The sequence below is a fragment of the Echiichthys vipera genome (assembly GCF_963691815.1).
Source record: "Echiichthys vipera genome assembly, chromosome: 14".
NCBI classification, from domain to species: domain Eukaryota; kingdom Metazoa; phylum Chordata; class Actinopteri; order Perciformes; family Trachinidae; genus Echiichthys; species Echiichthys vipera.
Genome location: NC_139839.1, coordinates 11,616,533 through 11,736,532, shown reverse-complemented (window position 1 = coordinate 11,736,532; position 120,000 = coordinate 11,616,533). Strand labels below are relative to the sequence as shown.

Sequence of the window (120,000 nt, the reverse complement as noted above, 5' to 3'; positions counted from 1 at the left end):
TCATATTTCTCTATATTTTTCGAGAATTCATCGTTTCTTATTGATGTTTCTTTTATGTTTGCTGCTGTGACATGGAAATGTCCCCTCTGCAGGACTAATACGAATGAAAATACATTTTATTTACAGGCGCCTTTTGAAGCACTCAAGGACACCGTCAATTGTTAAAAACAATGCAACACAAACAATAATAAAAATGGCGAGTAAACAAAACTATCAAATCAGGTTCAAATAACAACACAGTGCAAATAAGATCAGAGGGAAAAGGCAGTTTTGAACAGATGGGTTTTCAGGAATATATAATAAAGGAATATCTTATCTTATCTTATCATAGTAGATACAGTTATAAAGCAATATACTGATAAACTACAGTATACTGGCATTTGTTAAAGCAAAAAGTAGCCTATACTCACCAAAGAAATAAAGAAAGCAAACATTAGTTGTAATAAAGAAGTCACAGTAGATTCATTTGAATAAAAAGTGAAAAACATCTCCAAACCTTAAATGAGACAAGGACACACTCCCACAAATAAGAACAGGAGAAACAAAGATGCAGACGGTGAGATTTAGTCGTAGATGACCGTCACTGACACGTCTTTTCGTCACTTCTACTTAATTCTGGACCAGATTGGTGACCTTAATAACTGAGCCAACATATCAATAATACAAGCTGTGGTTGACTCAAAGAACGAGCCAAGAACGCGCTCGGCCACACAACAAGAAAACCTCCCAACAGACGGTTACACAGCAAACTAAGGCTGCACAGATACGTTTTAGGTTTCATTACAGGGTACAGGGATTAATCATTGTTTGTTTATTTATTTATTTATTTAGATTTTCATTTATTCTTTATTAATTTCCCTTCTTTTCATTCTATTTTATTTTTGTTATTTTATTTTTTATTTCTTTCATTCTGAATGATACTAAAATATATCAATACGTTTATAATTTTTGATTTAATTTAAATTTAATTTTTTCACTCTTATTATTAATCATGTTACACACACAGGCCCGAAATACACACATGCACAAACAGGACCTATATACATGCAATTAAGGAGAGAGGTTAGAGCGAGGGGGCTGCCAGTGACCAGCGCCCCGAACAGTTGGGGGATGAACTGGCACTTCTCCAGCCACCAGTCCACACTCCATACATGGTCCGCATCGGGACTTGAACCAGTGACCCTACAGCTCCCAGCCAAGTCACCTTTGGACTGAGCTACTGCCGCCCAAAGATTCTTCTACTTTGTAAGATTCTTCAAAAAATAAAATTAATGTATGACAGAAGAAGCTGTTTCTTTTCTGCATGACATCTTCTGTTTTCTTTTTTACATATTTGAAATAAAACAAAATGAAATAATAATAACATGACCTTGAATTTTACTCTATATTTTTTAATTTTAAATGTGGTGATTTTGACTCTGAAACATTGTTTAAATCTTCACTGTGACACTAAAACTTTCCATTCATTTACGTTGAGTTGGCTGCTCTTTACGGCAAAGTGGACACGCTGTGGTTGTTTGTTCGCCTCTTCCATTGTCCATCTGTGCTAACCTTCAGTGATGCAGGGGTCTCCTTACAAGTTACTTTTCACACAGTCGTACAAACAACCTTAATCACACACACACACACACACACACACACACACACACACACACACACACACACACACACACACACACACTCTGGATTGCTGTGTGAAATCTCATGTTTATCTTCCAGGTTCCTCCACTTCAAAAATTATTGATCCTGTCATCTTATTCACGACACACAATTTAAATGGATGACTCATTTCTGCTTGTATTGTTGAGATTTGTGAGAGGAAGAAAAAGGAACTGCACATGCAGTCACTTCCAGCGTGTCCACCCACACATCCATTGTGCCAGAGTGCAGCTGCATCACCGTGGTCATCTACCGTGGTCAAAGGTGTCCCGGGGGTGGACAGGCCTCGGGCGATCAGGTGAGTGGTATGTATCTGCCTGCACGTGCCAGACGTGACACGCCTTCTTTCTCTGCTCTTCACTTATAATAAAGCCTGCTTCAACAATGTTCTTTATGAAAGGTTATTGTTCAAAGGTGCTGGAAGCATTTGCAGATTATGAGACAATAAGTTCCTGGCCACAGACATGCAAAAGACCCCACCAGTATTACATAGGAGCAAGACACTAGCGACGTTGTGTCTTTCTATCGACATTAGGTGTGTCTTTATGCTCATTGTGTGTCTCTTTGTAGTCATTTTTGTTTCTTTGACGTCATTTTGCATCTCTTTGTCGTCAGTATGTATCTCTTCGACAGGGGCGTTTGTGTGTGGGGGGGGGGGGGGCGTTTAGTCGGCGACCCACAGAGGCTGAGAGTCCAAAGTCTTGCTCAAGCTAGAGTGCATATATTGGTATCATGAGAAACTAAATGATCTAAGGAATCCTTTGGTGTCAAGTGCCAACCAACTCATGTGAGGCTAAATGTTGGGAAAGGAAAATCTGGCATGGCAACTTTCAAAGGGGTCCCTTGACCTCTGACCTCAAGATATCTGAATGAAAATGGGTTTTATGAGAACCCAAAAGTCTCCCCTTTTATCCAGGCAGTTTGGAAATGAAAAACATGCAGTTTACAGCTCTAATGTGTGATTTTATTCTAAAATGCACTATTGTAATGCACACTGGGTTCCATTAACAGTGTTGAATGCCATGAATTGGGTCTGACCAGAAAGCTGAGACTCTTGTGGATTCCATGAGCCTGTGTGATTCATGTGTGATGGTGTGATGCCCCCATAGCCATTCTATTGTAGTGGCAGCATTGTTAGAATAAAATGAGCTGTTGTGACCACTAGATCAGGGGTTCTCAAACTTTGTACATGACAAACCACATCAGAAAGTATCAGGCTCTCTCAAGTACCACCACTAAGACCGGTGTTAAAATACAGCAGCGTAGGCCGACACTATTCAGCTACGGACAGGAGGGTTTATTCCTAATCAGAAGATGATTTATTGTTGACCGTCTTCAGCCATGACTTCAGTTTCAGACAGACTGATCTAAATATTCTCCTCCTGATCCGCACTTCTCTCCCTTATAGTTCCCATTTGGAGCCATGATTGCAGTGTTTTTAAACCAATCACTTTAACTCTTCTGACGCTCTGCCATCACAGTTTAGCTTGTGACTCATGGGCGTGGATAGGTACATGCTGATATTGAAATAAAAATATTACAGGAAATGTGAAACTTATTTTAAATTACCTTTCATGGATCTTAAAACTTTAAGTATTTTCATTTGAAATGTTGTAGTATTTTGGTACTATTATATTTATTTAGTTATTAATGTTTCCTTTTTTATGTTGGAGATTCTTTCCACCAAGTACCACAGTTTGAGAACCAGTGCTCTGGGATAATCACAGCCTCATGAAACTTTGCAACCACAATCTAGAGACCTGGAGCATGAAACAAACATCTTCACTCTAGATTTACTGTACAACTGAGCTCTCTACAGCATCTAAAACACAAATAGTCGGGTACATCAGAGGCCTATTGGACAAACTACATGCCACCCCTGCAAAGGTCAGAGTCCCTCTCGGGCCACCCCGGTCAAAAAAGTCTGGACACGCCCCTGCTTGTGAAAATTTGCAGCCGAAGACCAAGAGAGCCCTGCCCTGACCCATTGGGCCTGTGGGCCTGTGCCTAGTGATCCATTCATGGATGAAAGGATTTTATAGATAAATTTTTAGGCATGATTTGATCTAAGATGTATACAAACTGTATTTATTGTATACGACTAATTCAAGGCCTTGCTGCAATACTACTTTTATCACTGGAGGGCGACGTTTCTCCGCTGTGTGAAATGTCTTGCTTCTCTTTTCTGGAATCTCTCCCCCCAGTGATAAAAGTTAAATATTGAATCAACGTGTGCTTTTTGAATTAGTCCGTGTCGGTCAGTTTTAAACAGATCTGGGGTGTATAATAGAGATTTAATTTGTTTTTATTCAAAAGAATGGCTGGTATGAACTTCTTCCTTGTACACATTTACACCCATGTGTATGCTTCCTGTTGTGCTGTGGTGCAGAGCATCTTCTCTCTGCTGCAAAGGACATGTGACAGCAGCTTTGGTGGCCAACCAGATGCCACATGTTCTGACGATGGTGGCAGTGACTCAGTGGAAGAGAGTGGGTCTTGGGCAAGACACTGAACCCCGAATTGCTCCCCGTGCTGCGCATGGGTGTGTAAATGTGGTGTGAATAGTTCGATCATATTAGATGGTATGTAGATGTCCACTGCCGACAGTGTGAATGTGAAGAGTAGTGTGAAAGCGCCTTGACTAGTCAGAAGACTAGAAAGAGGCTATATAAGTACAATTCCACTAACCATTACGATAGGTGACACAGACAATCTATGTATATTGCAGTTTGCAAAATGTAACATACTGCCAACTACTTAGGTTTTGTGTAATAGTTGTTATTATTCGCCTGTGAATGTTCTCATTTGTCCAGGTCATCGTTATCCCCAAAGCAATTTCAGTCAAAAGCAACTGGACTTGGTTATTTGTCTAGGAAGACGTTTCACCTCTCATCCAAGAGGCTTCATCAGTTCATGTACCTATCTGACCAGGCTGGGACTGGTCCAGGACCAAGACCAGGACCAGGCTGGGACTGGACCAGGACCAGGAACAGGCTGGGACTGGTCCAACTATCTGGTGTGAGATCCTGGTATTTAACGTCTCACAAGGCCGATGATGTCACTGGAACCCTTTGTGCTCCAAGTGCCAACGACCGTCGTTAGAGTGACAGTCGTTGGTGGGAAGTTGGTTTGGACTTCGTTAGTGCTCTATTAAGTCTTAACGACAGCCGTTGGAATCACAGGAGGCCATTTGTGAACAGTTGTTCTTTGAAACAACAAACCACCTGTCCTCTGTGTCCAGGTTTACAAAACAAACAAAACAAGAACAACTGCACTATATCATGTGAATATGTATATATGTCTATTTCTTCCCTTTTTAAAATTAATTCTATGGCTTATTTTTTATCTTATTTTGTAATATGTTTCTGCTTTGTAATATTCTGTTGCTGCTGTGACAAACAAATTTCCCATCTGCGGGACATTAAAGGTTTTCTGATTCTGATTCTTTCTGAGGATAAGGACATTGTTGTCATCAAAGGAGTGGGCTTTCTCCTTGAGATGTAAGTGGACAGCGGAGTCCAGGCCTGAGGAGTTAGCTCTCCTGTGTTGGGCCATGTGTTTATGCAGTGGTTGTTTAGTTTCTCCAATGTAGAGATCTTTGCATTCCTCGTTGCATTGAACAGCATAAACCAGATTGCTTTTGTGGTGGTGTGGTGTTCTGTCCTTGGGATGTACTAGTCTCTGTCTGAGTGTGTTGCTGGGTTTGAAATACACAGGGATGCAGTGTTTGTTAAAGATCCTCCTGAGTTTCTCTGATACCCCAGCCACATACGGAAAGACTATGTTGTTTCTCTTGTTTTCCTTTTTTTCCCTCAACTACTTTGGTTTTCTTTCTGGAAGCAGCTGAAGTTTTCACAAAGGTCCAGCTGGGGTAGCCACAAGTTGTGAGGGCGCCTCTCAGGTGCTTGCGTTCTTCCCCTTGGGCCTGTGAGCTGGTGGGTACGTTATCAGCTCTATGTTGCAGTGTTCTGATAACTCCAAGCTTGTGTTATTATTCGTGTTTGTGCTGCCCAATGCACAGGAGCCGATACTTCAAGCTAACACAAGCCCCAAGGTGCCTAAACACAACAAACATGTGAAACCCATATCAGTTTCAACACCTTTTCCTATTCCAACATATAAAATTAAACATTCATTCTAAATGAATAACATCTTCAACCAATGTGGGATTAACATCATCTTAAATTGTTAGTCAAATAAGGCTGCAACTAATGATCATTTTCATTGTTGATTAATCTGTTGATTATTCTCCTGATTCATCTACTAGTTTTTTGCTCTATAAAATGTCAGAAAGTGGTGAAACACATCACTCAGTGTATTCCAAAGCCCAAGATGGCGTCCTCAAATCACTTTAGCACATGTTTTGGCTCCTAGAGGGCACTTTAGCACATGTTTAGGCTCCGAGAGGACACTATAGCACATGTTTAGGCTCTAGAGGGCACTTCAGCACGTGTTTAGGCTCCTAGAGTATACTTTAGGACCCGTTTTGGCTACTAGAGGGCACTTTAGCACATGTTTTGGCTGCTATGAGGGAACGTTAGCATGTGTACTGGCTCCTAGAGGGCACTTAAGCACGCATTTTGGCTCCTAGAGGACACTTTAGCACATGTTTTGGCTGCTATGAGGGAACGTTAGCATGTGTACTGGCTCCTAGAGGGCACGTAAGCACGCATTTTGGCTCCTAGAGGACACTTTAGCACATGTTTTGGCTGCTATGAGGGAACGTTAGCATGTGTACTGGCTCCTAGAGGGCACGCATTTTGGCTCCTACACTTTAGCACATGTTTTGTTTCCTAAAGGACACTTTGGCACACGTTTTAGCTCCTAGAGGACACTTTGGCACACGTTTAGGCTCCAGAAGGACACTTTCACCTGGTTTTTAGACACTTTAGCACATGTTTTGTTTCCTAGAGGACACTTTAGAACACGTTTAGGCTCCTAGAGGGCACTTTAGCACGCGTTTTGACTCCTAGAGGACACTTTAGCACGTTTTGTTACCTAGAGGACACTTTAGCACAAATTTAGGCTCCTAGAGAGCACTTTAGCACGTTTTTCAACAATTTTCCAGTGAATCTACCAAATATTTGGGATTGGTAAGAATTAGTAATGAATCCATCTTTGTTCGTATTACATTTTTTACTAAACATTTTGAAAGGTACTTCTGTAAATCAAACCAAAAACATCTTCAATAGACTCCCCTCATAATTACAGAAAGTGCATCCGTTAGTTTCAGTTGGAAAGTAACGACAGAACCTTATTGTTGTTGTTGTTGTTGGGTTGCTTTGACCTGTAGCCCAACACAAAGAGGTTTTAATATAAATTAATTCATTGTTATAACCCCTTTGTTGAGGTAAATACACATGATACAGTCCACGAGCGATGGAACATGTCGACGCTTCTGTGACGTAGACGGGCAACGACGTTTCCGTAGCAACTGGGGCCGATCCGTTATAACCGCAGCGGCTGTTGTACACTACCGGAGCTCATCGAGGACTGTAGGGGGGGATCGTCGTCTGTAACCGGACACCTCCTCTGTCTTGTGGGGCCGTAGAGACACAGGGGGCGACGCAGTATCGAGGCGGCGAGCCCCGCAGTTCCGCGCGGAGATGCTGAATATGTGGAAAGTCAGAGAGCTGGTGGACAAAGCGTGAGTACCGAGGAGCAGGTGGAGCTAACCGAGTAGCCGGGGCAGCTTTAGCCGGGCAGCATCAGCAGCTTTTACCGCTGACAGAGGAGAGGATACGGCCGTGACGTCACAGAGATAGCCCCTCAGCTGTTAGCCTACTAGCTGGCTAGCTGCCAATCTTCAACCTTGTGGCATAAACAGATGCGTGTTTCACAGTGGTTTCTACCATTGTAAATTATTCTACATTTGTTCATTTAGGTCAGGAAAAAATACAATATTGCACACTGCAAATTAGTGTATTTCCCTTTCACAACAGAAAGGTATCCGGTTGGCTAATTCAGCTAGCATTGCTAAGCCCAGATCGGCACTGTGTGCTGTCTGTGTCGGTGCCGCTGCTGCTGCAGCAGAATCACGCCCTGTCCCGCCCTGGTGATGCTCGCTAAACCTCCACCATACATTCACCTTGGATTATATCCAGGGTAGAAAGCTATGCATAAATGAAGGGAAGCTAAGTGGCTAGATAATTGTATATGTGGAGAGTACATGACCTGCCAATTAGCGATCCAACCATGTCTCAACGAGGCCCATGCCCCCATGGTCCCCGGACAGAAAAGACAACAAAGCTTGTTGGCCAAACAGATCACTCTACAGGAGCTAATGCTGGTGTTGCATCCTACTACAATAGAATACTTCTTTGTGATGTGTGTATTTGTGATATCTGTTCTTGCAAGTATTATGTGCAGTAGAATGAATCGTCATTATACTGTAAGGAGGAGGGAGAACAACAGCTCCCTGTCCTGTTTATTGCAAGAGGCACTCTGAGTTATACGAATAACTCTGCTGAGTAAAACCCAAACCCACGTTAGATGTCGATGCACTTTTACTAAATAACCAAGTTAAAACATGTGATGATTAGGATGGTGTCACTATTTGGAGGGCAAGGTTTGTGGGAATACAATAAAAGCTGTTTTAATTAGCTTTACAAAGGAAAGTCATACATGCAAACTCACAATATGTTTAACAGAGCAACAACAAACAGAAATGGCTTTATTGGCTGAGTATGTGTACACATACAAGGATTTTGACTCCGGTTTTCCGTTGCTCTCACTGTACTACTTACACAGAACAGCTAATAGCAAGGACAACAAATCTGGACAAAGGTAAAACACACATTATAACAATAACACAGTTACATTAAAGGATGAGAGGAGTGAAAAACAGCTCTAATGACAGTATAGACTCTTGGTTCGGTGCAAACTAATCCCACGAATGAGCATACTACACATTATAGTCGTTGACTTGATATTAAGTCTATTGTAGTGATGTAACTGATGTCACAGATGTGACCTTTTAGAAAGTCCTCTTAAAAACTGTCTCTAATCTCTCAAAGTCAGTTAATGTGGGAATGACCTGACACCTCTTTTTCATCAATAGTACAGCCTTGAATCAACAATAACATTATAAATCAGAATCTTTTTCCTCTCTGAAATAACACATGAGATGCGTATAGGTAGTTCGTTTTGTATTATGTTGGGTTTTTTACTGATACATGATCCAGTGCTTTGGCGAGAGTTGGACTGATATAGTGTAGGAAGTTTAAAAATATTTGCGGGAAACGTTCTGCCCCTACTGTCTAAAAAATTGAGGGGCACTTGAAAAAATGTTTAGTGTATAAAGTTTCTGTTTTTAATGTAAATTAAGCACGGATAAAAATGCATTCGATAATCACCATCTTGTGCCAACACAAGTAAATAAAAGCCTAATATTGCTGTTAAATACCAATAAAATGATGTCCTTTTGTTCAATTAGGACATTTGCCTAGACTGGTGAAATACTGTGTGTACACATTCTTTGTCAACATTTCGGGGGGCAATTTCATACGATTATCCCTGTTTTATACAGTCTATGCATTATCACCACACCAGAGAAGTGTGTTCAAGACATAAGTTACACTCCCTAAAGTTGTTTCTTTTTTTTTAAGTTCAGTTGCATTTATTTCAGTTCGCTTTCACCTCATTAACATCTTGGGTTTTACTACAGCATGTTCAGTCATTTGGATTTTGTTTGTGGAGCTTTTATGCCAGTCTTAATACGCATTTTTAATACATTTCAGTGGCGTACACCTGCCTTTTATTTTGTGCCTTGGAATATACAGTCCCTGGCCACTTTAATGGGAACACCTGTAAAATGTAATGTGATCCAAGACAATAGCTCAATCCTGAATTATACCTTAACAAAGATAATAAAATTAGGACTGACCCGGTCAGGGAGTTGTTAATTTAACTGTATGTTTATTATTGAGGTTGTAGTTTGCAGTGGTGTTGGACTGGTCTACAATATATTGAGATGTGTTTCTGATGTTTTGCATGAGTATGACACCACCACTAACTACAACCTCAGTAATAAAAATACAATATAGTTGAATGAACTCCTCTTGTAACGTTTTAACTGAAACCGACCATTATAAGCTCTGTAAAGGCGAATGATTGTGTAATAAAGTGAACAGGGAGTGTAGTTTCGAACATCAAACATACCAGCTAGCTACTATCTAATTTTGTTACAGTGTTTTGGTCTTTTTAATATTTTTTGTATATATCTTTCAACTATCTTGATCTTTTACTTTGGGTTTTTTTGTACATGAGGTTGGTAATTAAACTGGGAAATTTCAGCTGCCTGTGGGTAGTTAATATGCACTTGTCCTGCAGAAAAGGATCAATTTGCAGGTTACTATAAGATGCTTAAGTGTGGGTGTTTTATTAGCACTCAAACTGTACAGTGACAAGTCATGTTGCAGTATGCCAAAAGCATCTTTTCATTTTAGGGAGATTGATTAACTTTGCCCTGTATACCTCTATAGATCATGGAAATGATTTACGTTGGTGCTGCAAACAAGGCCTCCAAGAATACGTTGTCCATAAATTCGTTTTTTAATTTCAATCTCTATTTTCCACAGTTACGTTTCCAACCCTATAGGCTAAATCATTGTGAGAACAAGAGTCACAGTGAGAATACTGACAGGAAAATATCATATTTCACTCTGATTGTCTGCTCACAGTTTGAGACCCTACCTTCTTCGGTTGGCTCTACCCTTAAAAGCACCAATTATATTGCAAATGTGACAAAAGAGAACAGATGGAAGAAAGTTGCATAAAGGAAAGATGAGTGAATAGACAGAAAAAAGGTGATAAGAAGAGGAAATATACAGTATAGAAGTAGCACACACAGAGAGCTCAGCAGAGCTATAGATGGAGAAATAGACAGACAGTTGTTGTTTGTGCCTGGCTGCGCACGATGAATACACTCTATTATTGATCTTCCTCAACAGAACTGGCAGCTGCAGTCTCGCTTTTCCTGCAGATTAAGAATCACACTATTATTGAGCTCTGTCTGTCTTATCTGCTGACAATAACACACAGAGGCACCTCCAGTATTGAAGATGTCTCTTATTCTCCTTTAGCTGTGAAGGTGGCAGAGCTCAGACGGAGAGGAATGGTGCTGTGGAATAAAGGAGTAATGATAGGATCAGGAGATTGGGAGAAGCGAGGAGCAGGAGATGAGACAGGATAGAAAGTTAAGTAAAGGAGACAGACATTTGAAGGTCTGGTGAAGAAGGAGGGAGGAATGACAGGCTGAAGGAGCGGTAGATAAGGTAGAGTCACGGCAGAGAGGTTTGTTTCACTGCAGTGCTTTGACTGTGGGTTTTTATTTTCCAGAGGTCTGTAGACTAAACCATGCCCATAAAGAGATACAACATACAAACACAGCCGCTGTTGAGCCCACAAAAACAAAGAGGGTAGGAAGCAGACACTGTATGGGGAGGTTTGGCTGTGTTTACCTCATTGTTTTACACACACACACAAATGGATATACACACCTGCTCACCTCACTTCCATGCACACACTGAAACATCTCTCTTTGTGTGTGCGTCTGTCCTCTGAAGTGCAGTGATCAGAACATAGGCTTTTAGAAAGCTGTCATTCATAATGCAGTGAGTTGAGATTCTCCACATCTAACCTGATTTCATTGTAGTTTGGATGTAGCATTTGTTGTCCTAACCCTGTTTCCCAAAGTTAGTGTGTGTGTGTGTGCATGTGCGTGTGTGTGTGTAAGTTAGATATGATAATGACGCTCTGTTTGCCAGAGGGATTGTTTGTTATTTAGGAGTTGCCCTCATTGCATTTGAGTGTGTTCTACTGTGTAAATGTATTTTTGATCGTCTGTATTTCTGTCTGCCTGACCTCTGGAAATGTGCTGAGTGGCTTTTGAAGGAGCCACAGAGCTACTGACCGACCAAAAGACAATAACAAGCTCTGTGTTGACAATAAGTGACCAGAAAGAGCAGAAAGTAAAGCAACACGGCCCCACTTTTTTTCAAATACATGAAATAATGATGGAACTGCGGATATTCTGCCGGTGTAATTTATGAAGAATATACGTTTGTGTCAACAGCACTAATGTGGTGATGAACTACTCAGAGATCGAGTCCAAGGTGAGAGAGGCCACCAATGACGACCCCTGGGGACCCTCCGGACACCTGATGGGTGAAATAGCCAAGTATGTGTAACACGCATATAGACACAGTTTCTGTATGTGCACGCAAATACATGCCTGTTAAAACTAACAGGTAAAGTGTTTTTGAGGAGAAATAGGAGTTCACTTAGAAAGACAAGTAAGGCTCTGGTCACTAAACCTGATTATGCTTTGGTTTGCCGGCATTTTATTTTGATTGTGTGGTTGTGTGTGTGTGTGTGTGTGTAGATCTACCTTTATGTATGAGCAGTTCCCAGAGGTGATGAACATGTTGTGGACCAGGATGCTGAAGGACAACAAGAAGAACTGGAGACGAGTCTACAAGGTATTGTTACACTCTGGCCGGTTGTTTAGTTTTTTTCCCAGGTGTGCCTGTGTATACATTTTATGAAAAGGAGATTTTGTCCACAAAGACTCTCCTCAAGTTAAGAGATTAACATTAGTAAACAAAATGGTCATATCCAACGTCAACCCCGTACAGTCAGAGCTCACCCTGTTGAAAAGGTTAGTTGTTTCAAATAGCTGAGTCTCTGAGCTTCTTTGTGACTCCCAGTGTTTACACGACTGAATGGATTAAGACATTTTTTTTGCTTATTGATTCTCTGTTTCTTTATTTTTTATTTTAAATAAGAACAATTGATATTTTTTAAAAACAGCACACATATACAGATGTTTGAATCCTGTATAGTGCAAAGATAAGAGCAGTGCATCTCAGTATAGTCTTGTGTCCTGCCCACATAATCATAAGACTGATATATGCAAAGATTATAAATTATGCAAGAGCCAAGGAAGAATGAAGGAATTTGGATATTTTAGAGAGAAATTAAGCCGAGTTTAAGAGAGGGGGCAGTTGAGTAAAGCAGAACTGACTTTAAATATATATATTTTTAGGAAAGATTATTTCCCACTAAGTAATTCTGGCTACATCCCCACCATAGTTAACTCCCTTATCACGTCTCTCACTCAATCTCTTACTATCTCTCTTTATCTCCCTCTGCCAGGCTTTACTGCTGCTGGCCTATCTGATCAGGAATGGATCTGAAAGAGTCGTCACCAGTGCCAGAGAACACATCTACGACCTGCGGTCATTAGAAAACTACCACCTCATCGGTGAGTCTCTAAATGAAAATTAGCTCTTCTTCTTATTCGTCTTTACTTATATGTTTATGTTTATTATGTCAGAAAGGTCACTGATCCAAAATAAAAAGGGGTCATTGTCTGGGGACCATGAACACACTGTGCTCAGTAAAACTTCAGTCTGCCCATTGGATTGTGATTATTCTTTCTTGAGGAAAGGTCAGAGATAACCAAAAAGGTAACCATTGAATATCTCAAAATTCATGGACTATCTTGACATTTAGTTTTTCAAGACACCTTGCCTCTGACCAGGGTGGGTGGCACTAGATGAAAGGTCAGGACGTCACCAAAAATGATTATGCACAGTAAATGCCATATCGGTTTTGGTCAGTAGTCCACCTGCTTTAGTTTTCTGTGTTTGTGTGTCGGTCCAGATGAGAACGGTAAGGATCAGGGCATCAATGTGCGTCAGAAGGTGAAGGAGATGGTGGAGTTCATCCAGGATGACGACAGACTGAGAGAGGAGAGGAAGAAAGCCAAGAAGAACAAAGATAAATACATTGGAGTCTCCTCTGACAGTATGGGAGGAGGAGGAGGCGGAGGAGGAGGAGGAGGTGGCGGTGGAGGAGGAGGAGGAGGAGGAGGAGGAGGAGGAGGAGTAGGAGGAGGAATAGTAGGAAGCATTAAGAACTGTAAGTAATTTTTTACATCTCCTTTGACAGCTCAAGTCACATGTGGGTTAAAATGATAATGATGATAATAACTCCCCTTATCCAAACTCGTAGGAATTAAAATGCATGTAATCAAGCATTTTTTCTAGTTTAAAGTTAAATTTGTACTACAAGACAAAAATAATGGTTTATTGAGTAACTGATTGATGTGTCCTCGATAATAGGCCAAAAAAAGGGCAAATGACAAGAAAATAGTGGATTCATGACATGAAACACAGAACAGCATCCTCTTTTTTGAGCATCTGTAACTAGAAAATGTTTTTAATTATTTAGTGACTTAAATAATTATCAAAGCAGTTATGGATTCATTACAAAGGTTTTATTGTTCTAGGGTATTGATCCAGTCAAGTAAAATCAATAAAGAAAATGTAATATGCAATAAAGAGATGTTTTATTACGTATTTAATTCTAATCTGCCCACTTACTAAAACATTTAATTAGTGTTGTGCTTTTAAGTCCTGTATTGATGAGAAGACATGATTAAAATGAACTGATTTGATCGTTTGAAAGAAGCTTCTACAACGTGAGGATTTGCTGTTGTATATCATTATGAATTGTATAGTTTTTGACTTTGAACTGTTAATCCGACGTAAGAACAAGACATTTCAAAGACCAAGCAAATAATTGAAAAAATGTTTAAATAAGAATTTGCAGCATCTCTGATCTTATTGTTGCTATTAGTGTCTTATATTTTTTTTTACAGATTGGCCAGTGTCAGACAACATTGTTCAGCTAAAACTATGAGGTTTATATGAGCAGTTTGAGAGACTGTGTATGTCCTTTGGTGGATGCCTGTGAAACTGCACACGTTTACAAAGTCTTGCTCTTCCTTCCAGCTAATGAGTTGGACCGCAGTAAGTGGGATGAGGACTGGGATAAGAGCAGAGGAGCTTTCCCCTTTAGCGAGAAGCTCGGAGAGATCAGTGACAAGATAGGCAGCACCATCGACGACACACTCAACAAGTTCAGAAAGAAGGAGCGAGATGACTCACCCGACAGAATCAGGTAAACGTACACACTGTCGATGTCCGCATGCAGACCTACATGTAACATTATACTTGTACATGTTTCTAAAACGTCTGGATGGATGTTCGTTTTAAAATGGTCTCAGGGTGTACGCTGAAGTTACTACATGCTTCCTGTAGTCAATAGCTAAATCCCCCGAGTGCTGCTTATCATGCGTCCTTGGTGTCTGGTTGCCATAGTGACAATGAGGAGGACCGAGCATCGAGAAACGGGAGGCAGGAAACCCTTGAGTTCAAAGATGAGGAGGAAACTGTCACAACAAAGAGTATCCAGATCACACAAGCAACAGAAACCACAACCACCACCACGCGGAAACGCAGCGGAGCAGCAAGCAGTAAGATTCTGGACCTGGGAGCTGCAGCCCACTACACGGGAGACAAGAGCCCCGAGGAGAAGGTACTCTCACAAACACTCACGCTTTTCAAAAGAGTGCAATATATTTTCATTAGTACATGTTTAACCACTGTGTCTCTTTTGTTTCTATCTGTAGTCGTCAGTCAGGCAGTCTTCCAGTAGTGGTCTAGCTGACCTGCTAGTGATCGATCCTTTATCCAATCAGAGTACAGCAACAGGTAACTACAAACTCTTACACACACAGGAAATGAAGGCCGTGAATTTGGTGTCACTCTTTGTTTGACAAAAAAAAATCTCTGTCCTTTGCTTTTTTTAATCATTGTGTGTGTGTCACAGAATTTTTGGATACTTGTAATTTATAAATCTTAACCTTTACAAGGCCAACCATGAATCCTGCATTCTCTGTGTGAAACGGTTTAAAAACAACCTGCTGACTGTTACCATATCCCACAACCTGAAATGATCGTCCTGTTTGTACATCGCTGAGTAGGCCTGTGATAATGAACTACAGCATGACACGAGAGAACCCCAGAAGAGACAGAGGCATTGTGTGGCCCGTGCATCCTGTTCTGTATAGATAGGAGATGACAAATCATCATTGCTTGCATGTGTGTTGGTGAAGAATGAGGAGTCTGAAAAGTGCTCTCTTCCTGTTTGAAAACATCATCCGGCTGAGCTCTTGTGTTTTTCACCCTATCTGTGTTTTGTCTCCTCCATAAAAGGAGAATCACTGTAAGGGGTTTGGGGTCCCTGCTTCTGATTCTCAGCATGTTGCATGAAGCGGCAGGAGTGAACATTTTTCTGCAGAGAAATGCTTTGACAATAAACCACGGAGAAAAGCTGATCCCGTTTGTTTGATCTTTATTGACCAGATTCTTTTACATCGTTCGTGTGTGTGTGTGTGCAGGGGGCAGTTCTGACCTCATTGGTGGCTTTGCTGACTTCTCCTCTCCTGCAGCCTCTGCCAGCCTCCCAACTTCCACTGGTAAAGTTGTTCTTGCTTTCACACCTGTTCACCTCGTTTGTTCCAGTCCAAGGGGGGAAATGATACACTGTTGCATCTTAGTTTAGGTCTGGTTCATGTTCACACTGGCTTTTTACAGACAATTAAACATTAAGTTACGGAGACTGACAAGTAACTCACTGATCAGACACGTTTGGCAATTGTCATTCGGCATCATCATTATGGAGAGTTTTAAGGGCCAAAACTAAATGTATAAATACATATCTAATATATATCATAACTAATGATATAATAAAATGCTAAAATAAAAAAACAATGACTAATGTAATGCTTAATTGTCCTTATTAATACATCACAAATCAAATGAGACATTAAATATATATTATACAATTCCGTGCTTGAATACATGAATGATTAATTATGTATCCTAATGCCTGATTGTCACCATAAAATAAGTCTTAAATCAAAAATATATCAATTAATAAATAAATATGCAAATCAAGTAACATATATATTACTTTATTTGCGTATTTATTTATTTATTAATTTATATATTTTTTCATTTAAGATTTATTTGATGGTGACAATTAGGCATTAGGATACATAATTATTCGTTCATTTGTTCAAGCATGTAATTGTATAATTAGTTACATTTTTATATGTATTTATTTTGGGCCCTTCAAGCCCTCCATATATCATTGCATAACCACGACCCACAGGGGGAATCAAGTTCCTGCTGACAGCAGTTTATGCAGCACTATGTGTATATTAATATGTGTATAAATGATGTTCTCTGGTGTAACAAAGAGCTCCCAGAGAAATAAAGCATTATTAGTATTGATAGTCTGCAAATCAATCACACTTTCTAAATAATGACCAACTGCAGACTGCAGTCAGATCACAGTTGGCACCATGAGATGCACCTTAATAAAAGCCATGTCGTACACACTTTTTAATGTATTTAGATTATTTTTAGGACACAGTGAAGGAGTGGAGGCATTTCCTGTTAAAATTCAAGACACATGTTTCAGAATGCTACAATTACAACTAAACATATCACGACTCTCTTATGAGCAGCTGCTGCATCATCCAACGGAAATGGAGAATTTGGAGACTGGAATGCTTTCTCAGCCAATCCAGCAGCTTCGTCCAGCTCTGGTCCCTCCCAGCCCGTCACTGACCTGTTTGGCAGCGTCCAGTCACCGACAGCCCCAGCCTCTAATCCCGCCACAGCCCCACCTTCTGCCGAGCTCTTTGACCTGATGGGTGGAGTGAACCATCAACCACATACAACACTCAGCGCCTCTCAGAGCATGACTTTCTCTCTGGGAGGGGCGACGCCGGGAACATCTGTTGCCATGCCAACCATGGCCCTTTCTCGCTCTCAACAGGTAGGTAGGGTACACCTCACAGGATGGCCTAGTTTCAAACTGTAAGAAATCTAAATATTGATTTATATAATAAATTCAACTAAAATAATTACACAGAAGCTTCCAATGTGTATTTATCCAATGTTTCAATTAATAGTATGAATTAATACTGCAATAAAAATGGAATAAAATAAATAAAACTATTTATATATATATATATATATATTTTTTTTTTTTTTTTAAATCAAAGTTTGACGTATCTGTACTTTATTTAAGAGCTTGGGAGGCATGACATCTCAGCAGCCCATGGGACAACAGCAGAAGATGGGTGTTGGCGGTCCAGGATCGTTAGGGTCGACCTGGTCTGACCCCTCCGTTAACATCAGCCTGGACTTCCTATCAGCGGGCCTTAACCCCACTAAGACACCGCCCACACTCAACAATATCATCCAGCAACAAGGTATCATGTTCCATACTGTGATGCATTTTCTGTATTCATTTGACACAGCATGGTGATGTACGGTCTTTAAAAGTCTTAAATAACATTGATTTCATTTTTTTCCTAAAGAAAAAAAAGTTCTTCAAAGGTATTTTAAAAGTCTTGATCTCATCTCATCTCATCTTAATCCGCTTAATCGGGGTCGGGTCGCGGGGACAAAAAGTCTTCATATTTGTTTGAAAATATTCTTGTTTGTGATTTAAGCCAAAAATCCCCAGTACCACTGTACAGACCTCTGACCTCATGTAAAATTTATATGTGGTCCTTATTCTGCTATTGTCTAAATTGGTTAATCCATTCATCAATCCATTTTTTGATGCATGTCTAGGGCCAGGTTACATGACTAATTAATAATACTAAATTATTATTATATAAAGCTGGGAAGTGCTGACAAAGGTGTGAAATAAACGTTAAAAAGTTCATGGACCTAAATAACTAATAGGTAAATAATTATAAGCTGTGTTCTCCCTTCTGGTTCTCATTGCCATCTTTCATACTTTGGCTGGTATGACTGTGAAACGGGTCTTAAATTACATTCTTATGTGGCTTCAATGTCTTTAAAAGTCTTACTTACACCTTGTTATGGCTTCATACTGTGTCACGACATTCAAAGTGTGGATCTCACTATCTGACCAACCTGTGTTAAAACAAAGTGGATTAACTCCTTTGTGTCCTCATGTGTCTGTGCAGGAGTGCCTCCCGTCAACCTGTTGGCCCAGAACTTCGGAGGACTTAACCTCAGCTCCCCGCCCCACGTAACTCCCACTAGACCACCAGCCAATCCCATGATACCATCAATGGCTACTGGCATGCCCACTTCACTGACCTCTGGGACCATGGGAATGGGGGGAATTCCAGTAAGCCAAGGCATGATGGGAATGAACATGAGTATGAATATGGGCATGGCCACTCCAGTGATGATGGGGGGCATGGGAGTGCCAGGAGTAGGGTCGGGACTTGCACACTCCATCACCCCAGCCGGGGTTCCACCCAAACAGGATGCCTTTGCTAACTTTGGCAGTTTTGGGAAATAAAGGAGTGCAAGTGTATGTGTGTGTGCGCGAGACATTATGAGAGTGTGAACCGCAGAAGGACTGCTGTACTGGAAGACAAACGTGCATGTTTCTCTCTCTGCTGTCTTTGCCGTGCAGGCACCAGTGATCTGTTGACATGGTCTTGGAGGTACGGAAAGCGCCCACTGGTGCCCCTCACCCATTTGATGTGTGAAATGATGTCACAAAGATGATAACTAAAGAGCAGGGAATGTGTCAACTCACAGCCACCATTCATTACTCTCCTGTGGCGAAAGGTTCCTCCTCTTTACCTGTTTTATATACCAACTTCAGTACGTTCTCCTTCATTACAAAACAAATCACTGCAAAAAGTTTTTCTCTGTAACTGCACAGAGAATTCAATCAATGGGGTTAACTGAAAGGAAAATGGCATTTCTGCGTTGTAGTCTGAGATATCAAGTGTTATACTTTCCAAAAAAATTCACTTTCAAAATTTAAGCCATTGCATTATTGCCAGAGTGACTCATTAGTCTCTCGCTCCTTGTGCTGACAGAACAGTTACAAAATCTGGAGTATACTGAATCGTTAATCTGTCCCTCCAGCAGAGGGCAGGACATCCTTTTTCTCCCCTCCCTTCTTTTCATCAGACTTGCTGCAGTTCACAATAACTCAGAGTACAGTTGGACACCTACAGTTTTATTGATGTTGAAAACACAACCTTGAACGGCTCAGAACAAAAGATCTCTAAAAATACTGTTGTGCTTTTGATATTACAATAATCAGTTACTGGTAAAAGTGACACTTTTCCTCTACTTGCCATTTGTTATGCTTATGTGAGTTTAATGCCTGATTAAAGGTTCAGTCAGTATTTTATTCAGACTACCATTCACTGAATTCTCGTGATGCCCCCCTGACATTGTGTCACTTCAGGCATGATGTCGTTGGACACGTGACTTTATGTCTGCATTGCTTTCTGACCCACATGGATCTCTTCTGTCTATTCTACTTTTTCACAGTTGATTGAATGGAGTTACAGAACAATGTGTTTTTAAAGAGTATTTGCCAACTGGTTACTGGAAAAGAGGGTAAAAGATCGTCACCATCTACAAAACTGAACATCCCAATCCTTCGCATTTCTTCCATGTTTTCAGGCAGCGTGCGCCTCCGAGTTTTTAGTTCAACCCAGCAACGTACCTTTAATGACAAACTGTTTTTTGCCAGCAAGCATTTTTTTCAGCCTGCAGCTCATTTGGTGGTCTCTTGGTGCAACAGTCGGTTGCACGTCTGCACCTAACAAACTGTGTACTAGGAAAATAACCACCCCTATATTTCACATGGATTACATACATTGGAGGAATTGTTTCATTAGCTGAGTTTTAATAAATGATTTTGGCTAATTGAGGCCAATCGAAAGGGTTTTGTGTGCGTGTGCGTGTGTGTGTGCGTGCGTGTGTGTGGTAATGGATGGGTATCGTTTTCTCTGTTTGATGTGAAAACACAGCTAAGCAAAGCCTCTTGTCATTTTCTGAGGCACTGCACTCCAAATGACCAAATCTTTATTTTGTTACTCTCAGAAGGATGATTCCATAGCTATTAGCTTAATATTTTATTAGTTTACTGTATGGGAGAGCCACTTATAGCATAATTTAGTTGGCAGGAATAATGTTTGTTGTTTCCTTTTCGGTACAGCTTGTTTGATTTTATTGTACTCTTATATTTTCTGTACTTCATTCGACATTAAATTAAATTATAACATTAAAGATTCGGTTTCCTCCTTTTTCTCAAGTGTAGGCGGCTTTTTGTGTCATTTGAGGCTGATTCCAATATTTTTTTAGAATCAATAACATTTCATTTTAACTTCTAAATCAAAAAATAAGTAAAGGAAATATATATCAGTAGTACTGGTAATGTATAGAAAACTTAATTAAAATTAGACTATGCTGGGGAAATAAAATGTAGCTATATTGGGCCTAGACAAATTAAAAACAGTTAACATAATTAATACTAAAATAAAATAAGAACTTTATTTATTTTTAAATGTCTGTAATTGAATTATGTGGATGGAACGTTTAGGCCCTGTGGAACGTCCAGAAACGTACTGTTGTCAGAGCAACCGACAGTTTTAATCAACAGCAACCTAGATAGCCTGTTAGCTAACAGCTAGCTTAGTAAAGTCAAATATTACGTGACAATGGATATGCACTTAAAGAAAAGAAATCGAGAACCGAGTCCACCAACCAGAAAGCTTCCACCCATATCAACATTTTGTAACAAACTACCGCTTTATAATAAGTCAGTAATGGTCAATTCAGGAAGTTCAGGTTCATGTCCAGCAGCGGCAAGTGGCTCCGAGGTCCGCGTTGGGAAGCTGCTTACATCCGGGGATCGTCTCCTCAACGAGAGGCTGCGTCACCCACCGGCCGGAGCAGGAGGTCATGGTCCGGTCTCACGTTTTACCATCCCGCCTACGGAGGAAGGTAGAGCGGGGATGCGTATATGGAAACGGCGACATAGGAAAATAAGGAGGAAATTCAATTCAATTCAATTCAATTTTATTTATAGTGCCAAATCTTTTTACCTTTTTATAATAACTCTCTCACCTCTGCCTGACAGAGAACTCTGCTCTCTCTACTGTTTTTTTGTATATATTATTATTGTTATAGTATATTTTCCATATTTTGTTGTAAATATTATTATTGTTTATTGTTTATAGCACACTGTGCACTGTATATATACACTATGTATATATTTGATTCTATTTATGTTATGTACAAAGTTTTTATTTGCTGACCCACTACTGCTGTTACAAAATAATTTCCCAGTCTGAGATCATTAAAGTAATTCTATTCTATTCTATCATAACAAAAGTTATCTCAGGACACTTTACAAAATAGGTAAAGACAACAACAATTCCCAACAATTCCCCCGTAGAGATGTTGGTAATGACAAAACATCAAATGTTAGAAAATCTTAATTATTAGATAAATCACATTTTGACATTCAAGTCATAGACACCTACTGTATATGAGATAGGCCTACTAAATTATAATGATTATTAACAGTAGACTACATTAATGAAATAATAATGTAAGTAAGAATAAGTAAGTCAAAGGTCATTAAAGTCAAAATTATGAGAGAGTAAATGAATAGTTAATAATACATCAAATCGCGCTTTTCTAGGTGCTCAAGACGCATTGACAAGAGCAACTAAATTAAAGAAGATAACAAAACAAAACAGCAAATCCAACTCTCTGGATCAAAGTCATGATATTGGTTATAATTTTGATATGGTAAGACAATAAAGATATTCAGAATTCTGACTTCTTTGACGAAGCATCTCATCAGATTGACATTAGTATTTTATTTTTATTTTCCTATTACAGAACCCCAAAATAGATGAGTCAGTTGTGGCCCAGGGATAGGAAAAAATAATAATTAGGAGTTTGACAGACACATGTTGGCTATACTGGACACTATTTAGGGGTGGTTTATTTATTGGTGTTTTGTCCGTCCATATGCATTTTTTTCTACAAGTTATGTTTATTGTGTTACGAATTACTAAGGGTATCATTATCTAAACAAGATCAATAATGTACTAACAAGCCTGTGTCTCATTCTGGATGTTTTCTACAAGTGTAAGTGAATGAATCAGTCCCCAAATGTCTCCTTCAGATGTGAAGACGTTGCAGTTTGGCACAGACAAGAATGGAAAAATTAAGCGGCCACCCAATGCCTTCATCGTGTGGTCTCGTATACACCGATGTGTTCTGCGCAAGACCAACCCTGGAGCTAGCTTGTCAGACATCAGTGTTGGGCTGGGCTGTGAGTGGTCCAAGCTCAGCGAGGAACAGAAGAGGCCCTACTATGAAGTGGCTCACAAACTGAAATTCATGCACAGGCTTCAGTTCCCTGGTACGGAAAATTAAGCCTCTGATGAGGTCAATGAAAACTTACTACAATACCATTATGTCTTGTGTGCAGACAAATAGTAGGATGTGTTTTCAGTTTGAATCTGTTCTGGTATGGATGGTGAACCTCCGACTTCGATTCACTTTGGACCTCTTCTTTGTGATATCTTGCCAGATTACGTGTATTGCCCCCAGAAGAAGAAACACATAGAGTGTTTGTCCTCAGGGCAAGGAGCAGGACAGGGCTGGGGCCAGGGCTGGGGCGTGTCCTCCTCACAGGATATGCCTACAGCTCAGTCCAAGTTACAGGGCCCTAGCGTGTACCCCTACCCCACTATGATGGCCTACTCAGTGAACTACCATCCTTCCCCAGATTTGAGCCCATATCATCAAATGGACCCCTACCCAAGGGTCCAGATCCACTGTCCAAGGTTAGGCATCTTCAGTGAAATATTTCAGCTGTTAGAGCTTGTTTACTTCCTCCAATGCTGCTGCCACATCCCATGTAATGAATATATATCCTCACAACTCAAAAACAATAGATCATTTCATTTTTAAATGTGCATTTTACTATCAACCCGCAGCATCACACAGGCAAAGCAAAAACACTGTTTCTTTTAGATTTCTTTAAAGCTGAAATGGACAAAACTCCAGGGACACTTGTAGTATATAGAACAACTTTATTGTTAGACTGACTCGCTGTTAAACAATACAGTTTTTACAAGAGGTGTCGCTGGAGTTTTGACCTTTTTAGACTTGATTCCCTATTCCATGCACCTAGGAAGTAGGTGAAGTTGTGCCATAACCCCCCCCCCCCCTTTAAAGCATCAGCAGCAAGTAGAGAATGGTGTAGTTTTTGTTATCAAATGTATTCCTAGAGCCAGCTTGTACAGTATACACGACCTCACTGACTGTTTCATGATACTTTAAGAGTGTGTCAGGATTCACATAATACATAGTTCATGACCTTTGCTTTGACACACTCAGTGGAGCATTTTCTAAATGACCTCCTGTGTGTTTATATCAGTTTTTTCTACAGACAACCAAATGCCAACGGCTTGACGAGGCTTTACCAAAACAGTCACCCGCAGAGAGACGAGATTGCATCAGAGCGCTTTGAGCCGCCGCATATTGTCACCAGTCCGCAGCTTTCAACCCACAACAAAGTGGAGTGTAAATGTGAGGAAGATGTTGATGTTGTTGGACTGGTCTAGCAGACATTTAGATGTCACAAAGGAACACTATTAGCGACATTTAGCAGTATCTACATTTGAATTTATGAGATATTAAAAATAAAATGTTCTGTGACTGTACCTGTGTTTCTTTAATTTGGCTGACACTTATAGCTTCTGATATAGCGAGCATGCATGATTTTATTATGGATTTAATTTCATTCAAATACAAATGTGGACATTTTTAAACATGAAGTGATTTTTTTGTACAATATTATTAAAGGTTTGTTATTACTCATTGTGCACATATAGAAATTAAATAAAAAATGATTTAGCATGCTTTCATATTATAATCAATTTAACACAGATGACACAATTAAAGGATGCTGCAGATAAGCCCCAGGTTGAAAGTAGGTGCAGTAAGATGAGAAGGGATCTGCCCCAGGAGGCGGAAAGTTACAGAGTAGGGAGTGTTCTTTCTACAGGAACTGGCTGTTCATTGGACGAACCACCGTGTGACCAGGGGGCAAAGGATTCAACTTGTGAGCGAATGAGAGCCAGTCTGGGAGTGATGGACAGTCCAGGGACTGCCTCAGCAACATTCTTCTGAACCAATAACAACAACTTAATTAACTGTATTGCTGTATAGATTCTTTGTGTGAGGGGGGCTCTGCGATCTTTCTGGCTCATTGGATGAAGCAGCAGCTTGGCTGATTGCCAGGATGACTGAGATTTTTGACCCCAAAGAGACCAAGCAGAATATCCTTTCCTGTTTTTAGAATAAACTTTTTTATAGCTTAAGAAGTAGTATGGCTTTCCTTATAAAAAAGAACAACATAGACTTTTACTACTTTTAAGTAGAGGACTTCAGTTGTTTTTCCTCCATTGTTCACAGCATTAGGCACAAAAAATACCCACAGCGTACAAAACACCTACCACCATCACAGTAAACAGAGAGAGAAGTGGTAAGAGCTAACGGAGTATGCAAAAAGTGGAAGTGATTAGGGTCCAACTCTGTTGATGCTTTTAAAAAGCAGCTAAAGACTCAGTTGTTTAAAATGGCTTTTGGTTCATGTTTGTAACTTTTTGTTTTTAAAGGGTGAATATGGAGAATGAGATGAACATCGCCATCTAGTGTCTCAAACTCATAGTTGCAACAACAAAATATAATTAAAAACAGTTTGGTTGCCAGGTTACCAGAGTCAGTTTGAGCCTGTTTGAACCCGTCCCCTCCGGCAAATCGCACCATAAAAACAAGTATTGCAGAGGAGTTTGACTGACAGTTACCATTAGCCGTCACAGCAAAGTAAACATGAAAGTTAGCTTACCGACCAAGAGGAATCTTAGCCATTTGGGCGTGCGTTTTGATGCCTTTGAACTCCTGGCCCATATTGACTATCGTCTTTGCCCGTCTCCGGTCACTCAGCTGCTGGGACAAATAAGCAGCTGCAGGATTGGCAAACTCCATTTCACCCACTGCCAGCCTACAGTAGCTGCACCGAACAACAGACAACACTGGCAATCCAAAATGCCCGCTGCTATTGGCTGCTACAATGTAAACAGAACGTGAAAGTCAGAAAGTCATTGTCAAACCCATTAAAAAAAACGCACCATGGGTGTATTTTCTTTTTAAATATAGCTTTTAATAAAGTTTTTACATATTCAATATTAAGTCTTTTTAATTTTATTTTCAGTGGGATTTATTTTTGCTTGCTCATTTTACTGTTACTGGTGTTATTTTAACAATTTTATCATGTGAAGCACTTTGACTCTGTCTGAAAAATCAACTTTTTGTTATTATTATAATTATAATTATAATTATAATTATTATTATTATTATTATTATTATTATAATTATTATTGTTATTATTATTATTATTATTATTATCAACAACACCCTGCACACTGACTGAACAAAGACACCATGAAAAACGGGACCTAATGAATGCTCCGTGAAAGGAGTCATCATCCAATCAGCTCGCACATCTCGGGCTGCGCCATGATTGACATCAACCTTTAGCGAATAGGAGAAGTGGAAACCACTTTAGGGGCGTTTCCAGGAAGAGAGCGGTTACATTTTCCTGTAATGGCGGACCAGACAGAGAGCGAGACTATCGGGTTCAGCGACAACAGGTCAGATAATGACAATTAAAGTGTTTAAAATGAATATAAGCTCAGCGTGGTGTCGAGCACAATCTGGTGTTTTATGCGAAGGTGGCGAGTGTTGTTTTCGGTCTGGAGGTTTCGACAAACAGCGGGGTTTACTTGTGGATGTAGCCATGCTAGCTAACTAGCTTCGAGCTAACTAGCCTGTGTAGCTGCTCGTCTGCACGCGGTAAACACAGGCAGCCAGATTAAACACATACAGATGCTTTCCTCTTTCATCAGACTGAGTTTTGAGTGTGTGTGCAGACACTGTCTTTAAGTGTGTGTCTGTGCTCAGGTGTTAATGTACAATAGCCAGTTAGCTCAGCTGTGCTAACATCCATTAGTAAGCAACTCCGTCCCTTCACTGTTTTGAATTGGAGTGGGCTTTCTGTGAGCCTACAGGGTTTTACAGGGTGCTGAAAATCCTTAAAACACTTGAGATTTAGTGTGGTGTTTTCAAGGTTTTCAAGGTGCTTGGATTTTTAATAAAGTGCATAAAACTGCTTGAAATGTTAATGTTGAAAGCTGTCTCAAAACCTCATGTTTGTTGTTTCAGGACAGTAACATCTAATTGATGTGATGAACAAGTGAAATAATCAGTATACTAAATACTGAGTTTTGCATCCAAATATGTAGTTTACCACAGCTGTAAAGTGCTGAAAGAGCATGAAAATGCACCTTGAATTGCTTGAAAAGTGCTTGAATTTGACTTTGGAAAAGGTGTAGGAACCCTGCAGCCTCGTCAGTAACAAACAAGATTAACTTGTGTTTGATTAACACAGTTTATACGGCCAACAGGATATCACCCTGAAGAACATGTGGAAAAATAAACTGAATTATCACGTAATTCACAAGTATTTCTAAAGCTAATGTTGAACATAAATCAGCTGGAGCATATCTCTAAGAAACCATGCATGTGAAAGGGTCATATTTGCACACATTTACAAAGCTTGTGTAATAATCCTTTAAATGAGCCCAACTTACACCGCATAATATGATATTGTTGCAGGACAATGAAATGTTAATAGTGTGAAGCACAATTTTGGTGGCATTACTTACACTGTACAGTAACGTTAATAAATACGCTGATTTTCTCCCAGAATTTAAAAATTATGTGAAAGTGGCAGCTGAAATCATCATTCACGCTATTATTCTCAAAACCATGACCATTTGAAATGTGCCTCATCGAAGCTGATATTGTGATATTTAGATGGAAAACATTTAGTGTGATTAGTACTTTTTTAAAATGTTGCCCAGCCTAACTTGCAGTTACTGTTCATTTCAAGCAGTAAGAATTGCCTGCAGTATTGTTATTTTAGTGCTGATCAAAGTGAAGAAAGATAGATAGATAGATAGATAGATAAATAACTTTATTTATCCCAGAGGGGAAATAAGGTCACCGTAGCAGTGGTATAAAACAATCAGAATTACAAAAAATAAAATACAAAATATGAACAAGAGGGTTTTTGTTAATACTGCTGTTGAGCACTGGTTATAACTTGATATTGTTTTTGTGCGCTAGAATGGTGCAGCAGGCAGTGCGGTTCCGCGGCCCCGCGCCTGCACCCGCGCCTGTCCAGACCCCAGTGTTACGAGGCCCACCGCCACTCCTTAGGCCACCGCCGCCTCCTTTTGGGATGATGAGGGGACCCCCGCCGCGACCCCCATTTGCACGTCCACCCTTTGACCCCAACATGCCGCCCATCCCACCACCAGGAGGCATGCCACCACCCATTGGACCTCCCCATCTACAGGTGACTGTTTACCTTTTTAAGTGTGTAGTAGAGCTGCCACTTAAAACCATTTATTTACATTGTAGGATTTTAAAATAACTTATTTATAAATGATGGTGGAAAATAAGTATATGGTCACCTACAAACAGGCAAGTTCCTTGGCTCTCACAGACCTGTAACTTCTTTAAGAAGCTCTTCTGTCCTCCACTCGTTATCTGTATAAACGGCACCTGTTTGAACTCGTTATCTGTATAAAAGAAACCTGTCCACACCCTCAAACAGTCAGACTCCAAACTCCACCATGGTCAAGACCAAAGAGCTGTCGAAGGACACCGGGAACAAAATTGTAGACCTGTAAAAGGCTGGAAGGCAAGCAGCTTGGTGTGAATAAATCAACTGTGGGAGCAATTATTAGAAAATGGAAGACATACAAGACCATTGATAATCTCCCTCGATCTGGGGCTCCACGCAAGATCTCATCCCGGTGGGTCAAAATGATAATGAGAACGGTGAGCAATAATCCTAGCACTACACGAGGGACCTGGTGAATGACCTGCAGAGAGCTGGGACCAAAGTAACAAAGGTTACGATTAGTAACACACTATACGCCAACAGGGAATCAAATCCCGCTTAAGCCAGTACATGTCCAGGCCTCTCTGAAGTTTGCCAGAGAGCATGGATGATCCAGAAGCAGATTGGGAGAATGTCATGTGGTCAGATGAAACCAAAAGAGAACTTTTGGGTACAAACAAAATACTGAGTTGCATCCCAAGAACACCATACCTACTGTGAAGCATGAGCGTGGAAACCTCATGCCTTGGGGCTGTTTTTCTGCAAAGGGGACAGGACGACTGATCCGTGTTATGGAAAGAATGAATGGGGCCATGTATCATGAGATTTTGAGCCAAAACCCTCTTTCCATCAATGGGAGCATTGAAGATAAAACGTGGCTTGGTCTTCCAGCATGACAATGACCCCAGACAAAGAGGTGGCTCCGTAAGAAGCAGTTCAAAGTCCTGGAGTGGCCTTGCCAGTCTCCAGACCTCAACCCCATAGAAAATCTATGGAGTGAGTTGAAAGTCTATGTTGCCTGGCGACAGCCCCAAAACATCTTGCTCTAGAGGAGATTTGCATGAAGGAATGGGCCAAAGTACCGGCTAAAGTGTGTGCAAACCTGGTGAAGACCTACATCAAACGTTTGACCTCTGTCAAAGGTTATAGTATTACAAAATATTGAGAACACTTATTTTCCACCATAGTTTACAAATAAATGATTTATACATCCTTCAATGTCATTTCCAGGATTTATTTTTCACATTCTGTCTTTTGCAGGTGAAAATTAAAGACCTTTATCGTCGTTTTAAGAGTTTTTAAAATTCCTATGAATCAATGGCGCTGCAGCCATCTGGCAAACAGTCTGCAAAACAGTTGACCACAAAGAAAGCTTTGTATTAGCCCTTAGAACAAGATACAAGACAGAATCAAGGAGGAGTGTGACTACAACCATTTTATAATCTATTTGACTTCTTCTAAGTGGATTCTTGGATCCAGTTTGATTCTCTATTGAATGATACAATATATATGCATTAACCTCCAAATTTGAATTCAGAGCATTCAAGTGTTGGCTGTCGGATAAATAGTTGACTGCTTATCTGTCTGGCCACCAGGGAAAACTCTGATTGGGCAATTTACTTTCCTTGTCGTTCCTTACAGTCTGAAAATGTAATTCTCTGTCTCTTATCTTTCGCTGCAGAGACCTCCGTTCCTTCCCCCTCCCATGGGGAACCTGCCGCCTCCCCCAGGGATGCTGTTTCCTCCTGGGATGCCCCCCATTCCCACATCTGGAGCCCCCACACTCAGCCCTGCAGAGGAGATCTGGGTAGAGAACAAGACGCCAGAAGGAAAGGTAAGCGAGACATCTCTTTACAAAGTTCTCCAAAAGTAAAGAAGAAGCCTCAGTATTACTGAGACATGTCTGATGTGGAGCTTTCCATCTAATAGTGAAATATTATACAGAATATTGTGAAGTTGGGAGGAATCTTGGTTAGTGAATAACAATATAATTAACAAAACTGGTGTCACTATGTATAAAGAATCTTGCTAAATGATTACAGAGGTAGATGATACATATAATTGTGTTGCCAAACTTTATATTTTAGTTGCTGTTGGATCCCAAGAAATAAGTTCAATGTATTTTTGCCTTTTATCCCTTCCACAGGCATATTACTACAACGCAAGGACCAGAGAGTCATCGTGGAGTAAACCAGAGGGTGTGAAGATCATCCAGCAATCTGAACTCAACCCTCTTCTTGTAACGGGGCCTGCAGGGCCGGGTCCCAACGTTGGGGTGACGGCAGCTGGCAGCTCAACCATTGTCAACACAACTGCCAGCACTGCAGCCGGAGCTTCCCCTACTCAGGCCCTGTCTACGGCCCCCTCCCGCACACTCGCCTCCAGTCCAGACTCCAACACCTCCTCCCCCTCCCCCTCTGTGAGCATAGCAGGTAAGCACACAGTCTTGGATCAACCCTACTCACTCACACAAAAGCAAAAAATAGAAATTCACTTTTTTTCTCTCTCTCTCTCTCTCTTTGTGCCCAAAAGCCACTGTTGTAGCAGACCTACCCTCTGTTGCCACTGTGTCCTCAACTGTTAGTGTATCTCCAGTCACTGTGGTAACTGTTTCCACAATGCCGTCGCCTGTTACGGCGGTACAGACCATGCCACTTCTGCCTGCAGCGCTGCCGCACAATGTGGGCCAGCCTGCCTTCCCCCCTGTCATGGTGCCTCCTTTCAGGGTGCCATTGCCGGGGATGCACATCCCTCTACCAGGTAAGAACTTGAAGCAAGAAATAGGCTACAATATCTAGCTGCTATCTCGAATAGAAACTGCTGTATGAATATATTGGAATCCAGTTAAATAGTCAGTAAATGCATACAGAAATAAGCTTTATTGCAGGTTGATTGGTCGGGCGCCAGGACAAACTTTCGGTTTTAGTGTGATACGTTAAAGGTAGAGCTGTCTTTAGCCGGGATGCTCCTGAAACATAGGGTGGAACAAATTTTGTAGGCTACACCTGATATGTCATAGTGCCAGATAAATTTCTAATCAACATTGCGTAAGCCTATCTCCTGCTCCTATGTAAATATAATTATCGTATCGGGCACAATATTAAAGAACTCGAATCAGGGCCAAAAAAAAATAGATTGTAACACATCTAGTAGAAAGTAACATGCCGCGTAAAGGTTTTACGACAACAGATAAGACAGGCAACATTTTGTTTAAGGGTCGCACAAAAAGTCTTTAGTGCAGTGGCTTCAATTTAAATTTAGGGTCATGTAAATGCACCTGTGTCGTTGCTTTCAAAGTTTTGTTTTTGATGATTCTTCTCTTCTCTTTTGTGTCTTCTCTGATTCCTTCTTTTTTTCTCTCTCTGTCCCTCATTTTGGCAAAACATGATCGAAGAAGCTCATTCTGGTTAATTCTCTCAGTTTATTGTGTTCTTTGTGGACAAGTGTCTGGCAAAAATCATATGGGGCTAGTTTTAGATTAGGGCTGATTGTTGTTCAAACTAACAAATATCAGACTGAGAGCTTACTGACTGACTTTAAGATTTGTGGTGTTCCAACGTTATGCATTCACTATTTTATATGTGCTTTTGTCCAAATAAATCTTAGTTTAGAGACCTAATATACACTGTGCTCATTCCTCACATCTCTAAATACATTACAGGCACATAAACGTCAAAAGAGACTGAGCAACTGTTTCTTCTTAACGTACACAATCCCAAAAATTCGGCGTGTGTTTTGTCTAAGTGTGCGGCCACACACACAAACTTACACACAGTGGTAGCTCATGTCTAGTGTCTTGCCTTGTTCAACCAGATGCTTGCTTGTCCATTGTTCTTGCAGGTGTAGCAATGATGCAGATAGTAGGTGCCCCCTGTGTAAAGGCAGGCCCCAGCCCCAACGGTAAACACCCAGCCGCTCGCCTCTCAGTTCCACAGTAGATGGCATGGTAGTGAATGGTGTCTACATGAGTCATATGGTATATATGGGAACCCTCAAACAGTGGCATGGTGGTGAATGCTGTGAACACGATCCATCCGGTGTACAGTGGAAATTGTTTCCATTCCCACAGACAGACGCAGAACTGATTGAATATTCATGACTTTAGATTATTGTGATTATTCTTACAGATTTAGCATGTTCAGTTTACTGTTTTTACTCTGGATTAAAAAAAGAGCTGCAAGGCAGACGTCACATACATTTAATCACCAGCTTATTTGGTTAAAGATATTTACTTGCTAATCTCTAGTTTCCATCATTGAAAAATAATCCCTGCTGCGTTAACGTTAGTGTTCAGCTCTTACTAAATGGTGAATGCACTTTGTTTCTGCTTTGTCCAGTTGTTTGTTTGCCTTCTGGTAAATGAGAGGACGCTTGATATCAAGCAACTAAATCATTGGATTGGGCCAAGTCGTTGATTGTTAGGGCCATTTTGAAGTGTGTGGTTGTAAACATGTTGAGACAGAGATCACCTTTGTTGGTTCCCATGAGGCCAGCTGTTTTTGCCTAGTTGAGATTCAGTAGTATAGTAGTTAGAGCTACATGATGTGCTCATGTGGTTGTCTTCTTTTGTGGCATGTATGTATGTATGTATGTATGTGTGTGTATGGTCACTGCTTTGTTTGTTTGTGTATGTGGCCTATGTTTGTTGTTACCAGTTATGTTTCTTAAAGGCATTGTTAGACTTAAGCAGTTTCTTCCACAAATTGATTTTTTTTAATTCACTCACTCATCTCATAATCTACTCCACAAGATAACCAGACACATACGAAAACGAACAGCCCCTTTTGAAGTTGCACTAAATCTGTTTTATTCTGCCTGTGGAGCTCTGTCTCACCTCTGGTTCAGTGGGAAACCTTACATTTCACAAATTGACATATAAAGTAATGGCGATTCTATAGTATAGTCCACCACAACTTCTATTAGTGGCTTAGGCAGAAATATGAGTCTCAGCCAATAACGATCTATCTCTTTCCTCTCTGACCAATGACAGGTATGCTTCCTGGCATGGGCCCACCTTTAGTTTCCATGATGCACCCACAGCTGGCTCTCTCAGCAGCTCCTGCCTCCATGGCCGGATCATTGCATCTCCCCGAGTGGTCAGAGTACAAAACAGCTGATGGCAAAACTTACTACTACAACAACCGAACACTGGAGTCCACCTGGGAGAAACCACCGGCCCTGGTGGAGAAAGGTAGGCACTGCTGACTAGTGTGCGCACATATAGTGGTTGGTTGGGACATAAATGGATTTGATGGATAATAGATTCTATCCTTGGGCTGGTCTCCAGTATCACCAATCTCAAAAGCTTCACCCACTTTAAATTTTCTGCTCACCAACATCACTGTTAATTGTCAGAAAAGCTGCACAGCCAAACTTACAAAAACCCTGATCACACATTACACGTCGCTATCTGTGTTTCCATTCTGCCAAGTGTTTTTTACACAAACCTCTGAAATGTAAAAACAGAAATTCGAATTGGGTGTGTTTCCATCAACTGGTTTGGAGCGAGTAAACTAGGCTGCATTTTCTTTAGAAGTTTGTGCTATAGGCTATGCATGGCTGTAATCCGCAAGTAAACAGAGCAGGAGAAGTTTAGGTTGCAAACCGGAAACAAAACAAGAGACGAATTATGAGAATATCCAGGAAGACACAGAGTGGAAACAGCTGGTTTAATGTTTAATACGTCAGTACCAACTTGGCAAAGGTGTCTTTTAAATATACCATTAAGCACGCCAACCCCATTTCAAAAAAGGCGAATTCACATTTTGAATGCTTTGAATCCTTTCAGTTTTTCTAATGCAAATCTTCAAAATGCGCATTAAAATAAGTTTATGTAAACACAGCTGCTGTGTCCCTTGCAGCAGGTATGACTCATAAGCCTGTTTACTAAACCATGAAACTCTTGCAGAATTGATGAAGAGCTGCATTTGTTAAGCTACACTACAACAATTTCAGTCACCTCACAGACTGTGTGTGTGTGTGTGTGCCTGTCCTTTTCTCCTCGCTATCTTCAGAAAAAGAAGCAGAAAGGATCAAGGAGCGTCTGGCCCAGGAGGAGGCTGAGGCGATGGAGATGGAGGACGAGGAGAACAAAGCAGAAAACACTAACAATGAGAAGGAGGTATGTTGGGAGTGGAATTACCCGGTTGAACAACAAGGAAACACTCACTCCGACTAAATCTCAGAATGCAAGAAATTGTATCCACAGCACAACGTAAACTATACTGCTTGGTTTTTGAATACAGTGCTTGAAATTTAGGTCATATTTGATGTCTACTTGTTGCTTTTTCCTTTTGTTTGTTCATAGCACAGTAACATCTGCTTTAATGTGATGAAAAGGTGCACTACTCAGTGTACTGTACATGCTGTGTTTATAATCATATACACTAATTATATACAGCATATATACACATAAGTGTTAAGCAGGTGTTTATTAAAATTCTTTTAATTTTCAAAATGTACTAGAATTTACAAACATCATTTTATTGTTTTGTCACCGCCTGTTCTCAAACGGATGTCTGTTCTGGTCCAGACACTGCTGACAACGCGTATCAGTGGAATCACACACATCGCAGAACAATTCCCTTGGTATTTTTCCTGCATTCACATTCGGTGGCTGCTCTCAATTCAGCGACTGTTGCTGTTGTTGTTCATAGTACAGACTTTGTCTTTTGGGTATCCCCATAACAAAAAATATATATATTCATATTTATTAACTTTATTAAGTGTGTATACATTTTTTGGGACACCCTGTATGTAATTTACCACTACTCTAGGGGGCTGGAAGAACTTAAAAACTGCTTGAATTTGACTAGTAACCCAGAATATAGATCAGATATAATTGAACAGTATGAATATACATATAATAAATAATAGTAACAGAGATAACTGATATGTCTCGCTTTCTTTTTCAAGGAGCCTAAAGAAGAAGAGATGACGGAGGAGGAAAAAGCAGCTCAGAAAGCCAGACCTGTAGCCACCAACCCTATCCCTGGCACACCGTGGTACGCACACCTCATTACATCCCACGCAATCTCTCCGCTCCACTTTATATTACATTTCATTTAGCTGACACTTTTGTCCAAAGCGATTTCCAAAGGGTACATTCAACAATTAGGGTACAAAACAGAAGAGCAAGTTATTAGGTGCGGTAGCTTTCAATAAGCCGATCTCTAGAGTGCTTCATATAAGTGCTTTTTAAAAAAAAAAAATTAATTCTTCTTAGCCAAGGTGCACTTTAACCTTAATAAACTTGATGCATCTCTTAAAACATTTCAGGTGTGTCGTATGGACGGGGGATGATCGCGTGTTCTTCTACAATCCAACAACGCGGCTGTCCATGTGGGACCGGCCCGAGGAGCTGGTTGGTCGAGCTGATGTCGACAAGCACATCCAGGAGCCGCCGCACAAGAGAGGCCTGGAGGACAGCAAGAAGACAAGTGGGGACAAACACATGTTCACATGCAGTCAGTGATAATAAACACAGTACTTACATGTCACAAAACAGGGGCACGTACAAGGATAGTGCTGCTGTCGTCTTAAATGCTGTGTGATGCAGTTTGTATAGTATTATAAGTATTTTTGTGTCTGTTCATTCACAGCTGTCAGTAAAGAGGAGCCAGAATTAGCCGTTTCTCCTGAAGAGAATCAGGATGAGGAGCCAACCAAAGCTAAAAAGAGAAAGTAAGTCATGAGTGTCTTCCCTTATTTAAACATTTCTTACCGTTCTTGCATGTCTCACTGCGTTTCCCTCCAAAGTCCAGCCCTCTTCCCTTGCCTGACCTCTGATGCTCCCCCACACATGCACTGAGAGCAATGCTGCGTTCATGTGCAATGGGAAGTCCGAAGCTCCTAGGAGGTTCCACTTTGAAAGGCATTCCAGTGCACTTTGCCTAGTTGGAGGTCCAAAACTTCGGACTTCCCATGACACTCGAACGCAGCATTAGCAGCGCAAGTGAAACAGAGCGACGGATGACAGGCCGGACCAAATAAAATGATTGGTCAGACTTTGATCAGAAATATATAACAATTAAATATTGTTTAATCACCTGGTGGAGTGATTATTATGAGCATTTTAAGATTACAAAAGAAAAGTCTAAAAATGCAGAAAGGTAAGAATTGCCTCAATGCTATAGACCGAATCACTGTGACTGTGCACTAGCAACAAATGCACTAGTTGTCATTTTCAGAAACCTTAACGTTTTAAGATCTCTAGTTAAACACATCTGTCCCATCTTCTCTGCTTATTTTATGCATTGTGTTGTTCTTCTGGTATCTTTGATAAAGTATATCTAGCGTTACAAACAACGACATCTCACAGCTGGTCAGGCTAACTGCTAGTTTTGTGTGGTGTCATTTTCTTTAGTGTGTGGCCCAAATTAGGTTTCCAGTCTAACGTTTGTGAAAGTTTTGTTATTATGGAGATATGAGAGCATCAAACATGCTTTTGAAATGAGAATGAGAGTATGTCCAGTTGTCCCTCGCCTCCTTGTTTTCTCCTCCAGCCGTCTTCTGTCATTCATATTCATTAATTCTCTCCACCTCTCCTGACCTTTGTGGTTTCACCCTCACAGGAAGGAGGAGGTGAAGGAGGCAGACACTGAGAAGGAAGCAGCAATGGAGGCAGAGCTCAGAGCTGCCAGAGAACGAGCCATAGTGCCGCTAGAAGCCCGGATGACCCAGTTCAGAGAAATGCTGCTAGAGAGAGGGGTAACACAACTTTATGAAGTTTCAAATAACGTTTTGTGAGTTTTGTGGTGAGTTTAATACATTCAAGTTAATACTGGAGTGTCTAATGCCTGCGTTGTATGTCTTACCTGTAGGTGTCGGCATTCTCGACTTGGGACAAAGAGCTTCATAAGATTGTGTTTGACCCGCGTTACCTTCTGCTCAACCCAAAAGAGAGGAAACAGGTACATTTTCTCTCCCTTTCTCACATGTTTCCTCTCTCTCCCCTCACTGTTACTCATTTTCACAGTATTGTGTCATGTACTGGCCTTTTAAAAGAAAATCTTTAAGTCATAGTTTTGTGATTACGTCCATTTCAGGTGTTTGATCAGTATGTGAAGACGCGAGCGGAGGAGGAGCGGAAGGAGAAGAAGAACAAGCTGATGCAGGCCAAAGACGAGTTCAGGAAGATGATGGAGGAGGCAAAGTTCACACCACGGTAAAGGGACAGGCCAGTTTTAGTCTACTGGTAGTTTTTGTTTTAAAAGGTAATATTAATATTTATTAGTTACTTTATTCTTCTAACAATGTTATTATTCTGCCAGAGCAGGACTTTTCTGTTTTGTTTATGAGCACAAGAGAAACTGATGTGTTATTTAAAATCCTTTACTTGCAATATCATAATATATTATAAGTATTTCACAGTAAGTAATTGTGGTGAAGGATAATTTTATGTTAGTAACATGTCCCGTTTTCAAGGTTGAAACTGCAGTGCTTTTTCTTTTTTTCAATCCTTACAGAACAACATTTAGTGAATTTGCAGTGAAACACGGCAGAGACCCGCGATTTAAGACCATAGAGAAGATGAAGGACAGAGAGGCCATCTTCATTGAATTCATCACCGCTCTGAGGAAGAGAGAGAAAGAGGACTCCAAGTCCAGAGGAGAGAAGGTATCACACACACTCATTTAAATACCAATATATGATATCGCTCTAGAACAAGACTGTGGTGATTTTTAGGTGAATCTGGATTTGTTTTTGGGTAGATTTTTAATTTTGGTGTGTGTGTTTGTTCCCAGGTGAAGCTGGACTTCTTTGATCTCCTAAGTGAGCAGCACATAGAGGGAGGCCAGCGATGGAGCAAAGTGAAAGAGAGGCTAGAGACTGACCCACGATACAAGGGTGTGGAGAGCTCCGCACTCAGAGAAGAGCTGTTCAAACAGTACATGGAAAAACAAGCCAAGGTAGGAGCACTTCTCTGTATGGAAGATGATGGTTTGTGTTTGTGTAATGCATTTCCGTTTAAATTGATTTAATCAAATTGCCGTCGCAATCAATGGGATCATTCAGGAACTCATAATAACCCCAGGGTACAGGTAATGTTGTGGTAACGATGCCCAGCAAATGCATACGAGGAAAAAAACATGGCCGCACAGGCAAGACAAACCTCTAAATGTTCCTTTTTGAAATTACATTTCAGAAAGCATTGTTGTATTATATTCAAGGACCAGACAACAACCGATATTAGTTTTGAATGGGAAGAGTGTCCTTCAGAGTGTTGCATTATGCTTTATTGTTGCAAGGCAATCAAGTTTTTTCCAGTCCATTTGTAGTGCGCCTGTTTGAGTCAGTCACCTCTATAAGTGTTCATCAAGCCTAGTTTCTACGGTTCGTGTAGCGCGTTTTATTGCCACGGAGGCAATAAATTCCAGACAAGTAAAAAAGAGTCAACGGTTTTCCGATGTCGACTGCAGAAATGGACTGTATCCTCTGTCAAACTGCCAAGAATTGCCTGTGTTCCCGTAACCTCACTCTGCCAGATTGATTGATTCGTATAATTCACATTTGCTCTGCATATGCATCTGGGAACTCTCTGTTAGAGATCTTTTGGGAAGAGGCGGAAATACTGGTTGCTGATTGGATAAATCATCTGTAAATAAATCATCTCACCACCTATGTTGGTGATAGACAATCAAAATCAACCGATTAGATCAACCATGCGTATGACCTACTAACAGAGCGTTAGTTTGCCGTTTGTGTAACGTGAATTTACAGATAAAAGGCACAATTTCAGGTCCACATTCCAACAGAAGGATCCAAGAGAAAGAAAAAAAAGCGTTAGCGAACGTCTTGCTCGATAGCTGCGCTCATCTCATCCGCGGAAGCTACCGAACAGTCGCTAGTTGCGTCACATTTCGAGCTGCCTCAAAACCAACACTGATTGATCCGGTCGCTTGGGCAACCTTCTCCAAATTTTACTGTTCTATTTTCAAGCATAGTCCTTATTGTCAACATGTGTCATCCTCCACAGAGCATGGACATCGATAAGGAGCGAGAGTTGGAGCGGCAGGCTCGTATCGAGGCCAGTCTCAGAGAAAGGGAGCGGGAGGTGCAGAAAGCCCGATCAGAACAGACCAAAGAGATCGACCGAGAGAGGGAGCAGCACAAAAGGGAGGAGGCCATCCAGCATTTCAAAGCCCTCATGTCTGATATGGTGAGATGCTCTGAAGCTTCTTTATATCCCCTTCAGACTTGCTGTAATGTGATAAAACAAATGAATCATATTTGAATTTTCATTAAATCCTATTCTATTTGTCATCACCTGTCATTTTCACGCAGGTTTTCAGAAAGGAAATAAAAATTGATTGAATGAAGGCAAACCCATATAGGATGTTTAATAACCAGCTAGTGTTTTTTGTTCATTCTTTCCTCAGGTACGGTCTTCAGATGCAACGTGGTCAGACACACGCCGTAACCTGCGGAAGGACCATCGCTGGGAATCGGCATCACTTCTAGAAAGAGAGGAGAAGGAGAAGCTGTTTAACGAACACGTAGAAGCACTGGCCAAGAAGAAGAAAGAACATTTCCGGCAGCTACTGGATGAGACCAGCATGGTGAGAAGTAAAAAGGTGAACAACAACAGGAGAACACACACACACACACACACACACACACACACACACACACACACACACACACACACACACACACACACACACACACACACACACACACACACACATCCAAACCAAAGAGGCTGCTGGGCCAAAAATGAGCAAATCATGAAATATACAGCTTGCACACTGCAGGGCTCCAATTATTCACATTTATTGCACCTAGGTGATGTTTCGAGCTCAACCGCTCTTCATCAGACAAATGTTGATGTTGCACGACGCCATCTGGACTGTGAGCGCCAACATTTAATGTGGATAATTGGAGCCCTGCTGTGTACGAGCGATTTCTTTAATTTGAGTGCACACACAGCCACATATAACCAGTATGGCTAGAAGGAACATATAACTCTGTCAATTTTCATGTCCTGTTGTTTTGATTGACTTCGTTTATTAGGTTATTGACAGATTTGTTTGTGTTGTAGATCACCTTGACAACCACATGGAAGGAGGTGAAGAAGGTGATCAAGGAGGACCCTCGCTGTATTAAGTTCTCCTCCAGTGACAGAGTAAGACTTAAGTTATTTTGCCTGTATTATTATAAAATAAAAGATTAGTCACTCTCTGACATCATTTCCCTGGAGCTTTGAGACTCTAGTGACGGGTTAAGGTTACATATGATGTCAATACACTTTAGATTGGGATTTTTGTATTCCGGTGTCTTAACAATCTACTTCCTGCCTCTGTCAGTGGTTTGTTTTCAACTAGGTCTCAGGGCCTCTGTTATCAGACCAGATCTGTAGACCTACTTCATAGTCCAGTCATTTGGAGAAGTTCTCCTGTATCACCCCGCAGACGGTCGCCTCTAATCACTTTTAACAAAATCTTAAAATATCTTCTCTCAAAAGCTTATGACAGTGTGTAAACATACTGTCTGTAAATTGTCTTTTGTTTGTAAAAGTACCTTATTTTTCCATCTTTTAGATGTTTTATAAAGGTTTAATCTATCCGTATCTTGCTTCTGTAGTTATGTTTTTATTAATGTTTTTAATCTAAACGTTAGGTGGGGATCTTTTACAAGCCCTCTTGGTTTTTTTTCTGTCCCACCTTTGCATTTATGTATGTATTTGTGTAATTTTGTTTATTTAGCACAAATAAAAAAGTGAAATGAAAACTTATATATTGCAAGAATCCCAATCTTCTTCTGTTAAATATCAGTCAAGAAAGACCAATACTAGGAACTCGTCAGCCAACATGAGCTGTAAAAGGTGATTTGGTGTGAGTTTAATTCATCTGCAACAGTTTTGTCCATTTAATCTGAGTTTTGGTGTCTGGTGTGTTGATCTGTGTGTTTGTAGAAGAGACAGCGGGAGTTTGAAGATTACATCAAAGACAAGTACATCACAGCCAAAGCTGACTTCAGGACCCTGCTGAAGGAGACAAAGTTCATCACATACAGGTGCAAACACTCACTCTTACATACTAATCAAAACAAGCGGAATAGCAATTCAAAATGTTACAAATTGTTTTGTTGCACATGATTTAAAAAGGGAGGATTAAATTGTTAAAACATTTCCTCGATGGCTCTAAATATTTTGGGAAGCTGTTTTCTGTTGGTGATTACATTAAATACGTTTCAGCTGGGGTTTGTCAGTCCATCATGTGTTCAACCATAAACTAGAATAAAATAGAACAGAAGTACTATTACTAATATAAGTACATTCAAAACAGCAATATAAAAAACTATTTAAGGACACTCGAGACAATTAAAAGGTGTATAAAAAACATGGGGAAAAGAGGGAGAATGGAGAGGAGTAATTACTTTTGTTGGCATGAAGTTATGATAAATATATTACACTTGCTACATACTATATCTACTTCTATTTCTATCTGTTTAAAGAAGAGCTTTGCTAAAGCGACACACCTCTTAAATCCAACTTGTTATAGGTTTTATTGTGCACTTGACACTGAAACAGGGAACTGTTCATACTTAAATCTGCACACATTTTCTTGCTAAGCGTCCTGTGTCTTTTACCAAAGACTGCCGATTCCTTATATTCTAATTTAAATGTTTCTCAGGGCGATTTTTGTCTCTTTCTGCGCTCTCACTTGTCAGTCTGAACCATTGCAGTCCTCTCAGCCAGCTGACTGAACCCAATAAAGCTTTTGTAACAGGCAAATCCAGCTTTTTAAACAGCAGTGTTCATAACCTGATAAAATTACATTCCAGAAATCTTAACGATTCATACGATAAAAGTGTTTATCAGCAACTCCACTTGTCATAGTCCATTATTTTCCCATTACTTCAGATGCACTTTCAGTTCAGTTCAATTTTCCACTATATTAAGCAGACAGTGAGACTTGAGAGACTTTAAATGTATCTATGAAATGTGTCCTTATTTTCCGTCTTTGAGCTTGATAACTTGGTTAAATTATTGAAGAATTCAAAGTATCATTTGGGTTGAGACAAGCTGCAATCATGTTAGACACATGATGTGATGGTGATAAACACGCTGACACTTACAGACGGTCGTGTCTCGTCGTGTGAGATGGTTAGATGGTAAACTGTAATGGTTAAAGTTAGTATACAGTAGGTGGTCGGGAAGCGACTCTCAACATTTTATATTATTAATAAATAATATAAAAATATCTATTTCCATCTAATAATTTTTTTTGTAAATCTAGGCTTTTCCATCTACACACAGCCCTTAAAGATCGTCTTTTTTCACCCCTGACCAAGCAAAACATTTGACTTAAAGACTTAAAGAATATAGTATCTAATGAAGAGTTGGGAACCAAAGTCTGAACAGCGGCTGTACTTGAATCTTAAGAGAGGATACTGTTCATAGTATCACCATCCTCTTCCTGTCCTACCTACTGACCTCCTCTCCTCCATCAGGTCGAGAAAGCTGATCCAGGAGTCAGAGCAGCATCTGAAGGATGTGGAGAAGATCCTTCAGAACGACAAACGTTACCTCGTTTTGGAGTGTGTCCCCGAGGAGCGCCGGAAGCTCATCATGTTCTACATTGAAGACCTAGACCGTCGTGGCCCGCCGCCTCCCCCCACCGCCTCTGAGCCCACCCGGCGCTCTACCAAGTGACCAATCACACCCGGTTCCTAATCGTCCTTGCCCTCCCAGAGCATGATCTCCCCCCGAACCCCCCCTGAACCCCGCCCTCCAGGCCCACAGCTGGCCTGGCAGTGTTATTGCTGGGGCTCCCTTTGCTTAGAGATGTATCATAGAGATGACTGGTTATGGTCTCTATGTTATGTCGCTTCCTAGCCCTGAAATAGCCCTGCATTTAACAGGGGGTTTAACAGAGGTCACCCGATCTCAAGGTGACCCTTGAGCCCTCACCTCTGACTGACCACATTAGAGGGAGAGGGATAGTGATAAGGCTGCTGCCCCGAGCAGCCACAGTGGTGTAAGATAGCTGATGTAAATGAAGATGAGTGGGTGTGAGTGTGTGTGTGTGTGTGTGTGTGCGTGCGTGTGTGTGCGTGCGTGTGTGTGCATGTGTCTGAGGCGTCCTTAAGCCTTACTGCTCCACTTTGCCAGTCATTGTTTCAGAGGCTCAGTGTGAATGTTAGTTTCTGCTCAGTGGTTTACTCCGATATCGAAGTTGTTTCTCTGTTCAATGAAATAAAGGCAACTTCCACTGTTTTTCAATATGTCGTCCTGTGGATTGTTTTTCTAAATTAACACGCCATCCAATTAACACTGTTGTGTAAATGTTACTGAAGGAGGCTCTAATCTATATGGACAAAATGACCCTAACATCAAACAATGAGTGTGACTGCTTCAGGTTTAAATTATGTGGCTGTACAAGTGTCTCATTGAAACCAGAGGGGTGTACGTGACATTTGGACGACTTTACAGGAGAGTCAAAACAAAAAATATCCATACTTTGTTCTCCATCTTTAACTGCTTGTTCCTAACGAGGTCGCGGGGGGCTGGAGCTGACATTGGCTGTGAAGCGGGGAACACCCGGGACAGTCTTTCACAGGGCACATCAAGACAAACAGAGACTGACTCACATTCATACCTACGGGCAATTTTAGAGTAATTAACCTAACACTTGCATGTCTTTGGACTATGGGAAGAACATGCAAACGCCACACAGAAGGACATCTTTAATGTTATGATTTAATAACATGGGGTGAATATGGAGAATGAGCAGAAGAACGCCATCTAGTGTCTCAAAATTGTGGACGCAACAACAAAAAATAATTAAAAGCAGTCGGGTTGTCAGGTTGGTCAGACCCGACCCAGTATCCTACAGGAGACTGGAGTCTGTTTGAACCCATGAACCCGTCCCCTTTGGCAAATCGCTCCATAAAAACAAGTATTGCAGAGGAGTTTGACTGACAGTTACTGTTAGCCGTTACAGTTAAGTAAACATGAAAGTTAGCTTACCGACCAAGGAGAAAGGTAGCCATTTTGGCGTGCATATTGATTCCATTGAACTCCTTTATCTCAGTCCATCGAGTGAATGCTTGGCCTATATTGACTCTAGTTTAGTCTCCGGTCTCTCAGCTGCTGGGACAAATAAGCAGCTGCAGGACTGGCAAACTCCATTTCACCCAGTGCCAGTCTACAGTAGCTGCACCCAACAACAGACAACCCTGGCGACTAGCGATGCCGGCTGCTAATGGCTGCTACAATGTAAACAGAACGTGACAGAAAGTCATTGTCAAACCCGTAAAAAAATAATTTAAACATTAATTCAGACTAAATATGTATTTTTTTTATGGAAAAACAATACTTTCATTCCGTACCCCTCGAAACGCCCTGTGGGTGTATTATTATTATTTTTAAAAAATATAGCTTTTAATAAAGATTCTCCTTATTCAACCTTAAATAAACAATATTTTGGTTTTTGATCTTTTTTTTCTGATTTGGTTAAGAATTCACGAGCGCTTCTGGCAGTAGAAAGAGCTGATGAAGTGCTTTAATTTAATTTAATATATATCCATAGCTCATTTTTGACCCAACTGTCACCTCTGGCTGCCCTCACCCTCTCTGCGTCGTCAGCACGTAAAGAACGTAAATTCATTCATCATTTCCCACGGAGCTGCTCTGACGGCTCTGATTGGTTGAAACGAGCCCAGCGTTCCAGATCACGTGATGTTTCCGGACGTGGATTGGAGCGGCCGTTGATCTGAGCACAGAACTGCATTGTCATGACAATTACAAATCCGTCCTTTGTGATGTACCGTGTAACGCGTCCTTATTCACTTACCACCACAGAGTCAGGCGACATGTACCGTTACATTTCCTGGTTCTGAACACACCGGTAGATAGAAAGCGGCGCTAACGTTCACCTTTATGTGTTAGGTAACTGTCGCAGCAGTGCACCCGCTCGCCTCCTCTCTCCACCCGGTTATATCTCCGCCCTGGTGCCGCTATGGGCTGCCCTCTTCTTCCGCTGCTCGCCGTCCTGCTGTCGGTCTGGTCGGCTGTCGGAGACCCGGCGGGATCCGCTCATGTTGACGGAGCTCCGCCTTCTAAAATAGGCAAGCACATTAGCTATTAGTATTGTGTGGATATTGTTTGTTTGTTTGTTTATTTGGATCCCGTTAGCTTCAGCGTAGCTAGAAGCTATTCTCCCAGGGCTCCTGCAGTTTTATGTTTTAACAATCACATTAAACATAATGATGATGATGATGATGATTAAACATAATACTCAAACATTAAACATTACATTACACAACTCAAATAGTGACAGAACCATAACTGATGCAATTAAACAAAAAGCCAAAAAAACAGACATTACACAACTCTGAATGAATCTATATCTATAAATATAGATAATATTGATAAGAAGAGCCCGTGCAACCAACTCACTACAAGAACTAGCATTAGATATTGAAGTTAAGTTAAATTGGTGATTACATTATTGGGTTATTAATGTTAGATGATTAACATGCTATATCTGCAGGGTGTTTTCCTCCTTGTTATAGACTTGACCAGGGATCCAGTGATGCCTCTTTATTCTAACATCCATGCACCTGATAAAGATAAAACCACATGGCAAGGTGTTTTTAAAGGCCGTTATCTAGCTAGAAAACTATGGGCCTTATGAGTCCAAGGCCCCCTCCTCTTTCCTCTCATCTTTTTTTGATTTATTTTTCATGTGTTTTCAAATGTACATTCAAATTGTCAAAATGTTGGCACAAGAAACAAGATTCACAATAAAAAAATGCAACAAACAGGACATTGATTATATTAAAGATGATATTGTTTCAACATATAAGCACACTTTTCCCCTCACACATGTTTTTAATGGAATAATGTAAACATCACATATATAAATAAATATTTGACAACAGCATTCTGCTTGTAAAATACAAATTTTTGACCTTGGGTTTTACATGGTACAGTGTTTCTGTCTCCCATCGTGATTATAACACTGTAGTAGCCGTATCACGCTTTCCTCTCATCTTTAAACAACACTTTTTATTCAGCTGTAAACACCTGCGTCCAGCTGTTCACAGTGTGCAACAACACCTGTTCATAGAGGGTGTTGCATAGATGGAAATTATCTTGTCCAACAAACAGTTTAAAACCCAGTTATTATGTGTACAGTGATATACAACATAAATAAATACATCTCATATTTAATTTGATTAATTCCTTGAATGATCAGTTGATTATTATATTTATTGTTTTATTGATTAATCGACTAATTATGTCAGCATGAGATGGGACACAACATGTAGTTAAATGAGTCCAAAGCCAAGAAAGGCCCATTTAGAAAGTAACCAGTTACAGAATAATTGCCTGCATCAGTGAAGTTAGCTTAAAGGAGGAGACTCATAATTCTGTATTGAATAATTTGAAAGGTGCTGTTACATATTAATATTTCCAGAAGGAAAAAAATGTCCAAGAACCAGCTGCTCTATCCACTTCCCACTACAACATTACAACTCTCATCAAAGACACCTTTCTTATGCATCTACACTCCTCTGTCCAGCTGTAGATAGACATGATGATTGAACACTAAAATAACAGTAAACAATTATCCCCTGTGGAGATTAGAGACACATACATGTTATCATTTCTTTAAACACCTAGATGCAACATTTTGATTAAAAAACAACAACATTTCAGTATGATTGATGCTCAGTTAATTCATTTCCCGAGCCAAGCTCTGATTTCACACTTTCCTCTCCTAATTGGATCCTCTGCTCCAGCGGTGGTCGGGGCGGGCATAGGAGGCAGCGCCACGGCCCATTTCCTGCGGCAGCACTTTGGCCCCGAGGTTCAGGTGGACGTCTTTGAGAAGGGGGAGGTCGGAGGCCGTCTCGCTACTGTAACCGTCAATCACAACGATTACGAGTCTGGAGGCTCCATCATTCACTCCCTCAACCTCCACATGCAGGAGTTTGTCAAACAGCTAGGTTTGTTTACACACACACACACACACAGACACACACACACACACACACGGCTTAATGAGTGCACACGACTGCATAGCATTAATTTAGTCTAGTTTATAGTTGTTTTCCTTTTTTATGGAAAGGCTGCATAGTATGGTTGCATATTAAATAGTCAAAAGTGAGTTAAAACAAGAGCTGGGCTTCAAAAACAGCAACCGAAATGACTCCCAGTGGAACCTGCAAACATCTGTTCAGGTTTGCATCTAAGAAAATGTTTTTTTCAATTGATTAATTAACTTAATTAAGCTGAGCAGGAAGAGCAGTCCTCAAGGAATGGTTGATAGTTTTATATTATATATATATACAGTATATATAATATACAGTGCAACAAAGACAAATCCATGTAGTGCAGCATCCAATATCAGTTCCCTGTCAAAGTAATCAGACCTCAAAACTGTTTACATCTGCTGCAATTAAGGTAGAAATCAGAATAAAATCAGTTTGTGACATTTCATGCTTAACATCCTAAGTATAACATTTCTTCTCGTGTGTATCTGTGTTTGTCCTTTGTTTCGTCCCCCTCCGCGCTTCAAGGTTTAAAGTATCGCCGCAGCGTGGCGGGTAAGACAGCGGTGTTCAACGGAGAAGAGGTGATTCTGGAGGAGACAGACTGGTACCTGCTCGACCTGTTCCGGCTGTGGTGGCGCTACGGCATCAGCTTCATACGCCTGCAGATGTGGGTGGAGGAAATAATGGAGAAATTCATGAGGTGAACCAGAAAAATGAATGTTCTGTTCTGTTTGACAGGATGTACAGTAGCTGTGGTGCAGCTGAACCATGATCTATGCTCCTGTGTCAAAACTTCATACCTTTTGTTGTCAATGCCTGACAATGTCTCTGTAGGTGCTCCACTTTTGTTTATACCTGCACCTTTTCTGCTTAATATTTTCTCCTACCTGTTTCTGGGGTCTGGGCTGATCTAGTAAAGTCATTTACAGTTTAAACCTTCTTCTTGCCACCGTTGTTTTCACTCCATCCCAAAATGAATCACAGACAACACTGCCTCACAGTGAAGCCTGCGCTGAGCTATTTATTATTTTCCTACGCCTGCAGCCGCAATCGCTGCAAATCCCGGACTCAGTGTGTGACTTTCCAAGCATGACGTCTTCATAAATACTGTGGACCATAAGCTTATCATTTCTAGAGTTCAATCAAATAATACAGTAGAATAACAGCATCAATGTCTTCAATCAGCCAGTCCTGTTTTCGATATCACGTGGTGCACAGCCTTAAAAGTGTCAACAGGGTCGCTGGAATTATGTTATTTTGACTCTGTTATTTTGTTTCTGCTTGAAATATAAACCAGGCTCACATTTGCATTTTATGCCTCCACCATGGCTGTTGACTGACCCTTATTTCCTCCCTCAGGAAGTGATCTATCTCCTGTTTCACTTTCTTTTTCGTGCACTTCTCTCTAAATCAACTGGAGCCTGTATTTCCTTCCATCTTTTATGTTTTGCACAGATTTCTGTGATAACACCAACTTTTAGATAGGAATGAAATCTGTCTACTAATTTGGTAATAGACTAAAACCATAATAGATGATTAACCAGTTGTTGTGTGTGTGTGTATGTATTATACAGGATCTATAAGTACCAGGCCCACGGCTATGCCTTTAGCTCTGTGGAGGAACTACTGGACTCTCTCGGGGGGAGCGGCTTCATCAACATGACTCGGAGGCCACTCTCCGATTCTCTGCTGGAGCTGGGCGTGTCACAGCGTTTCATCGACGAGGTCATCGAGCCGGTCATGAGAGTCAACTACGGACAGAATGTCAGCATCCCCGCCTTTGTAGGTCAGATGACTGTGAAGAAATGGGCAGTAGAAAAAGAGGAGGGGGGTACAAGGGAACGAGTAGGAAAGAGACATGGCCGATTATGAGCTGAACATCTACGTCCCCGCTGATGTAGGCCGGGAGACAGGGAGGGAAGGAGAGAAAAGAAATACAGGAGACGAGGAAGGAAGGAGCGGGGGGTCAGGGAAGCCAGGCGAGAGGAGGGAGTTGGCCTGTCAGAGCGAAAGAACAGGGATATGCGTGGGCAGCCGGATAATTGGTTTATAACACTTGGCACCATCCGCTGAGAGTGTGAGCCTATGTGTATGTGTGTGTGTGTGTGTGTTACAGGCGCTGTATCTTTAGCTGGTGCCCAGGACAACCTGTGGGCGGTGGAAGGAGGCAACAAGCTGGTGTGTTCTGGCCTGCTGAAGATGGCCAACGCTAACCTGCTGCAGGCACAAGTCAACTCTATTTCGCCCGTCTACTCAGGTACTTTAACCCTGAATGGGATCGTGGAATACTACTAATTCATTTTAATTCAGTTTTACAAGGAATTCTTTAGTGAGTGACATTGTTAATACCCTAATACCGTGTCTATAGTCAGACAGCAAGTGAGCCTCCGACTATAGCTCCACATTGATCTGTCCACACTAAATCTGTGAAATATGCACTGAATGTGTGGAACAATCTGTAAAATACGCTTCTGAAAAATGGCTACATTTCACATGTACCAGCAGACTCCCAATGTTTAATGTTTTAAATTTAAACACCACTGAAATGGTAGAACTGAAATATTCTCCTTTGAAAACCATCCAGTGGATTTATTTGGGTTTTGTCCTCCTCTTTGAAACTGGAGAAACGCAAATATCACCAAATACCTCAATACTAATACTGCCGATGATATTGTAGGGTTGGTTTTACACAATATTAACACTTATTTATTAAGTTTTTTAAATTTATAATGATTAAAGGTGAAGTCAGCAAGATTTGTTTGACCATATTCACTGAATCCGACATTTTGCTCTGATTGAACAACATGAATCAGCCGGTTTTAGAAAAAAACCTGCCTCTACGTGCACCTAGAGGTTGTTGTTTGTTTTGCAAAAATCCATTGCACCCGTATCATCCTGTCCACTCAGCGCAGAGCTGACTGTCATGCACAGTTAGTGCACACACCACAGACCCCCACTTGTGCATGTTACAATATCACATGCTCACGCCTCAAGCTAGGCATACGCTAAATGACGTTAGCAATTGCTATCTATGGGTAAGTTAGCCAGCCTACCTCTGTGTAGCACGTCTCCATGCCGTTTATCGATGCTGAAGAGACGGGCGCATCCACAGAAATGTGGTGCACACGCACCGACGAGCACTCAGTGGGAGGGAGCCGAGGAGCTCTGTGGTAGTGAGGGAGGGGTGTGAGAGTTGTAAACATTCGAGTCAAGACTTGCCGACTGCAGCTTTAAGTGGGTCAAGGCAAATAATAGATCAGTCTGGTGAGTACAGAAAACAGTGACACTTTTCTGATATGCAGTCTTTAAAACCAGGCAAAGACTACACGTATGCCGTATCACTAAATCTAAGATAATATCTAGTCTATTGTCACAATATCGATATAATGTCAGTATATTTCCTGGAGAGGTAATTTCAAAGAATAAAACCTTCTGTCCTGTTAAAGAAATGCACATCTATGCTCATATCATTGCAGTGTGTCGACACTTGAGACATGAGAAATGTGCTGCATGTCTGTTTCTAGATGATATCTGAGGTATATAGCAGTGAACTATAGTCAGTCATCACTGATTGTGTGTATTTTCCTGACAGGGGAGGCGCCCCAGTACCAGCTGAGCTTCACCACAGCCTCAGAGACGGGATCAGAGCTGTATGACATAGTAGTGCTGGCGACGCCGCTCCAGGCCAGTGTCAGGTCTGGGGTCCAGTTCCAAGGTTTCACTCCTCCCTTTGACGAGCTCCCAGGCAACTATCACAGCACCGTAGCAACCATCGTCCACGGTTACCTCAACACCTCTTTCTTTGGTTTCCCGGACCCTCGCCTCTTCCCCTTTGCCAGCGTCTTGACAACTGAGACGCCTGATCTGTTTTTCAACAGCGTGGCAAGTGTTTGTCCCGTCAACATCTCGACAGGCTTCAGGCGTAAGCAGCCACAAGAGGCTGGAGTCTATAAAGTGTTCTCGCCACAACTTCTGGACAAGGCTCAGCTCAAAACACTGTTCAGGTCAGCCACCTCCTTCATGGCAAAGTAATCATGGTATTAATTAGGGCGACTAAAAACTACTTTCATTAAAACATAATACGGCGAGTATCTTCTCAGTTTCAGTTTTATCATTTGGTTTAGAAAATAGTGAAAAATGTTGACTTAAGATATTCAATTCACTATCATAACAGACCAAAAAATAGTCATATTGGAAAAGCTGCAGAGGGTGAATTTTTGGTATTTTTGTTTAAACCATGACTTAAATTATTAATGGATTGTCAAAATTGTTGTTTCAAATTTTTGCCTAATCAGTGGACTGTGTAATAGTTTCAGGTCCAGTGCTGACCACCTAAAACTACTGCTCAAGACACATTCTGCTCATTTTGTGAGATAAGACATAAAATGGTGATGTTAGCAGCTCTACGAGCCTGCACCTTGGCACAGCAGGGCTAAGGTCAACATGCTAACATACTGATGTTTACAAGTCTCTAATGTAAAAATAGTCAGGTTTGTGTTCACCAACTGAGTTTAGTACAATAGCTATACGGCTGCAACTAACGATTATTTTCATTATCAGTTGATCTGTTATTTTCTTGATTAATCGATTAGTTGTTTGGTTTATAAAAGGTCAGAAAATGGTAAAACATGTCGATCAGTGTTTCCCAAAGGCCATGATGACGTCCTCAAATGTCTTCTTTTGTCCACGACTCAAAGATATTAAGTTTTCTGTCAGAGAGGAGGAAAGAAACCAGAAAATTTAAGAAGCTGGAGTCAGAGAATTTAGACTTTTTTTCTTCTTTAAAAATTGCTCAAACAGAATAATCGATTATCAAAACGGTTGGCGATTCATTTAATAGTTGACGGCTAGTGCTTTATTCTCAGCAGCTCCAGTTAGCTAAGCATGCTAACATTTGCATTCTTTAGCTTTAAACAAAGTGAAACTTTAACCTTGAATTTTGATGATTTTGCTAAATGAAAAGTTAGGAAATCACCAAAGTTGTTATAGTTCATCCTGATAGCAATCCATCCATATGTCAAGATAGTTCACTAAGAAAACAAACATTACAACCTCATGGTGGCGCTAGACAAAAAGTCACTTGGGATTCATCCTCTGGGGACCATGAACACTTCACAGCAATGTATCTAACACCAAAGCAATGGACTGGCCGTCAGGCACACAGCGAAGTATAGAGCAACCGCTCATGATGTTTTCTCATTCTTACCTCATCACAACGGCCATTCAAAAGTTATCAAACTTGATGACAATGCCCTGTCATAAGGATTTATTTATTTAAAGCAGAGTAACAACTTTCCTCCATTACTGTACTTCTCTACCTCAGGTCGTATTACTCCGTGCAGGTGACAGAGTGGCAGGCCTACCCTCGGTACGGCAGCAGCCAGGGATTGCCGCCTGTGGAACTCCACCCCAACCTCTACTACCTCAACGGCATCGAGTTGGCCGGCAGCGCCATGGAGATGAGCTCAGTGGCGGCCAAGAATATTGCCCTGCTGGCGTACCACCGCTGGAACAGGCAGACGGACATGGTGGACCAGAAAGATCTCATGCACAAGATCAAGACTGAACTTTGACCTGGTCATCATCAGGTCAGCCTGATAGCATCGCAAAGCTGATGTGCCCGAAAATGTCTGTATTAGGGTAATACGTACGTGACACATCCAGTATTACGTCATATATCTAATACACTGGATCAGTGATGAATACGTTGAACATAATCTGACCTGCCTTATCCTAAACAAACTTAAACATACGACAGAAAAACAAGTCTAAAAGTCTAAAAACTATTTTAAATGGGACTGTGGTCCTGCTCTAGTCTCCGGAGGCCAGTTAGAGTTCACTGATTGCCAGAAACATTGCAGATATAGGAGACATTTTACCGTATCTTTTGAGGATTAATTGCTAATGCTAATTATGAGTTTCATCCAAAAATTCAGCTGCAGGCAGCTTTTCTTTGCCAAGTAATAAGGGAAACCAAGCAACCGTGGAAAACACCAGCTAATATTTATGTCAGTAGGAAGTGAGTGGACTGTTAGGAGACACTGTTGGTATGAATCAGCACCAGTTAATACGAGTGCCAGTTTAAGTCACTGGTGCTGTGTAAATAAATGATCTTGTGTCAAGAAAACAGTCTCAGAATTAAGAATGAGAGCATGAATGAGACTCTTCTAAACGGCTGCCTTTTGTCTGTGATGTAACAGCTGTGAGATATGAGACGGATCACTTTATTTAACTGCCTTTAGGCTCATAAACCAGCCGCCTGTCATATAATCAAAAACAACTGCAGCACTTCCATCACTGTTTAAACACTTAGGGACTGTTAATGGGCTTGCTGTCGGCCCGAACTGCACCAACGAGATCTCATAAAAGTAATCACCGTAGGATTTTTGTAAATTAATAAAATCATTATTCAGTGACTCATGGTTGTGGCCACTGGTGCTATGCTCTATTGCTCCTTTCATCAGCCTGTTTCATTATCTCCCCTTCCTGCTGCTTTTGTTGCATAATCCAGCAGACAGACATTTTTTTTTTCGGGGAGCAGAGCCAACAGGCTTTCACACTGGACCAAATGAAAGCAGAGGACAGATCTGTGGAGCTGCTGCTGGGGATCATGATGACACTTTGCCCCCTTTTCTCTCTCAAAGCTTTATTGAGAGATTTTAGGCTGTAATCTTGGAAAAAACACGTGAAGATAGAGTTGGACCTTCCAGAAATGGCAAGTGCTGAAAAAGACGGTGTGATATGATAAAACACTGACTGCTGATTATCCTCATAAGACTGAGAAATGCCTTGTTTTATCCATTTCAAATTTATAACAATGGATTTGGACTACGGTGGATTTCCGGACTCTGTAAACTAATTTAACTGTTGTTAACCGAAAACCTTGTGACTCCAAAGAGCTTCCGCTGACGGATAATGTGATTGTGTCATCTGATGGGGAAACGCCACAACCCTTTAATCTGATGGATTTGTTTCAAAATGGCACTTTTTTCATTCTGCAGCAGCTTCTGTACAGAAAACAGTCACATATTTGTAGCAATTGTACCTTTTATGATATGCTGTAAAACCAATACAGTCAAGTTTTATGGAATCTTGTGGATTTACAGAACGATCCCAACTAAGGTCGACTTATGAGCTTTTCACAGAGCGTTCAACAGCAGCAAACGGGAAACTCCATCCACTGATGTGATTAAAAGTTAAGACGAGCCCTTGAGTTAAGAGTATTTTGTCAAACAACAGCGTGATTATTCACATCTAACCTCCTCTATGAGTATAACTTTCTTCTAAGAACAGCATGCATCAACATATTTCATCTGCCTGATAAACAAAACAGTGCAGCGGTTTGTAATGAATAATGTACTATTTTGAGTCTTGATCAAATTAAAGTATTGGATGGTTTCCCATGATTTTTTGTTTTTAAAAAATACTAAAATTGACTGATTTATCCATTGAGTTCAGTTGATCTACTCCAGGCATTAATTTATTTTATTTGTTTAGTTTATTTAACAGGGACAATGCACGGCTCTCAGGCGTACCAGAATTAGCTCCTCGCTAAATTTCATCTGTAGGAGATAAGATCTATCTCTGTTAACTGCGCAGAAGAAAACTGACTGATCACTGTCAGTGTTTTATTTTCTTCTTTTCAAAGGGGAATAATTATGAAATGAGAAGTCTCTTAACAGGATGTAAACTCCTGCCACTGTTTGAGTGGATAGTTTAAAAATGTTGGTTTAAGATAAGATGAGAGGAAAGAGAGACTTTATTGTCATAAATCTATATAAAGAGTTTCCCTAGCTCCGGGGCAAAACAAAAGGATGAATGAACGAACATACAAAAACAGGTACAGAATAAGTGTAATGACATGATATATAAACCAGATTAATGCAGTTTAATGGACAACATGCTGCAGCTTTGTCACAGTTATAAACGTTTTAATACTGGGCTCCAATTATGAGATCTTAAATCTGTCAAATTTTCACACTTCCATCTTTATGCCCTGAAACTGAGGAAGTGGCCGTACATCTCAAGACAATCATCCTGTCACAACAAGTCTAGACCAACAGTATTTCATGTCACAGACCCAAAATAAAGTTTATCACCATGGACAGACAAACACACACACACACACACACACACACACACACACACACACACACACACACACACACACACACACACACACACACACACACACACACACCTGCCAAGAGCTGAGACAGATTTTAGTGGAGAAAGATCGTTCCATCATCTAATGATTTAAATGCTATAAATTATACTCTGTACATTCCTGGAAAATGTTTGGAAAGTAACAGTTCGGGGGTAATGCTCTGTACTTTATTCATAATCAGGAACGTGAAACTTTCTAGGAAGTGGAAACGATCACGAGGCCAATAACAAAACGTATCCTCTTCCCCAAAGCGGAATCATTCAATTTAGTGCAACACGGGTCGCTTTCACTTCTCTCTACTGTGTGTTTTTGTAGCTTTCACACAGTCAAACTGTTGCAGTGGTGGAAGAAATATTCAGATATTTAACTAAAGTTAAAGTTGCAATACCCCAGTGTAAAAATACTCTTACAATAAAAAGTCTATGACTTAAAGTACAAAGGTATCATTACAATATACTTAAAGTACCAAAAGTATCTTAACCTATAATAATAAATGATAATTTATAAGTTTATTTCTGTATTAATAATTTAAGTCTGCACATAACTAGTAGTCCTAACCAAAGTTATCAAATTAATGTAGTTGAGAATATTTTTTGAGAAAATTTTGACCATATTTGCTTCCAAAATGTAGTGGAGTATAAAATAGCTTAAAATGAGAATACTCAAATAAAGTTCATCAAAATTGTACTTAAGTAGGCGACAGTGTTTGAGTAAATGCACTATGCTGAGTAAACCCAGTCTCCTGGAGGGGGACAATCTGAAGTCTGAGAAAACAACTGTGATGATTCAGTTACAAAGAACCTAAACTTAAAGGCGCTCCAGCTTTCAGAGCCTTCAACCACAGCTCATGGTTGCTTTGTGGGAAATGTAGGATTCAGTGTTTCTGAAGCATGACGGAGCATAAACAGGAGGATATGTCAGTTTCCTGCAAGGACACATACAAGTGCAGAACTATGTCATGGAGTACCCATTTAGATCACCAAATGAAAACTAAACAATATCTGCATTCTGTCTTTTCATGGCGAATGCATTCAGTTTGTTTAATTTACAGTAACATCACTTTATTCATATTGATGCTCGTATCGATACACAAATATGACTTTGTATCAGTAGTGGTGATCTTCCACCCCTAATGTGAGGCGTTTACACAGTATCACTTTTACCATAGAAAAAGATTTTGGAAAACCTTTTCAAAACTTGTAATTATTAATTTTTTCATTGCTTGACAATGGCAATGGCATGCAAAAACATTTCATTAAAAATGAGTTGGTATAAGATAATTTCACATGCAAATACACTTTGTTATTGTTTCATTTCTTACAATTTTCTGACAGATTGAAACATTTTCTTTAACCATGAACATTTCTATAATATCTAATTATCATTAAAAAATGTGTGAGGTTTTAGAGGCTCTAGTGTCATTTTCCCTGTGTTTTGGATTTGTGGCAGCCTTTGACAAAAATAATAAGTCATGTAGGGAATAAAGAGAAAAATGACCTAGACTCCAGAGGCAGACAAATAACACATCACGTTATGTGCACTGCATAAAAGTCACTAAAATTATTCTTTTTATTATAAAGCAGGTCAAGGTGCTTTATAAATACTGTGAAATTATCAGAATGCTCGATCCACAGAGAAATGCACACAGACCGTATTCAGAGACTGTGCCTTTACAAAAAGCTGTGTCACAACTATACAGAATGTAAAGGTAGAAAGTGCTGCTTCAGTGCAGCTTATTCTCATGAACACATTCGTAGGAAATCGTACGTAAAGTTATGCACAGAAATTTGTAACAACGCCCGAAAAAGGCCGTGGTTGACCAGAAGTCAAAAAAGCTGCCGTCAGACTGGAAGTGGTTCGACAACAACGGACCAAAAAAAAAAGATACATGACCAATTTTTGCCAACAAAAGGGTCGGGCATGAAAACCACTTGGTTAGGATTAAAAACAGAAGCACATAAACAGAATCCCACTCCCCAACCCCAAACCCTGCGTGAAAGTCCTATGTTTTAAGACCCATCCACGACCCCAACCTGCACATGTGGCAGTTTGCTGTTTTGGACTGGGTCACATGCTATAAATACATTGCACACATCCTCAAACACACAAATAACTGAGCATTACGTTTCGTTGCCATATGCATGAATGCAGCATGAGACCACCTGTAGTGTTCAGTGCTGTTACAGTCATCCCCGGGCTGCAATGATGGTGCAGAGATGCAGAGAGCACAGATGTGGAAGACCCGGAAACACTGACCAATCAGAGCAGACTGGGCTTTTTCAGGAGGGGGGCTTAAAGAGACAGGCGCTAAAAACGAGCCTTTCAGACACAGGGTGAATACAGGTATATTCAGACAGGATGAGAAACATGTTTTTTTTATTTTTTTTAACATTAAAGCATGTAAACATGTTCTAGTAGAAAAACAAAATACCTGATGAACCTAAAAATGAGCATCATATGAGTCCTTTAATAAGAATAATGTTGAATGGAAAAACGGCTCATTTCAGTGGAAGCTCACAAATTCCCCAGAACTCACACACACACACACACACACACACCAAACGGCCTGCACAGTGTGTGTGTGTGTGTGTGTGTGTGTGTGTGTGTGTGTGTGTGTGTGTGTGTGTGTGTGTGTGTGTGTGTGTGTGTGTGTGTGTGTGTGTGTGTGTGTGTGTGTGTGTGTGTGTGTGAGTGTGTGTCTGCTTACTCAGAGACTGTGAGATCAACGCCGTGGAGCGGTTGCTTCCACTGACCTGCACAGATCTGAAAGATTCAATGATGATAGTTTTAGAGAAATGTCCACCCACGCTCTCTCCTCTCTCATCTCTCTCTCTCTCTCTCTCTCTCTCTCTCTCCCCCCCTCTCTCTCTCTCTCTCTCTGTCTCTCTCCCTCTCTCTCCCTCTCTCTCTCTCTCTCCCCGTCAGCTGCTGTTTGGGGGTCGTAGGTTATTCTGAGAGTTCCCCTGCACCTTGTGATGTTATTCTGTTCACTGGCTCTGCTGTGGCTGTTTGGCCTGAAACAATGCAGCTGTCAGACCCGGTACTTAATGTTGAGTCATACTGAAACAGAAAGAGGAATTATGTCTCTCTCTGTTTGACCTTTATTTCTCTAAAAGCTTCAGTTCAGAACTATTTAAGAAATAAAAATAAATGTTTTTTATTTATTGCCCTCTATGGTGCCCTTGCAGTGAGGAAAACATAAACCCTTTCAAAGTTGTAAACAAAAACATTGTAAATGTTTCCTGTTGCAGTGAATAGGAATGACATCAGCTGACAGGAAGTTAACAAGGACCAAGGCTGTTGCCTAGCAATGGAATTCCATTAAAAGGGTCTAAAGCACATGTGTCAAACTGATCCAGTAAAGGGCCGCTGTGTCTGCAGGTTTTCAGCCCAACCAAGCAAAAACACACCTGACTCGACTTACTCAATCACCTGAACTGCCTTCACACAGTTGACTTGTTGGACCAGGTGTGTTTTTGATGGGCTTGAATGAAAACCTGCAGCCACAGCGGCCTTTTACTGGATCAGTTTGACATCCCTGGTCTATAGGCAGCCCTACGCAACAGCACCATCTTCACGCTGATGCACCTGGTGCTCATTTTTCTGTTTTTGTTTCCTGCCCTGGCCCCTCGGTCCACCACTGGTCGTCACACGTCATAATGACTTGAGTGTCTGTTTCCAGTGAACGTGGGGCGGTTGCTTCCTGGAGCAGCTACTCACAGAGAATTTCTTTAGGACTGAGCTCAACGGAGACCTTTACGATGTTAGTCAGTTCATGGGAATCAGGCATTTGCTTGCTTTTAATTGATCTTTCAACAGTTTTCAACTGATGGAACTGAACTTTACGTTTTATGTAGAAATATAATCAATGATTGCAACCTTTGGTGTTTTTGTGTGTTCACAAAGTTGTTGTTTTGGTCGAATTAATTTGGGGTTACAGAATTTAGTTTAGGTTTAAATTGTGTTCTTTGGGGGGTTTGTAGGTTTATGTTTGGGTTCGGGAAACAACTGAAGTGATGCTATGGGAAGAAGATCAGACGATAAGATTTTCCATCTAAAAAAAAGAATGAATGTTACAAGACTGTTATGATACTCTTCGTAAACAAAGTACCTGTTTAGATTTAGTGTTGATCACCAACATGCTCTTTGTGTATCCTTGTGGCCCTCCTCATACAACATTTACAAAACAAATTTATTTTTATTTATGTTGAATCTTGTTTACTTGCTACTAATTGCTGTTCTTCCCTGCTGGTGCCTTGCTTTGTTTATTTGTTCGTTTGCCACCTGTAAGTCATTGGGAACGTGTGAAACCTCAACCAAACGAGTATGTTTGACTTCTTAAATTCAAAGACATAATAAAAAATAAAAATAAGAACATTTACAATGGAAAATGAAAAAACATATGAATACGTAAAAATCTATATCTGTTATTAAAGTGTCCGTTTAGTTGTGCGGGAACGGTGCAAGTTATTGTTCAGACATAAGGTTTCACAGTAAAGCCCCGTTCACACATGCACTGCAGCCCGGGAGTCATCTGGAGATTATCTCTGGGGACCAGAGGTTTTCAAAGTCTGAGACCGAGACAACACGTGATTAAAGGCTGCCCCTCCCTTCCTCGTCTACGAGCTTAGTTCTGCTCATTCCAGGATGCAAATCAAATCTAATCAAATCAGCTTTATGTATATATATATATATATATATATAGCACCATTCATACGTATAAAGATGCAGCCCAAAGTGCTTTACATTATTATATGGGATCAGCAATTGAGCCAAGCCTCATATTGCTGTTTGACGTAGATTCAGACTGCACCAAAACCATAAATAAGGTCTCTACTAAGGCACTTTCTCACTCCCCAAAACTACTGTTTCTCTGATCTCTGATGAATTTTTAAACATTTAAAGTTTCCACGTAGCACTCTGGAGCAAGTGTGTTTGCCGTATGATCACCTCACTTCTCCAGGTAATATCTAGATCGCAGGGGGCCCCGGCTAGTTTCAGCAGGGGCTCCGTGGCCCAAATGTGCAAATGCAGCGGCAGAAAGTAACTAAGTCCATTTACTCAAGTACTGTAGCTTCTTAAGTCCAATTTTGAGGTACATTTTATGCTTCTTTATACCTTTACTTCACTACATTTCAGTTGAAATAGGGTTATTTTTACTCCACTACATTGGAGTAAAAATAACCTTTAGTTACTAGTTACTTTACAGATTCAGATTATTAATACAAATTATTATCAACAAACTAAATAACATATTGTTATAAATTAAACTACTCAGCAGTTTATGAAGTAATAAAACATTAGCCACCTTTATCAGCTCCAAAATTTCAGTGATATTTACATTAATGTATCAATAATTATAATCTAATAAACTTATATTCTGCATAATGATTACTTTTATTACTTGCACTATTACTTGCACTTTAAGTACATTTTGTTGCTGATGCTTTTGTACTTTTACTAAACCTTTCTGTTGTGACCAATTTTCTACTTTTATTAACCACATATGTTTTTTTTTCACATTTGATTTTCTTAAGACCTCATGAAAACCTCCACACTATAGGCATTTAAACATTTACAAGTGCTGATCACCACTTTCATTGACTTTTGAGTGGTTTGGTCAACTTTGTGACGCCTGTCGTGTTCCTGGTCAAAGGAAATGAATGTGTTCATCCATCAGATAGTACACAACCACAAATCCACCACACACACTGAACCACTTGAGGAATTCATTTTCACCTCAAATAGGATCCTTAACGCCCCCAGGGCCAAATAAATTGTGCAATAGTACTTCTGACCATGACTTATGGTGTAATACAGCCGGCGGGGAGGGACAGTGTGTGGCCTTTATGTATGCATTGTCTGTATTTGTATTGTTATCTATTTTTTGTAAAGCAGCTTTATGTGGCAGCATTGGAGTCAAATACACATTTTCTTCAAGGATAATAAAGTGTATATAATCTTTAAATGTATCACATCTTCTCACAGACCCACGATTTGGGATATAATTTACAATTTCTGTCTATTTACTATATTTTCACTATATATTCTCTATTCACTGCAGTTATTAATGTAAACCAGCAGTCTGAGACGTTGTTTACGGCTTAAAGGGAGTTAAATAAAATGTGGTGATGATGAAACGAACACGACACAAAGGTTAAGTAACATTTTGAATGCAGGACTTTTAGTATTACTACTTCATAAGTCAAATCTCTGAGCACTTGTCCCACCACTGAAACGCTACAGAAAAGGGGTTTTCGCTCACCCTCGGGTGCTCTGCTCCTATTGGCTCGAGCGACGCACCACGTGGTCGGGCAGTCACGCGCTTTCCAGGAACCCGTCAGGAAGAAGAAAAACAAAACAAACCCGAGAGAGAGCAGCAGGAACAAGCGTGTGGACTCCATTGAAAAGACGGCCTCGTTATCTCCAACAAGGGGAACACACACGAGGTCCGACACGAAGCGAAACGTATGCGTGGGCCTCCTAAAAGTGAGTGGGGCCGCTCCTGAGCTGTTTTCGGGGCTGAGTTGTGCCGAGCGGTGGTTTTTGTGTTTCCTCCGCTGCGGAGGATTAGCTTTGAAGCTAACGGCAGCTTGTTGTTGTTGTATCGGGCTTCAGCTGGGATGAGGAGGGGGCGGTGGGAGGCCATACTGACTGTGAGCTGCGGGGGAAAGGGAAGCAATACATGTCAGTTCCGCATCAAAAAACACAGTTTGGTGCAACTAATGCGCTTAAAGTGGGTCTTAAATGTGCATTGCAGTTGATCCAGATCTTGCAGGAAGTGCAGAAATGGACGCTTCATGATGAGCTCAGATGCTTTTCTTTCCCTGTCAAATGTCACTTGGTGCTAAACCTGTCCAAAATAACAACACCCCCCTGATTTTATTGATTATGTCAACGTTTAATTAAGTGGTCAGTTTGTTCATGAGTTGGTTTAAATGTCTGACACAATCAGGATGGTTAAAACCCGCACTTATGTAATAAGTAAAAATACTTTTAACTCGCATGCTGCACCTCTAACAATAAAGCTTGCATTTATTTAACGTGTAATAAATATGATCAGCAGAACATACGTTTATTAGGCTGCATTTGTGGATTTATTTATATTAAAAAAAGCCTCACTTTGCTAGCGAAATGCCCAACGCTGACTTTTTGCAGGCAGTGTCGGTACACGCCCCCCTCAGACACAAGACACATCCACTGCTGCTGGGGAAAAAGCTCGACACAACTAGAAATTTCCATTTGATGTAAGTTCAATAATTCAGCCGAATTAGACATGTGTTCACACCGAGGGGATATAGTAAGCATTTATTTCCTCGGGGTGATAGATTAGTTAGGATTTTCACCTAAACAACCCGCGGTATAGTTTTATCAGCGGACTTCGGCACATAAACGTTAGATGTGGCGTTTCTTCTTAAGTATAAATACTAACAAATGTCACGGGCTGACGTGTAATCACGTGTTGTGTTCAGGTTTTGTGGTAAATGATAGATTTGACTTTGAATATCTTTTAAATATAGCTATCTAGGCCACGGGCATGTAGGCCTCCGACTTGTTTATCTTCTGCCTCAACCTAGATTGAAAACGGGCTGTTTATTATGGAGCGAGCTCGGGAGATTGACAGTCGCGGCGGCCATTCGGGAACACCTGGAGGCGGGGCGTCATCTCCGCTCGACCAATAGGAATGGAGGATTACGTGGGTGTTGGCACAATATGTTAGATTGAGGTTTGTTTTGCTTTGCTGAGGATCTGTGATGAATGCAGAGACTGTGCAGATACAAGGACATTTTTGGATGTATTGGCTGCTGTAAAAGGTAATTTTTAATCAATACTTACCTGTGAGATGGTGGTGATGAGGATGGTGTTGAGATGTAGACGTTTGTGCTCTGACTGTGCCTTTCACTTTGAGTCTACCACAAAGAGATGCAGGGATGTCATGTTCAATGTTTTTTAAGGAGATTGAGTGAGATTACATGTAGATTTTTTTATTTGTACTTCTGTTTCACACCTTCTTGTGGAGTCTTGTGGTTTTTGTATTGGCCTTGTGGTTGTTTATATAAGGTTTTGGGAAACTGCAAAGCTCATTGGTCTTTCATCAGCAGTTGCTATGTCAGTGCTGCATTACTATCGCCTTTGTAACGGTGCAGGATACAGAAATATTTGCATGCTGTTAACACATGGGCTGGTAGGCCCACAATGCATATGTCAAATCATCACATATGTCAAATTCAAGGCATTGAAAAACAACAACTTCTGGTTACATTTTCCAAGAAGATGACATCTATAGTTCATTATGAGTGCATTCGTGATGAATTATAATGCATTTACACAATTATACTACTCATTAACACATAATGTCTTCAGATGCTCAAGATCAGTAATCATAAAACATTAAAGATGTAACTTATGATGATTAATAACCTCAAGTGTCTTATGGATGCTCTTCTCTAGTTATAAACTAGAGGTTGATTGATGAGGCTTTAATACATTATGACTATGTATTAGGGATCAACCGATATTGATTTTTTTAGGGCCGATTCATCCATTCACCTTCAACCGCTTATCCCTGTTACGGGGGGGCTGGAGCCGATCCCAGCTGACATCGGACGTGAGGCGGGGTCCACCCTGGACAGGACGCCAGTCTATCGTAGGGCACATAGAGACAAACAGAGACAGACAACCATTCACACCTACGGGCAATTTTTAGAGTCATCAATTAACCTAACACGTGCATGTCTTTGGATTATAGGAGGAAACCGGAGAAAACCCATGCAGACACAGGGAGAGCATGCAAACTCCAGTATGCCAATAACAATTTTTTTTTCATCAGCCTTAGCCGATGACCAATACGGACTGCTGAATTTCTTAAGCCGATATTTGGAGTCAATACTACTTTTGCTCCCTCAATATACATCATAAAAATTACACAATAAGGTTACAAATGTTAAATTTTACAAAAGAAACATTTATTGAACTTGATAAGGCCGATACGTTACACCTAAAAAACGCAAATATCGGCCTATCACTACTATGTATACTCACCTTTACACACATCAACGATCAGCTGTAGTAAAGACTCACATGCATTATTATAAGTTTTCATTGTTTGTGTAAAGTAAAGTGAAGTACATTTTGATGCATCTATAATAATGCATTCTTTATCGTGTAGGATAAATGCGTTATAATTCACTATATATGTGGTCTTCATAGAAAGTGTTACCAGGTCGGTTCAACTTTAATTTCTCTTCTCACTTTTTCCTTTGGTCATGTTTGGTCAATTTGCGACCCACCGTCTTACATAAACAAAATCATTAATTTAAACATTTTTATCTGTTCTTTGATGAAAGATGATGATAATGCTGTGATCATATGTTGCAGTACGATTCCGCCTGCGTATACAGGTCCCATAAATTAATCCTTAAAAGTCCCAACCTTTACGCACATTTGGCTGTTAGTGAGCATCGATATTCTCTGGGTCTGTTGCCACACTATACACACATTTAGGACTTGTGGATTAATGGCCTCTCATGATATTTGCAGAGCGTCTCTCACATTAAAAAAACAGGCTTGCATCTCCTGCTTTTTTGTCTTGTGAGGAATCAGCGGCCGACTGGTATCCTGTAGGTAACTCATTCCCGATAAGACACTGCTGATTGGCCTACTTGGATCACGTCCAATGTTGTGAGGCGGACAATGCGAGCTGTTTGCATGATAGTGGAGCTATTTCTGTTCAGACCTGAGCTAACACAGAGGGGAGGAAACATGCTGCAGTTGGTTGTTGAAAATATGGATGTTTATTGATATTGAGTATGAAGATTAAAGGATAATACTCATTGGAAAAACGCTTTATTTTCAACATAATCTGGTGTTAAATCTAAACAACCAATCTCGGGATGAAACGGTTACCAGTTTAATGATAAACTGCTGTTAAATTTGTGACGGTTCATTTTACAGTTTCAGGTTTGAATTATCATTAAACCGTGTTCGATTATTGCACTTTGAAAAACTCAAGGAAAATACTGTCCAGCATCAGACAAAATGAGAAAGCAGAAGCAGGCGCAGCATTTAACATGGATTTGTTTTGCATCAATGAAAACATTGCTAAAGGCAGCAACAGTGCCATAACTAAGAAAGTCTGAAGTGTTGTTGTCTTAGCTGAGAGAAGCTTGATCTTGAAGGTAGTAGAACATGCAGAAAATGAATGGTCATTTTTGTCACTATAATCACAAAATTCTATTTTCATACTGTTTTATCTCTCAGTCAATCATGTAAACCAAAAATCTTTAAAAATGTGAAATTAAACAATCCTGCCATCATATTTGTTTGTTGTCTCCTGTCTCACATGGATGTGGAGCAGACCCTAAGCCCCAAATTAGAAAGTAAATAACGAATGAGTTGCCAAGATCTTACGTATTGTTTTTCACAATTGCATTTATAGTAACAGTTTTGATGTGATGGTACATTTTTAGTTTAGGTACTTTAAAAGTGTTTGAATCTTACTCTTAAAAGCTGTATGAACCTTGTGAAATGCTCACATAGCGAACTACCAAAAAAGGTTTTATAATAATATGAAATGTAATATCTCACATTTGTCAGCTGTAACCAGCAAAGTTCGGGCATTTTTGTTTGATAAACGATGAATTGTAAAGTGTATAATTATCAACTTTGCATTTTCTTTCTGGCACTTGATTAATTAATGAATCCACTAATAAGCGCGGCAAAGCATGTTTTATCCTGTCTATCCGATTATGCTGCGACCCCAGCTGATGCTGCAAAGAAGACAGAGCTGTTGTCTGACTCCATTTGGAGCTCGTTGTAAACAGCCGCATGTGTGAACCTGACATCGACACAGGAAACCGTACATTTGTAGAGAGTTTGCATTGTGACCTCACTTGTCAAAGTTAGTTGTCAAGGGATGCTATAAAGAACAAAAGCACATTTTATAAATGGTTTAATAAGACATTTAATATCCAACATGTGTGCTGCAGCGTAATCGAGAGTGATGCAGCCACAGCACATCCTAATAGCTTGATCCAAAACCAATCAAATTACAGAGAATGAGGGTTTTGTTTTGTTACCCTGAAACCGGCCCCTTGTTTCAGACTCAAGTTAAATTGGCTATCCCCTATGCTCTTCTGAGGTTTAAACATGATGCTGCAAAAATCTGTCCTGTTGAGCAGCTTCTTTCTTCAGTTTATCTGTCTTTCTTTAGCGAACATTACTCTGTATGCGATTTTCCCTTTTCTTGCATTATCAAAACTATGCTGCATGTTACAGCCTACATCTAAACACACACTAATGCAGACGATAACCGTATTAAATACATGTTCATTTAAGTTCAGCAACTTTATGTCTCATTTGTTATCATTTTTAAAGTCTTGTATTTTATGTGATGCAACAAAACAAACATATCATCGTCATTATATATGAGCTATCGGCCGCCCTGCTCTCTAAATATCGACATTGACATCGGCCGTTGATAAACCCACATCGGTTGACCACTAGAAAAAAAGAAGCTTTTAAAGAGAAAATCTGAAATTCTGATTTTGAACCCTGATTTAAACCCGCAGGTTAGACTGTTGTGACCGTAAACTAAGCAAAATCCCCCCAAAAAGATCTAATGCCTGCAATTTTCATCACCAAACGAATGTGAGCCAAAGCCTGAGGGAGACATTCAGCTTGAATGTTTTGAGGCCTGTTCGGCTCGGTCATAAATACCTGTCTCTACATCACAGCCCGTGTAAACTACTAAGCAGTGAGTTGGATTATATTAAATTCTGCCAGTGTAAAATATTTAGTGCAGATTTGCCGGGAGAGGAGAGGAGGAGCGTTGTGACTTGTTTTCTGCACGTTTGTACGATCCTTGCTTGTACACACAGAACAGTCTGGATCAATGCTGGCGTTATTGTGTTCAGGCCGTATGTTTCCTCATTCTGCCTCTGCTACAAGTGACACCAGACCCAGCTGCCCTGGAAGGAAGTATAGACTGAGATATGATCACAGTTTGTATTTCAGAGGCTGATCTTCCAAACACAACTGTTGCTCATTAAGAGACTGTGTGTGTACATGCATATTTATATGCATAGACTTGTGTGCATGCTTGTGCTTAGGTGTTTGTAAAACTGTTGCCTTTGCAATCGCTATTGTACATGTAGTGTGAACCAATATAATTTATGCCACTTCCTGTCTATGCAAAGTGCGTGTACACCGGGGACAAAGCTCATGGGTGAGAAGTTCATTTGAGTCAGTCAGCACCCCGTAAGAGGAAGTGATGTCGCCCTGGGGTGGGGGTGGGGGGGGCGACACACGTTTGTGTGTCAGTTGTTCGCTGCAGGGGTCATGTCTCCATGCAGATTCTCATTTATTTCCAATGCAAAAGCAGCAAAGGGCCCAAAGGCCAGTTCATGTGTTGCAGTCGGGAGGTGGTGCATGAAAGCGAACATAAAACAAGCAGAGAATGAAAAGGTGAGGGAGCGGTGAATGATTGTTAAAAATTAAGTTAACATTAGTTTGATGTACGCAGAACAAATCCGATGCCCTCTTTGTAAATGTGGGGAGGCATTTTTTTTCCTAAAAAGTCGTAGCTTTCCGATGTATAACAGGCAAGTGTTGAACCGCACCAAATTTCTAAGAAGCTTATTCTCACAACAACTTCCAGCAGCTACTGAGTAGACAGAGAGCTGCTGTACACTTTGTTAATGGACTTTCTGGTTCGATATGTTGATTGGACAAAAGGGAAAATGAAGAGTAAATGTAGACAAATATTTACTCATTCATTCGTTACCAGACTGCCCCTGCAACAAGAACGATATTAACAACTCTGTTTGGTTTTCTTACTTCATATTAGAACTAAAAGGATAAGTCATTTAATAAGTCGATTGATAGTATAATAATCAGCATCTATTTAACGATAACTCGCTAGTTATAGCATCATAATTGTCAATATCTGATTCTTGATCCTGTGTTGTTTTTTGTAAACTGAATATCTTTTCATGTTGGGCTGTTGGATATGAAGACATATGAAGACGTCATCTTGGGCTCTGGGAAACATTTTTACCGTTTTCTGACATTTTAGAGGCTAAATGATTAATAGATTAGTCGATACAGCAGTCGTCAGATTAATCAATAACACAAACGCGTAACAGTTTGTATAACACTTCAACCTGGGGTAGGCAGTTTATTTTTGGCGATGTTGTTCCTGTTGGCTCAGGACCGAGAGGGAAGAGCTGCAGGAAGAGCTCTCACTCTGTTCCACATTCTGGAGTTTTTGCAAAGTTTTTTTTGTTTATCCTACTGCAGCTTTATCTGAACGTCCACTTACTTTGTTGCATCTACACACACACTCACACAAGTCATTTCTACTCCGACCAGTGAGTCTTTCTGCTTCGGCACAGGATTTCTGGAGCCTGTCTGGGCTGGCGTTCCCATACTATTTTAGTGTGTGTGGGGGATGCAATATTGTTTAATATAATTTTTAATCTGGCATATTCTCAGACTGTCTACCTTGGAAGGTGTCATAGTGTTACCATTAGTTGTTCACATGTAAAGTGAACTTAGAGAGAATAAAGCGAGCTAGAGAGAAATGTTCAAACCCTGGCTCCTTCCCTCCTCCGCACAGCTGACTAGTCACATTGTGGGAAGTGGGTTAATACGATCAGATGGTTGGTTTCATCACAGAAGTGGTTTGACACAGCTCTCCCTAATCCGACGTCAGAACGGTGTCGGGATATGGGTTTTACGGAATTATTTGACCACCCGACAAGTGGTTTTGATGGCAAATATGGCAGCTTTAACTGCCCTGGTGCAGGTTAGCCGTGTAGCAAAGGTTACCATGAGGATCTACCCTGGTTAAAAATGAGCCAGCCCTTTAGTCAAGCCCAAAGATGACTAGCTAACCCCCTAATCTTGCTTCATCATGCAGGCCCCAGAGTAACATCAGAGGAGGAAAGATGATATTTTGATAGACTAGTGCGGCTCAGTCCTGTGTTGACTTTAGGTCCAGCTCTAGAGATGGAGACAGAGGACCCCGCCTCCCATCCAGCATTATCAGTATCAGTAAACAGAAAGGGGGCTGGAGGCGACAGTTATGCATTTTTGGAAGCACTGGAACAGAGTTTCCCATAATGTTATCTTTAAAGATACAGAAGCTGTTTATTCCTTAACAAAGGCTACTTTTATTAACCTTAAGGGGAAACTGACTTAGTTTCAAGCGACCAAGTAAATGAAATTCACTCCCCATTTTAGTGAAGAGTTCCAGTGATGAATGAGCTCTTTTGATCTGTGTAATTAGGCGTGTTTCCATTTGGGTAAAATGTGGCCGCTGGGAAGAATTGCAGGGCACGCCCTCTCACTCAGCGTGTCTCCATTACAAAAAAAGGCCCCAGAGGGATTTACGAGAGTCCGGAGGTGACTTATCACTCTGAATGGATTTCAATTGACGGGTGATCAGTGATTCAACGGATCGGCGCCGCAACACTTCTTTCTCCAAGTGAGAGAATAGTTGCAGTTTGAATAATCTAGTTGACATTCAGACAGTTTTATGGACTTCAGTATCTGCCCACTTTAAAGTCATACTAGTATGCAGGAATCGTCGCCTACTGTTTGTAAACACAACATTCAAATTTGGCCCCTTTCTCCCGCCGGTCATAAGTGATGATTTAGAGGGATTACTTTTGTATTGAGTCATTGATGAGCTATTTGAGTCCATATATTGTTTTGCTTTTTAGGAAAGTCCTGCATGGTCTATCTTTAAGAGAGGGAGAAGAAATATTGCCCATCTATACACTTGTTTATGCAGCTGCATGATGAGCTAATACAGTGAATGTAAAGACATTGATAATAAATGAAGGTTTACAGTTCTCAACGTGCAGCAACAAAACGCTGTTGTTAGCCTGCTAGCTCCCATAGCTTACTTTTTAAACCTGCTTTTAACTGTGGCGTGCGTGTAAATTTCACCTGGTCATCTGGTCTGTCGACACCATAAGAAAAACAGAGGGCAGGCTAGATGTGAACTTGAATATCTGCAAACCTCAAAGGAAACAAAGTGGTTGTCTGTGTCGTTACTGCAATTTACTTAGGTCTAGTATCGGTAGATCTCACTTCAGAGAGCTCCATATACATAACTTTGTAAAAGAGGGTGGGATAAATAATCGATGCACGGGTATGTTCATTTAAAGTCTGTGTGCCTCCTGCTGTTTGGTGGGAACAAACAAACTCAGCAGCTGTGGTTGAATGCATGTTACTGGTGGCTTGTTTCTTTGTTTCTGCCTCTTTTGATTCTTATACTTATGCTCTGTGCCCTCTCTCTGTTTTTACACAGACCTGAAGCATACAAAGAACCACACCAGACCACAACAGACCAGTCCCGACCAGGTTGAGCCCAAATACTGACACCACACCCCTCTCCCCTCCCCCCACCCCACCCCAGCCTCGCAGGCTGTGTCCACCATATCGTCTCCTTTTTAACAGTAATTTATTGTGATCAGACGGCCTCAGATCACTGGGACTGGACAGGAGTCCCAAAGGCACCCCTCTGCTGGAGCTGTAAGCTGTGCAATGCCTCAGGTAAGAGGAAGGACAGAGGGAGGGGAACTGTACAGGCACCTCAACAGATTCTGTTTTTGGTAATGATGACGTCTACTTCTGTTTGTTTACTAGTGTTTATTTCTTTCTTTCCGTTGTGTTGCAGCCCAGCGTCAGTGGGATGGAGCCTCCCTTTGGTGACGCTTTTCAAAACTACTCGTTTGCTGACCAGGCCCTCACCAGCACAGAGCTGCTCGCCACCAGCTCTGACCCAGATTTCATGTATGAACTGGTAAGTGGGAACACGCACGCACGCACGCAAACACACATACACAATCTCACCAAGGCCTTGCAAGCATCCTTTGAGCCTGACTTCTTTTCGGATCAGTCACAGCTGCTCACGCTCTGTCTGTCATTGAGTTGCATCTGAATGCAGGGTCAGTCATCAGTTTCCTCATGTTTCCATTTTTATTTATTGCGATGGAAACATAAATGAATAAGCATGTTGACTATTGTGCAGAGGTGGTGGTACTAATCAACAGCTAATATTCAGAAATTCGTCAGCAGGGGACACATTAGACTGCTCGGTTATAACTCAGCCACATACTTGGATCGCACAGAGTTGCACGTGTTACACTGTATAAATTAGCAGCTAGTTCAGAACTCTGTGGTGCCAAACCCATGCAGATACATTTTCAGTACTTTTATAATTTCTAACTGGAATCTCTGCAGTTTAGTTTCACTATTCTGTTTATCTTGTCAGATATCAGCCTCATTTCACTACAGATCGATATCAGTTTTGCTTGTGCTCCTTCACATTAAAAGCTCTGCACAGGCACCGTGTGAAGCACCTAAAATGCATTTAGTAAGTGACAGAAATGAGGACATATTCTTAGTTCTTTGGTCAGCAGGTCAGTTTTAGATAATGCAGGGTGCAATACAGTAGTACAGTCAGAGATGTTAGATGAAGAGCTGCAGGCTCTTAATGTGGTTTTTCGAGATTCAGCACACCTCCAACGCCTCTTCGAGTAAAACTGCTTATTTTATCTTGACGTGCAGTGCAATGGAAAAACACTTGCACTGTGTCAGCGCGGCCTGAGTGGTCACAGTCGCTCGCTCGCTTGGCACGAGTATCCCCACCTGTATCAAAAAACAATATTAGGTTACATGTTACACTGCACACACGCTCAACAAGCAACAAACACCAGAGATTCAAAAGAGAGTCCATTTTTAACTTGATAAAGAACTACAAAAAACAAATAACAAAGACAGACTTTTAAACATTTAATTTGATTCCCTCACATTTCACAGTGTTTTTTTTTAGTGTTTATACTAGTAGTTAAAACTGTATGAATTTAAACTCCATTGACAAACTGTAAATAAACATTTGCATGCGGACAGCTCGGCATTTGAAACAGCGCCACGTTTCACAGCCGTGTGACATTTGCCAGACTCACAGGTGGGTGATGTGAGACAGCTCACCTGTCACCACTCGCACTGTCAGCCGCAGGTGTCTGCATCATTCCCTGTCTGCTGTAGACTAAACAATAGTGATTCACTGCTGCCCACTTAATGTGATGCTCTTCAACGCTCCAGTTTGGATAGAATAAATAATAGGCCGCCTTCTAACCGATCACCTCTGTGTTTTTCTCCTCTGCAGGACAGAGACATAACCCACCGGCAGAGCCCCTGTGTGGACACCATAGTGGGGGTTGGGGACGGAGGCAAGGAGATGGAGTGCTGTGTGGATCAGCTCATGGGTCTGGGCGAGTGTGAGACGGTCTACAGCAGCTCAGCGTTCGAACAGTGGGACTCCTACTGGGAAGACCTCACCAGGTATGGGATTATTTATTTATGTGCTGTGGTTTATTTTAGATGGAGTTAAAAACAGCAGCAGGTTAATAAGAGGTAACAGCATACTCATGCATTTAATGAAACTCATATGGCATGCTGTGTTTTGCTTCTAACATTGCCAATAATTATTTATTACCTATTAAGCAATAACTAGCACGGCATTAAAAACTAACGGCACAGGAGGTTTCATTTAGTGTTTACAAGACTGTGTCTGTTTTTAACGGGCAATGAATTACTGACTGAGAAAGAATCGCCTGGGGAAAAATGTTTGGTGAACATTTCTAAGAGATATTTAAGTGATTTTGCTGGAAAAAAACAAACCAACAATTATAATAAGACTTAACCCAACGACTAATGAATCTTACCAGGTTTTGTTTTGTGTTTCTAAAACTGGATGTAAGTTATTCCTCTGTGCCTTAGAGCTTCTTTTTTGTCCAAAAACTATTGAAAACGCATCAGTGAGCTGCACTGGATCACGTGTACTGGAGATTATTTTGAGCCAATACCATACACGCCGTACTGCTTGTGCAAATACTTACCAGAGTAATTTATTAATCCGCAGTTAAAATTAAGCAAGTAACATTTGATAGAAACTAGCTGTTAAAATAAATGAATGAGTCATTTTTTAAATGGTGCTGTCTGTGCCTTTCAGACAGGGTAGTGATATTGGAAACTATTGAGAGACGGACGAACACATGGTTGGTTTTGGTCTGGGTCTCACACAGACAGAGGAGGATTTGAAGCACGTAGCTGTTTTGCCTGAAAGCAGGGAGCACTTTAAGAGGCCACAACAAAGCATCCGCAGTCACCTGAGATCTCAGGTGATGCTCCGTCTGTTCTGCAGCTATCCTGATGCTTTGCTGCCAAAATAGTTTGTGTACTCTGTGTCAGCTGAGGGCAGACAACCCGCAATTAAAACTGGTGGAGGTGGAATAGTGCTGGCTGTTGCAGGGTTAGGGGAATCTGCTGCTAACAGGATTGATTGAGGCCACGTTTAAGTGGAACAGAGGAAAGCGCTGCATCTTTGTGGCCAGTGAGTGAGTCATTCTTTTATAACCTCGAATGTCCAGATTAGGCCCACGCTGCTGTTTTGTAGCTCTGATGTCTGATAGTGTGTTTCTGGGTCAGTAGAAGTCATATTTTGTCTTATTTATCTGTGTGCTCTGAGCTAGCTTTGCTCCTTACTGTGGTCAAATTAAACAGTTGTTTTCTTCCTGTGGCGAGCTTCATAAAGAGATTATAGCGTCTGCCTCAAAACTGTAACTACAAGACGTACACTAGTTCTGTCTCTGAGCTCTCTGTTTGCTTCTTGGATCTATTATTATGTTGTGGTATGAACAAGTTTGACTGGCTTCAGGTTTACACTTAAAGTTTAAAACGATAAACTGAATGCAAAACAAAAATTACAGATTTGAAATCAAATGTTGAACTTGAAATGTTTTGACTTGAAACAATTGCACTGAAACCCTTTCTGAATACATATTTTTACATCTAGGGCTGCTACAAATTCTTATTTTGGCTATTTATTAATCTCTCAAATACTTTGTCAATTAATGAAATGAAAAATACTGAAAAAAGTCTTTTTTTGTCCACATTTATTCAAATATCAATAGAGCTGCAAAGATTAATCAGTTCATCAGTTTGGGTATTTAAAAAAAATAAATAGTTAAAGATCCTCTGATTCCAGCTTTTTAAATATGAACATTTTATGTTTCATTTACTCTTCCTCTATGACAGTAAATTGAATATCTTTGAGCTTTGGAAACAATTTTCAATATTTTCTAACATTTTATGGACCAATCAAGTAATAAATGAACCAAGAAACTGATCAACAGGCTGTTTTTTTGGGACCAAAACGGCAAACTGTTTCATTTTAAAGGTTCCTTACAATGATTATACATGAAAGCTTTCACTGTTGATAGAACGGCATGTCTCTGTTCTTGGCAGATACACACGGCTGGCCAGCTGTGACATCTGGGGCACCAAAGAGGTGGATTTCCTTGGATTAGATGACTTCTCTAGTCCCTACCAGGATGAGGAAGTGATTGGCCGAACCCCGACACTGGCTCAGCTCAACAGCGAGGATTCGCAACCTGTATGCGAGGCGCTCTACCCCCCTGCTGATCTGACCCTGCCTGCCCCTCAGCCTCAGCTGTCCCAGCTTCCCTGTCCCAGTAAGAGACTCCTGGTCCCTGGCCAAGGATTAGGCGCTGGCTCTGCACGGCCCTCCCCAAGCGCTACATCCTCTTCCCGTCCTTCCCGCAGCTTTCTCCCAGACTTTCCTGAAACCTCCCAAAAAGCCACCAGACCTGTCCCCTCCAGCACCGAGACCATGGCCAAGACCCAGAACCTCCTCAGTCTCACCCAGGACCACGCCCAATCTCAAACCAAGCCCCATGGCAGAGGAACCAAGATGGCGGCCCCGACTTCTCGATGCACCGACTTTGTGCGGAAGGCTAAAGTCCGTGTGAGCGCTGTGCATAAAACTCAGCCGGAAATGCCCTCCCAGGCGGATTTTGAGAGGCCAGATCCACCTCTACCTCTCTCTCAGCCCCAAGACGAGAAGGCAGGCACTTCAGCGAGCGCCACCTTGGTGGTAATTCCTGCCACCAGCGTGTCGCTGGACAGCCAGACAAGCTTAGAGAGGAAGGCAGAGGGGACAGGGAAGAGGGAGATACCTGTTGGCTGGTCTGCGACCGTGCCTCAACTTGTCGAGGCAAGCCAGGCCATGGAGGGCAGCACCTCTGGGCTCGTCAACAGCGGCGATAGTGTGGCTGGGGCTAGTGGCGGTGGCAAAGTTCTGATCGTCGATGGCATGGAAGAGAGCAAGGAGGAGGAGCACAACTACTCTCTGTTCCTAACCCGCAGCAGACTGGCCGGCAGAGCTCACTCCCAGGACGAGGAGGAGGAGGAGGAGGAGGAAGACGAGGAGGAAGATGAGGAAGAGGCGGAGGAGGAAGAAGGAGATGGGCTTGAGCTAGATGACGAAGACCACGATGAGGGTTTCGGCAGCGAGCATGAGCTTTCTGAGAATGAAGAGGAAGAGGATGAGGAGGAGGACGAAGACTACGAAGCTGACAAGGATGACGACATGAGTGACGCCTTCTCTGAGCCAGGTAGCAACCCATCTTCAAGCTTCTGGTTAACATGTGTGACCAATCGATGGCTTATCATTTTGAGGTTTAAATTATAACCTTTCTGTCTTTATTTCCCCCTTTTCTCCAGGCTGTGACATGGAGCTGATGGACGACATAAAAGGCCTGACAGCAGGAGTCTCCAGCCGGAAGAGAGGCAATCGTCGCTACTTCTGGGAGTACAGCGAGCAGCTCACTCCCTCCAAACAGGAACGTATGCTGAAGCCGTCTGAGTGGGACAGACACACGCTGCCTAGCAACCTGTACCAGAAGAACGGCCCTCTGCATGGTACACACACACGCACACGCACACGCACACGCTCACACACGCACGCACGCACGCAAGCACACACGCACACGCTGGCACTGTAGGATACAAGCCTTGATTTAACACTTGCCTATGATCTTTTAGTCAAAAGCTATTTCATTTCGCCGCCTCATTTCCAGGATAACAGAATGATGTATACCTGTTAGGGGAGACCACAGTGCAAGTACTGAATCTTTCCGGGACTGAGTTTGGATTTTGCACAACAGCTGTGCGCAGCATGTTGCAGTGAAGCTAAAGTTTAAGTGATCACATTTGGAATATGAAATAAATCAAAGCAGCATAAACGGCACACATTCACTTCCCTGTTTATTTGACTCTTTTCATTGGATATGTAGAGGATGACTGCATTGCATTTTGATCATTTTGTAGCAATTTAAAAAAAGAAAAAGCGCTTCAGGCTTGCGGCATTTGTAAATTAAATTATGACTAAGGGTTTGCGGTCCAACGAGTACTAATTATTTTCTTTATTACTGAACCTGCTATAGATCACCAACCGTGACTGAATGAAAAATTTAAAATCTGCTTTACAGCAACAAAATGTCTTCTCTGAAAGATATTTAGTAAACAGTGAAAAAGTAACATTCAAATGAATTCTCCCACAGAGACTCATTCTCCTCCCCAGAGTTAGTGGTGCCCACAAATGTTGCCAGATTAATTTAGTATTCAGATCAGACTTTTTTTAAACATACATTAAATACTATTAACCTGATAAACAATAAGAAAACAATAAAAAAAATGGAAATGGCAACTGAATTAGGTGCCATCTTGCTGAAACACTGAATTTTGATGTGAAATTCATCTCTAACGCCTTCTTTTCTTTGGTTGTCGTGAAGGGAAGTACATGCTTAAAAAGTCTCGCCGCACTGACGTGGAAGACCTGACGCCAAACCCACGCAAGCTGCTGCAGATTGGCACAGAGCTACGAAAACTGAACAAGGTGATCAGCGACTTGACCCCCGTCAGTGAGCTGCCCCTGACCGCACGACCACGGTCACGCAAGGAGAAAAACAAGCTGGCGTCCAGGTAAAACATGTGGCACAGACCTTTATGTAAAATCACGTTGACCTCCACAGTTTATTAATTAAAAAAGGTTTTATTGCTTAGAACATGAGTGCACTTTAGAGTTTTAATAATTGTAGTCAAAATGCCGCTTTGGCAGTATGTCATGTTCCCAAGTGCCTACCTTTCCAAGTTCTTTCCTGTTAAGCGTTAGTAAACTCCACTCATCTGTGTGTATTGTAGAGCTTGTCGTTTAAAAAAGAAGGCCCAGTATGAAGCAAACAAGGTGAAGCTCTGGGGACTCAGCACGGAGTACGGTACGTTGCTTAAGATGCTGTTTTAACACCAAGTTCATCAACCTCTGCATCCATTTTCTTTATGCTTAATAAAAAATCTACCTCTATCTGTTTTTAAGCTTTGTCACATTGAAAATTGACATTCTGATTTTTGAAAATGGCTAAATAAGGGTACTATCACCACAATCTTTTTGTCAGTGCCTGTTTGTCTGCTTAAACACATGTTCTCCTGCAGATCGGCTGCTGTTTGTGATCAATGCCATCAAGGAGGAGATAGTGGCCCGTGTGGAGGACTCTTCTCCGCGTGCGACCAACATGGCCGACACTCTGGAGCATCTCATCCAGGAGACACTCGGTGAGAATTAAAGAGGTGGATGACCGGGTCATCTGCAGCTGAGTACAGTACCATGTGAAAGATGAGTTACAGTACATTAAATTTACATTTAATTTAATGATTACTTGATGTGGGAACCGTAGGGTCGCCGGTTCTAGCCTCAAAGAGTGTGTCCCGAAAACTTCTTCTTCTAAAGTATCTTTTCTGTAGCAGCTGTACAAAAACATTAAATGCAAGTTGCATAAACAAGGTGTTTTTAAATGTTTAACATCTCTGAATGTATCTTCATGTGTTTCTGTGAATGCAGTGGCATCACCGGTTGCTGGGGAGACATCAGACTTCGTCAACAAGATCTTGGAGAACACAGGACACGGTGATCCCACCGGCGGCCTGGTCGGCCTGCGTGTCCCTACCTCCAAAATCTAGACTAACCACGGTCCAGAGGAGTGGACTAAATATTACCACCGTGCTGTCCCATTGTAACTATGCTCCCCTCTGCATGCCTCTCCAACCCAGAGCACATACACATTGTTAGTCACACAAACACACATACCACTCCTTGTGTATGTGCGCTTGTTTTAGCCATGCAACTGTATGGCATACAACCTAGCTTACTGTCTCTGCACACTGTGCAAAGAGTCAGCGCATCACTGTCTCCCAACCCATCGTGAACGTCTGTTGGGAAAAGCGTCTCTAAAAGCAAGGGATGGTTCGATGTATAGCTAATAGCACGTCCTAAATCCACTGGTGATTATTAGATGTGTTTAACATAGTGTCGTGTAGGGTCGGTTCTGTCAGAGGTCTGCTTTCAGGGCTGACGCAGAGACAGTCACATGAGTGTAACCACTGGAGTACTTTCACACAACTAATCTGAGGTTGTAATGACAGAGGAAGAATTGTTACACGTCAGATGGCATCAAAGGTTGGAAAAAGTTCCAATTATCATTTCCTAAAAGAGGCTCACCTCACATTGCATCAAAAAAAAAAATTGAATTGACCCACTCAGTAAAGTGCTTTGATGAAAACAGCTTTGGTTGCCAAGACAGCTGCAGAGAAGAAGAAGCAGCATGCTCCAAGGCTTTTTGGGGTGGCCGGAAATATTTTGTATTGAAGGCCTAAATATGTTCATGCCATCCCCACTTTGAGCAAAATGAAGCTCGAAACAAAAAAAGCAGTAGAAACTTCAAGTTAAAATGAAACTTGACGATTAAGCGACACACATCCTGCTGGGTTGAAGTTTGCGGTAGGCAGGAGGAAGCTTAATGACTAATTTTGACTATATTAACTGAAACAACAGGAGGTATTTGATCATATGGAGAGGAAGTGCATGTAGTTTGGTGCTTTTTGGCCTAGTGCTGGTCATAACTGGACTGGGTGAAATTGGCATTTTGCCAGAATGGGAGCAGACTGTGAGAAAGATGATGATGATGGTGGTGATGAAGATGACGTAAACAGTCTAACCATCTCCTCAAGGAAACTGTACATAAAAGTGTCTCCTAGTGAAAAACGGCACTGGCTCTCCTTTTTGTACAGTAGAGATGACCAGGCTAACAGTTTGGTGTGTTCATACTAGTGTTTGATCAGAGTTCTATTCATTGTGCCTTGTGTATGTATGTGTGTGTTTCTGTACGTCTGAGTGAGTGTGTGTGTGTGAGAGGGACTGAACGAAAAAAAGAGGCGATTGGTTAGCACTCCCTGAGGTCCAGCCAAGGAGAGGACTACTTTACACTGACACGGATTGTTAGTGAATGAGAGGACAGAGATAACTGTGGAGTTCGTTGTGTATTTCAGTTGTCTAAAGATATTCTGAATGTACATAAAACAAGTGGAAGCTCTCGTTGCGTCATGCCACAGAGTCGGTGTATATAGGAGGGCTCTGCAATAGATTACTTTTGGTTTTTGGTACTATGTCTTTAGGGATAAGGGGAGGGTTAACAGATATTTTTGTTTAGAGTTACAAAAAAAATATTTGCACACTATATTTTGATTGTTTTTTGTACCAAAGACACATGCAACGAAATGGCGACCAGCCAGTTAAAGTAAGGTTTTGCACAGCTTACCTGACGCCGTATTGAATGTAAGGAATGTGGGAGGGTCAGGGAACTTCATAGAACTGTGAAATCAGCTTGGGTCCAATTCTGTATAGAAAAGGAACATTCATTCATTTTTTGTAAAAAACAAAATCAGAAAATTAACTCCATCTGTGGGCCTCTCCAGTAGATGTTTGGCTTAGCAAGCACTTCATTCCTGAACTGATTCCTCCCTCCATGTGCTAATAGTTTTAAAGGCGCTCACTAGGACACAAGAGCGCTAGTAGATAAGCTATGTTACATTTTTGTTTGTCAAAATGTCACAAACAATAACCAAAATGTTTTGTTCCTGTTGTCATTTGTTTGATTTCTGTATGTAGACGAGGTCTAGTTCATCAACAAAATATTAACTGAATTGTGTTTTAAAGTACTGTATATAGAAACATTAATGCTATATCTATCAATGGAGAAATGCCACTTTTCATGACAATGATTCATTTTCAAGCATGACACATTGACACATAAAGCCTATCCTTGCATCAAGAAAGTTAGAGGAAAAACACAAAAACCAAAAAAAAAAAGTTCTTGTTATATTTTTGTACTTTAGCTGCCTGCTATCTTTCCTGTTTGTTTGGAAGTATTTGTTTAGTGGAGAGAAGGAGCTGTGGGGGGAAAAGAGGAGAAAGGTCTTAAAGAACAGCCAGTCGGTCTGATAGTTTGATATTTAAAACCGACGCTTTGCTGGCTGAGGGAGTTACAGAGAATTATGACTGGATTTATTTAAAACACAATGCAGCGAAGCCACAGTCTTGTTTGACTGGTCTATAAAGAGAATGAGGACGCGCTGTCTTTAGCGAGGACAGGGACTTGTCCAGGAATTAAGAAACTCCGAGGACAACAGAGTGAAGATGTGAAGGCGGTTGTTGTAAGACATCTCAAACCATTTGAGTCTGCTCTAAGATTGATCTGGATTCAGCACTGTGCATTGTCGTTTTATTCACACGTATTCCCTGTTTGACTGTGAAATCAGTTGAAATTTGTATTTCATGGGATTGCAATTGCTGCCTTTGAGGTTGCATTGCTCAGTTTTATCTGCCTGGCCCCGTCCTTCAGTCCTCAGCTCACATCCTTCCTGACCGGTCACAGCCGCAAAGAAAACAGAGTTACAGTATCCAGGCCACAAACTGGCAGCATGTCCAACCGTTAGAATTGCATGGTGCCTGTGTGCTTGCCTCCTCTGCTGCTTCCTCAGAGGAAATACCGCCATTCCCAGGAATTTCCAAATTCAACCCCTCTGTTAGCAGGCGCATACAAAAGGCTGAATTCAGATGAGTTTGAGGTTAGGACATTACGCCTTCACAGAATGAACTCTGATGTCTGAGGAGCTGTGGTCTTTCTGTATTGTGTGACAGCTAGTGCTACACACACACACACACACACACACACACATATATATATATATATATATATTTTTACTGATTTCTGTTCCGTCTAAAAGGGAGAATTGGTGCTTTTTTCTGAAACTAGAATGATGAGTATCCATGATTCTTATTTGACTTCTTAGTCTAGTTGTAGCCTAATGACATGCTCTCCCCTACCGTCCATAGCTATTTTCTTAGTAGTGATTCATTTTTGTAAATAGACTATAAGTTAATATGTACCTTCTAAATGTTAGATATGTGTATAGAATACTCTATCTTATATGTTTGAAAACAAAAGCACTTTGTCCAAAAAAGGAAAAAAAACAAAAAACAAAAAGAAAAAGCATTTTTTTCTTCCATTTGCTGCTACAAAGGCCTGGTGTGAATGCTGCAAGTGTACTTGATGACTACTTGCTAGGATAGGTCTATTACCTGACATGGCTGGGCCTATAAACTAGCAGGGAATCGGTGTGTGGCCTGACGAGGGTTAGGTCGACATGTTTCTGGAGCCATGTGATGATATGAGGTCTTGTATGAACGTATCATTGCTTGGCTTTGGGAAAGCCCCGTCTCTTGACAGGATAGGTCTATTTCCTGGTCAGGAACCATGTGGATGGCGTGTTTGTGGTCTTAAAAAAAAAAAGAGGGTTTTGATTCCAGGGCCCCTACGTTGATCCTGATGCTGACCCCCTTGGCGTCACGATTCATTTGCCTTCAGTAGAGGTTTCCTATGGAAAAACTGATTCTGCTTTGGCTTCCTCTTCAGGGTGATGTACAGTGTAGACACATTTCTCCAGAGAGCTATATTGTTATCATTTGTAAACTGATTTCTACTTGTGACTTAATGAGGAGGGGGTTTAGCCCAGGGCGGCCGGGAAGAAACCGTTTGAAAGATGTTGTTCCTGGCCGCCTTGGGGGAAGTTACTATATCACTGTACTGTATGGCAAGCCAGTTACAAATGGAGACTCAATCCGGACACTTATTGCCTTTTTGAACTTTTCACTTTCACACAAAAATAATAACTTGCCAGACATGTCACTTGCCATGGGGTGCGCTCCAGGTTTATGACATTGTTCTGCCAATATACGGTCGTCAACAACAACAACCACAACAACAACAACAATAAAAAACATTCAGCCTGATTGGCTCAAAACAACCTTGACTGAAGTAGCAGATGTGGTGAAATATGTCTGAAAAATGGCTTCAAAAAAATTCAACTTTTTGTGCTCAGTTGTTTCTTTTGGGACAATATTTGAAGCGATTTTTTTCAGCTACAATTTTGCCCAGATCTGGTAGGGGGTCAACAGTGGTTAAAGGGCCGCTGGTTGGCCAACAGTAGACCAGCTCAGCAGAGCGTGTGTGTGTTTTGTAGTCGATCACGAGGCTGATTCAAGAAAGAGTCCTCACCGGTTTTTACATTTAACATGATAGGCGCAAGCTGTGCAACTTTACATTCAAATAAGGAGACTCTGTGGCATTTTAACTGTCAAGGAAATGAGTAAACATCCACGCCAGTAAAACTATTCCTTATTCTTTTTATTTCTGATGACATAAATCCTATACAGTCAACTATTAAGCTAATAGAGTGTGTGACTTTGTGCTACTCTTGTCCAATACAAGCTAAGTGGATCCATAAAGCTCTTCTTCAGCAAATCAGGGTAATATCGTTCTTCTATCTGACATATGTGATGACATATAAAATCAAAAGAATATATTTATGTATTCCAATTATTGTCGCCATTCTTTACTCTGTACAAAATATTTTGTGTGTGTGTTATGAATAATAAATGTCAATCAATATAGTGCAATGCTCTCTCACACAAACTGAAAAAAGGCCAACAGACTCGTCACAAGAATTTAAAGTTTCTCCGCTTCGCTGTGATCTGACTGGGGTTCGTCACATGGTGCTGATTACTTTTCATTATCCAAGAATTAAAATGACATCTGTACTTAGACCCACTCACAAATAACACATTATTATTGTTCTTGATAACTGTCCACAGACCAGACTTCCCCTCTTGGTCGTTCTAACTGTCCCTGTTGGACCAATCAGAGGAAGATTCTTACTCTGAACAACAGAAGGGTGATTTCTGTATTATTGAGCTGTATGATCGCTTTTGTCATGCATACCATTATTTATCTTGTAAAAGTCAGGCTCTTGGATTTGACACAACTTCCCAAAGTCACGGAGGATCTTTATGTCGTTTGAGAGGTGCAAAATATTCACCAGAACTGCAAATTCTGGTGTTTTAGGACATTGAAATACCAAGCGGATCTATTCAGCTCATGCATTCAAAAGAGGAAATATTTGGTAACGCTTTATGTTATTATTGCTCCTGTAATTTTAGAATAATTTCAGAGAAGTTTCCTTGAAAGAGCTATGATAAATAAGAAATAATTGACCCACTTACAGGTAATAAATTCCAGTTTTAGTCAGTGGAAAGCAGGCCAGCTGGACAAAACAGCTCTCACCATATTTGGAGAATAAAGTTTTCAATAATGAGTAGAGCTGGTTATCGTTTTAAAAACATATGATACCATTGCCAGTGCCCTTAAAGTGATTCTGATACCAACAGAGTACTTCATTAGATACTTTTTTTTTCCTACTTCATTCGACACCCACTCCACAGTTGTAGCTCTGCAGTAGTGGCCGAGTCACATGTTGCAGAGTATTTTTTTAGATCTCGGTACAAAGTGGAGGTTTGACTGGAGAAGTTTCGATACTACTGGGTTATTTTGGCCAGTACCTTAAAAGTAATGACACCCAGACCTAATAATGAGTGAATATTTGATTTAAAGCTGCACTACTTCTACTTCACAAACTTCTTACACTTATGTTATAATTATTTCATGTAAAGTGACACATGTTGCTTGTAGTAATGAACCCATAAAGGACTGACTAGAGTCTGCAGCTCTACTGAACATTTTAGTGTCTTTCAGCTCGGCCCACAACTTCACTGTTTTGTGTTCGGTCGATTATCTGGTGAACACAGAGGAGCGCTTAGCAGCTAAGTATCTAAATATTTAAATATTAACCCTTAGGAGATGGTAGAGATTAACACAGAGCTTAAAGAAAGTGAATATTGGACTTGCGTTCACTAGGTGGCTACAAACACGACTCCAAATAAATGATACTTTTTTCTTACGTGTTCACCAAAACAACCGTAGAAGTGAAAAGTAGTTGTTTCCAAGAAACTTCTTAGGAGGTTATTAGGAAATTACAGATCTTTAAGATAAGCATAGCCAAATATTCTTTCCTCAATAAACTGGGTTTGTAAAAAAACAAACAAACAAAAACCCCCCCGCTAAAAATGACCTCTCCTCCTGCTGGCTGTGATGTCAAATCTCAGAGTCTGGTTTGCACTTTCAAATGTATCCTGTCCTGTTCGGACCCATGTGGGCTTCCCTCATTGCTTGTAAATACACCTCATCTTCAGAGGCTGTATACTTACTATCCTCCATATTTTCCAAGTGTGCATTAGCTACACACAGAAATGTACTCTGTAACAAAACATACAAACAGACAAACAAAAAATAACAACGCAGTGGGAATGATGTTTAGCATGCTGATTCCCCACAAAGCACCGAGAGAACCAAGTGACGTCTGGAGTTCTTCGCAGATTGGGAAATTCGGAAATTTGGCCGATCAACAGAAAGCGCCTCCATCGTCACAAAGTTCACTCGCTGCTAGTCGAATGATTTCATACTCGCTGCTATTGAATGAGCACAAAGAAACTTAAGTTTTTGGTTGAGAGTGTCCATGACACAATTGCAGTATATTATTACCAGTCACCCTGTTTTTTGTTTAATTTATTTTTTATTCACGACAGTCAAAAGACCAACAGTGTTACTCACCTTGCACTTGGTTTTTGAATATGATGCCTGCTGAACCAGGTGCCTTAATCAAATATACGAGAACACAAATCTGCACCTTCTGTCAGTCTGGAGGGGGTTTCCCTGCAGAAACAAGGGGCTGGGTTTCCCAAAACCGAAACTTGAAGTACAAAAAACACAAAATGAAAACCTCATTTTAACCCAAATCAATACATTTTGTATAATCAGCCTTTAACTGAAGATAAGCTGTTTGTCGCGTCTGCATAGGATCCCCCCTTTAAAGTACTACAGAAGAGGAGCATAGGCCTACATGAAACTGATGTGGTTTTGGGAAACCTAGTGCCGTTTTTTTTAACTCGTTCTCTGCCCACTACGCCACGTTCTTGTGTTTTCTGTATTGGCTGCTGCTGCTATCACCGCTGGTGTGTCCGTGTAGAGAAGAGCAAACTTCCACTGTGTCTGAGGCAGAGGGAGACTCGGGCCTGCTTTTTACCTAGTCAATTACAACGCAATCTTCTTCTTCTTCAGTGGCGTTGACATGGAGCACTGTGTTGCTTCCTCTTGAGACCATTTTTTTTCTTTTTCTCGAGAAAAAACGAAACAAAAAAAGCATAAAACAGAACTTTCCGTTTCTTAACTTTGCTATAATGAAGTGCCAGACCCTCCTTGAAGTCAGTGTTCGCACTGAGTCGCAGGTTGCGAAATGAAACTGAGCATTGGAGGTAAACCGTGGTGCTAATCTGTCCGTGGCTGGGTGCTAACATGGCTGTGTTAAAAAGCTGTATTAGCCATATTATTCCTTCTGTCGACGACTCTGGTCAGTCTTGTTTTTCTGACTGCTGCACTGCTGTATGCTGACATAGCGAGGTATAACTCTGCTGCTGCTGCTTTGCTGATGAATGTAGACTAGTCTTCCTCAGCAGGATCATACAGAGAGACGTGAGCTTTTTCCTGTTGTGCTACTTCCTGTTAGACTTTCCGTTGGAACACAGAGGGAGAGACTCTAGTCGTCAGCATCGAAAAGATCATGAATGTTGTATCTTTATATGGCCGCTCTCCTGCTTGTATGTTTAAACCTTTTTAAATTATTGATATTATGGTTTGATATTTATGCTCTGACACTGTCAAATGGTGCACGTTTGAAATTTTTTTCCTCTAAATTATATTTTATTGCCTTTTCCCCCCTGATCCCGAGTGTTTATACCAATTTTTTAATATTTATTTGTTTTGTCCTGTAAATTAACATGTAAGGAGACAATTTTGTTGAACCTTAATAGCTTTCCCACTGAAGCACGCTTTACCAGGAGTCACAGACTTCATGAGGTTCACAGACATGAATCAAAGCCACAATGAAACCAGAAATGATTTGTTTACACAATTCCCTAAGTCGTTTATGCAAATGAATAACTACATTATGACTACAACATTTATTTTTTTAAATGTATTTATACATATAAATGTTATATTTACTCTTGGGATTAAATTTTATTAAATGTACTTACTAGTTTAGCTGTAGTATTAGGTCATCATGTACCATAAACGGACACTAATTAATGTTAAAGATTGCACCAATACAAAGATCATGAAAGAGGCATAAGAAATGCAAATTAAATCAGTTTCAAAATTGATTTACAATTACTAAATAAATAAACAGATACATTAATAAAGATTCATAAATACCTAAAAGAGACTAAAAATGTATAAATCAATAGCAAAATCCAACTGAAGCATTCTCTACAGCTCACTGGTTAACATGTTATATCTTCGTACCACATTAGGAACAACTTTTACAGAGATTATGTGCCGAACTATTTCTTTTAGCGGCGCAGCGACTTCCTGTTGTTGCTGTGAGGTTGCCCAGCAACCAGCAGTCTGGCTGTGATGTCACAAAGACAAAGATAAACAACAGGTTTAGTCATTTTCTTTAATGTTTGTGTTGACGTGCACCATTAAAACCAAATTTTCTGAAAAATGAGTTGGGAGTGAGATTAACAGAAAATAATAACATAATCTAATTGCAATTATTTCGACTGGTGATGTGATTTGGGACATTAGAGGGAATGACGTTCCTTTTCATTAAAAAACGTATTAAAATTATTACGCTGTGATCTGTAACAAACAAATAATAATCATTTAAAAATTGTGCTTTGACACACATTTTGCCTTTAATAATATATTGTATAATATGCGATTTGAAAGTTGCAGTGGGGCCATAATGCGTTTCTGGATGAACTTTCATTTAATGGTAGAGCTCTAGATGAACGTAAACACACAGACAGTACCAACATTTTTACATAAAATGCCTTCTTGTTCATCCTATGACTTTTTACATCATGTTCATGCTGCGCTCAAAACTGCAGTGTCATTGTGTCTTTGAGGAATCGTCTGTGAAGCCCATGAAGTGTTCTGACATCGGAGGTTTGACTCAGCGGGGCAGTAGAGCCCGAACAAGACTCACCGTGTCAGCGAAGAGAAACCTTCCTTGACACAACTCTTCTTTGTGTCATGACTCTGGACCGAGGTTCCCGTGCTCCTCAGACCTTGGAGCTCAGTTAGGAGTCTGCTCTCTCTGACTGTGGTGGGGAATTGGAACATTTGATCAGTTTTCTGGGAAAACGTCACCACTGCGCCAGGGATGTTTTTCGCTCCCTTCTGGGTGCTTTTTTTTTAATTGTCTTTTTTTTCAGAAGGGCTTTGTTCCGCAGTTGTCTTGTCAGGGAGCTCCTGAGATTATAGGGGCCACTAAAGGCTGGTGGGCAGAGACCCCTTACCCTCCCCTGCAGTGAATAACCAGGGGGGAGTAATTTCCTCTTCTGCAGACTGATCTTATTGAAGCAAACGACAACAACCCACCCTCGTTAAAAAAACAAAACAAAACCCCTCTTTCCATATCTACACACGTCATTGTCCAACACTGCAGTGATTTACATCACTCTTTGCCAAAATGCATGGAGCGAGAGACATTTGACAAATAGAAAAGCATATGTTCTGGTTTCTTTTTATTTAATTTTGATATTAAAGACGGATAGTAAGATTATTTTATAGGAAATCCATACAAGTCCAAACATGTAGAGGATGTGGGAGGTATTTGCCATCCTGAGCTCCACAGCTACATGCCATTGTTATGATGCTTCTGGTCTTGTATGGTGACTTATTTGACTAGATCAACAGCATGGGGTCTTTCTGTAGTTAGTCCTGTGTGTGTTCCTCTCCCCAGTCTCAGTAGGAAGGCTGTATTTCATTGCTAAGTGCTCTATAATAGATCTCTTGGTGATTATAATTTCATAAAGAAGCAAAACCTGCAGAAAGTGTATCCTGCTGAAACTAACTTGATCCTCTCTTTAGCAATGACGTCTATATTTGTAGTTCACATATATGCCTGTTCGAATACAATATCTTGACAGTTGTTATATTTATGTTGTGTAATAAATGTCGTGCTGGGTTTTTACTTTTGTTCTATCTAACTTTTTGTTTTACATTGTATTTTTTTTTTTCTTTCTCTGAGGCACAGTAGGTGGCTTTTTGCCCAGGCATGGAAATCTAAAATATGTTTTATTTTTATTTTTGGTTTGTACTGTAACGACTCGTTTTGTTTTAGAGCTTCTGACAGTTTTCGTCTCTGGCTGCTCAACATCCTACAGACACCTGCCCTGAATCTCTGTTGTGTTATTGTGCCTCTCTCTTTTTCTTTCTTATTTTTTAAATCATACTTTCTCTGTTGTATCAGCCGGGAGTTGGTACAACAGCTCTGCTTGTAACCACAATAATCTGATTATGATTATGTTTATTGATTTTAATATCAAAATAATAAAACCATTAGCACCCCATCCCGACTCTTGTGTGTTTAGTTGATCAATGTAACAGTGCACATGTGGTTTTAGACGACTGAGATCCAAGGGACCATATGGATTTATACAAATGTTTTAAACTGAATTTCTTTATTTTAAATAAAAACTCTCAGGTACTTTTATCACTTTATATAAACTTTAAAGGTTTAAAGACAGTTCATGAATACAGGCTGTGTGCATTTCTCTGCGGATTGAGTGTTTTGATGCTTTCACAGTATTTATATAGCACCTCGACCTGCTTTATAATAAATAAAACATGGAAATATCACTTTTTCTCACACAATATGTAACCTGCCTATGTCCATTCTAACAAGATAATATTTTAAAAAAGAAAAAATTACAGGAATGTGTGACACACTTAGATTTTTCAGTTCCTGACCCAAGTCCATTCGTTTTTTAACTCTTTAAAAAATAGGTCCTATATTATTTGTAGTTTCATTTCTAAAAAGCCTTAATAATGAAATTATTTTTTAGGCGGTGTTGCTCAAAAGGAAGCAAATTACATGAAATAAAATATTCAGTATGATTTGGTGCTCTAAGTATTTACGGCCAGTGGTGAAAAGTACATTAACTCAAGTACTGCAATTAAATTTTACTTGTACATCACTTCAGTATTTCCATTTTAAGTTACGTTATACTTCTACAGTCCCTCTTAATAAACATATAGCTTCTAAATTTTAGTTTTAGACTTTGCATAACGTGTATTAAAATAGTCATACAAAATTAGTAAAAAAAAGAAAAAACAGTGCACTTTTCTACAGGCTAGCGGAGTTAGTTAAGTCCACTGAAGTCCATTAAATGAAGTTTATATCAAAACAAATAAATCTGATAAAACTCGAGATGAAAGCAAGGTTTGAATGTGCTTCATTTTATAGATATTTACCCAGAATGATCAGCAACTGACTTATGTTGGAGGACATACGTCCACCACAATACCAAATATCAAAGTCACAATCAAAGTCTATATTAAGTCTTTCTAACACTTCTCAAATTTGGTGTAAAATCTTAAATTGTACTTTTACAATTTCTCTTGGGTCTTTAAAGCGGCTCAAATGTAAACCAATGGCTGACATGTTGCTGCATCCATCTTTATACATAGTCTATTTAAAACCCACGTACAGAAATTCTCCAGCTTTGGGCATACATAATATACATTTGTGTTATCACGGTCTGCATTGCTCTGTGGAGGGTTTTTAGTGAACACAACGGTGGAATTAAGCTGAATAATTGCTTCCTTGCAACTATGGCCTTCTTTGCATCTATGGCCTTCTCTGCATCACTGGCTGCTTTTAAGTAGAGTTAACCCATGAATTCAAAATAAATCAAGTCAACTTTATTGTCAATGTCTACAACATGTGCCAGACAAAAGAGAAATAATAAAAAGTGTTTCTCTCCAACCCAGGGTGCATAAGTACATCAGTAAAGTTTACAATAAATTCATTCTAAGTTGCAAAAGTTACAGAAAACAAAAGAAATTGAAAATGTGCAACGTAAAGGACAAGTGCAATCTGTTCAATAGATACAGGAAACTAAAAAAATAGATTGAAAATGTACTTAAGGACATACAAATGCTACATATCATAAATGTAAAAGATACTGATGAGAGTGAAACGGGTGAGATAAATGGTAATCTGAATAATAATATAATAATAATAAAAATAATATCAATAAATGATAAGATAAAATAAGGGTAAGCCATATTGGAATTTATACTCTATGATTGTACTTTTTATTTTTATACGTTAACAGAATAAGATGTAACAGAACATAATAATTATTACATGTTATATATTTATCTGACAGCTTTTTAATGAATGCAGTGTGACGGGAAAACACTCCTCAGATTTATTGCTTCGCTTTTAGCAGAACGCGTTGTCTTTTGGTGCCTCCAGCTTGCCGTACAAAAACAAACATGGCGTCTTCGGCGTATGTCCACGTCCGAATTTGTGGTCAAGAAATTATAAAATATGACCTGGAAATTAAAGCTCTCGTTCAGGTAAGAGTTGAAAACTTGTGGTTTCATCTATGTATTTATATTGAACTCGTGCTGGGGACGTGTTTGCTCTGGAGAGGTGTCCGTGAACGCATCACAGGACGGCTCTAACCGTTAGCTAACGTCAACGGTTGAATTGCAGACACACAGATTACAGACACATAATTATTTTAGTTAATTATAATAACTTTGTTCAGATTTAATCACTGTTATTCCTTCTAATCCCTCTTGAAATGTTTGACGTCATGGCAGGAAGCTGCGTTCACTGACTGACGTGTCGGTCTGATCGATGTGACGTCACTAGTGAAACTTCTTGACCAAAGTTATTTAATACCGAAAACGGGCACACGTCACTTTCTTTTAGTTCATTACTAAATCATTTTCTTAAGTTAGTTTTAGTTATAATAAAAAACATTTTTTTTATTATACTGATATTTAATTGATTTAATGATTTAATGAGTCTGTGATCAGTGTCTATTTTGTACTCCCCCTCCCAAATAATCTTAATCTTTTGCTTAGACAGACCGTAAGGTAGATCAACCTTATATAATCACAAATAAAAGCCATTTAATCGTGTTTGCGTCACCTGCAGGACATCAGGGATTGCCCCGGACCTCAGTCAACTCTAATGGAGCTCAACTCTCAGGTCAAAGAGAAGTTCAACAAGCTCAGACTGAGGATACAGGTCGGGCCTCACATTAAATGCACACTGTGTTGCATCTGACGAATTTTTTTGCTTTAAAAATGTACAGTTTTATTTGACACGTTGTGTTGTGTTTCAGGATCTGGAGCAGATGGCCAAAGAGCAGGACCGGGAGACGGACAAACTCGCCATCCAGGCAGAGACAGAGAGCCAGCGAAGGCAAATGCTGAGGTTTGTGAACGTATATACACAAACACACGTTTGCAGCAGTCATCTTCATTTCCCACTTAAATCATTTTGTTTATAGACGTTATCAATCCCACTAAAATGCCAGCATCTAGTGTTTAAATGATCTGTGTTTCGCTCTCAGTTAACACATCACAATGAGCGGTCATACTTGGTTGTAACAAGTATGAACGCTCATACCCCTGTCTTCTGAGTGGGTTGTAAGATAGGCTGAAAAAGGTCACTATGAACGTTGTAAATAATTCACTTTCTAGGTGTTGAGCAGTACATACATATCTGACTGGAGATAATAGGACTTTGAGAGGCAGATAAATGCAAGTAGTGGTTAAGCAGCATGCACACGAAACAGATTCAGACACAACAGAACAGGTGAAAACAGTTAAAAGCAGAAACTACAGTTCTCAAAGTTGGTGTCTGTGTTCGTTTTTTCGGTGGGTTCCAGTAACCAGACAGCGTGGAGGAAAGCTAACCTGGCGTGTAAGCTCGCCATAGACCACACGGAGAAGGACGAGCTGCTGCATGGAGGAGAAAACCAGAGCACCAGACAGAGGTCAGTACAATTGTGAGGCTGAGTCTCTACTTTGGTGCTGAAATGAAGAGTAAATCAGCTTCATACCATTGTTTTTTTTAAATGACAGGTGTTTTGCTTTTTATTCAGCCTCAACCACCATCTCCAGTCCCCAACTGGCCAACTCTCTGGTTTTGTTATAATCTAAAGCTCCATTTCCTTCAAACACTTTCAGTACATATCTTTAGAACCATACGTAACCTGTAAGCACATGTACAGTACTGTACCATAACATGGATCTGTTTTGCGCAGTACAGTAGTTAAATGCAGCCAGGTTGTTACTGGATGGTAAGAGCCGCGCTGACCCTGTACGTCTCTAAGTACCGTGGTGTTTTTAGTTTTTTTCTCCTACATTGCTCGGGCGTCCAATGTAAGCCGTGGACAGACGGAAACCTCACTGCTCCATCCAGCTCTCGCTATATTTCCTCTTTACAGATGAAGCAGAGGAATGTCTGCACCCACCGATGGGCTGCAGTGTTTCTAGAAAATTTTTGTTTCAGTTCAGTGTGCTAGGTATCTCAATGGAGCAGAAACGAAAAAAAATTTGACATCCACACCTTTTTGACAATAGCAACACAAATAACCGTTCTGATGTGTAACGAGCTGAACTAAACCGGACTGCTCGGTGGAAACGAGGCTTAAATCCAGTCTGGAGAGACTCTCTGCTGCAGTTTATCTAGGTGTTGCACAGGAACAGTAAATACACAGTAAATAAACATATCAACACAAGAGAGAAATCTATATAAATACAAAATAAACACAACAAATACAATCAATTAAAACATAAAAAACATAGCATACTCTATAGATATAAGATATCTATAGAGTACACAATATAAAGCATATACACACAGAGCTGTGTTTACTGTCACCGATAAACTATCGCAGATAGCAGTCTCCTTCCTACATTTAAGGTGTTTTCAACTGTCTTTCTTAATAAGTGAATAGAAGCTAGATCATTCTGGTAAATTCATTTTACCATTCATAATAATACAAACCCTTCAGTAATGAGGGGCACATTGTTTTCCTGCATCTTTGCTCTGCTGGTAGAAACAAGATACTCTGAACAGAAGAAACAACTTTCTTGGACACTAACTTCCACTTGTAATAAATACACACCATACTACTAATGGCAACCATGCATCACCAGTCTGCTTTGTGTGTTTTGTATCAGAAAGGTGACCAAAGAAAGCCTAGTAGAAACCAGTAGCAACATCACGGATAATCTGATGTCTATAAGCAGGATGATGGCTGAACAGGTGAAGCAGACCGAGGACACCATCGGCACGCTGGGTAAAAAACAACTCTTCTTCGTCCATGTGTTTGTTGGTTTTTTTTGTCAGGCTTATGGTATTATAGTATGTACAAAAGGTAAATCCAGCTAACAACAGTTTTTTCCCCCTGTGAAAATCTGTTATGTTTCTATCATTTTTCAACCCATTTTCTTTCCCTTTTAAACCTTTAACACCTCTCCTCCTACTCGTCACACAGCCACCTCCTCCAGGACGGTGCAGGAAACCAACGAGGAGTTTAAAAGCATGACAGGAACCATCCACTTGGGCAGAAAACTGATCCTCAAGTACAACCGGCGAGAGCTGACGGACAAGTTGCTTATCTTCCTGGCTGTGGCCCTCTTCCTCGCCACCGTCCTCTACATCCTTAAGAAACGTCTCTTCCCCTTCATTTAGCCAGCCGGCTAAAGAACACACCCAGGCTTCAGGGAAAAAATGTTTTCCAGTTATTTCACTCAGCAGAAAGTTACCACAAGGACTGTTAGCAGGTATGGAGACAGTGTCAAGTGGAAAGTTTCCATGTTGTCTAGCGTTCTTGTTTTTAGCTTGAACAATATAAGATATGTGGGTTTATGAAATGGGTATGAAGAGTAGACTTAAACTGGCATTATTAGGTCTTAATGCAACATCAGCGATGGGTCTAAAGCCTCAGCATGCTTCACACAATTTTGTTCATACAAGGTGTTGTTCAACCATGTCTAAAACAAAAGTTTTTATCCTTTTTACACTCAAAACTGACGAAAAGGTGTCTGTCATAACCTGCTCCTTCCATCTCAAGATAAGGGTGCACACTTTTAGTCCCTCCTTGAAGGCCTTTGTAGTGCTGCATGAAAAGTGACAGAAGTAGAAGAGAGCTTTAAGATAAGTTTAAACCCTGAGTACATTAAGGCGCTGCACAAAGTGACTGTTTCAGGAAAGCACCATGAAGCATACTGAAGCCTTAATACTTCATCTGGCATTCAGAATTAACCAGGGTTAAAGAAGCCATAGGAGGCAACAACCCTCACTTTGTTTACTTTTTGTCAAATTACAATCTGTGTGTGTGTTCAACTAGTGTGTGTGTTTGTACTGCTCTGGGCGTCTTTTCTCAATACGCCATTGTTACAGGAACTGATGACATCGTGCCTTTCTTCTTTCAGACGTTTAGACAGAAATCTGATTACTTACTGATCCTGTGAAGGGCGTCTGCCATGTTTAGCTTAGTTCTGTTCGTTTGTTTGAATGAAGTTGAAAATCTCTATTTCCATATAAGGGAAACTCTATGAAGCATTGGCACAGATGCACCAGTAGATGGCAGGATACCCAACATTTGTCACCATCAGAGATGCACAGGCCCGACTAATTAACACACTTGTCTTTGTCCAATAACGTTATTGTAGTTTATTTAGTTTGTAACAAAATGCTTACAAATGTATTTATAGATTCATTTAAATAAAAACTTACAAAACATGGAAACCTGGGGTCTGTATGAAATATGATGATTCAAGTAGAACATCAAAAATACATATTTATAACACGTCATAGCCAAAGAGTGCTTCTCTTCCTGCAGACTGCACCCTGACTGTCTACAAGATAACGTTTGATAACTTGTCAACTATATGGTGCATAATATCACAATCCTCATAAATACAAAAACAGATTTAAATAGGTAGAATACTGACTTTGAGCCATCAGCTGCACTTGAGCGATTCCCTGTAGAGTTTACTTATGTGCGTCCATGCCCTCTGCCGATGGATACAGATACTGTGGTTTACTGTGATTTAAAATGAGGTAGATAATTGTCTTTTATCCTTGTACAAAGTCGAATGTAAAGAAAAATATGAATATACCACAAATACCCAACAGATTAAATACATTATGTTGCATTGCTTTCACCAGCAATACGACACTAAACTACTACCACTACTTTAACTCTTTCTATTGATAATATAATAATGATAAATAAGTGCATGGTCTTTTGTACTCTGTCTGCACCTCTGTGTGACTCGCCTGTCTTTAGGAAGCAGTAACATTGGCTTTCTCAGACACGGGGAGACCAGAGTCGGTTGTGTTGTCGTTCTGCACGAGCCCGCGCCTGTCCTCTGGTTTGGCTTCTCTGGTTGGCTGCTGCAGGGGTCCTTGAGGGGTGAAAGGCCAGGGCGCGATGGGCGGTGGGGCGGTGGTTTGCTGCTGAGCATCTGAATGACTGAGAGCGCACGTGGTGGTGAAGCTGCTGCACAGCACCCCCCAGTGTTGCTCGCACTGCCCGCGCAGCCGCCGGCTGACAAACGACCTGACCGTGTCTCCACACTTCAACAGGAAGTTCATCAGCTCCACGTACGGTCTAAAGGGACACACGAGAAAAAAACATGTGTCCAACTTTTAACACAGACTTGTATATATATCCTGAAAAACAACCTTAAGGTGAGACTGTACTGTAGCTTTTTCACTGCAGATGTTTTTCGTAGTAAGAAAAACACAGGTGTTACTAATAACATAACATAATAATAGCTCTGTTTTTATTATTAACACCTTTTCTTATCTTACTGTGACATGTCAAAGTCTCTTCAGTGAAAAAGGGCCTCAAGCTGAACACAGCAAACATGTCTCCTGGTAAATTATGCTGTTTATTTAATGTTTAACTTTTGTGAAATGTGAAATATTTATTTGTGAAGTGCAAAAATGTAGTATAACAGTAATCAGAGTAGAGGAGTTATAAAGTCAGCAGCCTTACACAAGAGTGATGCCGGACCTTGATAAAGATGATTGACTGAAGAAGTCAATAATTTGACCCAAAATATTCACTTCTAAATTATTTTATTATTATACGACCTCGTTGAGTACTTGATTGTGAATGGTTCATTGTGGCAGTCTGTTATGCTATGGAGACAGTTTGGTTTGTAGGCACTGGAGGACCATTTAAATTAATATTTTGTGTCAGATTATTGATTTCTTAAGTAAGCAGTCTGCTTCATCACGCTGTTGTGGTTTAATTTGCAATAATGACCGGCTTGCTCTACATTATCCCTCACCTAACATTAGCCACCATAAGCCATACAAGTAAGCCTGTTGCAGGAAAGAAACCCTGAGTGTATTAAATTGAGCAACAGTGCATTTTATTGTTCAAGTTTTCATTTGTGAGAGGAAAACTGTTTTATCTTCTTCAAAAAATTAGACACTCCTAACAGTGAAGTTTAACAGTGAGGAGTTTATTTCACAGAGGATGGTTTCACTGATCATGTAGACCTTTTCCATTGGGTGGTGATGAAAGCTTACTGTTTATTTGTTCGTGTGTGTGTTTCTCACCCCGGGGGAAACATCAGGTTGAACTGGATCAGGTTGCCCATGGTATCCATGTGGTCCTGTAGCGCCAGGCAGAGCTGGTGTTTGGAGTAGCACTCTCTCTGGAGCGCAAACACCATCTCTTTTACCGCTGAGCACCGGCGGCTTACGCAGCTGAAGCGCTGCCGCAGTCCCAGCGCCATGCAACGCAACGCATCCTTCACGAATGACTTGCCCTGGGAGGAGGAGGAGGAGGAGGAGGAGGAGAGCAACAGGAGGATTCAGCTTAATTTCTGACTGTTTGGCTAGCAGAGCTGCACCTACAGATCTGACATTATGAGCGATCATATTGTCAGATCTGTTCTTGGATGTCTGCCTTTTTCTGTGTAAACTTACAGGTCTATTTAAAATTGTCTGTGTACACTGGATCCACAAGAATCAGGCATGCTTATATCAAGTAAATGATGTGCTGTTATATTAAGCAAACATCAGTCAACCAAACAGGATAAAAATAGTGACCATGCGAGTGTTGTGAAAGATGTGATGTGTATCTTTTTACAGAGTGAAAGTCCGTGCACGTGTGTTATTACAGGAAGAGAATTGAGTTGAGTGCAATATTTTCCTACAGTGAGTTACCATAGCGATTTACACACTGTAACTAAAAGTCCAACTGAAATGAAATTCATTTCTTTTGGTTAGCAACATCTCTGCTCTGTGTATTAATGTATATTTCAGGGTTCCTACGTAGTGTGGAAAAGTATGGAATCTTGAAATGGAAAATGGAAATTCACTGAATTCACGTTCCTGTCCGTCTCCTCAGGGTTGCTACATATTTTCCATTTCAAATTCCCATAGTTTTTCAGACTCATTGACGTTGACATATGAACGACATCAGAATGCTTAAATCAGTCATAGGATGGCCTGTCTAAAGCAGTCATGGCATAATTTGTTGAAAAAAAAGTCATAGCAAAGTGTCTCCAAAAAGTAAGCCCCCAAAAAAGTCATAGTATAGCACAATAAAATTCAATAAATGACATAACCATGGTAACCTGACACCATTTGACAGCCAGCGTGATAAGTTACATATCATCTAAAGGTAGACTATGTTGCGTTAGTGAACTTGTGTCGATTTGTATATATATATATATATATTATTTTAGAAAGTGAGAAAATAGTCTGGAAACAATACAGACATTTTTTCCAGACTTATCCAGACCTGGAATTTACTCCAATTAAATTCCATACTGCGTAGGAATCCTGTCTACTGAACTAATGCCAGCAGTCGCTGTGTGAAGCTCGCTGTAAAGCTCATGAAGCCGAGGGGAGCTGCAGGTTCAGGTGATAATTCTCTGCATGTTCAACACGATAAGCAACTCCTTTCATATTGTCATTTGATGCTATGTTGACTTAAAGTCTTAATCCGCAAGATTTGAGATACCTTGTTTCTCGCGGCCGACATAATTGTAGGCAAGCCTGTTCATTCAGAGCCTCCATCCTGTCACATTCACTATGCCAGTTGACTGCTTTTTACTCTTTTTTAAACTGTATTAAAACACATTCACCACTCTATTCCCGTCCGTCCCCTATCTGTTACCCTCTTAAATCCATACACACACATGTTCCTATTACACTTCTGCCCTTACTACAAGCCTCACTCAGAAGTTGGAACTTTCTGATTTCCGATTACAAGTGAAAGCAGCATAACCAGCAGTGACGAGCTCTTCGGCAGACCGACCACTGTCAGCAGCGTCACTAACATGGCAGCACATTTGAATATAGGGAGGGAATGTCACCACACAAAATGAATGGGATACTCGACAAAGAGGCAACAAGTGCTTTTATTAGAGGGTCATATGATCAATCACCATGGTTTTAAATCACTCTTTGATAGATACCGTAACAGACATTAACTTGATGAAAATCTTATATATCTATGACTTTAAAGGATACAAATTGTTCATATCGTACGGACTCTAAATGGGATGGGTTCATGCAAATTTCCAGGAAATCTATTCAACTTACAAACATGTTTATAATACAGAAAAGGGTAAATTTGGATTTTCAGTCTGGCAACGGCCCAAATCTGCTGCTGTAGTTGGGATTTGGGTCGAGCTTGGACAGAAACCATTCAGGTTCATATCAGGCCGGGCCTGATCTTTTGGGCCCGGTGTGGTTCGAGTGACCTGAGGCCAAGTATGAACCACTTACATAGGACTTTATATACAGTACACTCACTCACTCAGATCCTTACTGATGATCTCCCACTGTGCCGGTTCATGCTGCAGACACATTAGACGTGCATCACTCTTTAATGCACTTCTATTCTAGTAAAGAAGACAGGCTGTTCCCTCTCTCATTTCACTTCCCCTCTCAGTTTGGTCTGTGTCAAGGGCTACCATGCACAACGTTACACTGCTCCATATACAACAAACATTGCTCACAAATGACTGTGATGACTGAAGGGATTAAAGGAAATGAAAACATGTATCCGAATATGTCTTTTTTAAGCCTGCCCTTACATGTAGTTGGTGCTGGTTGGTTTTAGACCGTTTGAGTCAGAGCAAAAGGCAAATAAATTACTTTTAAAAAGTGTTTTTAAGTGTTTGAGTGTGGTGCCACCTGTGAGTCGTAGCGCCCGGCGTTGTGCAGCAGAGTGAGACAGATGTGGTGCAGCCCTTGGATTTCACAGGAGTTGTTGTTGAAACACTGAAACATCCCGCAGCCGACATCCCCTGAACTCACCAGGCAACTCTGAATCTCCGCTGTTAATGACACACACAGACACACACAGATCAGTATTAAAATCCCTAGTGATACCACAGAAGCAAGTGTGTCTCCCAAATGTGCTCCTGTGCTGTATCGTCATACTGTAAAGAGAGCATGAGCACTAAGATGATATCATGCACCAAGAGGACCTTAGGGATCCCCTGTGATACCAAGTCCAGACAGACATTACACTGTATCAGTTCTACAGACAGAAAGACCTAAAAGCCTTGTCATGTAATTTCAGGCAGTTGTGAGTTTAATGTTCCTCTAGGGTTTGTTAGATACATCGATATATATATTACAGATATTTCTGTCATGTTTTATGCCATACTATGACATCTTTAAGACATGCTATACTATGACATTTTTAAGACATGCTATACTATGACATTTTTAAGACATGCTATACTATGACATTTTATGACATACTATACTATGACATTTTTAAGACATGCTATACTAACGCTTTCTGTGACATTGACTATATTTATGGTTTTGAAATGACATATGACATTTTAAAAATTTTAAAATGACATCCTATAAGCCTATTATAGGAAGCCTAGTCAACTATGACTTTTTAATGACATTTTTACTTTAATGTCATAATAAAGCCCACTATGTCTATGACTTTTGTAACGACTTTTTGAATGACATACAATGGCATTTTGACGACATTGTTCGTATCTAAATGGATATTTATGCAACATGATGATGATGATGATGATGATGATTATGTTATTGCTGTTACGGGTCTACACCGTCGGTTGTTGCTGCTGTTGATGAGCCTGCAGGTCAGCTGTGGGCCGGAGGTGCCGTCGTGCACCGCACCGCTGGTACGGAGAGAATGTGCTTGGACAGGATCGAGCTGCCCGAGCTGCGCATTGAGTTACAACCACCAACAGCGCAGGAGGGCAAAGAAGATGCGCGCTGTGCTGCCCGGCTCGGTCTGCTACAGACATGACACCGGGCGATAATCATATAACATACTGTAGTTTAAACTGATACATTCTGTGCTTGGTATACTATTTCAACGGTGCAATGATGGAAACACATATAAGATAAAAATAACACCATGGGGTGCCATAAAGTCACTTTGACGTACACGGTCATGTGAGGTGCACAATTATTACTATGCAGCAAAACTGACAGTATAGGTATACAAACTATACACATATTACATATCAATATAATAACGCATTTGCAGTGTGTCATTGCCAAGGCTGCTGAGCCTCAGAGCCTAGAACAGGTCCAACTGTCTTATCAAACAGGTCGGAAAGGCAACCTGCAGAAAATGAGTTTCTGCAAATGAACGACACAATCCAGTGCGTACCCATAAACAAACAAGTTGATGAAATGCAAAAATGCATAAAGCCAATATTTAAACATTAAACCAAAGCTTCCTTAACTTGTCAATGACGGTTTCACTTCCATAGTCACACCACTATGGACAATCTTCCTGCTCGCTTCAAATTGAATCATTTCTGACAATTAAAGAGCCATTGACTCAACAACACCTGCTGTCTGAACTCACCTGTGCTCTGCAGAGAGAGGCGTCTTTTGGTCTGGCTCACGTGTTTCTCGTGGGCATCATGCAGATCCATGGTCAGCACCTGTTGACAGGCCAGTAGCAGAAAAAACACAAACAACACAGCGGACAAGCTCGCCATGCTTTAGACTGATCAACGCTGAGTATTTGATTTTTTTATATAATTTGTTTTTTTTTTTTTAGGTTGGAGCAGCACGCGGGCAGCCTCACAGATGATTTCCACTATATAGTATGAGCGCGGCATTAAGGCTGAAATATATAAAGCTGCAGGAGCGCTGCGCATTCACGTTCGTCTCCACCAATTACAGCGCAGCCCCGTGAACGCGCGCCCCACTGGAGCCAAAGGTTTATCATTGATGGGAGAAAAAGAGCACCGGCAGAGGCAGAATAGGCAGTTATTTATACATGCTCAATGACGTTTGGGCCTTGATTTGGTTTAGTTTTCCTATTTATTATCCGATATAATAATGATATATAAAAAATGCTCTTATATGGTCTTCCTGTTCCTCTGGAGTCTGCGGGGGTACATGAAGGTCAACCACTCAAGACATCCACACTCAATTAACCCGACAGCCAGTGTGTGTGTGTGTGTGTGTGTGTGTGTGTGTGTGTGTGTGTGTGTGTGTGTGTGTTTGAGGGATAACAGCTGCTTTCTTGGCAGAGATACGTGTGATGGAGCACGCAGACTGAAAGAGAGAGAGAGAGAGAGAGAGAGAGAGAGAGAGAGAGAGAGAGAGAGAGAGAGAGAGCAGTAGTGAGTCAAGAGGGTCAGGATTTAACTCTAACTATAGTTTAACTATAGACTATACCATGCTCTAATAAGGCACTATGTATTATTATTACAACAGATGTTAAATAAAATGACTTAATATTTTGACAATTTCACCCAAAAACAGGATTGGGCTGAAGCAACTTGCTTTTATTAGCCCACCCTAACATCACAGTTCTAACTGTTTAAACACAACATATTTACTTATCATTAAACATATATTTGATTAAAAGTATATTTACTTATACCTAAATACATGAAATCATTTACTTACTTTATATACATTTAAACACATTATACATATGAACATACATACACATAATCACAAAGCAAAAATCAAAATCTGCAAAATCAAAATTCATATTTGCTTGATATTATTAAAGGTTTATAAGGCTTTATTTCTGTTAATAAATAATTTATTCAAGGCTTATATTCATTCATTCATTCATCTTCAACCACTTAGATCAGGTAAATTTAATCCTTGATAAGAGGAAACGTTGGAAAAAATCCATTTGACAACATATCTCTATAGACAGGATCAAGTTCTGATGCAAAGTAGGTCTAACTATAGCAGAATAATGGGAACAACTTTATTATTATTATTATTTAAACAAAAGGATTGGACAAACTGAAGTTCTGACCTGAAGATGCCACTGAAAAGTTGAGGGTTCAACAAAGTGATTCAAATCCAACCACAGATGTAAACCTCATGGCTGCACTATACAGGAACAGTCAGGGGATCACCAAAGTCCGCAGGGTTCATCGTCGAGGACCAGGAATGTCTGGGCCAAGTCACTGAGAGATTTCAGTCTGGACCAAAGTGGCGGACCGACCGACTTATGAACATTGTTATTTCTAGATATCCTTAGAGATCTATTTATATAGAGATCCCTAAAAAATGGCTGATCAGGGGTCTGAGACAAATCTTGACCAAAAATCCATTTTACTACTTATTAACATGTATAACTGCAGACTCAATGACATGATATAAAGTAAGAAACCCACAAGCATTTATTGATATATTATCATACTTTATAAGATAATTATAACCAAAGAGAAAGGTTGGTTAATGGTTAAAATACTGAATAGTTATTTCCAACTTGGACCTGGTTTGGTATGTATGTATATTGGATACTCTGGTTAAACTTGCCTTGAAAAATACCAAGTCTGGTTGAAACATCTGCGATAAAACAAACATGACTGTAGCTTAGTGTGTGGTCATCCTCTATTGATCTGGATTGGAAGCAGAAATCGCAGCGACTCATCTCAAAACCTCAGCTGATAAAACCAAACCTATCATGTCTCCAGTAGATTTTTATTTTCTGTTTTAACCAACTTTTTATAACAACAAGGGATAGGGATTTTTCTTCTTCTGTATGATACATTCAAATATTGCAGCTCAGTTATCGTATATGTTTTGTCTCATAACAGCCATGACCTTTAACCCTTGACATCAACAAAGAGATCATGTGACATCAGCGTTTCCACGAGGCAAAAAAATACTCGGGATGCACATGGGGTTGGATGATATAACCAAAATCTTCTATCTCTAATAGGTAATTTCATATCTTGATAACGATATATGTATCAGGATACAGCATGCCCTCTGGTAGCAATACCTCTCGCTCCTTGCTCCCTCTGCCTCCTTGAGTTTATTTACCCTGCATCCAAGAGGCCTTCAGTGAATGTAGTTTAGAAAAAGTGTGTGTGTTGTAGTGGGAGGTCAAGGTACAGAGACAGGGTGTTTATGTGTGTCCATGCAGGGGCCCAGTTGGGGAAGACATACTGTTATGGGGGGACTAATGTTTGGACGTTTGCTGGAGGACTTTTTCCCCCTGACCTTTCCTGCTCGTTCCGTCTCATCTTGCTTCAAAACAACACCCCACAGCTTCCCTCACACAACCTCTGATGACCACCCACGCAATGACCCTTCGCCCTGACAACGAACACACACACGCGCACACACACACACACACACACACACACACACACACACACACACACACACACACACACACACACACACACACACACACACACACACACACACACACACACACACACACACACACACACACACACACACACACACACATACACACACACACTCACATGTCCAAAATGGCACACTAATGCACATACGCACGGCTGTGCAAACAGTAATGCACACATGCAGGACCCTCTCGTGCTCTCCCATGATCATGTTGTAAACAACATGTCTGCCTCTGGATGTGTTTGTGTGTGCATATAGATCACATTCATTAAGTATCTGACTGATAATTGGTCTGAAGAGGAAGCATTACCATAAACTTTGGGTTTATAAACTTAGATCGGCTGCCTGTTTTGCAGTTTTGTATTCACTTCACTATTTAATCCGCCTCAAGGACCATAAATCTGGTTTTCGATGGTTTTACAGGGCCTGTCCCACAAGCCTCATTCAGATAGTTTGGTTTTAATGTACTAAGGTTTTGACTCCAGTACAATGGTGGCATGTGTATTTCTTTAAAAACAATTCTACTGCATTGTTATGGCATTATTTCTTCAGTAAACCGTTCAGGAAGCAGGTAGGTTATACATACATACATACATATATATATATATATATATATATATATATATATATATATATATATATATATATATATATATATATATATATACAGTATACACAGTGCATCCGGAAAGTATTCACAGCGTTTCACTTTTTCCACATTTTATTACATTACTGCCTTATTCCAAATTTAATTAAGTTAATCTCTGTCCTCAAAATTCTACACATAATGCCCCATTATGACCACGTGAAAAAAGTTTTCTTGAGAGTTTTGAAAATGTATTAAAATTAAAAAACAAAGAAATCACATTTATGTAAGTATTCACAGCCTTTACCATAAAGCTCAAAATTGAGCTCAGGTGCATCCTGTTTCCACTGATCATCCTTGAGATGTTTCTACAGCTTAAATGGAGTCCACCTGTGGTAGATCCAGTTGATTGGACACGATTTGGAAAGGCACACACCTGTCTATATAAGGTCCCACAGTTGACTGCATGTCAGAGCGCAAACACCAAGCATGAAGTCAAAGGAATTGTCTCGAGGTACAAATCTGGGGAAGGATACAGAAAAATATCTGCTGCTTTGAATGTCCCAATGAGCACGGTGGCCTCCATCATTCGTAAATGGAAGAAGTTTGGAACCACCAGGACTCTTCCTAGAGCTGGCCGGCCGTCTAAATTGAGCAATCGGGGGAGAAGGGCATTGGTCAGGGAAGTGACCAAGAACCTGATGGTCACTCTGTCAGAGCTCCAGCGTTCCTCCGTGGAGAGAGGAGAACCTTGCAGAAGGACAACCATCTCTGCAGCAATCCACCAATCAGGCCTGTATGGCAGAGTGGCCAGGCGAAAGCCACTCCTTAGTAAAAGGCACAAGGCAGCCCATCTGGAATTTGCCAAAAGGCACCTGAAGGACTCTCAGACCATGAGAAACAAAATGATATGGTCTGATGAGACAAAGATTGAACTCTTTGGTGTGAATGCCAGGCGTCATGTTTGGAGGAAACCAGGCACTGCTCATCACGAGGCCAATACCATTCCTACAGTCAAGCATGGTGGTGGCAGCATCATGCTATGGGGATGGTGAATGCAGCAATGTACAGAGACATCCTGGATGAAAAACTGTTCCAGAGTGCTCTTGACCTGACTAGGGCGACGGTTCATTTTTCAGCAGGACAACGACCCCAAGCACACAGCCAAGATCTCAAAGGAGAGGCTTCAGGACCACTCTGTGAATGTCCTGGAGTGGCCCAGCCAGAGCCCAGACTTGAATCTGATTGAACATCTCTGGAGAGATCTGAAAATAGCTGTGCACAGACGTCTCCCATCCAACCTGATAGAGCTTGAGAGGTACTGCAAAGAAGAATGGGCAAAACTGCCTAAAGAGAGATGTGCCAAGCTTGTGGCATCATATTCAAAAAGACTTGAGGCTGTAGAGGCTGCCAAAGGTGGTTCTACAAAGCATTAAGCAAAGGCTGTGAATACTTATGTAAATATGATTTATTTGTTTTTTAATTTTAATTCATTTTCAAAACTCTCAAGAAACCTTTTTTCACGTGGTCATAATGGGGCATTATGTGTAGAACTTTGAGGACAGAGATTAATTTAATACAATTTGGAATAAGGTGTGCGTGTGTGTGTGTGTGCGTGTGCGTGTGCGTGTGCGTGTGCGTGTGCGTGTGCGTGTGTGTGTGCGCGCTCCTGTTGAGTTTTTCCAAATACAACACATTCGTTGATGGGTTTTTCACCCCCAGGGGTATAAATAAACTATATTTTTTGCACTGAGCAAAAATAAATTAATACAAACAAAAGAGATTAAATAGCTAATGAGACTTAAAACAACTCTACAGATATATTCATCAATAAATTCACTTCATTCAGTGTATTACTTAAAGAGTATCTGAGGTGACACACACACACACACACACACACACACACACACACACACACACACACACACACACACACACACACACACACACACACACACACACACACACACACACACACACACACACACACACACACACACACACACACACACACACACACACACACACACACACACACACACACACACACACACACACACACACAGTTGAACGGAGGGCATCAGATTTACAGGCACACATATTTGTGCTAACGTGTGGATCAGTCTCCTGCCAAAAACAAGTAGCTAAATCAATAAAGTTACACAAGCACAAAGCACAAGCGCATACATAACTGACGGACTGAGCTTGAACCCTGAATTTAGGATTTGAGTGTGAAACTGCTACTTTTAACCTTTAATCCCGTAAGGAAACTAGAAACAAAGCCAGAGACACTTGTGACTTTATCCTATGACATTTTAATTCAATTCAACTTTATTTATAGTTTCAAATCATAACAAAAGTTATCTCAAGATACTTTATATATGCATGTTATAGAGTAGGTCTAGACCACAGACTTATTTATGATTTACAGAAACCCAACAATCCCTCCATGAGAAGCAGGAAGTCGTAATATCTATGATTATAATATTAATATCTTTATACAGTATTTATCCAGGAATCTTGTGCAACGAAAACCTTCCTTTTAACAGCAGGAACACCGAACAGACCCAGCTCTATGGAGGACGACCATCTATCATCGTCTTTTGTAGATGTGTCCCACTGTCCTGAAATGACAGTCCCTCTGTGACTTAAGCAAAAGGTACAGAGCAAGTACTGACCCGTGTCCTGTGGTGAATCAGGGGACTTGCCTTTTAATATATGAGCCTAGGAAAATGGTTTGATTGGATTCTGCCTTTAAAAAGAAAAAAACAACCTTCTGTACCTAGTGGTACTATTTGATGATGTCTGGTCCCTTGTTTTCGTTGCAGGAAACATAATTAATTAAAATCGTGGTGGTGCCTGCTGCCATGGTCTTGTGTGACACTTCCTGATACTATTAGTCATACATACTATCACTGGTCTTACACTATACAATTTGTAGCCATAAAAACACCATCAGAGGTATGTCTCGCTGTATCACAGCTGTTATTATCGCTACTCATCATTGATCATGTTTGCCACCATAATTATTAGCATTGTCATATTCTATCACCTTAGATGTGCTTGTTTCTTACTACTCTGCTGTATTAACTGCCATAACACTTAAGTCATATTCACATTACTATGGATATTATTATAGTTACTGTTACTTTTGTGGTTGCTTGCATCTCTGGAACTGTCTCTTTGTCTCTCTTTTTTTCTTCTTCCCCAACCGGTGCAGACAGATGTCCGCCTCCATAGAGCTGGGTCTGTCTGATGTTCCCGTCTGTTAAAAGGGAAGGTTTTCATTGCCTCCGTACTCAATGGGACAATTGTTGGGTCTATGTAAATCATAAATAAGTCATAATAAGAGTGTGGTCTTTACCTACTCTGTAAAGTGTCCTGAGATAACTTTTGTTATGATTTGGTACTGTAAATAAACTGTTTGGCTTTCTACAACTGGGTACAATAAGAAAAATAAGACAGAGAGGAACAGCATGAAGTCAACTGTGTTTATTAAAGCACGCCTGAAGCACAATTAATGCTACTTACTAAACACATGCACCAGAATGAAACCTAGTGATCCAAAAATATTTACAGAAATATCTTCCTCCTCTAACTGAAACCCCCCCCATTGACTTCACCCATCATTCTGAATCAGTGTAGTTGGCAAGTTTAACACATTTTTAAGCAACAGGTTGTCTATGCACACAAACAGCCTGAGTAAAAAGATCTGCATCACACAATATACAACTTTATCTGATAAAAAAATCCAAGTGTGTGCCATGGGCAGACGTGTGTAGTGCAGTAAAAGTAAACCGCTCTTCATAGTTCCAACGTCTCCAGCGTTAGCCTCGTTCAGTGTAGACGGGCGATGAAGCAACATCTCAAGCCGAACATTTGGGATGCAGAAACACTCCAGAGTCCTGACTCTAGTCTTTTAAACAGAGGTAGCAGGAAACAACCTCCTCCTCCTTCTTCTTCTTTGTCCTCCTCTTGTCTGATGCTGCACCTTTCAAAAAGGCTAATACAGCCACACAACACTCTGTGTAGACCAGCATGTGCACCTGCAGAAAGACAGAAATGATAGATTTCTAAACTGTATTTCTAAATTGGTCATGACCTTACACTGTACTTCTGGATTTAAACAGACCTCAGGGGGTTTTGGGTCCACACGCAGACGGGGCCTCCTGTAGTTCTGTCTGTTCAGACGGTGCAGAGTTAGAAATCAAGGCGCTCTCCTCCCTCCTGTCCCCTGACAGGAAATCATGGATGGCAGTTTCTATGTGTGGCCGAAAAGTATGGTTCATCTTAGGGTCCACGACCTGAGTGATGATCCTGTCCACGCCGGACTCCAGCATACCTGATCTAAAAAAACAGAAAAATAAATCATCATCATTATTTGTTGTTAAAATGCTCATTCATTTTTATTTTAATTAAGTTCTTTTCAAGTCTAATCAACTGTAAGATAGGGTTGGTCACCATTAAAGCACTAACATCAGTTTAGAAATCTTTGTGGAGTCACATTATGTAAGGGGCAGCGCTAAACAACTGGTAATATGGCACCGTGACTGGATTTCTGTTACAAATGTCTGTTATAAAAGCATTCATTTTAGACTACTACCATGCTGCTTATCCAGAGGAAAGAAGAGAATACAATTCATCATTAAAATATTCTAAATCTATACATAATATTATAAAGTTTTTTAGGCCAAGGACCCCTCAGTTGAAAGAGAGATGAGGCAGGGACCCCTACTACAAATTTTGTATTAAATACAGTTGCATGAGGTTGCTGAGCCTAACAGCTAGCGCAACCTAAAGCCTTTACACACAGCTTTTTTATGGTGCATACAATACTAAGACATTACAATGACCATTATTAACATATTCATATATTTATACATCATATGTTAATGTTAAACATACATTTGTAAGGCACATTGAATCCTTCAGCTCAATTGCATGGGTGCATAGCTGCATTAGTGGTAGTAAGCCTATCATCAAGGTTGTGTAAATGTATTTATTTATTCACAAATGTATCTTTGCTAATAATACATTGCATTCATCCAACTCTGAGGCCCCCCTGTTGAAGATCTCTTTTCTAAATTCAAAGAGTAGCTGTACATTTTACATAGGACGAGTAGTAAGTGAAAGACAGTTACTCACTGAACAACACTTTGTCTCAGTCCGTTCCTCATCTGGTTCTTGTTGATAGACGGGTTCCAGTCCTGCGTGCTCAGGTGCGTCGTGACGTAGTTGTCCACTTTCTGTCGCAGGTTCTGATAGGCAGGCTGGCAGCAATGACAGTGATGTAAACTAGATGAAGGTCATTATTACAGAGCAACAATGAAAAGAACACACTACTTTTATTACTTTTACTGGGGAGATGTTACATTCATTAACAAAGAGTCTTAGGTTCTCAACCATTTAAAAAAAAAAAAGAATTAAAGTCACTTTTCCAAACCTCTTTCCCTGATAAAAAAGCAACAGATTTATAGACTGCTACAAGAATGTATTTGATGAACTTGATTTACGTAATAACGGTTCATTTACGCCATCCTCTATTTATTATTATTGTGTAATGAATTTACCACTTTTGTGGTGTGATTTGCTGATTATCCTATTACAATTTGTGTTGTATGTATGTGTGATTTATTCAGGCTACCCACACACTTTCCAAATTCAAATTAAAGCACTTTTCAAGCATTTCAAGGTGCATTTTCATGCTTTTCTAGCACCTTACAGCTGTGGTATATTACATACTTGTAAGCAGTACAATACTCAGTATACTTATTATTGCACTTGTTCATCACATTAAGTTAACGTCACTGTCCTATAAACAACAAACATGGAGAAGGATGGCAAATGAAAGGAAAACTAACTGTACTAACAGAGCTACAGAAATATAATCACCAACTATTTAGATATTCTGTTAATCATCAAAAGTAATTTTTCATGCAAAAAAGTCAGAAAATGCTGGTGTCAGTCTCTTAAATATGCAGGTCTTCTTTTCTCTGTGTTATGTCAAATGTCTTCCAACAACATATCAGAGAACTAAACACATACACATATTTTACTAAGCACTTAAGACACTGGATGATCAATACATAAACATGTCAGCACTAAAATCATTTGTTGTGAATGTGGTCTATTGGATAGCAGACTCAACATACTATGTATTGTTTTTTTTTATTTTTTCACTGGTGTTTTGAATTCTGCGCTCGTTATTTTACCTTACTATCTGTTCTGTTTGTTTTGTGTTCTTTAAAAAAAAACAAATAACAATAATAATAATATATAAATATCTAATAAAAACACATATAAATATATATATAAATATATATATAATATAATAATAATATATATATATATCGATGCCAGGGGGACTACAGATGAAAATTTGCCTTCTGACCAATTCTGGCATTTTTAGCCCATGTATTATCAAGTGTTTTATTAATTTCCACGGTCCCCTTTTTAAATAAACTGAATTTAATTGCATTGTTAATAACTATCTTAACACCAGTGATTTAATGATAAACTCGAGCAATACTAGCCCACATTAGCGTTGAGTCCATTTCTACAGTAGCGTTGGTTAGCTGTCTACCTTCGTATCAACGTCGGCGAGACAGTCCCGACGAAACTCGTCAAAGAGCCCCCGGTTCTTCAGATGCTCCACAATCATACCGATCAGCTGCGGGTCTCCCGGAGGAAGGTTAGCCGCACCGACGTTAACGTTACCGCTTCCCTCCGCCATTTCAAACCGAAGTATATATTTGCCAAGTTGCTTACCTGCTAGCTACATTGAAAGCTAGTTAGCTAGCTGAGCTGACGGCGCTTGTTTTTGCATTCGACTCGTGCTGCCAAGGGCGGGCGGAGTGATCGCTCCTTTGGTGGAGGACAGTTTTTGGCTCAATTCTATCAAACTTTCTGTTTAACCTACGAATATAAATGAAGCTGTTGTGTTTAGAGTTAATTCAATGGTGTTAACCTAATGTCTACATTCGTATATTTGTAACCAAATATTGTTTTAACGGCCTAACTTAGCTTTATGTTTTCAAGAGTGGTTAAAAGGAGGCTAACACCGGTGAATTAGCCGTGTGCGGACACCCTGATCTCCTCGCCGTAAACACTGGGAGCTGCTGGTCCTCATTAACATCAGTGTTGTCAAAACATCTGGGACAATACTTCAGTCCTTCACAATAAAAGTACATGCTTTAACAGTGCAAAACATTGTCAGTGCAAACGTTTTGACTGCTTTGACTCATCAACGTCACTTTCATATACTAACGTGACATATAAATGTCCATGTACACATATGAAACTTCACTTGTAAATTCTTAGAAGTGTGTAAATTAATTCTACTTGCACTTCGGTGGAGCTCACCCAGTAAAGGGACCACGAAAGGACCGGAAACTGCAGCAGACCAGATCCGTCCGGATAGGGATAATACCAGCGAACGCCGTCCGGCTGGTGATACATCCCCTATAGTTGGTTGCTATGGTGAAAAAGGAATACGCCGTATCACAAATCGAGCGCTTCGGTCCCAGTTACCACGCATGCGCAGTGTAAACATGACTTCGGAAGTACTTCATTGACGTGTCGGGTGTGCAGGGGTCATGGATAAACGTTAGCGCGCAGTGAAAACGTCTTGAAGTAAAACACATTAAAAACACGAGCTGAATCCTCCAAACAGAAAAGCTGAGTGTGATCTGTTGGTCCTCAGGCGGAGGGAGTCTGTTTACCTTCGCACCTCACATTTAAATCGCCTGGATTATTGCTGTAAAGGTAACGATGTCTATCTCATGTCTGCTTACTGCTTATTACCAGTACTAACCATACCTACATAGGAGGATGCTAAGTAGCTTTAACGTTAACACTCACAAGCACAGACCTTTGGATGTGTTCAAATGCATGTTAGTAAATGGTCCTGATGTAGTAGATTTGCACATGTCTGAACCCTTTAACTGGCTTGAAGACATCATGATTCAAGCTGTCAGGTCTCAATAATCATACTCTGATGAACTTAAGCAACTGGCTAAAAACAGTTTTCATGTCAGTACAAGTTACAACATATGATTGGTTGGCTTAAGGCTTCAGTAAAATAAACAGACCAGTCTGCTTTTATTAAAACAGTTTTGAGCCCATTTTAACTGTTAATTCGCTTTTTTTTGCTGTTGACATAGGCTATTATTATATTTTGCACTTGTTTGTGATGCTTTTGTTATATGCACTATGCTCTTTTGCTTCTATAACACTGAAAATGTCCCCACTTCGAGGCTAATAAAGGATTATCTTATCTTTTCTTATTTGAGAAGGGGTTTTGTTGTGGGCAGTCATGTATCAGGAGGAGCATGTTAAAATATAACTGGCTAAGTAAGCAGAGCTGTTTATTGTTTGTTTTTACAGCACTGGCGCGACTGGGACAAATGCCTTTACTATCCTGATTTGGCCACATGCAACCAATCTTTACTGAATCTATGAGCCCAGGGAAAAGAGCGCTGTCGAGCTTCTTTGCTTTCTTTTCTAACTTTTGATAGATATTAACCAAACCATCCTTAATCTTTGCAACAGCTTCTGAAGTTATAATTAGAAAATGGAAAAGCAGGATATTAAATCGACACAGTGTTGCCACTTTGGGGCATAATACAACTGCTTTGTACATGCTGAAATGCAATGGCTTGTTGACCTGGATGCTTTCACATTCTTGTTGCAGATGACTGGTCAATCAGATGCCAACAAAGAGTTTACGGAGCAGCTGCGGATGCAGGAACTCTATGACCGGAGAAATGAGGATGGCTCTGACCCCAACACCTATACTGACCCAGAGGATGGGACTGTGTATGACTGGGACCATGAAAAGAAGGCCTGGTTCCCTAGAGTATGAACTTTTCTTTACCTCTCAGCTTTTGTTTTCCTATGTTGTAACCTCATTTTGTTGTTTGGCTTCCTTTGGGATTTACAGAATGCTAGGTTACTCCGACTGGGGGAGCTGTGGCATGGCAACAATAATGTTTAGGATTTAAGGTCTCATCGTATCAGCTTGTACTTGGGTTGTGGAAGCACTAAGTACAGATCACTGCACCCCAAACTGTATTGCAGACCTCTCTTTTTTCTATGTAGTAACTGTGTTCCTTTTTAAGTAGGTTTGCTTTGTTTCTCTAGATAACAGAGGACTTCATTGCAGCCTACCAGGCCAACTATGGCTTCACTCAGGACGGAGATCCAGATACCACCAAAGCTGCAGTGAGCAGCTCCAACCCAGCAGCCACAGAACCAGGCAGCAAGCCCCCAGAAAAGGAGAAACCAGGAGACCAGCATGAGACCCCAGCTAAAGAAGCCAAACAGAAAGGGGAGAAGAGGAAAGCAGAGCCAGGTAAAGTGACGTCCATCCTGAGAGAAGAGAGAAAACCTGTGCAGTAACTAACACATTAAAGGAAATCAACTAATGATGGTGTTTTTTAAAGAGCTACGTTCTTTGGTGTGTGTTTACATCTTTCTCCCTGTCTACAATAGTGATTATTACCAGAATAGATTTATATTTACAAAGTCCACGTTTAAGTTTGTATAAATGCATCTTTTGATAAATGCTTTCCCCCCCTTTTTGTTTGTAGGATGGTTTGATATTGAAGACAATAAAAACACAAACGTCTACGTATCAGGTTGGTATTGCTTTCTTTTCTAATTGTCATGGGGACAGCTGTCCAATGAGTAGCTGACTCTGCTCTCTCTCTCTCTCTCTCTCTCTCTCTCTCTCTCTCTCTCTCTCTCTCTCTCTCTCTCTCTCTCTCTCTCTCTCTCTCTCTCTCTCTCTCTCTCTCTCTCTCTCTCTCTCTCTCTCTCTCTCTCTCTCTCTCTCTCTCTCTCTCATATCTCTCTCCTGGTCTCCCTCCCGCTCAGGCCTGCCTCCCGACATCAGCAATGATGAGTTTGCTGAGTTGATGTCCAAGTGTGGCATTGTAATGCGGGACCCCATCACTGAAGAGTACAAGGTCAAACTCTACAAGGACAAAGAGGGAAATCTGAAGGGAGATGGCCTCTGCTGCTATCTCAAGGTTTGGCTGTCCTCTTTCTTGCCTAAAGCTTGATTGATAGTTTCCACCGCGATGTGACCTAGAGGGCCCACGTGGGTGTCAGCTGTGATTGACACAAAACATAAAAGAAGTATTGGTTAGTATTGCACTGTGCTCCACTGAACTGACAGATTGTGTGTGTTTTTCTCTGTAGAAAGAATCGGTGGCTTTGGCTTTGCGTCTGATTGATGAGTCGGAGGTCCGAGGTTACAGACTCCACGTGGAAGCAGCACGGTTTGAGCTAAAGGGCCAGTATGACGCCAGCAAGAAAAAGAAGAAGAACAAAGATTATAAGAAGAGGTTGCATCAGCAACAGAAGTAAGTTCTACTTCTTTCTTCTTTTTTTCTTTTTTTTCAACCTCCCACAAGTCCCACTCTGCATGTCGGGAAAAACACTCCCCAGTATGCCAAAATGTAATACGAAAAGACAAATAATTGAGCGTTTCCTCTGTTTGTCTTTTTTTTTCCTATGTAGACAGTTGGACTGGAGGCCAGAGAAGCAAGGAGAAGTGAGGAAGAGACATGAAAAAGTTGTCATCATTAGGAATATGTTCCACCCCAGTGACTTTGAGGTGTGGAGAGACACAAACATGAACATACTCGTTCACACGTACACACTTTCCATAGAGGGTTTCAATCTCTGTGGTCTCTTGTGTTTGCCTTCGTAGGAAGACCCACTGGAGTTGAATGAGTATCGCGAGGATCTGCGGACGGAGTGTGAGAAGTTCGGGGAGGTCAAGAAGGTTATCCTCTTTGATGTGAGTTTATTGTCATTCATGCTGTCTCATCAACGCAACCATTTAGTTATCGCTGAGTCTGAACACTCACTGTAGATTTAATGAGAATATCGGCACAGCATTTATTTTCATTTACGTTTTCTTGGTCAAAGAAAAAAATCTGCTGAGCCTGGCTGCGTGGTGCTAATATAACAAAGGATATTTACCCTCTGTAAAGGAGCCAATAAGCAGTTGCACTTGTGTGTAAAAACATAAGATTTGAACAATTTGGACCCAGTTATCAACTTGTTATAATCCATATTTGTGGCATCAATGAAGAGCTGGTATGTGTTTGTGTTTCTGCTGCAGAGACACCCGGACGGCGTCGCATCAGTTGCATTCAAGGAGCCTGAACAAGCCGATGCATGTATTCAGTCGTTCAATGGTCGCTGGTTTGCAGGACGGCAGCTGGTTGCACTGCTTTGGGATGGAACGACAGACTATCAGGTAAACCACTTATCCAAAATACATATGGGCATTTAGCAAGCAAGAAGGAGGATAAAATGTCGTTGAGATGCTTTATGGAAATTTTTACAGATGCAGCATCTTTGAAGCCTTACCCATAGTGAATATAAGTTGGAATAACATATCAGTAACGTATCATAGGCTACCGGAGCCCGTCGGTCATGACTCTTACCAACAAAGCACTTGCTATTTGAGTAATTGTGATATTTTACATCGGGTAAGAATTTGCATCCTTCATGCTAATGCTGTTTTGCAGGTGGAAGAGACGTCACGTGAGCGGGAGGAGCGACTTAAGGGCTGGTCCAATTTCCTTGAGGGAGGCAATCAGGCCGAGCAGAACAGCGCAGCCAAGCCAGCAGAGGGCAGCACCACCACTACAGAACCCACAGAACCCTCCAGCACCACGGAGACCGAACAGCAACCGAAGACAGAACCACAGCAAAAGGAAGAGCAAGAGGAAGCAGACTCTACAGACAGCAGCCTAGCAGGAAGTGATGATGAGGAAGCCTAGATTCTGACATGCACATCCTTTGTCCCCTGGAAACCAATTAGGACAGTCCTGCTTTAATATGAACTGTGGCAAACCTCCGCTTTGAGCAGGCGAGGAGGACGAGTTGGTATTTGGACAGTTTGACCTGTTTTGTAATGTAGAAAAATAAAATTATGATTTTGTCTACCTTATTTTCATCATTTTGGTTACATTGTAATTAGAGCTGCACTTGACAAGCATCACATAGATTTCCCCTTCAGTGTGCCAGTTTTATATTTTTTGTGCCGATAATCTTAAAATATTAATGAATTCAAAATAGAAACTGTTACATTTGAGTTGGAGAAGATTGTTCAGTGTTCACTTCATTTTTGAAATGCTAAGAATATGATGCACGGATACATTAGAGTTTTTAAAGAAGAAGAACTGAAACACAAACAACTAGACTACAACAGCTGCTACTACAATAGTTAAATGCACATTTTTTATTTTATTTTTGAGAGAGAGAGGGGTGTATTTTTTTTTATCAGGCAGGATTCCCATGTGTCCCGAAAATGAAAATACCTAGAAATTGATTTAAATTACCAAATATACTAGAAATTATCTATTTTGTCCTTTTATTGTATTTTAGCTCCTTGCTTAGATCACCCTTCAGGTGCATTTTGTTTGAAACTCGACTTGTTGGTAAGATAAGCTGCATGTTTCGACCCTTTTCATCTTGACTCCAGGTTTGTCAGTCTGTGGAGCAGAACTGACCTGGCAGCAATCTTTTTGGCATCAAGTTCATATTTTCCTGAGCTGCTATAGGGACTTCTCAGAATGGTTAAAGACTGTTTATTGTATAACTTTGCCCACAATTACAAAGATATTAAAGCGAAAGTTACTTCGGTTTAAATTATAAAAGCAAAATTCATATTGTTTCATGGTGTATATCGACACATTGCCCGAGCTTTGTGGAAAAACATGTATGTTAGTAAAAAGTAAACATCTGCTAATTTTAACAACACCTTCAAAAATAGAACACATTTAAAGGAACGATCATTTCCACAAAGGTTGCATGTTGGGGTGTGATTTCATCATTGATGGTGCTGTGTGGTGACTTGGGTTCATAGGTGAACAAACATACAGTATTTCATACAAAAGGGAAACTTTAAATAAGAACCAACTAATTTTAACATACGTACATGAATGCAAACAAAACTTCAACAAAATAGGTAGAAAATGACCCTTTTCCTTTTCAATGTCCAGTATCTGGATCTGTGAGAGGTAACCAGGGTCATGAGCCAAGCAGATAAAAATAATACTACACTGTCTTGTCAATAAGACACTCTCCTGTAAATAAGAACACTGATCTCATCTCATCTCATCTTCATCCGCTTATCCTGGGTCGGGTCGCGGGGGCAGCAGCTTTAGCAGGGGACCCCATACTTCCCTTTCCTGGGCCACATTAACCAGCTCTAACTGGGGGATCCCGAGGCGTTCCCAGGCCAGTGTGGAGATATAATCTCTCCACCTAGTCCTGGGTCTTCCCTGAGGCCTCCTCCCAGCTGGACGTACCTGGAACACCTCCCTAGGGAGGCGCCCAGGGGGCATCCTTACTAGATGCCCGAACCACCTCAACTGGCTCCTTTCAACGCAAAGGAGCAGCGGCTCTACTCCGAGTTCCTCAAAGATGGCTGAACTTCTCCCCCTATCTCTAAGGGAGACTCCAGCCACCCTCCTGAGAAAACCCATTTCGGCCACTTGTACCCGAACAGTGATGTGTTTTAATAAAGTTGTTTGAACTTGTGACATTTGGAAGTCTCATGCCATCATCACATTCTGAAATTTGGAAAGATACAAAATGCAGATCGCTATGACAACATACATGTTGTGTTTGATTAAAACCTTGTGACAAACCTCCAGTGAGTTACTTACAACCTGACCTCCAACAGAGAAACACCTCTCATTAACCTTGGAAAGCACACCAGAACTACAAGCAAATACTACAGCGCCAGTACCGCTCCAGTATCTGTGTTCAGAGGACATGGAGCAAAGCAACAACAAGGAGGAGGTAAGATTTACTACACAGCTAATGTTCAGTTACACTTCATTAGGACACCCCAGTTTTCCTTTATTTCTTCAACTTTTGTCGAAAGCTTCAACAAATAGATTATTAATCGTTTTCAAGCGTAGCCTCATATTCAGACTGAATGACCACTTATATCCCCACATCATTTATATAAAAGAGAAGAGATGAGACGATTGAGTTAGTTTAGTTAGTTTGTTAATTGTTTTTTCATTCCCACAGTAGTTTCTAATTTAAATTAATATGTTGTACTGACACATCTGCACTGTACACTGTGTGTTTTTAGTGTTTGTAGTAAAAAAAAAAATCCAGTTATGTGTTTACTTTGAGTTAAAGGCACAAGGTGACATTTGTGACATTTTGGACATTTTGACATGAGTTTTTTTTGTGGGTAGTATGCATTTGACATTTTCTAATAACTGTTAACGTTAAGTGACCACGAAAAGTCTGTTAAAGTGGCAGATTTCAGTTTATTTAAAAGAAAACAATGGAAAAATTGGACTCGGAGTTACTAAGCAATCTGGATTCTTGTTGATTTTCAGAACAGTTCCATCTGTTGTGTGTATGAACCTTTTTAATGGAACTCCATTGCTAGGCAACAGCCTTGGTCCTTGTCAACTTCCTGTCAGCTGATGTCATTCACATTCACTGCAACAGGAATAAAACTGGAACACATTTAGAATGTTTATGTTTACAACTTTGAAAAGGTCTACCAACATTATCAATTAAACATCCCACTGCATTCTGGGTCCTTGTTAACTTCCTGTCAACTGATGTCATTCAGATGCACTTAAACAGGAAATAAACTGGGACACATTTACACTAAACAATACAGCATTTTGTATTTCGAGGAATGTTTCCATAGACACCCAGTTTTTAATTATGCAAAAACATAAATACTGCAATACTTTCATCAGTGGGCATAGACTCAGTCGCCATTGTGTCGCCTCCTTCAATGATAGATAGTGACTTAACAGACATTTATTTAAATAAAATCTTTGAGATCAATGCACACAATTAAGGGCATTTAATTTAGCTGGCAGTGATACAGGGCTCGTTTACAACAGATGGATACACTTCATCCTCTTGTCTATTGCATGCATATTTGTGTCTTTCAGTGCTCTCAGTGTGAACCCAGAATGTGCCTGAACACTCTGCAACAAGTCCTTCTGCACTTCAAAGTGGAAAAGAAGAAGCTGACTGCAGAAAATGATGCTCTGAGGGAACAGACAGCCATCAAGGAGCTCAGCTGGCATCAAGAAAAAAAGATTCTGCTGGATGAAAGGCACTATTGGGTGTCAACTCTGTTAATGACCAGAAACAACATGTATGATGCTATAAGGTCTGCAAAAGCCAATCAAAATCAGTTTGACATTCAGCACAAAGAGTTGAATAGAAAATGTAAAGAAAAAAAGGCAGAAGTCCGTCAGCTGACAGAAAGTCTGCACGCCCAGAAGATGCTCACAGAGAAGTTCAAACAATCCTGGAAGGCAGAGCAGGACCGGCTAAATAAGATCAAACTTTCCTTTGACAAAACTGTGACACAGTTAAACGAAGAGGTAGCAGCCAAGCTTGAAGCTCTACACCTCGACCGGGTGAAGAATGTGAGTCAGATCATTCAGGAAAAGGAAGATGTGATCGCCGGTGTCAGAAATATAATGAGGACACTGGCAGAGGAAAATCTACAGAGCCTGGCCAAAGTTAGAGACCTACAGACAAAGATCAACCAGCGCGAGACAGCAAGGAAGGAAGAGAGCTTTAAGAAAACACAGGAGCTGCAGAAAGAGAGCAGAGCGGTGGAGGAGATGTGGCTCCACAAGGAACAGGACTG

General features: G+C 40.6%; 8 protein-coding genes across 12 annotated transcripts; 6 read left to right on the top strand and 2 right to left on the bottom strand.

Annotated features, from left to right (window-relative positions):
• Positions 1-7,211: 7,211 nt before the first annotated feature.
• On the top strand, positions 7,212-19,965 carry LOC310957121 (clathrin interactor 1-like). 2 transcript variants are annotated; one of them, XM_083927558.1, is made up of 12 exons: positions 7,212-7,306; positions 11,735-11,839; positions 12,044-12,140; positions 12,817-12,925; positions 13,327-13,470; positions 14,460-14,628; positions 14,829-15,045; positions 15,140-15,221; positions 15,911-15,988; positions 17,045-17,358; positions 17,614-17,797; positions 18,527-19,965. In XM_083927558.1, exons 1-12 carry the CDS (start codon positions 7,266-7,268, stop codon positions 18,868-18,870), a joined length of 1,884 nt encoding a protein of 627 aa, XP_083783684.1. In that variant the 5' UTR covers positions 7,212-7,265; the 3' UTR covers positions 18,871-19,965. The 2 variants fall into 2 exon arrangements, with proteins under 2 accessions (XP_083783684.1, XP_083783683.1); XM_083927557.1 differs by having other exon boundaries at positions 13,327-13,584.
• Positions 19,966-25,979: 6,014 nt separating this feature from the next.
• tcerg1b (transcription elongation regulator 1b (CA150)) lies at positions 25,980-43,052 on the top strand (the record flags this gene model as incomplete). Of its 4 annotated transcripts, none has more annotated exons than XM_083927541.1 (21): positions 25,980-26,062; positions 27,600-27,831; positions 29,564-29,716; positions 30,029-30,314; positions 30,415-30,642; positions 31,723-31,782; positions 32,873-33,073; positions 33,897-34,003; positions 34,798-34,886; positions 35,161-35,321; positions 35,484-35,565; positions 36,456-36,591; positions 36,705-36,794; positions 36,930-37,048; positions 37,350-37,500; positions 37,629-37,793; positions 38,861-39,043; positions 39,264-39,443; positions 39,926-40,009; positions 40,799-40,899; positions 42,340-43,052. In XM_083927541.1, the coding sequence occupies 21 exons, from the start codon at positions 26,016-26,018 to the stop codon at positions 42,539-42,541; spliced, it is 3,057 nt and encodes a 1,018-aa protein (XP_083783667.1). In that variant the 3' UTR covers positions 42,542-43,052. The 4 variants fall into 4 exon arrangements, with proteins under 4 accessions (XP_083783667.1, XP_083783665.1, XP_083783668.1 ...); XM_083927539.1 differs by having other exon boundaries at positions 26,016-26,062; positions 39,264-39,458; XM_083927542.1 differs by lacking the exon at positions 31,723-31,782 and having other exon boundaries at positions 26,016-26,062.
• A 1,641-nt stretch (positions 43,053-44,693) lies between these two features.
• On the top strand, positions 44,694-54,192 carry pcyox1l (prenylcysteine oxidase 1 like). Its single transcript, XM_083927568.1, has 7 exons — positions 44,694-44,958; positions 46,639-46,845; positions 47,419-47,593; positions 48,468-48,679; positions 49,010-49,150; positions 50,486-50,897; positions 52,217-54,192. The coding sequence occupies exons 1-7, from the start codon at positions 44,850-44,852 to the stop codon at positions 52,464-52,466; spliced, it is 1,506 nt and encodes a 501-aa protein (XP_083783694.1). The 5' UTR covers positions 44,694-44,849; the 3' UTR covers positions 52,467-54,192.
• Positions 54,193-61,426: 7,234 nt separating this feature from the next.
• On the top strand, positions 61,427-88,630 carry crebrf (creb3 regulatory factor). The gene is made up of 10 exons (XM_083926859.1): positions 61,427-61,549; positions 70,380-70,624; positions 70,749-70,874; positions 72,243-72,418; positions 74,384-75,552; positions 75,662-75,859; positions 76,732-76,921; positions 77,141-77,214; positions 77,429-77,548; positions 77,835-88,630. The coding sequence occupies exons 2-10, from the start codon at positions 70,616-70,618 to the stop codon at positions 77,951-77,953; spliced, it is 2,181 nt and encodes a 726-aa protein (XP_083782985.1). The 5' UTR covers positions 61,427-61,549; positions 70,380-70,615; the 3' UTR covers positions 77,954-88,630.
• Positions 88,631-90,552: 1,922 nt separating this feature from the next.
• Positions 90,553-94,712, top strand: bnip1b (BCL2 interacting protein 1b). The gene is made up of 6 exons (XM_083926946.1): positions 90,553-90,657; positions 91,247-91,339; positions 91,437-91,528; positions 91,986-92,093; positions 93,286-93,404; positions 93,603-94,712. The coding sequence occupies exons 1-6, from the start codon at positions 90,574-90,576 to the stop codon at positions 93,797-93,799; spliced, it is 693 nt and encodes a 230-aa protein (XP_083783072.1). The 5' UTR covers positions 90,553-90,573; the 3' UTR covers positions 93,800-94,712.
• Positions 94,713-95,398: 686 nt separating this feature from the next.
• stc2b (stanniocalcin 2b) lies at positions 95,399-101,097 on the bottom strand (the record flags this gene model as incomplete). The annotated part of the gene is made up of 4 exons (XM_083927239.1): positions 95,399-95,726; positions 96,689-96,900; positions 99,284-99,426; positions 100,962-101,097. 4 exons carry the CDS (start codon positions 101,095-101,097, stop codon positions 95,399-95,401), a joined length of 819 nt encoding a protein of 272 aa, XP_083783365.1.
• A 6,737-nt stretch (positions 101,098-107,834) lies between these two features.
• bod1 (biorientation of chromosomes in cell division 1) lies at positions 107,835-111,115 on the bottom strand. The gene is made up of 4 exons (XM_083926397.1): positions 110,908-111,115; positions 109,470-109,594; positions 108,457-108,671; positions 107,835-108,370 (listed from the first exon to the last, which is right to left on the bottom strand). Exons 1-3 carry the CDS (start codon positions 111,055-111,057, stop codon positions 108,458-108,460), a joined length of 489 nt encoding a protein of 162 aa, XP_083782523.1. The 5' UTR covers positions 111,058-111,115; the 3' UTR covers positions 107,835-108,370; position 108,457.
• A 798-nt stretch (positions 111,116-111,913) lies between these two features.
• Positions 111,914-116,290, top strand: htatsf1 (HIV-1 Tat specific factor 1). The gene is made up of 10 exons (XM_083926616.1): positions 111,914-112,088; positions 113,017-113,181; positions 113,466-113,676; positions 113,915-113,962; positions 114,201-114,355; positions 114,528-114,691; positions 114,849-114,945; positions 115,042-115,131; positions 115,459-115,596; positions 115,871-116,290. The coding sequence occupies exons 2-10, from the start codon at positions 113,017-113,019 to the stop codon at positions 116,123-116,125; spliced, it is 1,323 nt and encodes a 440-aa protein (XP_083782742.1). The 5' UTR covers positions 111,914-112,088; the 3' UTR covers positions 116,126-116,290.
• Positions 116,291-120,000: the final 3,710 nt, after the last annotated feature.

Excerpts from the sequence above, each read along its gene's own strand:
- LOC310957121 (XM_083927557.1), top strand. The coding sequence starts at position 7,266 with ATGCTGAATATGTGGAAAGTCAGAGAGCTGGTGGACAAAGC. Across the intron at positions 13,585-14,459 it reads AGTAGGAAGCATTAAGAACT|CTAATGAGTTGGACCGCAGT; the intron begins GTAAGTAATTTT and ends TCTTCCTTCCAG. Across the intron at positions 15,222-15,910 it reads CAATCAGAGTACAGCAACAG|GGGGCAGTTCTGACCTCATT; the intron begins GTAACTACAAAC and ends GTGTGTGTGCAG.
- pcyox1l (XM_083927568.1), top strand. The coding sequence starts at position 44,850 with ATGGGCTGCCCTCTTCTTCCGCTGCTCGCCGTCCTGCTGTCGGTCTGG. Across the intron at positions 49,151-50,485 it reads TATTTCGCCCGTCTACTCAG|GGGAGGCGCCCCAGTACCAG; the intron begins GTACTTTAACCC and ends TTTTCCTGACAG. Across the intron at positions 50,898-52,216 it reads CAGCTCAAAACACTGTTCAG|GTCGTATTACTCCGTGCAGG; the intron begins GTCAGCCACCTC and ends TCTCTACCTCAG.
- crebrf (XM_083926859.1), top strand. Across the intron at positions 77,215-77,428 it reads GGGACTCAGCACGGAGTACG|ATCGGCTGCTGTTTGTGATC; the intron begins GTACGTTGCTTA and ends GTTCTCCTGCAG. Across the intron at positions 77,549-77,834 it reads TCTCATCCAGGAGACACTCG|TGGCATCACCGGTTGCTGGG; the intron begins GTGAGAATTAAA and ends CTGTGAATGCAG.
- bnip1b (XM_083926946.1), top strand. The coding sequence starts at position 90,574 with ATGGCGTCTTCGGCGTATGTCCACGTCCGAATTTGTGGTCAAGAAATT. Across the intron at positions 90,658-91,246 it reads AAATTAAAGCTCTCGTTCAG|GACATCAGGGATTGCCCCGG; the intron begins GTAAGAGTTGAA and ends CGTCACCTGCAG. Across the intron at positions 91,340-91,436 it reads AGCTCAGACTGAGGATACAG|GATCTGGAGCAGATGGCCAA; the intron begins GTCGGGCCTCAC and ends GTTGTGTTTCAG.
- bod1 (XM_083926397.1), bottom strand. The coding sequence starts at position 111,057 with ATGGCGGAGGGAAGCGGTAACGTTAACGTCGGTGCGGCTAACCTTCCT. Across the intron at positions 109,595-110,907 it reads TCGCCGACGTTGATACGAAG|CCTGCCTATCAGAACCTGCG; the intron begins GTAGACAGCTAA and ends CATTGCTGCCAG. Across the intron at positions 108,672-109,469 it reads CTGAGACAAAGTGTTGTTCA|ATCAGGTATGCTGGAGTCCG; the intron begins GTGAGTAACTGT and ends CTGTTTTTTTAG.
- htatsf1 (XM_083926616.1), top strand. The coding sequence starts at position 113,017 with ATGACTGGTCAATCAGATGCCAACAAAGAGTTTACGGAGCAGCTGCGG. Across the intron at positions 114,692-114,848 it reads AGGTTGCATCAGCAACAGAA|ACAGTTGGACTGGAGGCCAG; the intron begins GTAAGTTCTACT and ends TTTCCTATGTAG. Across the intron at positions 114,946-115,041 it reads TCCACCCCAGTGACTTTGAG|GAAGACCCACTGGAGTTGAA; the intron begins GTGTGGAGAGAC and ends TTGCCTTCGTAG.